This window comes from Perca fluviatilis, chromosome 7 (assembly GCF_010015445.1).
Source record: "Perca fluviatilis chromosome 7, GENO_Pfluv_1.0, whole genome shotgun sequence".
In the NCBI taxonomy this organism is placed as follows: domain Eukaryota; kingdom Metazoa; phylum Chordata; class Actinopteri; order Perciformes; family Percidae; genus Perca; species Perca fluviatilis.
This window is the reverse complement of record NC_053118.1, coordinates 18,451,654-18,595,832: the sequence shown is the minus strand read 5'-3', so window position 1 is coordinate 18,595,832 and position 144,179 is coordinate 18,451,654. Positions and strand designations below refer to the sequence as shown.

Sequence of the window (144,179 nt, the reverse complement as noted above, 5' to 3'; positions counted from 1 at the left end):
TTGACACACTGAGCTGCTCTCTCCTCTCCCTTTCTATTACTGTTACTATTACTATTACTATTTGTGTGCAGCCCGTCCCAGAAAAGCTTGTTACTAATCCTAGCTTCTGGGGAGTTTACTCCCCGGAGTCCTTATGCTTTTTTCCCCCAGCGTATTTCCTTGGAGAACGTTGGCACCAAGATCCTGGTTGCAGCTGTCGCCGTGGTCCTGCTGCACTCCCTGCTGAACTCAGCGATGCCCTGCAATGTCGCGTCCCTGCGTGAACCCTGCAGCTTCCCGCTACATCCATTCACTGTTCAATTATTAATGTGACTACTATCGCCACTGTTCATCACACCCCAACCCGGCTCGTCAGACACCGCCTACCAAGAGCCTGGGTCTGTCCGAGGTTTCTTCCCAAGAGGGAGTTTTTCCTCGCCACTGTCGCACTGCTTGCTCTTGAGGGAATTACTGGAATTGTTGGAATTGTTGGGGCTTTGTAAATTATAGAGTGTGGTCTAGACCTACTCTATCTGTAAAGTGTCTCGAGATAACTTATGTTATGATTTGATACTATAAATAAAATTGAATTGAATTGAATTTGGTGATTGTTTTGTTCTGTATCTCCCCAATGCTAGGTAAATCTAATGAATAGAGGAAATTCCTTATGTACCACTTGTTCACGGTCTCATCTTGTGAATAAAGTTTTTGATAGTATTCTCTAAAAATCTTTTCAATCTCCTCTGGTTTAGTTTCAATTTTCTGTGATATTGGGTTTTTAATTTTTTTTTTAAGTATCCGTATGTTGTTTCCGTAATCTACGAGCAAGTAACTTTGCTGACTTGGGACTTATCTGTTTTTGTGTATTTAATTCTCTTTTACGCTTAAATTTATTTTCGAACTCTTTCAAAGTATTTTTCATATTTCTCTTGAGTTGTGCAGTTATAGCTATTATATATATATATATATATATATATATATATATATATATATATATGTAGCTTTCCCCGCAGCACGACCTTCAACGCATCCCAGAGAATTAAAGGGTCAACTTCCCCATTATGATTTTCTCTAAGAAATGTATCAATTTCTTGCTTAATATCATTCACAATTTTCTCATTGTTGAGAATACCTACATTGAGCCGCCACACAGAGTTTTTGGGTGTGAAGTCTATTTGGATAGTTAAGAAAATTGCATTATGATCAGAGATATCCGCGACTCCAATTTTACAGTCCAACACTCTGTAACATGCTTCCTTTTGCATTAGAAAATAATCAATTTGCGTATGTACAGTGTGCGGGACCGAGTAATGGGTATAGTCTCTTTGTGTGGGGTGTAATAGCCTCCATACATCTACAAGTCCAGTTTCTTTAAGGGTAGTGTTTAAAATATTTCCAATTACTTTTTTATTTCTGATTTGACTAGTTGTGTCCAGATTATAATTCAGTATTACATTGAGATCTCCACCACAAATACAAATTCCCTCAAATTATAGAGATATCACATCAAATAAGTCTTTAAAAAGGGATCAATCACTATTTGGAGGCACGTATATACAAACTAAAGTCAATTTGCTGTTTTCAGCTTTACCCTTCACTATAACATAGCGCCCCTCTTTGTCTTTTATTTCTTTATATATGTCAAATTTCAAAGACTTCAAGATGAGGAGGGCTACCCCTCTTTTGTGACTGTGAACATAAGAGCTGTGGCAGATTTTCTCGTATCCACATTTTTTTAGTTTCTCGTGCTCTTCTGGTGTGAGGTATATGGCCATCTTATTGTATCTGCATATTCTATATGATTTGTATGTAAGCTTTGGGTAACAAAGAAACCCAGATGAACTTTAGCCTACTTTCAGAAGACACATCTGGAAAAAGCATTATCAATGGACTCTTGGACAGAGACAGTTGGCATGAAGCCAGTGGTTAGTTATCGATCCTAGCCCAAGTCATGGAATATACACATGTGGCACACACACAAAGAACTTTAGAGTGACTTTTGAGAATCTGGGTAGCTGTCGCTCTCCGAGCTCTTCAGGGCTTGTAAATTGATGCTGATTTCTTTGATGTAAATAAACCTTTATAATCAAGAAACAGTGTCGACGGATTCCTTTCCACACAGCAATGCAGCATCGCTACAAAATATACCACATATTTGGCGTCACGAACTTCGGGCGAGTTGGGACCGCGGCCGCATCACTGGGAGGCTTCGACGGACTGACTTCCGCTTCCAAAGGCTAGCGAAAAGGGTGAGCATTTCTCACAAGTTTGGGGCGTCAGTTAGTTCATTGAGGCTGTGTGTGTGCTGTCTGGTCGCACCGTTTCGGATCTGTGCGTGGACCATGTTGTGATTGCTGTGTGGTTGGGACTCGGTTTTGAATTTGGTTTGTGTTGTGAGCCAACGCAAAAAGGGGGAAATAGAGGAAAAGTGAAGTAAAGTGGAGAACAGAGGATAATGTGTACTATAGCCTAATTAGTAACGGGTGAGCTAAAATAACCATGCGAGAGCGCAAAAATAAGCAAAAATAACCATGCAAGAGTGCAAAAATAAGCAAAAATAAGCTAAAATAACCATGCGAGAGCGCAAAAATAGGCTTTAAGGAATCACATTGGATAAAAAAAAAAAAAGAGTTGATAACCCTGGCTAGGGAAATTTGTCTTGGAGAAGATAAAGGGAAATAAGAGAAAATAAAGGAAATAAGGGGAATAAGGAAATAAGGGTGATAACGCCGTTAATTTGGTTGAAGACCTTGGTTAAGGCGAGACTAGCTCAGGCCACAAAACCTGGAAATGACTAGGTGAAGTTTCAGGTCAGTTCTAGGAACTGGGGGTGTAGAATAAACTGCAATGGAAATGACGGATTTCATGGGTTGACGAATTTATGTCTGAAGTAATCTCGCATTGTAGTCTATACCTCAAAAGGTAACAGAAATTCAAGAAAAAGGAAACGGCGGAATCATGCTTTAGGAATTGTAGGCCTATAATGAATGCATTCTTGTTGCTGAATAACTAGTTTTCATGTGTGTATGAGAGACAGAGTGTGTGTGTGTGTGTGTGTGTGAACAGCGGTGCCTCTGCGGTGTGTGATAGACTGTGTGTGCGTGGCATATGTCATGGTGATGTTCTGTTTATTAGATATATAGATATATATATCTGTTTCGGTTGGGAACAGGAGTTTTAGTTAAAATATTCTGGTTATTACGGTTAAAACTATGAGTCTCTTTTGAGAATGTTTCCAAAGTTTGTTAAAGAGTTATGAGTCTTTCTTTTGAGAGAATGTTTTTGAAAATCTGTTAAAACTAAAACGTTTTTGAATGTGTTAAAATATATGAGCCTTCTGGAAGGACGTTTTGATATATATGAGAGGATTTGTCTTAGATAAGAAAATAAGTAGGCATATAGGTTGGCAGATTAGGGTAAAATAAGTGAAGAAGAAAAAGAGAGAAAATAGACTATAGTCAAATTAAAAAGTTTCAAAGTAGGATTTGTGTTGTATGTTTTGTGTTGTTTGTGTTGGTTTGTGCGTTTTGTTTTGTGTTGCAGAGTTGGGAGTGTGGTTTTGGAGAACTTGTCACTCTGAAGTTGCACTGGCAACTGAAACTGCGCATGTCTAGAATTTAAGGAATGTTAGGGTTCACAGACGTGTAAGCCACTCCCTGCCTGCACTGGGGTGCTGCAGCCTGTGCTGCAAAGATGAGAAAGGGGGAGACTTTTAGACTTGAGGTGCAGTATTCTGTTTGTTAAAGTAGCGTTTGTTTGACTATGAAACTATTTGATTGAGATCCATTGAATTTATAAATGAAAGTTATGTTGACAGATAATAATAAAGAGAGAAAAAGGTCATAAAACACTTAGAGAATTTTAAAATGTCCTTCTAATTGAGGAAGCCTTAACTATGCTTGCTTCTGAAGTATGAAAAAAATAATAATTGGGTGAAAGATTTGAGGATAAAAGTAGGCATGAACAAGGCTCAGGCCTGAAGAGAAAAAAGGGGGAAGGAAAGAAAAAGATTATCAGCTGGCATAGGTGATTTGTGTCTGGAACCCAACACCAGTGATTGATCACCCTGTAATAAGAAAATTCCAGCCTCTATTCCTCTATTGGAAGTAAGAGATGAGAGGACTGATTGCTGGGCTCCAGGATTGTCACCTCTGCCATTCCAAAATGTTGGATGACTTGTTTTGAGTGGCGAGACATCTAAAATGATTTGACTTTGAATAAAATAATTCAAAATTCAATTTTAACAATTTTATAAGGTTTTTGATTTTGCTTAAAGTTCTCCACTGTCACATATGGTCATGTCATTGTGCCAAGGAAATGAGTGACATTTGTGAAGGTGGGAAACAGAACAAATGAATCCGATTCCTGTGAAGAAACAGCGAGTTAATTCAATCCTAATGAAACATTAGACTGAGCTGGTTCATATACTTTGTATATTAAAGGGGTAACAATTGTTACAAAAGATAATTAGGAAAGTTGAGAGAAAATAAGCATATGTTGCAGAAAGGGAAAACAAAGGGAAAAGAAAGTTTTATGAGACAATGGAAAGAAAATAAGGCATAACTTTAAGGGAAAGTTAAGGGTACAAAAATGTACCTATGTTGGTTAAAGACAGAAAGAGTGTTGTGAAAAGTGACAGAAAGACAAAGAAAGAGATTAATGTATTTTTGAATTAGGATAATGGGGTTCATATTAATATTGTTGGTACAGAGATAACTGCAGTATTTGGGCTACAATCTACAGGAGGGTAAATGTTTAGATGAGAATGGTAAAAAATTGTTATATCACAAGCACCAAAACCTAGGAAAAAGAGACAAATTAGGTGATTTTCAGGAATGACTAATGGTAATTTCCAAAACGAATTGCTTTTAGAAATTATTGTGATCCGACATATCACAAATTAAAAAAAAGATTTAGGATTTGTGTAGATAAAACATATGTTTATGAAATATGATGTTTTATTATTGTTGGACTGCCCAACAAATACGCCTACAAGTTTGGTTGAAATGATTAGCTGCTTGAATACTTAGTTGATTGATAGAACTACTGTGATCATTTCCAGTTTAAAATGTGGGGACTTTTCTGTGTTGTTACTTTTAGTACTTGAAGTACATATTTTATGATACTTCTCTTACTTAGGTAATATTTTTATAGCAAAATTTTGAATCAATGGTGTCATAGGTTAGAATGTAGAAAGAGAATCAAGAAAACTAAAATACACGTATGATTAAAGTAGAAGTAATGCCTCTTGGAGGAGTTGTGTTTTGTGTTTATTCAGTGTGCCTCGATGGATGTCAGAGCGGACCTGTCTCACTCCCCCAACGAGCTACAGAACCGGTGACGGACAATACAAGACCCTGAACTACAGGACCTCAATCCAACAGACACAGTATTCAGTGTTCAACTTTGGCCCCATCCCCCACACACTTGCACCAGAAACACATCTGGAGTTGGAGCAGCAGAAAAGGAGGGGTGACAGATTTGCAACTGCCCATGATTGAGTGGTTGAAGCGGACACCCAGATGGTTTTCAGGGCATGATCAGAGACTGACATTAAAGAAGCAATGTCATACATGCCCACAAAGTACTTTGTTGAACATTCATAGATGAACTGAAGTTTGAGGAGTTCAGCCCAACTTCGCCTAGGCTCAGAAGATGTATGATGCTGAAAGTGGTAAAGACCTTTACAGATCAGTGCTGACAATAGAACAAAGCGAGGCAGAGATCACTCAGGAGGGTGATTATTGCATCAGAGATGAAGATGAACGAATAATAGAGAGAAGACAAGCAGAAACGACCATAAAGATGAATCCAAACTCCAAAAGTAAGAAGAAAACGACACGTCTGGAAACTAAGGGACAAGTGAGGTTCAGAAAGATGGAGTTTGAAGATGATGATGATGATCAGAGTGATTCAGAAGAGATCATGGGTGAATATGATCCTGTGATTAGAAGGAGGCTGGCCAGAGCGGAGAAAAGAGGTGATGAAGAATGGAGGAAACGAAGAGATACAAGAGATCACACCTCTGATGAAAGTAAAGATGAAGACAGTGATGAAGATTTGGAGAGGAGAGGAGCTACGGGATTTCATCCTGCAGCGTCTAGCATAGAAGAGATTGAAAGAGACATGGAGCGATTGGAAGAGCAATACGAGAAGCTGAAGATACAGAGAGACAAATTGCTGAAAAAAGCATCCCAAAAAGTGGAGAGAAAGTCAAGAAAAGGGAAGACAAGTAAGAAGATGCTTCCAGTGCTAATTTGAGGACAGAATATGTCAGATATTCTTGATAAGTTACCTGTTCTTCAAGATGGAGCACATCCTTGGATCCTAAAGTTGGAAGAAATTATGGTGGGAAAACAGTATGCCATAGGAGACATTAAGAGACTTTTGGCTAATCTCATTGGGATTCCAGCTATGGAAGAAATTCTACAGAAAGCTAGACTTAATCGATATGTGGGAACTGCTGTACATGATCCTGAGTTGTTGGCCGCAAGTAGAGGTCGACTGTGGAGAGCATTGAAAGATATGTTTCCAACAAATGTGCATCCGGACAATATTCTAATTGAGCCACTGAAACAAGAAGAAAAACCAAGAGCTTATGTGCCGAGAGCTTATCAGGTGTGGAGAAATATTACCGGAAAAGATCCAGATATGAGTCAAGTGGAGCAGTCAATTTTGCGAGCCAACATACAGAAGGGGCTGCCCCCACCAGTGAGGAGCAAACTGGAAGAGGTGGTTGTACTTGGAAGCATGGCAAAAAATGTCTATGCAGATCATGAAGCTCACCAAGTAGAGCTATATAGGAAAAAGGAACATGAGCAGAAAGAACAAGACCGAGAAACTCCCTGAAAACCCAATCGAATGCAGCTGGTTGCTCCAGTTGTTTTATACCCACAGCCAGTTTCTGGAGAGATGCAGAACTGGAGAGGAAGAGGAAGAGGACGAGCTGGAAGATTTAATCCATATTTTATGCAATCTCCACAAGCGTGTTTCAATTGTGGACAGGATGGACACTTTTCCCGTGATTACAATATACCAGGATGGAATCCTAGAGGAAATTACAGAAGAGGATACTGGGGCCAGTTAACGTCAACTGGAGGACTGGTGAACCCTCATAGGAGTCTGGAGCCAGGATTCTAGAGGTGCCCAGAAGATCTGAAAGTAGGTGTCATCAGGCCCGGAAAGAGATCCAACAATTGAGGACAAGGACAGTCACAAGTTGGTACAGATCCCCACAGATGAGCGTGGACATCTGCAGATTGACCAGAGAAGGAGGGGAGAGAGACCGGATTTGCTCTGGCGCATCGACGCATCAACGCATAACGACGCATAGAAAGGAGGAAATGCACCGACAAGCACACATTTTGAAAATACATATACTCAAAAGAAGTGATTATTTCTACTTTTAAAATAGAGTTACTCTTATGTGAACACATCTATATGAAGGGTTAAGATATGCCTCTAAATTAAGCAACTTGGTATGAAAATTTTACATTTTGTCAGTACCTGGAGATATACATTCTATTAAATTTGAAACGACCTGTGACAGCTTCTAACAAGACTAGTGACAAACATGTTATTTCAGTTGGTGAGTCAGGAAATGTTAAAAGAACATTTCATCATTTTATTTTATGCACCAACAACATAGGCAACTTTTGAATATGCTTTTATTATTTGAGTGCTGCTCAGATAATTTTTGGGAAGTTGATCATGTGATCATGATCAAGTGTACAAATTTGAATTGGATTCATGTAAAGTTGATACAAACAGCAGATTGAGAGTGCTGTTCTCAGAATTTCATTAAAAATAAGCTTAGAACAATTGTGTGACTATTAGTAAAAATAGCCTGACATTAACATCAGTAAACTATTCTTGGATGTAGTTTGTAAATGTACCTTTTATCTTTAACACAAAAAGAAGGGTAACACTGTAGTGTCATTAGGACCATATGGAATTAATGGAAATAGTAACAGTAATAATGTGAGAAAAGATAAGACAACTTCCACTCACAGATATATCTTAGTCAAATGAAAAGTTTTTGCATTGGTTAATTGGTTGTTTAAAGTGTACCAGTAATCTGTTCATATTATTCTTTCTAAGTACAGATTCACGAATGGAAATTAGTTATTACAGTCCAAAGATGGATCAGCATGTATATAGAGGTTTAGAAATCTGATTTGAATTTCATTATTCTGCATAAGTTGCAGTGGTGTTACTGAAGCCTGTAGGATTCTAACCTGTAGGGTTAGAAGGTAAAATAACTTACAAAGACTCCAGAGTGAAGCTCTGCAATTCATTGAATTTTGATTAGAGATTAAAATGTTGGCTTATTAATTACAGAAACAATGTAAGGGAGAGGAACGATTGTTCTGCACATTACATTTGCGAGTAGACTTGGTATGAAGAGTTTAGGATAAGTTTCACAGTTCAACATGTTACACTGATGTGTTGAGATGTTAGTTTAAGTATCAGTCTAAATTTCAATGATGGCTTGCATTGAGCAATGAGAATTCAGTATTGACTAATATATGCATGGTTATAATTTTATGATGTGGCAAGGTGGCTATGTTACTTTTCGGCCTCAGTCCAGTTTATACAGGAATGTCAAGTAGATGAGGTTGAAAGAAGGGGTGTTTAACATAAGGAGATCTATTACACCCACTATCTGTTAAATAAACAGTGAAGAGAGAGTTGTGTGTGGTACATTGTAGAAAGTGCGTAATTACATACTACAAAATGATTGGCTCTTAAAATAAATTTGGTCTTCTCTATCTAATTGGCTACATCCATACGTGTTAATAAAAATCTGTTTTTGTTTTTGTCAATTTGTTTGATTTAATTTTTTGACGGTGTGATTGATACATTAGGATAAGAGTTATCTTTAAAATGACATAACGTTTGTTGCTGACTATCAATGGTCAGCAAAGAGGGAATTGGACATTTCATTTAAAATAAGGGTTTGGTTTAATTTTTAGTCTATGGTTTATGTTTTTACTTATTTAGGGATTTAGGAAGCATATGGGTTAGCTTGTGTTGCAAAAAGAGGGACGCACTTGCTACAGTTCAATCTGATTCTAGTTCTTATTATTTACTTGTTATTTTTGATTCATTCATAGTCATTTTGATATTTTATTTGATGTTTTCTTTTATCTGTTGTTTTGCAAAGATACTGGTTGGTGTTTTCTTTTCTTCCAGAGCATATGGGGTAATGTGCAGAGAGGATTCAAATACTTGAATATGGACAATAAAATGGACTGGAGAACTCTGAACAAGGATACAGTGATGAAAGTTCAGATTCCATCGACACTACACTGAAAGTTCGACACTGCAAAGGAGCTGCAGTGGATACATTCTTGGTGTTATATTTGTTTTGTATTAAAATTGTTTGAAGAATGTTTTGTTGTGGGATACACATGGAGACCTCAGATGTTTTTTTTATGTTTTTTTGACGTGCAGGGACAGCGGGGTCTAGGTAAGGCGAGGTCCTTTTACAGATCCGATGATTTGATCAGTCTGAATTTGGACATTGTTTTGATTTTATTTTGATTTCTGAGGCTGCCATATGTATTTGAGTACACCAAGACATTACATGAATTGATAAAAAGATTTCTAATTGATCTGGAGTACTGAAGGTGGTCGCCTGGGGCAGAGGGGCCGTGAGAGAATTTTCCTGTCTAGATTGATTGATGGATATTCGGAAAGAAGCTGCCAGACAGGTTTTTCGCTCTTACACTCCATAAAATGTTTGTTTACACTCCCTAGAAATTGTTCACACTCTATGAAAACTTGTGTTATTGCTAAGGTTATACTACAAGAAACCTGATGTAATGGAAAGTGTTATTTTGTAATAATCTTACCCTTTTTGTTTCGAGACTTAATTAGTCTCGAAGGAGGGAAATATGAGGTATATGGCCATCTTATTGTATCTGCATATTCTATATGATTTGTATGTAAGCTTTGGGTAACAAAGAAACCCAGATGAACTTTAGCCTACTTTCAGAAGACACATCTGGAAAAAGCATTATCAATGGACTCTTGGACAGAGACAGTTGGCATGAAGCCATTGGTTAGTTATCGATCCCACCCCAAGTCATGGAATATACACATGTGGCACACACACAAAGAACTTTAGAGTGACTTTTAGAGAATTCGGTAGTGTGTCGCTTCCTCCGAGCTCTTCAGGGCTTGTAAATTGATGCTGATTTCTTTAATGTAAATAAACCTTTATAATCAAGAAACAGTGTCGACGGATTCCTTTCCACACAGCAATGCAGCATCGCTACAAAATATACCACAGGTGACAAATGGGTCTCCTGCAGAAAGATAACGTGTTTATTTTCTTTCTTTATTTTTGTCATTACCCTTGCTCTTTTAATTGCATTCCCAAGACCGTTTACATTCAGTGACATTATTTCAAGTTTTTGTATCATCAGGTAACAATAAAATAAAATATAGCTCTTCCTCCTCCCAAACCCTCCAAAACAGAAAGCAAGAAAAATGAACTAATGAACACACAAAAGTATTTAACATGAACACATTGACTTCCAAAATGAGGTACTAAAAGTACACTCTGGGTTATAATCCCAACATTAAGTTAGGGGAAAAGCCTCCGGAAGCCGAAGCCCCCTCCCAGAACTAGTGATAACGCAACATGAGTTTCACTCATTCCAGCTCAAACTTGTCATCCTCGGCGAGGGTAAATATATTCCTAAAGCCTATAATAGAATCAACTTTGTCAAATTACAACCGTAGATCTAATCAGCACATGTTTTATGTGTGGGTTATTAGACCCAAAATAAACATGCGAAAAGTACCTGTATGACATGCTGATTTTTAGTTAGGACGGGTACGTTTGAAACTCCTGTAGCCGATCGCGACGCGTGGTTGATAGCTTCCTTTGTCTCTGTGGCGAGGGACGAAAGTTGCCATGGTGATAGGCTCTCCAGCTGATCCAGCAGGACAGCCGTGTCCAAGTTCTCCGTGGTCCTGGGGTTCTTCCACCTCGATTCCCTGATTTCTCATCTCCGCGTGCAGCCTCCGCCGGGGTGGTACAACCGTGGCCCGTGTCCCAATGGATTCGAAGGTTGGTGAAAGGTGATTGAAATCGGATGCCTTTGGCCTTTAGCGGCTCTTTATATGTTTATAAGCTCGGCGCTGTTGCACCACAGCCGTTGTGTAGTCATGGTCAAAAGCTACGGGCTTATCTCGTATGAGTATCTTCTTCTGCCACACGTTTTTCAGTACAGCCTCCTTGATCTTAAATTCAAGAAAGCTCACAATGATGGATCGTGGGGGGCATCCACGGTGGGTTTGGGGCCAAGGGAGCGGTGAGTTTGTTGTATTTGCCGGTCTGTACCCTTGCTGATCAACTTTTCACTTCGAGCGTAGGTTTTCAACGAAGGTTATTGTGGAGTTGCCCTCTTCTCCTCGCGGACCCCGTAAATTCTCAGATTATTTCTTTCGTTAATCTTGTCCATCATCTTCTTCTGCTCCTTTAGTGATTGTCGAGCGTCGATAGGCCGCCGTTGACCAAGTCTCAAGTCCTCCTATGCGACTCTGGGCTTCTTCGAAGTTTTTCACTCTGCTCCTGCACCGCTAGCTTTGTCACTGTTAGTTGTTGGTTGATGTCTTGTTTAAGAGCAATCATCTCTTGTTTCATGTCCGCTTTGAAAGCATCCAGATCCGATTTCAGCTCCGGCCCTCAGCAGACTTACTCTGCGTTGCTAATACTTAGCATAGTTTCATGTAGGGTCTGCGTTGTTGCCTCGCCGTCGGCGTTCACATGTGCTTCGTCTTGTTCGACATTTTTCTGTTCTTTATCTCCTTGCATTCTCCTAGGCCCTCTCTTGCCCCCCCTGGCATATTTTCAGACAAAATAGTCTATTCCAGAAGCAGTCAACTTGAATTTCAGGGGAAAGTACAACCCAACTTTGAGGAGCTCAAAGACTAATCCGCCATATTGGTCAGCCGTTCCGCGGAAGTCCAAGCCAGAGGATTTTTTACTCCTATCCCAGAATGTATGTGTGGTGTTGCCAGACCTTACGCCGCTGACACAGCGGTCTGGAGATAAGTCTGATAATGTGATACTTTTACGACTGACAAATACACAGTTAAAGATGGGGACAGGCTGAACAGTTGAGGGTCATCCAGAATAATGGGGACATACATTAACAGCTAATAACCATTATTGAAAGGCTGTTATATTTTAACAAAACTGTGTTACAGTTAATACTCACCTAAAGGCCAAATTCCTGTCGGTAATACATTTAAAATATTTTAAATAACATTTTTCAGAATCTTCTGGAATGATCAAATTAATTTGCATAAGTCATCAGTGGGTCAGTCCATCCACAATTATGCACATGTATATACTCCGACCTGGCTTGTAAGTCCTGTATGTTAGCGCCCACCCATCCTCCCTGACCACCCTCCCCGCCCAGCCACGCGTTCTTATACAGCAGCAGTCAATGTGGTGCCCACAGCAGAAAAAAACTTATAAATCATACGGATTATAGTGCTTGACTTTTGGAGCTTTTCGAACATATGGTTCATGAGAACAGGCTGGTTATTTAATGTGTTAAACTTTCAGGATTCACTATGATGGCCCAGGACCATCTTATTCTGATCAAAGGTCTTTATCTTAAATCTTTTAATATCTTTATTTTAAATACTCTATGTCAGTTTAGTGACTAGTTCTGTAATCTCCCACATTTTAGTATAAACCGCTGAATGGTTGGGCTTACTGTAATGTGTTTGCAGACAAAGTGTGCTTTTTGGCATTCTTGATCAAATGTATGCTTTTATTTATATGCCTCACAAAATTTGTATAGTTTCTGTTCTTTTTTACACAGAAGGTCTATTTGGAGTAAGACATGAAAAACATTGACGTAGCATGCATGCCTCCACTGATAAGTTGTAATGTTAGTAATGAAACAAGTACTTGTTTCATTGCTAACATTACTTGTACATCTGTGTTTTGTTTTCCGCATTAAAATGTTTTATGTATATAACCTTATGTACTATTTCACTGTAACAGAAGGCCTAAAAGGGACAAGGTGGATTTGGGTCATATCATAAGTGTCTTAGAACGTAGCTAAAAGTAGCTACATTTTGGACCTCAATCTGTCACAGGACCTTGGTTATGGTGACGATTACATGAACACTGCAGACCTCAACATCTATGGAAACATCTCAAAAACACCACAAAACGAATCTAATCAGATTTATAATGATCTGATCTGTAATAAGAGCATCTGATGACTGCAGTTTTGTTGTATGGCTAATATATGATCACAATATAATCAATTTATCAACAAGACGGAATTGAATACACCATATTTTGCATGAGATTATCGTATCAGTAAGTATGGAACTTTGCTCAGCCAGTGTATTCATTTGTTTAGGCATGATGTCACCATTGTTGGGCCTGAAACATAATCCAAATGTCAACAACAAACGGAAAAAGTGTATTTCCCAAAATGTCAAACCATGTTTTCTTCTTTAAATCATTTAAATACACACACACATACATATATATATATATATATGTATGTATATGTATACGTATATATATATATATATATGTATATATATATATGTATGTATGTATATATATATATATATATATATACTCAAAAGAAGTGATTATTTCTACTTTTAAAATAGAGTTACTCTTATGTGAACACATCTATATGAAGGGTTAAGATATGCCTCTAAATTAAGCAACTTGGTTTGAAAATTTTACATTTTGTCAGTACCTGGAGATATACATTCTATTAAATTTGAAACGACCTGTGACAGCTTCTAACAAGACTAGTGACAAACATGTTATTTCAGTTGGTGAGTCAGGAAATGTTAAAAGAACATTTCATCATTTTATTTTATGCACCAACAACATAGGCAACTTTTGAATATGCTTTTATTATTTGAGTGCTGCTCAGATAATTTATTGGGAAGTGATCATGTGATCATGATCAAGTGTACAAATTTGAATTGGATTCATGTAAAGTTGATACGAACAGCAGATTGAGAGTGCTGTTCTCAGAATTTCATTAAAAATAAGCTTAGAACAATTGTGTGACTATTAGTAAAAATAGCCTGACATTAACATCAGTAAACTATTCTTGGATGTAGTTTGTAAATGTACCTTTTATCTTTAACACAAAAAGAAGGGCAAGGTGTATCACGAGTGTCATTAGGACCATATGGAATTAATGGAAATAGTAACAGTAATAATGTGAGAAAAGATAAGACAACTTCCACTCACAGATATATCTTAGTCAAATGAAAAGTTTTGCATTGGTTAATTGGTTGTTTAAAGTGTACCAGTAATCTGTTCATATTATTCTTTCTAAGTACAGATTCACGAATGGAAATTAGTTATTACAGTCCAAAGATGGATCAGCATGTATATAGAGGTTTAGAAATCTGATTTGAATTTCATTATTCTGCATAAGTTGCAGTGGTGTTACTGAAGCCTGTAGGATTCTAACCTGTAGGGTTAGAAGGTAAAATAACTTACAAAGACTCCAGAGTGAAGCTCTGCAATTCATTGAATTTTGATTAGAGATTAAAATGTTGGCTTATTAATTACAGAAACAATGTAAGGGAGAGGAACGATTGTTCTGCACATTACATTTGCGAGTAGACTTGGTATGAAGAGTTTAGGATAAGTTTCACAGTTCAACATGTTACACTGATGTGTTGAGATGTTAGTTTAAGTATCAGTCTAAATTTCAATGATGGCTTGCATTGAGCAATGAGAATTCAGTATTGACTAATATATGCATGGTTATAATTTTATGATGTGGCAAGGTGGCTATGTTACTTTTCGGCCTCAGTCCAGTTTATACAGGAATGTCAAGTAGATGAGGTTGAAAGAAGGGGTGTTTAACATAAGGAGATCTATTACACCCACTATCTGTTAAATAAACAGTGAAGAGAGAGTTGTGTGTGGTACATTGTAGAAAGTGCGTAATTACATTCTACAAAATGATTGGCTCTTAAAATAAATTTGGTCTTCTCTATCTAATTGGCTACATCCATACGTGTTAATAAAAATGGGGAGGTTTATGATTTGGTCAATTTGTTTGATTTAATTTTTTGACGGTGTGATTGATACATTAGGATAAGAGTTATCTTTAAAATGACATAACGTTTGTTGCTGACTATCAATGGTCAGCAAAGAGGGAATTGGACATTTCATTTAAAATAAGGGTTTGGTTTAATTTTTAGTCTATGGTTTATGTTTTTACTTATTTAGGGATTTAGGAAGCATATGGGTTAGCTTGTGTTGCAAAAAGAGGGACGCACTTGCTACAGTTCAATCTGATTCTAGTTCTTATTATTTACTTGTTATTTTTGATTCATTCATAGTCATTTTGATATTTTATTTGATGTTTTCTTTTATCTGTTGTTTTGCAAAGATACTGGTTGGTGTTTTCTTTTCTTCCAGAGCATATGGGGTAATGTGCAGAGAGGATTCAAATACTTGAATATGGACAATAAAATGGACTGGAGAACTCTGAACAAGGATACAGTGATGAAAGTTCAGATTCCATCGACACTACACTGAAAGTTCGACACTGCAAAGGAGCTGCAGTGGATACATTCTTGGTGTTATATTTGTTTTGTATTAAAATTGTTTGAAGAATGTTTTGTTGTGGGATTCACATGGAGACCTCAGATGTTTTTTTTATGTTTTTTTGACGTGCAGGGACAGCGGGGTCTAGGTAAGGCGAGGTCCTTTTACAGATCCGATGATTTGATCAGTCTGAATTTGGACATTGTTTTGATTTTATTTTGATTTCTGAGGCTGCCATATGTATTTGAGTACACCAAGACATTACATGAATTGATAAAAAGATTTCTAATTGATCTGGAGTACTGAAGGTGGTCGCCTGGGGCAGAGGGGCCGGAGAGAATTTTCCTGTCTAGATTGATTGATGGATATTCGGAAAGAAGCTGCCAGACAGGTTTTCGCTCTTACACTCCATAAAATGTTTGTTTACACTCCCTAGAAATTGTTCACACTCTATGAAAACTTGTGTTATTGCTAAGGTTATACTACAAGAAACCTGATGTAATGGAAAGTGTTATTTTGTAATAATCTTACCCTTTTTGTTTCGAGACTTAATTAGTCTCGAAGGAGGGAAATATGAGGTATATGGCCATCTTATTGTATCTGCATATTCTATATGATTTGTATGTAAGCTTTGGGTAACAAAGAAACCCAGATGAACTTTAGCCTACTTTCAGAAGACACATCTGGAAAAAGCATTATCAATGGACTCTTGGACAGAGACAGTTGGCATGAAGCCATTGGTTAGTTATCGATCCCACCCCAAGTCATGGAATATACACATGTGGCACACACACAAAGAACTTTAGAGTGACTTTTGAGAATCTGGGTAGCTGTCGCTCTCCGAGCTCTTCAGGGCTTGTAAATTGATGCTGATTTCTTTGATGTAAATAAACCTTTATAATCAAGAAACAGTGTCGACGGATTCCTTTCCACACAGCAATGCAGCATCGCTACAACATATACCACAGGTGACAAATGGGTCTCCTGCAGAAAGATAACGTGTTTATTTTCTTTCTTTATTTTTGTCATTACCCTTGCTCTTTTAATTGCATTCCCAAGACCGTTTACATTCAGTGACATTATTTCAAGTTTTTGTATCATCAGGTAACAATAAAATAAAATATAGCTCTTCCTCCTCCCAAACCCTCCAAAACAGAAAGCAAGAAAAATGAACTAATGAACACACAAAAGTATTTAACATGAACACATTGACTTCCAAAATGAGGTACTAAAAGTACACTCTGGGTTATAATCCCAACATTAAGTTAGGGGGAAAAGCCTCGCACGAAGCGAGGGCCCCCTCCCAGAACTAGTGATAACGCAACATGAGTTTCACTCATTCCAGCTCAAACTTGTCATCCTCGAAGTAGGGTAAATATATTCCTAAAGCCTATAATAGAATCAACTTTGTCAAATTACAACCGTAGATCTAATCAGCACATGTTTTATGTGTGGGTTATTAGACCCAAAATAAACATGCGAAAAGTACCTGTATGACATGCTGATTTTTAGTTAGGACGGGGTACGTTGAAACTCCTGTAGCCGGATCGTCGGCGGTTGATAGCTTCCTTGTCTCTGTGGCGAGGGAACGAAGTTGCCATGGTGATAGGCTCTCCAGCTGATCCAGCAGGACAGCCGGTGCGAAGTTCTCCGTGGTCCTGGGGTTCTTCCACCTGGATTCCCTGATTTCTCATCTCCCGGGCCCGCCGCCCGGGGTGGTACAATCGCTGGGGCCCGTGTCCCAATGGATTCGACGGTTGGTGAAAGGTGATTGAAATCGGATGCCTTTGGCCTTTAAGCGCGTCTTTATATGTTTATAAGCTCGGCTGCTGCACCACAGCCGTTGTGTAGTCATGGTCAAAAGCTACGGGCTTATCTCGTATGAGTATCTTCTTCTGCCACACGTTTTTCAGTACAGCCTCCTTGATCTTAAATTCAAGAAAGCTCACAATGATGGATCGTGGGGGGGCATCCACGGTGGGTTTGGGGCCAAGGGAGCGGTGAGTTTGTTGTATTTGCCGGTCTGTACCCTTGCTGATCAACTTTTCACTTCGAAGTAGGTTTTCAACGAAGGTTATTGTGGAGTTGCCCTCTTCTCCTTCGCGGACCCCGTAAATTCTCAGATTATTTCTTTCGTTAATCTTGTCCATCATCTTCTTCTGCTCCTTTAGTGATTGTCTGAGCGCGTCGATAGCCGCCGTTGACCAAGTCTCAAGTCCTCCTATGCGACTCTGGGCTTCTTCGAGTTTTTCACTCTGCTCCTGCACCGCTAGCTTTGTCACTGTTAGTTGTTGGTTGATGTCTTGTTTAAGAGCAATCATCTCTTGTTTCATGTCCGCTTTGAAAGCATCCAGATCCGATTTCAGCTCCGTCCGTAGGCCACTTATCTGCTTGCTAATACTTAGCATAGTTTCATGTAAGGCCTGCGTTGTTTGCCCGCCGTCGGCGTTCACATGTGCTTCGTCTTGTTCGACATTTTTCTGTTCTTTATCTCCTTGCATTCTCCTAGGCCCTCTCTTGCCCCCCCTGGCATATTTTCAGACAAAATAGTCTATTCCAGAAGCAGTCAACTTGAATTTCAGGGGAAAGTACAACCCAACTTTGAGGAGCTCAAAGACTAATCCGCCATATTGGTCAGCCGTTCGCCGGAAGTCCAAGCCAGAGGATTTTTTTACTCCTATCCCAGAATGTATGTGTGGTGTTGCCAGACCTTACTCCAGCGCTGACACAGCGGTCTGGAGATAAGTCTGATAATGTGATACTTTACACGACTGACAAATACACAGTTAAAGATGGGGACAGGCTGAACAGTTGAGGGTCATCCAGAATAATGGGGACATACATTAACAGCTAATAACCATTATTGAAAGGCTGTTATATTTTAACAAAACTGTGTTACAGTTAATACTCACCTAAAGGCCAAATTCCTGTCGGTAATACATTTAAAATATTTTAAATAACATTTTTCAGAATCTTCTGGAATGATCAAATTAATTTGCATAAGTCATCAGTGGGTCAGTCCATCCACAATTATGCACATGTATATACTCCGACCTGGCTTGTAAGTCCTGTATGTTAGCGCCCACCCATCCTCCCTGACCACCTCCCTACGCGGCCAGCCACGTTCTTATACAGCAGCAGTCAATGTGGTGCCCACAGCAGAAAAAACTTATAAATCATACGGATTATAGTGCTTGACTTTTCGTAGCTTTTCGAACATATGGTTCATGAGAACAGGCTGGTTATTTAATGTGTTAAACTTTCAGGATTCACTATGATGGCCCAGGACCATCTTATTCTGATCAAAGGTCTTTATCTTAAATCTTTTAATATCTTTATTTTAAATACTCTATGTCAGTTTAGTGACTAGTTCTGTAATCTCCCCACATTTTAGTATAAACCGCTGAATGGTTGGGCTTACTGTAATGTGTTTGCAGACAAAGTGTGCTTTTTTGGCATTCTTGATCAAATGTATGCTTTTATTTATATGCCTCACAAAATTTGTATAGTTTCTGTTCTTTTTTACACAGAAGGTCTATTTGGAGTAAGACATGAAAAACATTGACGTAGCATGCATGCCTCCACTGATAAGTTGTAATGTTAGTAATGAAACAAGTACTTGTTTCATTGCTAACATGTACTTGTACATCTGTGTTTTGTTTTCCGCATTAAAATGTTTTATGTATATAACCTTATGTACTATTTCACTGTAACAGAAGGCCTAAAAGGGACAAGGTGGATTTGGGTCATATCATAAGTGTCTTAGACGTAGCTAAAAGTAGCTACATTTTGGACCTCAATCTGTCACAGGACCTTGGTTATGGTGACGATTACATGAACACTGCAGACCTCAACATCTATGGAAACATCTCAAAAACACCACAAAACGAATCTAATCAGATTTATAATGATCTGATCTGTAATAAGAGCATCTGATGACTGCAGTTTTGTTGTATGGCTAATATATGATCACAATATAATCAATTTATCAACAAGACGGAATTGAATACACCATATTTTGCATGAGATTATCGTATCAGTAAGTATGGAACTTTGCTCAGCCAGTGTATTCATTTGTTTAGGCATGATGTCACCATTGTTGGGCCTGAAACATAATCCAAATGTCAACAACAAACGGAAAAAGTGTATTTCCCAAAATGTCAAACCATGTTTTCTTCTTTAAATCATTTAAATACACACACATACATATATATATATATATATGTATGTATATGTATACATATATATATATATATATATGTATATATATATATATGTATGTATATATATATATATATATATATACTCAAAAAGAAGTGATTATTTCTACTTTTAAAATAGAGTTACTCTTATGTGAACACATCTATATGAAGGGTTAAGATATGCCTCTAAATTAAGCAACTTGGTTTGAAAATTTTACATTTTGTCAGTACCTGGAGATATACATTCTATTAAATTTGAAACGACCTGTGACAGCTTCTAACAAGACTAGTGACAAACATGTTATTTCAGTTGGTGAGTCAGGAAATGTTAAAAGAACATTTCATCATTTTATTTTATGCACCAACAACATAGGCAACTTTTGAATATGCTTTTATTATTTGAGTGCTGCTCAGATAATTTATTGGGAAGTGATCATGTGATCATGATCAAGTGTACAAATTTGAATTGGATTCATGTAAAGTTGATACGAACAGCAGATTGAGAGTGCTGTTCTCAGAATTTCATTAAAAATAAGCTTAGAACAATTGTGTGACTATTAGTAAAAATAGCCTGACATTAACATCAGTAAACTATTCTTGGATGTAGTTTGTAAATGTACCTTTTATCTTTAACACAAAAAGAAGGGCAAGGTGTATCACGAGTGTCATTAGGACCATATGGAATTAATGGAAATAGTAACAGTAATAATGTGAGAAAAGATAAGACAACTTCCACTCACAGATATATCTTAGTCAAATGAAAAGTTTTTGCATTGGTTAATTGGTTGTTTAAAGTGTACCAGTAATCTGTTCATATTATTCTTTCTAAGTACAGATTCACGAATGGAAATTAGTTATTACAGTCCAAAGATGGATCAGCATGTATATAGAGGTTTAGAAATCTGATTTGAATTTCATTATTCTGCATAAGTTGCAGTGGTGTTACTGAAGCCTGTAGGATTCTAACCTGTAGGGTTAGAAGGTAAAATAACTTACAAAGACTCCAGAGTGAAGCTCTGCAATTCATTGAATTTTGATTAGAGATTAAAATGTTGGCTTATTAATTACAGAAACAATGTAAGGGAGAGGAACGATTGTTCTGCACATTACATTTGCGAGTAGACTTGGTATGAAGAGTTTAGGATAAGTTTCACAGTTCAACATGTTACACTGATGTGTTGAGATGTTAGTTTAAGTATCAGTCTAAATTTCAATGATGGCTTGCATTGAGCAATGAGAATTCAGTATTGACTAATATATGCATGGTTATAATTTTATGATGTGGCAAGGTGGCTATGTTACTTTTCGGCCTCAGTCCAGTTTATACAGGAATGTCAAGTAGATGAGGTTGAAAGAAGGGGTGTTTAACATAAGGAGATCTATTACACCCACTATCTGTTAAATAAACAGTGAAGAGAGAGTTGTGTGTGGTACATTGTAGAAAGTGCGTAATTACATTCTACAAAATGATTGGCTCTTAAAATAAATTTGGTCTTCTCTATCTAATTGGCTACATCCATACGTGTTAATAAAAATGGGGAGGTTTATGATTTGGTCAATTTGTTTGATTTAATTTTTTGACGGTGTGATTGATACATTAGGATAAGAGTTATCTTTAAAATGACATAACGTTTGTTGCTGACTATCAATGGTCAGCAAAGAGGGAATTGGACATTTCATTTAAAATAAGGGTTTGGTTTAATTTTTAGTCTATGGTTTATGTTTTTACTTATTTAGGGATTTAGGAAGCATATGGGTTAGCTTGTGTTGCAAAAGAGGGAACCACTTGCTACAGTTCAATCTGATTCTAGTTCTTATTATTTACTTGTTATTTTTGATTCATTCATAGTCATTTTGATATTTTATTTGATGTTTTCTTTTATCTGTTGTTTTGCAAAGATACTGGTTGGTGTTTTCTTTTCTTCCAGAGCATATGGGGTAATGTGCAGAGGGGATTCAAATACTTGAATATGGACAATAAAATGGACTGGAGAACTCTGAACAAGGATACAGTGATGAAAGTTCAGATTCCATCGACACTACACTGAAAGTTCGACACTGCAAAGGAGCTGCAGTGGATACATTCTTGGTGTTATATTTGTTTTGTATTAAAATTGTTTGAAGAATGTTTTGTTGTGGGATACACATGGAGACCTCAGATGTTTTTTTATGTTTTTGCGCGTGCAGGGACAGCGGGGTCTAGGTAAGGCGAGGTCCTTTTACAGATCCGATGATTTGATCAGTCTGAATTTGGACATTGTTTTGATTTTATTTTGATTTCTGAGGCTGCCATATGTATTTGAGTACACCAAGACATTACATGAATTGATAAAAAGATTTCTAATTGATCTGGATTACTGAAGGTGGTCGCCTGGGGCAGAGGGGCCGTGAGAGAATTTTCCTGTCTAGATTGATTGATGGATGTACGGAAAGAAGCTGCCAGACAGGTTTTTCGCTCTTACACTCCATAAAATGTTTGTTTACACTCCCTAGAAATTGTTCACACTCTATGAAAACTTGTGTTATTGCTAAGGTTATACTACAAGAAACCTGATGTAATGGAAAGTGTTATTTTGTAATAATCTTACCCTTTTTGTTTCGAGACTTAATTAGTCTCGAAGGAGGGAAAATATGAGGTATATGGCCATCTTATTGTATCTGCATATTCTATATGATTTGTATGTAAGCTTTGGGTAACAAAGAAACCCAGATGAACTTTAGCCTACTTTCAGAAGACACATCTGGAAAAAGCATTATCAATGGACTCTTGGACAGAGACAGTTGGCATGAAGCCATTGGTTAGTTATCGATCCCACCCCAAGTCATGGAATATACACATGTGGCACACACACAAAGAACTTTAGAGTGACTTTTGAGAATCTGGGTAGCTGTCGCTCTCCGAGCTCTTCAGGGCTTGTAAATTGATGCTGATTTCTTTGATGTAAATAAACCTTTATAATCAAGAAACAGTGTCGACGGATTCCTTTCCACACAGCAATGCAGCATCGCTACAACATATACCACAGGTGACAAATGGGTCTCCTGCAGAAAGATAACGTGTTTATTTTCTTTCTTTATTTTTGTCATTACCCTTGCTCTTTTAATTGCATTCCCAAGACCGTTTACATTCAGTGACATTATTTCAAGTTTTTGTATCATCAGGTAACAATAAAATAAAATATAGCTCTTCCTCCTCCCAAACCCTCCAAAACAGAAAGCAAGAAAAATGAACTAATGAACACACAAAAGTATTTAACATGAACACATTGACTTCCAAAATGAGGTACTAAAAGTACACTCTGGGTTATAATCCCAACATTAAGTTAGGGGGAAAAGCCTCGCACGAAGCGAGGGCCCCCTCCCAGAACTAGTGATAACGCAACATGAGTTTCACTCATTCCAGCTCAAACTTGTCATCCTCGAAGTAGGGTAAATATATTCCTAAAGCCTATAATAGAATCAACTTTGTCAAATTACAACCGTAGATCTAATCAGCACATGTTTTATGTGTGGGTTATTAGACCCAAAATAAACATGCGAAAAGTACCTGTATGACATGCTGATTTTTAGTTAGGACGGGGTACGTTGAAACTCCTGTAGCCGATCGCGTACGCGTTTGATAGCTTCCTTGTCTCTGTGGCGAGGGACGAGTTGCCATGGTGATAGGCTCTCCAGCTGATCCAGCAGGACAGCCGTGTCGAGTTCTCCGTGGTCCTGGGGTTCTTCCACCTCGATTCCCTGATTTCTCATCTCCCGTGCAGCCTCCGCCGGGGGGTGGTACAACCGTGGGCCCGTGTCCCAATGGATTCGACGGTTGGTGAAAGGTGATTGAAATCGGATGCCTTTGGCCTTTAGCGCGCTCTTTATATGTTTATAAGCTCGGCGCTGTTGCACCACAGCCGTGGTGTAGTCATGGTCAAAAGCTACGGGCTTATCTCGTATGAGTATCTTCTTCTGCCACACGTTTTTCAGTACAGCCTCCTTGATCTTAAATTCAAGAAAGCTCACAATGATGGATCGTGGGGGGGCATCCACGGTGGGTTTGGGGCCAAGGGAGCGGTGAGTTTGTTGTATTTGCCGGTCTGTACCCTTGCTGATCAACTTTTCACTTCGAAGTAGGTTTTCAACGAAGGTTATTGTGGAGTTGCCCTCTTCTCCTTCGCGGACCCCGTAAATTCTCAGATTATTTCTTTCGTTAATCTTGTCCATCATCTTCTTCTGCTCCTTTAGTGATTGTCTGAGCGCGTCGATAGCCGCCGTTGACCAAGTCTCAAGTCCTCCTATGCGACTCTGGGCTTCTTCGAGTTTTTCACTCTGCTCCTGCACCGCTAGCTTTGTCACTGTTAGTTGTTGGTTGATGTCTTGTTTAAGAGCAATCATCTCTTGTTTCATGTCCGCTTTGAAAGCATCCAGATCCGATTTCAGCTCCGTCCGTAGGCCACTTATCTGCTTGCTAATACTTAGCATAGTTTCATGTAGGGTCTGCGTTGTTGCCTCGCCGTCGGCGTTCACATGTGCTTCGTCTTGTTCGACATTTTTCTGTTCTTTATCTCCTTGCATTCTCCTAGGCCCTCTCTTGCCCCCCCTGGCATATTTTCAGACAAAATAGTCTATTCCAGAAGCAGTCAACTTGAATTTCAGGGGAAAGTACAACCCAACTTTGAGGAGCTCAAAGACTAATCCGCCATATTGGTCAGCCGTTCGCCGGAAGTCCAAGCCAGAGGATTTTTTTACTCCTATCCCAGAATGTATGTGTGGTGTTGCCAGACCTTACTCCAGCGCTGACACAGCGGTCTGGAGATAAGTCTGATAATGTGATACTTTACACGACTGACAAATACACAGTTAAAGATGGGGACAGGCTGAACAGTTGAGGGTCATCCAGAATAATGGGGACATACATTAACAGCTAATAACCATTATTGAAAGGCTGTTATATTTTAACAAAACTGTGTTACAGTTAATACTCACCTAAAGGCCAAATTCCTGTCGGTAATACATTTAAAATATTTTAAATAACATTTTTCAGAATCTTCTGGAATGATCAAATTAATTTGCATAAGTCATCAGTGGGTCAGTCCATCCACAATTATGCACATGTATATACTCCGACCTGGCTTGTAAGTCCTGTATGTTAGGCCCACCCATCCTCCCTGACCACCTCCCTACGCGGCCCGCGCCGCGTCCTTATACAGCAGCAGTCAATGTGGTGCCCACAGCAGAAAAAACTTATAAATCATACGGATTATAGTGCTTGACTTTTCGTAGCTTTTCGAACATATGGTTCATGAGAACAGGCTGGTTATTTAATGTGTTAAACTTTCAGGATTCACTATGATGGCCCAGGACCATCTTATTCTGATCAAAGGTCTTTATCTTAAATCTTTTAATATCTATATTTTAAATACTCTATGTCAGTTTAGTGACTAGTTCTGTAATCTCCCCACATTTTAGTATAAACCGCTGAATGGTTGGGCTTACTGTAATGTGTTTGCAGACAAAGTGTGCTTTTTTGGCATTCTTGATCAAATGTATGCTTTTATTTATATGCCTCACAAAATTTGTATAGTTTCTGTTCTTCTTTTTTTACACAGAAGGTCTATTTGGAGTAAGACATGAAAAACATTGACGTGAGCATGCGCCTCCCACTGATAAGTTGTAATGTTAGTAATGAAACAAGTACTTGTTTCATTGCTAACATGTACTTGTACATCTGTGTTTTGTTTTCCGCATTAAAATGTTTTATGTATATAACCTTATGTACTATTTCACTGTAACAGAAGGCCTAAAAGGGACAAGGTGGATTTGGGTCATATCATAAGTGTCTTAGACGTAGCTAAAAGTAGCTACATTTTGGACCTCAATCTGTCACAGGACCTTGGTTATGGTGACGATTACATGAACACTGCAGACCTCAACATCTATGGAAACATCTCAAAAACACCACAAAACGAATCTAATCAGATTTATAATGATCTGATCTGTAATAAGAGCATCTGATGACTGCAGTTTTGTTGTATGGCTAATATATGATCACAATATAATCAATTTATCAACAAGACGGAATTGAATACACCATATTTTGCATGAGATTATCGTATCAGTAAGTATGGAACTTTGCTCAGCCAGTGTATTCATTTGTTTAGGCATGATGTCACCATTGTTGGGCCTGAAACATAATCCAAATGTCAACAACAAACGGAAAAAGTGTATTTCCCAAAATGTCAAACCATGTTTTCTTCTTTAAATCATTTAAATACACACACACATACATATATATATATATACACACATACATATATATATATATATATATATATATATATATATATATATATATATATGTATGTATATGTATACGTATATATATATATATGTATATATATATATATATATATGTATGTATGTATATATATATATATATATACATATATATATATATATATGTATGTATGTATATGTATGTATGTGTGTGTGGGTTTTTATAATCAGTTTTTGTTTTACAGGAACCAGTATATTCCTTTTGGTAGGCAAATTGTACCCTCCCCGGTTTCTTAAAATGATGGGTGGTTAGAGACTTTAAAAGGTGGAAACTCTTCATAAACATTCCACTCTGAAGGTAAGTCATTCTGATTTTTAAGAAATAGCATATAAAAAGCTAAAGAAGCTTTCCTTTTTTCTGCATCTTACAACTTTATATTAGTTTACATGCTGAAAAGCTGAGTTTTAAATTGATTCATGAAAACATATAAATGTATCGTTCTCTTGTGATATCGTGGCTTCCTTAAAATGTAGTTGCTGACAGAAAGTAGCACAGACTTTGTTTTTTATTAGAAATCTAAGACAGGAAACCACTCTTGTATGTTGTATCATATCCAAACTATATCAACACAAAATAATATTTCTTTAGGCTGAAATGATTTAGCTTGTTACCATGTCTGGAAAACTTTCTGAAATCAAGAATGTTTTTTTGTCTGCAAAGTCTACCTTGTTCTGCTTTGTTATGCCATTTTATGTCATAGTAAAAATGACTGGCCTAAATGTAGACCTTTAAAAACTTTAACTGCTTCAGAAATTAGGAATTATCTCAGTTCTTCTCTATTGAGAAAATTGCTTTTTTTGTTTTTTTTAGAAACAACATAATGTGGTTTTGTTTTGAACAGCTTTTAGATATTTATTTGTATTCATGACATTTCTGTGATTTAGATTTTGTGGGGTTATTTTTAAACATGTATTAATCTGTTTGTATTTTATGTATGCTTTGTCTTTAACTCCTTTGCCATTGTGGCCTTTTGCCAGTAGGCTATTCGCTGTTTAACATGGGTGAAACTTTTAAACTGATACTCCACCCAATAGAATCTGCAAATATTTGCCCTGTAGAATTGAAAGTGGCTTTCTGTCCTATGTGAATCCCCAAACTTTGGAAATTCAACACTAAATTTCTTGAGTACCCCTTGAACATTGGATCTGTAGGATGAATGAGATTTTCTGGAGCTGGGTACTTTTTACGAATATGGAAAAAGAATCACATATATATATTGTATTTTATGTACTTTTCTAATTTTGAAAGCATAATACTACTGTTCATTGTGCATACTTTAGATGTGTGATATCATTCACAAGATGTCTGGATTCAGCCATTTTCTTCTTAGCTTCTGTATTCTAGGTAAGGTAATTTTTACTACTCAATTTTTTTAAACATGTAAAAACTGATCAAATCTTTACAATGTTTGTAATGTGTCTTATGAATATTGGTGCTCGTGCAGGACACATTTTCTGCAGTTCCACGGCTTGGAATGTATATATGCCAAGCAATATCAGAGGATTGGTGGGTTCCTGCCTTTTAATCCCTTGCACCTTCGACTACTATTACAATCCACCTCGCAGACCAGATCGTGTGGCTTGGTACCAGTATGCAAGCTACTCCTATCCTTTAGTTTGTAAAGATTGGGACATGAGGGATGAAATTGATCAATTTAAAGGTAAAACATGGACACCTAATTCTGGATCTGGGAGAAAGTGTGACCTTTTAATCAAGCCAGTGACATGGGCTCACCACAGACAGAAAATTTACCCCTGGGTAGATCCAGACTATATTGGGAAATACACCCATGCATTTTCGGATAAAACTGTTACAATTGAAGTAGTTGGTAAGTAATCAAGGTGAGCTTAGAAAAAGATAAATTTTTAGATGGATGTATATACAGTTTCCTCAATAATTCTTCATATTTCCTTTGTTAAGGCACGGCAGAGGCACCTCTTATTAGGATCTATGGAGACAGGAAGGTTGGACAGTCTGTAACAGTGCAATGCACCGCTTCCCACACCTGTTCCATGTATCCACCGGATCTGAGTCTCAACATCCCACTGCGAAGCCACAGTCTAACTCATAGCTCAGGGTCTGATGACACAACCAAAACCACCTTGACGACCACATTAAACATAGAGAGAGACCACCAAACTGTGCAGTGCTCCGTCCGACACATGGGCGGTCACACTGTATCAGCCACTCGAACCTTAAATGCAGAATGTATGTGATGCATATACAAGAATAAAACCAATTTCTTCTTTGCTGACTGATAATGTTAACATTTACCATTTGTATCTTAGGCTCCTTTTCAGCGTTGACTATCAGCCATACATCAAATGAATTCCTTGAGGGACAGGCAAGCAAAGTAACCTGCACTGCCTCATACACATGCCCGAAACATATACCAACCCTGACATGGAACTATGGTAGCATGCCAGCCTCCACTGATACCACCAACAGTGGAAGCACTAGTTGGAGGACTGTCTCCACACTGACATTCACAGCATCAGCTAACGACCATGGACGATCTCTGACATGCTATGCACGATTCACTGGAGGAGGGACGCAGGATAAGAGCATCACCCTCCAAGTAAAGAGTGAGTAGAAATAATAATCATCTTCCTATATACCAGTATATGTTGCCTTTGTAGCAGTCATATGCCAGAGCTGCTCTGCATTTTAACTGAATCACCAACAAAGTTTGAAATAGAACTGAAATGTATTTTTGATCAAATGTAATTCATTCTTCACATTTTGCCATTTTACCATAAAATCATTTCACAGTGCTGGTTTGTTTAAAACAATAACTCCCAGCATGGGGTGTCAAACAAGGATTAAAGGGAAGGTAGAACATAAATTATAATTCTGTTACACTTATTTATGACTTTTATCGATTATTATCTTGTGAAATACTGGATTGTTTAACTTCTTACTGCCTCTAAAAATCATTCAAATGAAGCAATTTGAGTGGAAACACAACTCTTTAACTGCTTTTAAAAAGCAACTTTGCTTCAAATGTGTCCTCTTTTTACAGGAAACATGCTGTCTCGCGGCTGGTCCTTCACCACCCCCCGCAGCATCACAGGCATGAGAGGCTCATGTATCATCATTCCTTGCACATTCACCTACAGTATTTCCCAGCCTGCTGACCTCCGAGTGATATGGTACTTGTTCCAGAGCAATGGGTACTCACCTGTATTTGACGAAAGACAGAATATTATGAGTAAGTTTAACGGGATAACCAGCTTGATTGGATCTGTGGGGGAGAGGAATTGTAGTCTTAAGATCGAGAGGCTGGAGATGTCACATAACCAGGACAGACTTTACCCATGGGTGGACAAGCACCCTATCACCTCCTACCAAAGCCTGGGCCCCACATTTTATGAAAAAACTTCTCAACTTATTGTTACAGGTAAGTATCTGGATGTCAATTCAGTTCAAATTCTGAGAAAAATTGTTCTCCAAATGACCATTCTTGCTTTGATTTCATAGACCAAGCACAGGAACCACAGGTGAGCATCATAGGTATCCCCAGGGTGGGAGAGGAGAGCACAGTGTCCTGCAATGTGCGCCATACATGTATCTCTGCTCCCCCCACCCTGACCATAAGTGGTATACCTGGAGAAGATCTCATTACGGACACTTTGGTATCTGATGGGATTTGGGAAAGGACAGTAGAGAGAACCTGGGCTGTAAAAGAAGAGGACCAGAGTGTGAAGTGTACTGTTAGCTACAGTGGGGGTCAAAGAGAAACAAGTGAGATCAAGCTGAATGTTGAATGTAAGTACAATATGAGACCATGTTTTAACTGAAGTCAAATGAAAATAATCCTGTTTAAATTTAAGTCACACTATCAAATTCCTCTTCAGGTCCATATGACGACATCACAATGACTGAGCGGCCTGGCGACGCAACAGAGGGTGTGGCAAAGAGTGTCATTTGTTCTGTTTCCTACAAATGTAAGAAAAACAAACCAACCATTGTGTGGAACTACGAAGACATGCAGAGTTCGTTAAAAACCAAAGAGAACTCCAGCAATACCTTTATCACAGTGTCAAATCTAACCTTTATTGGCTCTCTTGAGGATGACGGTAAATCTTTGACCTGCACTGCTCAGTTTGTTACTGGCGAGACCTCAGACTCTGAAACCCTTCAAATAAAAAGTGAGTTCCTACATGTCATACACAGTGGTCAAGACATTGGGAGCTATTCTTATTATATATCACTCTCATATGGGAGTGGTATCAATATTCTCTTATATCTTTCTAGAGAAAGCTTGAAAGAAGAATTTTCCCCAAAATGTCAAACTTTTGGTCTAATGATGAGCTAACATTTGTAGAAGATTTATTTAATAATTGCTTGCTATCATTTTTTTTCCTCCAGAATATGTGAGAGATCCATATGAAAATGACAGTGGGTGTACTTCTCCATTTTCTCAAAACTTATTTTGCTGCCATGTTATTTCACAAGTGAAGTGATTTCTTCAGTCATCCCATCATGACTTGTTTCTCTCTTTACAGCGTTCCATGATCAGGCTGCTGACGTCCCTTTCAGATTCAGCGCCCTGACCGGCTCCTGTGTGGTGATTCCCTGCAGCATCCCATACAAGGAAGAGGAGCCTTTCACGCGTGGCATCTGGTCCAAAAGAAATAATGATATCATCTACCATAATGGCCCGACCTTTGTGGTTGACCATTTCAAGGGCCGCACCAGAATGTTAGGAGAGCTGAATGAGGGAAACTGCTCATTAGAGATTGATGACATCAAACCCTTTGACAATGGGCCCTTCTGTTTCCATGCAGAGAGAGCTAACATGGAAAGATACAGATTCAACAATAGCTGCGTATTTATTGTTATGAAAGGTCTGGAATTTATTCTTCATTTTATTTAAATGTACCAAGCTATTGATCTGCTTGCTTTCTAATCAACAAAAGCACTCTGCTTTGTGTTTCACATGCTCAGCGTCCCCAGAAAAACCAGTTATGACCTCAGTTCCAGCAGAAGTCGATGCTGGCTCAACGATTACTGTCTCGTGTTCTGTGACGCACACATGTCCGTCACATCCTCCAGTGTTCTCATGGAGTGTCCCTCACCTCACCAGTGAGGTCATGCACACCTGGACGCCGCAGGGCATCTGGGAGACGACCTACACCATCACGTTCATGGCTGCTGGAGGAGACAGGGTCAAAAACCTAACCTGTACTGCCATCTCCTGGCTCGGCAAACAACGAACCAGCACAGTCCAGATGACTGTGAAGGGTTAGAGCCACACAATTCATCTGTTGTGTTCATGTCTGGTTATACAGTTTTATCATTCATTGAGTTGTGTATATTACATTTACTAATACATGTAATTGAGCCTTACGTTTTCCTACTTTGCCAGGATCAAGCTCTCGGTCAGTAGCCATTGCAGTGTCAACTCTAGTCCTGGTTGTAATCATCCTAGCTGCAGTGTTAGGAGTGGTCTTCTATAGGAGGAGGTAAATACATAATACAATAATGGAGATGGGTAATACCAGTGCTATTGGTGCTATTAGTTGTTTATTGTAGAATGTAAAAGTCAACGTGTATTTGTAAAAAAATATATTTGACCAACAGGAAGCGCTCTGACGACCAGCTTAGACAACCACCTCGTCCAGAGAAGAGGTACGTAGGTAAACCTAAATGTGTAATGATGATATCATTGATGACAAGTTTTCAGTCAGACAAGGAAATTACCATTATAAGAAATGGTTACTGTATTCAGTAATAGTAAGAAAAGTAAGATTATAATGTTTGCTTCGTGCACTTGTATGATTGGACGTTACTAATCAGTTGATAGCACCACAGTGCTGCTGTATGAACCAATGATTTAAGCGTGGATAAATAAGCTGATGCCTATCAGCTAACGAAATCATGTATTTGCCTGAACTATCTTATCTGTCATTATAAACATAAATCCTGTATTTCCAACAAATCTCTGTCTCTGCAATTCAAACTTTCACAGGAGATCACTGTGGGATAGATTATCCAGGTAAGGACCAATCTCTTTTGTTGGTCTCATATCATGAAGATAAAATCACTGATGAGTTGTAATCTGTTTTACTTGAAATCATTTCTATTCATTGAAATGTCCAGGAGAAACCCTGAAGACAGGGAGAGACCTCCAAGACCAGAAAAACGGTATGTCAGCACACTACTAGTTTTAAAAACTGGACAAATACAGGAGACCAATACATAAGTAAGTAAATAAAGGTATAACACTTTGCTTTTCATACAGGGGCTCCATTTGGAATCGATTCTCCCGGTAAGAACACCCAAAAATAGCCATTCACTTTCAATCCCCAGATGAAGTGCCCTATGTTTACATTTCTACCCTTTTCAGTAGGGCAAACCTCTTATATTGATCACTTGTAAGAAATACAAAAAAAAAATATTGATTAATATAAATAAAATGTATCACCCTTGCAGAAACCAAGGCAATACTGCAAACATCAGTGTTGGCTATTTGTAAGTGTCTAACAATGTTTTTTCTACTACGTACATCAGAAGCTAATAGCAAGCACAGACAAAAACTGATAGTGTGATTCCCTCCTCCTCCAATAGACGCAACACCACCACTGTAAACTGTGACACTCAAATCTCCAAACAACGCTTTCCATCCCCAAAGGAGTGAGTTTTACTAACACAGCTGTTCCTAACTCTTTTAAATGATATCTGATTGTGTCTCATTTAGTTGTACATTAATTATCCGCTTCCTTTTATATTTCTGTTTGATCCAGTCACCGGAGAGCTCCTCGCTCCGTCAGGCCTGAGGTGAGTAGTGCTGTGGTGATGCGGTAATGTAATGCCCAAATCAAAGACTTTTGCCTCTGCTTATCTCCTGTTTCCAAGCTAACCATTCAACCACCCCCCCAATCATCCCATCACATATTTTTGAACAATCTTCACCTTTCTACAAAACAATTTTTAAATTATAAAAAAGGGAAATGAGGTCACAGCCTCCTGTCCCGGTGGCTATCTACCGGTGGCTATCTACCGGTGGCTATTTCCATAGCCACCGGTAGATTCTCCTTCACTCGAGTCATGGTATATCTGGAACTACTTAGCCGAAACAACTATAGCTTTAGATTCTTGAAGACATTTTACCTCTTAACCAAAAAGCGTCTGAAACCCCCTCCCCCCACACCTTTATGATGTGCCACAATATGGGAGGCAGCATCTTAAAGTTTTTTTTTCTTTCCTAAACCAACAATCTGACAAGCCTATTCGCCCTTTGGATAAGAGACAAGAATCTAAAGCAAGTCATTTAAACTTAGCGCTTTTAGTTCCTAAGTGTAGTTTGTGTCACGGCCTGTCCCTCCTCTTCAGCCACATTCCCTACTCCCCAGGCCCCTTCAATGCCATTTTCCAACTATCCACCAGATGTCCTCGGACATTCTTTCCTTTCCCCAACACCTAACTGTCCCAGCCATCTCCACACCTGTTCCCACCCACTCTGCTGCTCTGCCTGGCTTTCCACGCCCACCTCCTCACCTGCACCTCATTCCCTCATCAGTCACTCTCTCCTTTGTTCCTCGGTCAGTTCATCAATGTTGCAATGTGGTTTTCGGTCATTGCTTTCCAGCCTCTGTTGCCTGCCAGCCTGATCAGCTGCCTAATTTGGACTCCTGTCTATCTTTACCCTCCTTACAACAATAAATCAGTGAAATCATCCTGCTGCCTCGACTGTCTACATTTGGGTCCATTCTTTGTTGCCATTCTCCCTCACTCTTGTGACAGCTTGTCCAATCCACAGTATAGTTTAAAAAATTGCAGCAATGTACAATGATCGGTGATCAATAAAACAGGTTTTAACTGAAGGAATGTTACCCTCTGCATATGATACAACCAAGGTTCCTTGTTCTTCTTCTCCAATGCATTTGAATGACAACCCTCCAACCAGTTTTTAGGTCATGGGCCAGAGGGTGGAGGATATTGCCTCACCAGAAACAAAACTATACAACAGTGTAATTAATTCCAATTTCCTTGTGTATTTATTTCAGGATTACAATGTGTATGGCAACTGTTGAGTTCTTCAAGGCACTTCTCGGAAACATCACATTCTTAGGGACAACATTGCTGTTATTTTTTTACATTCATACTGCGCAGTACATGTTTGCATGTGAAGGGAAGTGATGTTGATCTTGCATTTAACCTTGCTTCATTTAAAGAATGTATTATCAGCTGTCAATGAACTTATAAACACAATAAATAAATATGCTTATCTCTCATTTTGTCTCAGTTGTTATGTTTTGCATACAAACTCTCTAAAGACTAGACGAGTCTGCAAATATTGTGGTACAGTCGATGTTAAATAAACGGGAACATCTCAGGCTTCATGTCTTCAGGAAATACATTTTTACACACTTTCACATTATGAGGGGTGACTCAGGTCTTATAGGGCATCTTTTTAAACACCATCCTTATTGTGGGTAGAGAGTGTATCATGAGGGCACATGGGTCCACCACTGAAAACACATTACATACTGTACATCCAAATAAAACATGAAATAATCATGTTAACAAAGTGATCTGGTGATGGAGAATATCTCTTTAACATTTGAAGACTTTAAACTAACAAAAATGTGTATCGATATAATATTCAGCTTTTCAATTGTCTTTACATTGAATCTCTCTTGTATTCAGCTGCATTTAAAGAATCCCCAGACACAATTCACAATTGTATACATTTTTGTTATGCTGCTTAATTCTCTAAAAAGCTCTTGAAGTGTAAAAAAAGCCTGTTGTATAAACTTTGCCCACCAGACGGGACACAAAAGTTCCCTCTACTCTCCTCACATTTCCTGCAGGTTATGTATAGTCTGTATGTAACAATGTCTGGCTTTGGACCGTTCTCACAATGCCTTGGCTACGGGAAACAACAACAACAACAACAACCTCTGAGCTACCAAGCTACATGCTAAAAATGGCAAGTGTTGACGAAAATGTGGATCATCTAATGCAGGCCTGCTTGGTTCTTTCAGTGATTGTAAAGATTTACGAAGAATATGTTTATGGCATTTACAATCCAACAGAGACATGCTGGCATGTTTGACAATTGGTTATGGAAAATGTTTGATTTTCAAAGCATTTTCTATCGTCTGCCACCTAGAGACATGCTGTGAAAATGCCATGGTGTTGGTTGTGTTCTCCTTGGTCACGAATGGAGGACCAGGTGAAAACACTGAAGTCAAGGGGGTAGCTGCAGCTTATTACACCAGGCAAGATAAAGACACGGACGATAAAATAACTGCTGGACAGTTCTCCATCGTATACAGTACGGATCAACAGAATTACTCGTTGATAATAATAGATGGAGAGCCATCCTGCAAATGCCACAGGTTACCTCCCTACGTGTAAATGTTCCACCAAAACAATGTTCTTTCTATTTAGCTATTTTGTGATTGGTTTAAAGACATGCAAACAAGCCAGAGCATTGTTTTACTCCTATCCCAGAATGTATGTGTGGTGTTGCCAGACCTTACTCCATTGCTGACACAGCGGTGTGGAGATAAGTCTGACAATGAGATACTTTACATGACTGACAAATACACAGTTAGAGATGGGGACAGGCTGAACAGTTGAGGGTCATCTAGAATAATGGGAGCATACATTAACAGCTTAACCATTATTGAAAGGCTGTAATATTTTACGAAAACTGTGTTAACACTAAACCAAATGCATATTTCAACACTGGCTATTGGCTCTGCAACAATCACCTAGTCAATCAATTTCTGAAAAATGCATTTAGGTATATAGATATAGTATTCCAAACATACCTAAAAAAGAGTTTGTGCCTTTGAATCCAAGCATCTTTGCAGAACAAAAATCCAAGCATGCTCACATTTTTTTCATTAAATAATAAAATGTTCACATTCTTTGTGGCTCGACATATTGTGTCTTTCACAAACGGCCATTTGTTGCTAATAGGTTTATGACTGAATCACAGTGAGGACCCTTTCTGTATTTATTATGTATTAATGTGTACAAGGAAACAGGTCTGAAATGCTCAGGCTTTGACATGTAAAAAACTTCAAAGCATCAGAGATGCCTTCAATCAGAGTCTGGCCTGACTCAGACCTTGACCTCAGACCTGTACACTGTAGTGACAGCAAACTATACCATGCATCAACTTCACACATGACCAGGAGGTAGAATATTACAGGCATAGAGGCAAAGCGCAGGGCAGGTATACGTCATCATTGCTTCTGGCTTTAATTACGCCTTGAAAGGTCAGCAGCATTGAGGTCATAGTTGAAATCATTTTAACTTTGAGCACAGCGCTCAGCTTCAATTTCGAGTGTGCCACGCAAAAAACAAAGAGAACTTCAGCAATACCTTTAACACAATTACAAGTTATCTCTTACTTTCTCTCTGACTTCTTTTCATTTAAACCTAATTCTCCAAAAATAAGTGAGATCTTTTAACTCTGCTGTTGAATTTTATTTGAAGTTCATATTGCAGATGTTGACCTCTTTCCATTTGTGCAATATAAGTGAAGAACGGCCCTTGTATATGGCTCTGTCTATTTGCAGGTACAGAAAATTATAACCACATCTTCATTCCTGGTGGCGGTAATTTGTACAGCCGTGATCTTTAACATTAACTGATCAACAGATCACATCAGATAAGTAATAGCTTTTTGAGCAAAAAATGACTTTCTTGCACGTTTCTATGCTTAACACATTTGTGCACAGTATGTGCTGTTCAATACAATGACTTTGTTTTCTGTCTGCTCAAGGAGACGCATTACAGAGCTCCAAAGTGGGGTTGGCAGGTAAAAATGTTGTAAAGCAGATTACTTCATAGAGCTATACTAATGATCACATGATTCAATTATTTTCCTTCATTATCATAACATAAGTTTCTGTATTATGTGTCATAATCAGCATGTGGACCCAGCTGTCCAAGCTCTCTTGCAGGTGAGAAAAAAAATATTTTTTCTGTCTCATCTAACATTGTTGTAGGAACTTTTTCATTCTCATGAATGATATTGTACGAAAAGTTATGCACACTAAAACATACATTATACGAAAACTAGGAGACCTCCGACTGGTCACGTGACATCGGCTACAAAGCCCTGTGCTACAGAGCGGCAGTTGCTAGCTGTTTAAGCCGCTACAGAGCTTGGTACCGCCGACTACGGTGCTCCGCATTGTGCTCCATCAGGTCAGCGGTAGTTGGTGGTGTAGTTACCCCAAAATAGGTGACTGTGTGCTGGACACAGAGCACCTTGAGCTGCCGGTCATTTTGGCGGGGATTACGGTTAAGTTTAGGCAAGAAAAAGTAAGCGTTATGCGGCAACGAAAGTTAAGTTTAGGAAAATATCCTGGTTTGTATTACATTATACATTTGGATTACATTATTATTTGTATAACACTCCCAAGGAACACGCATTTCCCGGGTGTAAGTCTTTTGCTTTCCCCAGGCAGCGAACTCCGACCTGGCTTGTAAGTCCTGTATGTTAGCACCCACCCATCCTCCCTGACCACCTCCCTACACGGCTAGCCGCGTTCTTATACAGCAGCAGTCAATGTGGTGCCCACAGCAGAAAAAACATGTAAATCATACGCATTACAGTGCTTGACTTTTCGTAGCTTTTCGAACGAATGGTTCATGAGAACAGACTGGTTATTTAATGTGTTAAACTTTCAGGATTCGCTCTGATGGCCCAGGACCATCTCATTCTGATCAAAGGTCTTTATCTTAAATCTTTTAATATCTTTATTTTAAATACGCTATGTCAGTTCAGTGACTAGTTCTGTAATCTCCCCACAGTTTACAGCAGTATACACCATTAAATGGTCAGGCTTACTGTAATTTCCATATGTGTGAGTGTTTTTTTGGCATTCTTGATAAAATCTATGCTTTTATTTCTATGCCTCACAAAATTTGCAAGTTTCTGTTCTTTTTTTACATAGAAGGTCTATTTGGAGCAGATTTTCAATGTAAGACATGAAAAACATTGACGTAGCATGCCTGCCTCCACTGATAAGTTTCATACGTTTTTTCATCACATGGTTGTTTTCACAGTTAAATCAAACTTAACTTTTGGTAAAGCATTTTTGTCATAATGAAACAAGTACAGTACAGGCTAAAAGTTTGGACACACCTCATTCAATGTGTTTTTTATTTACATTATAGATTCTCACTGAAGGCATCAAAACTATGAATGAACACATATGGAATTATGTACTTAACATAAAAGTGTGAAATAACTGAAAACGTCTTATATTTTAGATTCCTCAAAGTAGCCATCCTTTCATTAATTTTCTCCAACTTAATGAAGATAAAGCTGAAATTATTGTCTTTGGCCCACCAAAACCGAGAAATAATCTTATCATTGAGCTGATTAACCATTTCCCCTCAGTTTCTTCTCAGGTCAGGAATCTTGGTGTCATACTTGACTCTGAGTTATGTCTAACTAAACAAATTAATTCGGTTGTAAAGAATAGTTTTTATCAGTTGCGGTCAATTTCCAAACTAAAATCATTTCTGTCATTCCATGATTTGGAGAAAGTAATTCATGCTTTTATTACATCACGCTTAGACTACTGCAATTCCTTGTATTTTGGTCTTCCTCAATCATCGCTTGCTCGTCTTCAAATGGTGCAAAATGCAGCTGCAAGACTGCTGACTGGGACTAAGAAATATGATCATGTAACCCCAATTTTAGCTTCGCTTCATTGGCTCCCGATCCATTTTAGAATTCAGTTTAAAATTCTGCTGTTTGTTTTTAAAGCTCTTAATGATCAAGCTCCCTCATATATTTCTGATCTTCTTACACCCTTGGCATACACTAGATCTTTAAGATCTTCTGATCAGGCTCTTTTATCGATCCCTCGCTCCCGTCTTAAATCTAAGGGAGATAGAGCCTTTGCTGTTGCCGCCCCACGCCTATGGAACAAATTGCCCCTCGACATCCGTCTTGCACCTACAATTTCAATTTTTAAATCTAAATTGAAAACATATCTGTATTCCCTGGCATTTTAAATTGTTTTCTGATGCTGTCTTTTGTCTTGTTGGCTGTTTTACTGTTTATTTGTTTTTGCTTTTATCCTGTTCAGCACTTTGGATAGCCTCGCTATGTTTAAATGTGCTATATAAATAAAATTTACTTACTTACTTACTTTGCTTTTTCATAGCGCTGCAAACCCTTGGTGTTCTCTCAATGAGCGTCATGAGGTAGTCACCTGAAATGGTTTTCACTTCACAGGTGTGCCTTGTCAGGGTTAATTAGTGGAATTCTTTCCCTTATTAATGGGGTTGGGACCATCAGTTGTGTTGTGCAGAACTCAGGTTGATACACAGCCGGCAGCCCTATTGGACAACTGTTAGAATTCATATTATGGCAAGAACCAATCAGCTAAGTAAAGAGAAACAAGTGTTATCATTACTTTAACAAATGAAGGTCAGTCAGTCTGGAAAATTGCGAAAACTTTGAATGTGTCCCCAAGTGCAGTCGCAAAAATCATCAAGCACTACAACGAAACTGGCTCACATGAGGACCGCCCCAGGAAAGGAAGACCAAGAGTCACCTCTGCTGCTGAGGATAAATTCATCCGAGTCACCAGCCTCAGAAATCGCAAGTTAATAGCAGCTCAGATTAGAGACCAGATGAATGCCACACAGAGGTCTAGCAACAGAAACATCTCTAGAACAACTGTTAAGAGGAGACTGCGCAAATCAGGCCTTCATGGTCAAATAGCTGCTAGGAAACCACTGCTAAGGAGAGGCAACAAGCAGAAGAGATTTGTTTGGGCCATGAAACACAAGGAATGGACTTTAGACCAGTGAAAATCTGTGCTTTGGTCTGATGAATCCAAATTTAAGATCTTTGGTTCCAACTGCCGTGTCTTTGTGCGACGCAGAAAAGGTGAACGGATGGATTCTACATGCCTGGTTCCCACCATGAAGCATGGAGGAGGAGGTGTGATGGTGTGGCGGTGCTTTGCTGCTGACACTGTTGGGGATTTATTCAAAATTGAAGGCATACTGAACCAGCATGGCTAGCACAGCATCCTGCAACGACATGCCATCCAATCCGGTTTGCGTTTAGTTGGACCATCATTTATTTTTCAACAGGACAATGACCCCAAACACACCTCCAGGCTGTGTAAGGGCTATTTGACCAAGAAGGAGAGTGATGGAGTGCTGCGTCAGATGACCAGGCCTCCACAGTCACCGGACCTGAACCCAATCGAGATGGTTTGGGGTGAGCTGGACTGCAGAGTGAAGGCAAAAGGGCCAACAAGTGCTAAGCATCTCTGGGAACTCCTTCAAGACTGTTGGAAAACCATTTCAGGTGACTACCTCTTGAAGCTCATCAAGAGAATGCCAAGAGTGTGCAAAGCAGTAATCAGAACAAAGGGTGGCTACTTTGAAGAAACTTGAATATAAGACATGTTATTTCACACTTTTTTGTTAAGTACATAATTCCACGTGTTCATTCATAGATTTGATGCCTTCAGTGAGAATCTACAATGTAAATAGTCATGAAAATAAAGGAAACGCATTGAATGAGAAGGTGTGTCCAAACTTTTGGCCTGTACTGTACATCTGTGTTTTGTTTTCTGCATTAATGTTTTCATTTATATTACCTTATGTACTTTTTCACTGTAACAGAAGGCCTAAAGGGGACAAGTTGGATTTGGGTCATATGTAAGTGTCTTAGACGTAGCTAAAAGTAGCTACATTTTGGACCCCAATCTTTTACAGGACCTTGATGATGGTGACGATTACATGAACACTGCAGACCTCAACATCTATGGAAACATCTCAAAAACACCAGAATACTAATCTAATCAGATTCATAATTATCTGATCTGTAATAAGAGCATCTGATGACTACAGTTTTGTTGTATGACTAATATGATCACAATATTATCAATTTATCAACAAGACGGAATTGAATACACCATATTTTGCTTAAGATTATCCTATCAGTAAGTATGGAACTTTGCTCAGCCAGTTTATTCATTTGTCTAGGCATGATGTCACAATTATTGGGCCTGAAACATAATCCAAATGTCAACAACAAAGGGAAAAAGTGTATTTCCCAAAAATAAATCATTTAAATTTATCAACAGCTATATAGACTGCAAACACAATTATCAGGCAAGTGAGTATCCTGATCTTATCATTATATCTATGCACATTTTCCAGCTCCAAACACTTATTAGATTTAATCATTCTCGGGTGATATTTATTGGTGTAATGAGGGAGGGTGTGGCGAATGTGAAAGATCTTTTATCAAGGCCTGCATAATTACCAGTGTGTGTGTGTGTGTTTTTTTAGAATCATTTGTTTTTTTACAGGAACCAGTATATTCCTTTTGGTAGGCAAATTGTACCCTCCCCGGTTTCTTAAAATGATGGGTGGTTAGAGACTTTAAAAGGTGGAAAACTCCTCATAAACATTCCACTCTGAAGGTAAGTCATTCTGATTTTTAAGAAATACCATATTAAATGTTAAAGAAGCTTTCCTTTTTTCTGCATCTTACAACTTTATATTAGTTTCCATGCTGAAAAATAAAAATAATATTTCTTTAGGCTGAAATGATTTAACTTGTTACCATGTCTGGAGAGCTTTCTGAAATCGAGAATGTTTTTTTGTCGGCAAAGTCTACCTTGTTCTGCTTTGTTATGCCATGTTATGTCATATTAACAATGACTGGCCTAAATGTAGACCTTTCAAAACTTTAACTGCTTCAGAAATGAGGAATTATCTCAGTCTATTGAGAAAACAGCTTTTTTTTCTAGAAACAACATAATGTGGTTTGTTTTGAACAGCTTTTAGATTTTTATTTGTATTCATGACATTTCTGTGATTTAGATTTTGTGGGGTTATTTTTAATCATGTATTAATCTGTTTGTATTATTATGTGTGCTTTGTCTTTAACTCTTATGCCATTGCGGCCTTTTGCCAGGATTCGCTGTTTAACATGGGCGAAACTTTTAAACTGATACTCCACCCAATAACATCTGCTAATATTTACTCTGTAGAATTTAAAGTGGCTTTCTGTCCTATGTGAGTCCCCAAACTTTGGAAATTCAACACAAAACGTCTTGAGTACCCCTTGAAGATTGGATCCATAGGATAAAAGAGATTTGTTTTATTGGAACATTTGAATGTTCTGGAGCTGGGTACTTTGAAGAATTTGAAAAAAAGAATCACAGATATATATTCTATTTTATGTTCTTTTCTAATTTTGAAAGCATAATACTAAGGTGTTCACTGTACATATTTTAGGTGCGTGGTACCATTTACAAGATGTTTGGATTTAGCCATTTTCTTCTGAGCTTCTGTATCCTAGGTAATGCAATTTTTACTACTTAATTTTTGTTAAACATATAACAACTGGCCACATTTTTTGTAATGTGCCTTATGCATATTGGTGCTCTTGCAGGATACATTTTCTGCAGTTCCACGGCTTGGCATGTATATATGCCAAGCAATATCAGAGGATTGAAGGGTTCCTGCCTTTTAATCCCTTGCACCTTCGACTACTATTACAATCCACCTCGCAGACCAGATCGTGTGGCTTGGTACCAGTATGCAAGCTACTCCTATCCTTTAGTTTGTAAAGATTGGGACATGAGGGATGAAATTGATGAATTTAAAGGTAAAACATGGACACCTAATTCTGGATCTGGGAGAAATTGCGACCTTTTAATCAAGCCAGTGACGCAGCATCACCACAGACAGAAGATTTACCCCTGGGTAGATCCAGACTATACTGGGAAATACACCCATGCATTCTGGGATAAAACTGTAACAATTGAAGTAGTTGGTAAGTTATCAAGGTGAGCTTAGAAAAATATTTTTAGATGGATGTATATACAGTTTCCTCAATAATTCTAAACATTTCCTTTGTTAAGACAGGGCAGAGGCACCTCGTATTACGATCTATGGAGACAGGAAGGTTGGACAGTCTGTGACAGTGCAATGCACCGCTTCCCACACCTGTTCGATATATCCACCGGATCTGAGTCTCAACATCCCACTGCGAAGCCACAGTCTAACTCATAGCTCGGGGTCTGGTGGCACAACTGAAACCACCTTGACGACCACATTAAACATAGAGAGAGACCACCAAACTGTGCAGTGCTCCGTCCGACACATGGGCGGTCACACTGTAACAGCCACTCAAACCTTAAATGCAGAATGTACGTGATGCATATACAAAAATAAAACCAATTCCTTCTTTGCTGACCGATAATGTTAACATTTACCATTCGTATCTCAGGCTCCTTTTCAGCGTTGACTATCAGCCGTACATCAAATGAATTCCTTGAGGGACAGGCAAGCAAAGTAACCAGCACTGCCTCATACACATGCTCCAAACATATACCAACCCTGACATGGAACTATGGTAGCATGCCAGCTTCCACTGATACCAGCAACAGTGGAAGCACTAGTTGGAGGACTGTCTCCACACTGACATTCACAGCATCAGCTAACGACCATGGGGCGATCTCTGACATGCTATGCACGATTCCCTGGAGGAGGGACGCAGGATAAGAGCATCACCCTCCAAGTAAAGAGTGAGTAGAAATAATAATCATCTTCCTATATATCAGTATATGTTGCCTTTGTAGCAGTCATATGCCAGAGCTGCTCTGCATTTTAGCTGAATCACCAACAAAGTCTGCAATAGAACTGAAATGTATTTTGATAAAATGTAATTTATTCTTTACATTTTGCCATTTATCATAAAATCATTTCACAGTGCTGGTTTGTTTAAAACAATAACTCTCAGCATGGGGTGTCAAACGAGGAATTAAAGGGATGGTAGAACATAAATTATAATTCTGTTACACTTATTTATGACTTTTATCAATTATTATCTTGTGAAATACTGGATTATTTAACTTCTTACTGCTTCTAAAAATCATTCAAATTAAGCAATTTGAGTGGAAACACGACTCTTTTCTTGAACTGCTCCTGAAAAGCTCTCCGACTTTGCTTCAAATGTTTCCTCTTTTTACAGGAAACATGCTGTCTCGCGGCTGGTCCTTCACCACCCCCCGCAGCATCACAGGCATGAGAGGCTCATGTATCATCATTCCTTGCACATTCACCTACAGTATTTCCCAGCCTGCTGACCTCCGAGTTATATGGTACTTGTTCCAGAGCAATGGGTACTCCCCTGTATTTGACGAACGACAGAATATTATGAGTAAGTTTAACGGGATAACCAGCTTGATTGGATCTGTGGGGGAGAGGAATTGTAGTCTTAAGATCGAGAGACTGTAGATGTCACATAACCAGGACAGACTTTACCCATGGATGGACAAGCACCCTATCACCTCCTACCAAAGCCTGGGTCCCACATTTTATGAAAAAACTTCTCAACTTATTGTTTCAGGTAAGTATCTGGATGTCAATTCAATTCAAATTCCAAGAAAGATTGTTCTCCAAATGACTATTCTTACTTTGATTTCATAGACCAAGCACAGGAACCACAGGTGAGCATCATAGGTATCCCCAGGGTGGGAGAGGAGAGCACAGTGTCCTGCAATGTGCGCCATACATGTATCTCTGCTCCCCCCACCCTGACCATAAGTGGTATACCTGGAGAAGATCTCATTACGGACACTTTGGTAACTGATGGGATTTGGGAAAGGACAGTAGAGAGAACCTGGGCTGTAAAAGAAGAGGACCAGAGTGTGAAGTGTACTGTTAGCTACAGTGGGGGTCAGAGAGAAACAAGTGAGATTAAGCTGAATGTTGAATGTAAGTACAATATGAGACCATGTTTTAACTGAAGTCAAATTAAAATGATCCTGTTTAGCAAATAAGCCTCACTATCACATTTTTGCTCAGGTCCATATAACAGCATCACAATGACTGAGCGGCCTGGCAACGCAACAGAGGGTGTGGCAAAGAGTGTCATTTGTTCTGTTTCCTACAAATGTAAGAAAAATAAACCAACCATTGTGTGGAACTACGAAGACATCCAGAGTTCGTTAAAAACCAAAGAGAACTCCAGCAATACCTTTATCACAGTGTCAAATCTAACCTTTATTGGCTCTCTTGAGGATGACGGTAAATCTTTGACCTGCACTGCTCAGTTTGTTACTGGCGAGACCTCTGACTCTGAAACCCTTCATATAAAAAGTGAGTTCCTACATGTCATACACAGTGGTCAAGACATTGGGAGCTATTCTTATTATACATCACTCTCATATGGGAGTTGTATCAATATTCTCTTATATCTTTCTAGAGAAAGCTTGAAAGCAAAGAATATTTCCCAAAATGTCAAACTTTTGGTCTAATGATGAGATAACATTTGAAGCAGATTTAATTAATAATTGCTTGCTATAATTTTTTTCCCTCCAGAATATGTGAGAGATCCATATGAAAATGACAGTGGGTGTACTTCTCCATTTTCTCAAACTTATTTTGCTGCCATGTTATTTCACAAGTGAAGTGATTTCTTCAGTCATCATTTCTTCCCATCATGACTTGTTTCTCTCTTTACAGCGTTCAATGATCAGGCTGCTGACGTCCCTTTCAGATTCAGCGCCCTGACCGGTTCCTGTGTGGTGATTCCCTGCAGCATTCCGTACAAGGAAGATGAGCCTTTCACACGTGGCGTCTGGTCCAAAAGAAATAATGATATCATCTACCATAATGGCCCAACCTTTGTGGTTGACCATTTCAAGGGCCGCACCAGAATGTTAGGAGAGCTGAATGAGGGAAACTGCTCATTAGAGATTGATGACATCAAACCTTTTGACAATGGGCCCTTCTGTTTCCATGCAGAGAGAGATAACAAGGACAGATACAGATTCAACAATAGCTGCGTATTTATTGTTATGAAAGGTCTGGAATTTATTCTTCATTATATTCAAATGTGCCAAGCTATTGATCTGTTGGCTATCTAATTGACAAAAGCACTCTGCTTTGTGTTTCACATGCTCAGCGTCCCCAGAAAAACCAGTGATGACCTCAGTTCCAGCAGAAGTCGATGCTGGCTCAATGATTACTGTCTCGTGTTCTGTGACGCACACATGTCCGTCACATCCTCCAGTGTTCTCATGGAGTGTCTCTCCCCTCACCAGTGAGGTCACGCACACCTGGACGCCCCAGGGCATCTGGGAGACGACATCCAACATCACGTTCACGGCTGCTGGAGGAGACGGGGTCAAAAACCTAACCTGTACTGCCATCTCCTGGCTCGGCAAGCAACGAGCCAGCACAGTCCAGATGACTGTGAAGGGTTAGAGCCACACAATTCAACTGTTCTGTTCATGTCTGGTTATGCAGTTATATCATACATTGAATAAATGAGCTTCAAATGTTCCAACATCGCCAGGATGAAGTTCTTCTAGTCCTGTTTGTAATCACAATTGCAGTGTTTAGAGTAGTTGCATTCAAATTTGCTTCATTTAAAGAAGAATAAGACATACTTTCTTAATCCCTGATGAAAAATGATATTCTTTTACTTTGTTATTATACACATTACACACAGGCCCCGAAATGCACACACATGCAAACACAGCCTATACACATGCATAAAGCATTAAATGGAAAGTTGCCCAGTTGGGGGTGTGGTGCCTTGCTCGAGGGCACCTCTGCAGTGCCCAGTAGGTGAACTGGCACCTATCCAACTACCAGTCCACACTCCATACTTGGTGTACAGGGATTAAAATCAACAACCCTCCAGTTCCCAAGCCATGTTCCCACAGCCACTGCTGCCCCTAAAGAATGTATCTCAGCTGTCGATTATCTGAATGAACCTGTTAAATAAACACAATAAATATGCTTTTCTCTCATTGTGTCTCAGATGTTTGGGTTGTGCATTTAAACTCCAAAGTGATTTGATTATTTCTCACATGATGTCCTCCCTCTCTGTTTTATTTAATTTAGGCCACAAGGACACACTTGCTAACAGGCCAAATTCCTGGCTGCACTAAACTAAAAAATATTTTAAATCCATTTTTTTCATACATACTGTATATATCCATACATCCAATAAACATGGACACTTGCATTCCCTTATACATTCCCACAAGTCTCAGCACCCCAAGACAGGGCAACATTTCCCAAATATCATTGACATCACTGTCTCACATTGAATGACATTTCTTAAACATAACCCCCTAACAGCACCTCCTAGAACAACCTGAGCTTAATTTAAAATTAAAATTAAATTTTAATTAGAAAATTGGCAATTAGTTTATGCAGTTTAAAACTAAATCACATTGAGGGCCCTTTTAGTATGTACTATATTTGACTGTATGTTAGGAAACTGCAGGTCTGAAATGCTTAATATTTGGCATTTTAAACACTGTAAAGCATCAGGGATACAATCAGAGTGTGGAATCAGTAAATACAGACTGTGTGTCTGACTCAGATCTGTAAACACTTGTCCATGCTTCGTTTGTAAAGTGAATATCCTTAATGGTTTTATGCCAAATGTCTTTGAAATGAGACAAAGGATTTAGAGCACTCAAAGAAAATAGAATCTCAACAGCATAAGGATATTTATTTATTCAGCTTTATATTAGTAAACAGCAAAATATTCTTTATCGTCAGGATAACACCCAGAAGAAAAACTGTGCATCAACATAAGCATTTATTTTTGTACTTGTTCTAAGAATAAAATAACAGGATAAGCTGTAACTCACTCTATGCAAAACACTTATCATAGAAAACATGCAAAAAATAAAAAATAAAATAAAACAAATGCTGGCTAGAAATTGTATGAGGCTAGAGACAAGTTGAAACCTCTATTAAATTGTATTTTTACACTTAAACTTGAAAGGATTGGGACCGGGGTGTGAGCAGCAGTATGAGGCCATGCAAAGATGAGAGAAAAGCTGAGTGGTGATGCTGCCGTCTCCACCAGTTAGGAGAGCATGACCAAAGAGACCAGCGGTGCCACCAGGAGCAGAAGGCCAGCACTTGTGCTGCTGGCGCTGTTGCAGAAGTTCCCCCGACAGCAGCTAATTTCTGTTCCAAGGGCTCCTGCAGTCTGTGTGGTTTGCTTTGAGCAAATCGTCTTGGAGGCACAGCCCTTCATGGTCACTGTTTGACCTCCTGCATTCACTGGGAGAATGAAAATAATGTTAGGGTGGGAACTTAATGTTTTAGTGCATCCATTCAAACAGAGTTAGATATTTAATTATGTAGGCCTGTTACCCTTTGATGAGATGCAGTAGTCCTCATTCCTCTCACAGTTTAGAGTGTTGGTGCACTGTTGTCCATCGCAGGAGAAGCACATTTTACCATTTGGATTGGATTTGCTGGGTTCTGTAGCACAAAACATCCATTGTTCATATTGTTTGGGAATGTAGAGGGGGGGTTGAGGGGTGACTTCAATTCCCTTTTCTTCTTCAGTGCCTTTTTTGAAAGCTTTCTATGTTCAGCAGTCTAATGGTAACTCCCTACTGATTTACACAATGTAAAAAAGATTAACATTCATTGATCATATTGTTTGTGGATGCAGTTATTCAGATATACAAAATGCAAAGATTTATGCCATTTGTTTGCTTAATATCTAATTATAATATACAGGAAAATTAGATTGTTTTTATATTAAGCTATGATTAGCCTATAGGTAATAAATTAAGATTGACTTTAACCTGGAAATTCAGTGGGTCTCTTTTTTTTTTTTTTTCTTGTTCTCCCTCTCTCTCTCAAATTCAAATTCATTGAATGTTTTACATTGTTGATAAAGGGCATCTCTGTCTTGGTCTGCTTTATATTGCTGAGATAAAGTCTGACATCCTGCACATGAATCTTCCCCTCTCTCTATCTCTCACACACACACGCACACACACACACACACACACACACACACACACACACACACACACACACACACACACACACACACACACACACACACACACACACACACACACACACACAGCTGCACTGTAGCAGTTTGGGGTATCATGCCCTTGAGCTCCTCTATAAGAGATGGTGATGGAAAGTCATATTCCCCTCTACTGGCTTGTCTTGGAACTTAAGTCTTGTCTCAACAATATCAACTCCAAACATATTGTCTCAGGTTCTGATACATGGACTGGCATCATCAATTCACAAAACCTACATTCACAATGTCCATATGGCACTATGATGAATATACATCTTATATATACTGTATGTTTAAAACAAATGTATTGTTTTAATGAGAAAATAATCAGAGTTTTTTAAATAATAAATAAGTGCAATCAATACTAACTTTTAAGGAGAGTAGTTTTTGCATTTTTAACAGCTATTGCTTATGCAACTAAAACAGCTCTCATTTAAAAGAAGCAGCTAAATACCAAGAGACAATATACAGTCAGTAAGTTACCAGGGGCAGGTTGGTTGTTGCAGAGATCGGAGGTGCAACACTTGCTAGTTATTACGGTGTTGGCGATTCCAAAGTTGATTGAGGCCTCAACACACTCTTCAGCCAAAGCACAGCTTTTTGAGTTGACATCAAGAATTTTTGAACCAACTGCAACAAAAGAGGAACCTTTGTAAACTGCACAAAGCAATTTAACAATAAAAATTATGCAACACAAATTACTATACCTGCATATGAAGTGACTTTAATCACCCCACACTGTTGACCCCGCAAAGGGCATTCTTTTGATGTATCTGTGCAGGTTCCTGAGATTCCCGGTACACACTCATAACATTTCAAGGTGTAGGCTGAGAAAACACAAAACTATCAAACTTTAAACTTTAAAAATAATTATTATTTTGACACCTTAGCTCTGAGGTAAAATAACAGTGCAGATACAAAAAGAAATGTGGTATACAGTATGAAGGTGGATGCAAAGTGCAGTTCTGAAATGTTTTTGCTTGTTTTTTAACAGAATAGAAAAGAGGTCAAATCATCCGTGGTGAGGAACAAAAAGGAATAGCAGTGACAAGTAAAATTAACCAGTAACATGTATATGTTGGGCATATAGTTGCCTACTGGTATTTGGCATACGACAATCATGTACAATCTTTTTTTAGAGATTAAACTGTTTTTAAAAAACAGATAAAACAAAAACTTGCCTTTAGGGAGAAGCACAACCCCAAAGAACAGCGTCAGGAGATGCATTCTGTGATGGCAGGATACTACTGAGTTTCAGTTTGATCTGTTAAGGGCATAAGTAGTTCTCCTGAGAAGGGGTGGTGTTCATCCTCAGACCCCTCCTTCATACCTCTCTGAATAGTGACTAAATGTGAATCTTAAAAATGCAACAAAAGATTGGGTCAGTGTTTAGTTTGTTATTAGACAACTTCTATCTGTTCTAAACAGTAGTGTCTTAAAGCTATGATAGTTACAACACAGATTAAAACAAACATACATAAAAACATACATACATACACTACCGGTCAAAAGTTTTAGAACACCCCAATTTTTTTAGTTTGTTATTGAAATTTTAGCAGTTCAAGTCCAATGAATAGCTTGAAATGGTACAAAGGTAAGTGGTGAACTGCCTGAGGTTGAAAAGAAAAGTAAGGTTACCCAAAACTGAAAAAAATAATGTACATTTCAGTATTTTACAAAAAGGCCTTTTTCAGGGAACAAGAAATGGGTTAACAACATAAAGCTGTTCTGCAGCAATGGAGGTTGATCAAGCTTTGAATGTTGGTGCTACCAATTCCCACAGGTTCCAACTTTTCTGGATTACTTACAACCCCCTCTGTTTGTATAAAAGTATTGTAGCGAGCTACGTGGAAGAAGTCGAAGAGCCAGAGATATAGAACTCTGTGGTTTTATTCAACCGCTACACACACGCGATATACAGAGGTCATCGACCTACCCCAGTGTTTCAGTCATGGTAACAAATGTAACAAAGGTAAAGTAAATAAACATGAGCACATTATCAAGACTAAAACCTAGGTAACGTAAATGTATAACAAAAATACTAACAGAACATCATTTATCCACTTAAACTAAACACTTAAACAACACTAATAACCTAGTCCCATGATGCTTTGCACTGCCGTGCAGAAAAGTCAACACAATGGAATCCTGCCGGCCGTTACATAGCCCCCATCTGAGGGGTCAGTCGTCCTCGGCGACCCCATCACCCAAAACATAGTCCCTCAAATGTCCAGGACGCCCGCGGCACCAGTGGCAGGTCTCCCAGGACTCACAGGGGACGCAACGGGGGACACACAACTGGGGGGTCCCACCCAGGTTGAGGTGTAGTATGCTGCCATCCTCAACCCCACTGTCCACAGGTGGAGCAAGAGGACGGTATGGTGCGATTCTGTCTTGGTGTAGCACCACCATTTGTCCCCGGCAAGGCATGCACAACCAGTACACCACCTCTGACAGTCAACTCACAATCTCGCCGGGCCCCTGCAAGTGACTGCAAAGCTAAGGAGAAACCCCCTTCTTACGGACAGGGCAATACACCCGTACCTTGTCCCCCGGCTTGAAGACTTTACCCCGACAATGTGTGTCATAGGCCCTTTTCTGCCGCAGACCTGAATTGGCTTGGGCCTGGCAGGTGTAGCCGTGTACTAACTTTAGGCATTCTCTCAGCCTATGGTTGTAGTCCATTTCTTTTCCTCCAGCAATCTCAGGCTCAGGAGGGGCCCCGAACACCAAGTCCACTGGTGTACGCAGTTCACGTCCAAACATGAGGGCAGCAGGTGTGCACTGACTGGACTCCTGGTTAAACCGTTCCACCAGCCCATCACTTTGATGGTGGAGAGGTGTAGTCCTCGTCTTGCTCACCCCTTACCTCTGGCAGACCTCACGGAAAACATGGGACTCAAAGTTCCTCCCTTGATCACTGTGGAGCTCAGCGGGGACCCCGAAGCGGGTGAACATCTCCTCAACCAGCTTCTCCGCTGTTGGGTGGTACTCTGATCTGCCACTGCATATGCCTCAGGCCACTTTGTGAAGTAGTCCATGGCTACGATGACCTAACGGTTCCCAGAGTCCCGCGGTGGAGCGCGTCCTCAGGTAAGAGAAGCATGATCAGTGCGAATGATGAAGTGGCTGCCATGCAATTACGGCCGAAAGTGCCATACTGCCTGGACCACGGCCAGCAGCTCACGTCGTGTGACACAACAGTTCTTCTCTGCCCTACTCAGGGCGCGGCTGTAGTAGGCCACAACCCGCTCCCCATCTCCTGGTTGTTGGGAGAAAACAGCACCAATCCCCACATTGCTGGCATCGGTGTCCATGATGAAGGGTTGCTGGACATTGGGGTAGGCCAGGATGGGGGCTTCAGTGATGGACGCCCTGAGTTGAGTGAAGGCTGCAGCACATGCGTCATCCCAGATGAACGGGCAGCCCAGGTCAGTCAGGCGAAGTTTGTCGAAGTTGTTGGCGTGCACCAGCAGATCATTGAAGTACACGACACAACGACTCTGGAGCACATCTGCCAGCACCCTCTCCATCAGTCGTTCAATGGCATGATGTGGAACTGCCACAGTCCCTGCCCAATGGTGAAGGCAGTCTTTGGTCTTGCTTCTGGGGCCAGTTCTACCTGCCAGTAGCCACTGCACAGGTCGAGGGAGCTGAACCAGCTGGACCCTGTGATGTAGTCCAGAGCATCATCAATGCGAGGAAGTGGGTTTAGACATCGGTAGTCCACACAGAACTGCCAACTTCCGTTCTTCTTCCTCACCAGGACAATTGGCGCAGCCCACGGACTGTTGGAGGGCTCAATTATCCCAGCGGCAGCCATTTCCCAGATCTTATCCTCTGCCACCTGACGCTTAGTGAGGGCCAGCCGGTGGGGATGCAGTCAGATGGGCTGGGCATAACTGGTCTCAATAGCATGCTGGACCAGCCCTGTCTGCCTGCAGTCTTCATCCCTGGCAGCAAAGAAATCCATATAATCATCAAGGAGGCGTTTCAACTGGGTCGAGACCGTCGCTGCTGCATTGCCACAGGTCGTGCATGTCCTCCGCCAACTCAGTCAGGGATGGGACGGACGGCTCTTTGGTTGGGACAGGAGCAAGCTGTAGCTGGGCAGTCCGCTGATGATAGGCATGCTGGTAGTGGTCGTGCTGGTAGTTGGCGTGCTGGTGGTGGCCGTGTTGATGGTGGGCGTGCTGGTGGGAGGTGACAGCGGCGGCCGGATCATCAGCCTGTTGGGCTCTGGGCCTCTTCTTCCCCCGACGGCACTGAAGTGCAATGGTCTCTGTGCCAAGAGTGATGACAGCCCTTGACACAGGCACCCCAGCTGGTCAACAAGTCCAGCCCAATAATGCATAGGCCTGGATGTAGGCTAGCCAGAACTTGTGTGACAGCTTCTGGTTCCCAGCTCGGACTTGCAGTAGATTTGTTCCACTCATGCCAGCAGTTTCCCCTGTCACCGTCATCAGCTTGATATCCATTGGCGACCATGCCACAGGAAGTGTGCCGGTAGTACCATGGAAATGGTGGACCCCGTGTCAACTAGGGCCCAGCAGGGTTGGTTGTCCAGATGGCAGTGCAGGTATAGCCCTTTGGCGTGGCCTAAACGGCCAACCAGCGTGCATCGGCCTTGGAGGGGGGGTAGAAGCTGGAGCAGTGGTCCCCTCATTAGACACACTCCGCTGTAGTTTTCCGCTGGCTGGATGGCAGTGGATTTTGGAGTTGGTGCTGGGCAGTTGCGAGCTCTGTGGCCAGGCTCACCAAACCGGTAACAACAGTCGGTCTTTCGGGATGGGCGATGTCTTGGTGGTGGTGGGCGAGCAAGGCAGACTTCTTCAGCCTCCTCCTCACAGTCAGCCATCCTTATGTGTGGTTGGAAGGTGGAGGTTTTCTGCTGGTCAGGCTGTGCAGAGAGTATCACCTCAGCTTGTTCAGCTTCGCAGATGGCTTCGTTGAGGGTCATGGGCCGGGCGAGGCAAACATGCAGGCACAGCCGCTCCGGCATGAGACCTTGCAGGAAGGCATGAAGAGCCAGTTCCTCTTGAGCTGCTGCTCTTGAACTGTGGGTATCCTTGTTGAGTGTGTAGCCGGACATCTCTAGCAAAGGTGCCCAGGCTCTCCCCCTCTTGGCGGCGGCGATTATCTAGTTGCTCTCTGCTCTGCTCAGTGAAAAGTCTCTGCCCAAATCGCCTCTCCAGTGCTGTCGTCAGGGCTTGAAGGTCCCGTTGCTCTGCTGGAGCTAGGTCAAGGAGCACTTGCAGCGCCTTTCCTTCCAATGCAAGCGCCAGATGTACAGCAGCTTCTTCATCACCCCAACCGCTGTGCCATATTACTAGTCTGACTTGGGAGAGGAATGGCTTTAAGGTTGTCATCCCGTTGTACTTGGGCAGCTTGTCTGGGGTCCTGGGTACAGCTGAGGGGTAATGTACTCTTTGTAAGGGGGCAGGTGCTGATGGCTCATAGACAGCAGTGGTGGTGATGGGGTAGATGGGCATCTGTCATCTGCAACAGAGTATCACTGACAGGGGCACTCCCAACCTCTAGGGGGCGATGGCGTGGCTGAAACCGTCCGAGCGTGTAGCGGCAGTCCCGGCCTCTAGGGGGCGTTGACGCGCCGCGCTGGAACCGTCTGGGCATGCGATGATACTCCCGACCTCTAGGGGGCATTGCCGCTGGAACCGCATGGGCATGCAATGATACTCCCAGCCTCTAGGTGGTGTTGGCGCGCAGCGCTGGAACCGTCTGGGCGTGCGATGATACTCCCGGCCTCCAGGGTGCGATGTTGCGGCACGCTGGAGCCGTCAGGGAGGGTCGGGAGGAGTCTTTCCTGGTCAGCGTTGAGGCGATCCAGGCTGCGACGGGTCAGGTTGATTGCTCTCTCCATCGACTGGATTTCAGCTTTCATTTGTTGTACCATTTCTTCAACTGTTTCTTCCATTTTCACAACGTGCTCAATCCCACTTCTGACACCAATGTAGCAAGCTACGTGGAAGAAAAATTAGTTTAACAGAAGTAAAAAAAATGCATTGACTGTCTCAAAGAAAATAAATCTCCTTGGAATGATGGGTTGATAAGTGAATTCTTTTTCTTTTTAAAGTATTTAATCAGTCATTAGCACCTTTTTTAGCGGCTGTTTGTAGAAGCCATAGGAAAAGGAGAATTACCTCCAACTCTTCGACAAGGTCTTATTAAAGGTATAGTGGAGGATTATCCAGAATTTAGAAAAGAACCGCCCTCTCCACTTTTTGAAAAAATGCACATGCGCAACACTCTACCTGCTCCCGAGAGGGAACGCCTATTAAACGTGTGCACGAGAGTGCACTGTTTACAAGTTGCTGTCGGCATGGCTCATACAAGCCTACTTTCAGAAAGAAGATTTGCACTTTTTCACAAATTGAGATGTTTACCGTGTGTGCGCGGTGCGTGACTTGTGCCAGGGCTAGCATCGCTAATCATAGCTTACATCAACTTTTACTAGCAGTGATATAGAATGGATAGCATGCCAAACTTTACCTGTTGAGTAGAAACTTTGCGACTGAGCTATCAAGTGGGAAGCCCAAACTGTGCTTTTAGCGCATGCCAGCGTGTGAAATAATCTCCCAAAAACACTCTGGTCTTGTTTCTTTTTTCAGAGGCCTTTCTCTTCTTGTCATACAATTCGTACACACTTTTTCTCTTGCGACCCTCAGACATTTTGAAAAAACACGGTGAGAACGGCGAGCTTCAATGAATGGTTGAAACCGTAGCTCACTACCTATGCTCATCACACATATACACCTGAAAGTGCGCATGCGCAGAAAGCGAAAACTACCTAGGGACGAGCACGTACGACGGCCTTACGTAAACATATCACCAGAATGATTGACAACTAGGAGGACCAATAGTCTTGATGATCCACCCGGAAAAAGAAAATCCTCCATAATACCTTTAAATTGATTCCTAAACCAAAAAAAGATAAACTGAGTATGGAAAATTGGAGACCAATTAGTCTGTTAAATAATGATGCTAATGTAACGCTAGTTCTTGTTAGCGTTAACTATTAACTCGTCGTTATTAAATATATATATACTTTCGGGCCGTGGGTAGAGAAAGAGCACGGAGACAGCTTCGACTGTAAAACTTGGTTCACTTTAATGACACCACTCAAGTGTGGGACAACTCAAGACTAAGCACAAAACATGCTTCATCATCTCAACATCATATCCCTCCGCCAACATAACTATTACTGAATTACAGGCAGGGCATAACAGGTTAGATAGTTCCCTTGTTAACTCAAGGAACAGAATACATTATGAAGCTACAATTAATGAAAATATGTGACTTATTTCAGTAAGCCTAAAAAGGTTATCTGTTAACTAAATCGTCACAAAACAAATCTCATCTTACACTAAGATATTCACCTTGGTCTTTGCTAAAAGGTTGAAATCAGGATTGTATGGCGTGCTGGTGCTGGTGCTGGTGCTGGCATCTCAAAACCTGTACCTTTGTTACGCCCATGGGTGTATTAAGAGAACGGTCACGCCCCAACATTTACATAGGCTACACAACTGACCTGAGATCAGGTAGTCTTCTGAATCTAGGTCGCGCAGATCTCTGCTATTCCATTACAAATGTAAAGCTCAAATATGGGCCGTTTTATGAAAATGGATGGCTAATTGCAAATTTTGTCCGACTGTGTGTCGGAGTTCAGCGGCCGGTGCTGCCTGGGTTGCTACATTGCCGCCCTGCCTGTCGTCTGTAACAGACCCTGGCCTGCTGTGAGCTCGATTGAGCTCGGCCGGCGGCCTGGTGCTCAATACCCGCGCAAACTTACCCTTTTCTGGGTGACTGGACTACCATACGCTGCTGCCCTGACAGAGCTCCAGGGCCTGCAGCTCGCTGTTCTCCCTCCCCTCTTCCTGCTACCGGCCGTCCGGTGAGTGACTAACAGCGCGGGCAGCGAGCTTGTTATGCCCGCAATCTCTTACCGCAGTTAATCTTATAATGGATATGTGTGTTGAGTTATTTAAACAAACAATCGGGGAAATAAACGCCTCTTGTCCGTGAGTCTCATTGATAGAGCCGCGGTGAGCTGGAGTCCATCAATGAGAGCTAGCTAGCCTCCTCCTAACTCCGACATTCACAAAAATGCATTCAATCGAAATCGGACAAGTGTTAGCTAAGCTTTGTAAGACCTTGGGGAACCTGTAATATACATGCTGTGATGAAATTCAAACTGTAATTAAAGCTGCGAGCAGCGATGAACGGGCCCTCGCGCCTCTGCGCGCGTCGGGGTTAGCGGCGGACGCCGCTCCTTGCGACCGTGCATTCGCGCGACACTCAGATGCCGCAAATCGTCAACAATGAAAAGGGAACTCCCTGCTGAGTTCAACGATAGCTCACACAAGACTCTACTTCATACGTTTCATTAGCTGTAAAAAGGGGCGTGGCTAAAGCATAGGGGGCAGGTCAAACCATGACCAATGAAGAAGGAAGTCTCTGCTGAGTTCAATGATACCTCACACAAGACTCTACCTTAAATGGGTCAGCATGTATGAAAGGGGGCGTGGCTTAAACATAGGGGGTGGGTCAAACCATCACCAATGAAGAATGAAGTCTCTGCTGAGTTCAATGATACCTCACACAAGGGTATATCTTAAACGGTTGAAATGTTATGAAAGGGTGCGTGGCTTAAGCATAGGGGGCGGGCCAAACATCACCAATGAAGAAGGAACTCTCTGCTGAGTTCAATGACACCTCACACAAGACTCTACCTTAAACGGTTCAAATGATAGGAAAGGGGGCGTGGCCTGAATAAGTGGGCGTGGTTAAAGTATAGGGGGTGGCTCAGTATAACATGTAGACCACAGATTATAAGTTTCATGTAAATCGGATGATGTTTGTCATATAAAGCAGATTTCCTGGTGCCAGCGGGGGGCGCTATGACCACAAGTCAATTTTGGCCTGTAGGTGTCCTCAGGCCTGGACCCTTGTCAATCGTGAGAAATTTCGGGCAGATACGGATAACGCATACACTCAAGTTGCAACAACCTTTTCTTTGTTCATCGCTAAATACTCAAAATGGCCGCCACGCCACGCCCACACTCTCCCAAAATTTTTTAAAAGTTTTTTTTAATAATTTTTCATCGTAAAGGTGTTGGGATGGTACAGACCAAGTTTGAAGTCCATCGGATGAAATCTCTAGGAGGAGTTCGTTAAAGTATAGCACCTTGACTTTTAGGCCTACTTCCTGTTGCCACTAGGGGGCGCTATGACTTTAAGTAAATATCGGCCTTTAATTGTCCTCAGGGTTGGACTCTTATGAATCCTGAAAAGTTTTGAGGTAATCGGACAATGTACACTCGAGTTACACCCACTTCCTGTTTCGGCGGCGAAACGCACAAAATGGCCGCCCCACCACGGCCACGGCCACGCCCTATGACGAAAAGTTTTTCTTTTAACAACTTTTCATCTTTAACATCTTAAGATGGCACAGACCGAGTTTGAAGTTGATCGGATGAAATCTCTAGGAGGAGTTTGTTAAAGTACGACATATGGAAATGGCCAAAATCGCACTAATTTCAAACAATTCAAAATGGTGGACTTCCTGTTTGGTTTAGGGTAAGGCTCAAATGAAGTTTTTGGTACATCTTGACATGTTACATATGTGTACCAAGTTTCGTGAGTCTACGTTAAACGCACTGCAGGGGCTCAATTTATTTTACTTTCTAGGGGGCGCTAGAGAGCCATTTTTGTGCGGCTATTCACGAAACCCTTAAAATACGTAAATTTTCACCAGACTTGATGCGACTGCCAAATTTGGTGAGTTTTTGAATATGTTAAGCCCATACCTGTCAAGTATCCCATTTTGGCCGGGAAAGTCCCGTATTTTACTCTTCTTTCCCGCCGTCCTCCCGTATTAGTATTTTCCCATAAATCTCCCGTATTTTAACCTGCGTTATTAAAAAATAATAATACCCCGGGCCCAAGCGGAGTAAAAAAAACCACAAAAAAAACCATTCCCAATCTGAGCTCTGTCACTAGCCTCGCGATAATTGCAACCTGCAGTAGCCTACTACAGGTACTGTAGGTGGCAGTTGTCGCGAGGTTAGTGTGTGAGGTTAGATGATGATGGATGCTACGACAGAGACGGTGCGCTGCCAAAACTTATGAAGGCTTTACTATGCATTCCCCATAGCAATGCAAGTTCAGAAAGGGTGTTTAGCATGGTACGAAAGATTGTTACAGAGAATAGGATGACGTTAGACAACAGAACTATTTGCGCTCTACTCTCATGTAAAATTAACCACTCTGGCCCAGCCCACAAATACACTCCTTCCAAAACAATCTTAAAGAATGCAAAGTCTGCAACAAATTTGTACAATAACTCACTAAAAGAGTAAAGAAAGTTATGTGAAATGAAAACAAAAACTGTAAAAGAAAAGCAATATGAAATGAAAAGAATGTGTGGAATGAAAATAAAATGTAAAGACAAGCAATGTTATAAATTGTAAATGTTTCCAGCATTCTGCATCAAGTAGTGATTTTAGCTTTCTTGTACACCTGTCTTAAAATGTAAGGGATACTGGAGCTTGGTTGGGTTGGTGGGACTGCTCGCGGTGGGCGCTGGAAAATTTCCCTTATTTTCAAATCCAAAACTTGACAGGTATGGTTAAGCCCCTCAAAAAGCCAATTCATTTGACGGGAAAAAGAAAGAAAGAAACAATAATTCCTTCAGTTTCAATAGGGCCTTCGCCGCTGTCGAAAGTGTAGCTAGCTAGCTGCGATATTTCCTCATTGTATTGAATGGGACATATAGCTAGCTAGCTAGCTAGCTGCTCCTCCTAGCAAGACCCTGAGTTCATAAAAATACCTTAAATTCAAATTGGACACAACGGTTAGCTTTGTAAGACCTTGGGCTAGATGTTACATAAGTGGCGTGACGAAATTCAAACTGTAAATATATTATAGTTATGCCGGCAGCCGGCTGTGGAGCCCCGTATAGTGCAATAATGCCCAGCAGGCTGCCGCTTTCTCGTCAGACTGTGTGGAGCTCCTAAAGTCCGACACGTCTTACCAAATTTGCAATTAGCCATACATTTTTCGTAAAACAGCCCATATTTGAGCTTTATATAGTTGATTTCTCGCATAAAAAAAGTCTCAGAAGTGAATTTGGTAACAAAACATTGCAGTGTCTGGAATATGAGATTCTGTCGAGTCTCTAATGTGTGTGTATTGGGGATTCGCTCAACCAATCAGCGCGCGTCTCTAATGTGTGTATGGCGATTCGCTCAACCAATCAGCGCGCATCTCTAATGTGTGTGTATGGCAATTCGCTCAACCAATCACCGCGCCGCTCATCTAAATATTCATGAACATACCATATTTGGAAGAAAAGCTCTTGTTACAAATAGGGCCAAAACACAGGGATGCATAAGGGCCAATAAAATATCAACCAGACCATTTTCAGCCCAACCAATGTTACATACCCCATTAGGAGACCATAAGGAACAGTGTTAAATACCCTATATAATCATTCTCTCACCCCTTTAAGTTTTGAAACACTAAATAATAATTTCAAAGTAAAATGGTTAACTAATTTGATTGAAGAAAAGGACTGTATTTGGAATACTTTCCCTTAATATGTATTTGGATTAGTTGGTGGAGTAAAATTTCTGTTGTGATTACAAAATTGATAGATTACCTGTAAAGTTATCAAATTTTCATAAACAAGCTCTGCTGGCCTGGAAGTTAATTTACAAGCATAATTTTACGCCAACCAATTACCACATTTGGAATAACAAAGATATTCAATATAAAAATAAATCTCTGTATTATGGAAATTGGGTTGCTAATGGTATTGTATTGGTAAAACAACTCCTTAATGCTGACGGGCAGTTACTAAAGTATAATTAATATATAATTCTAATAATAATAATTATAATTGAATTAGTTAAAAAGTTATCTCGTGGCCACAAGATAGTATCTTGAGGCCTCAAGATAGTTATCTTGAGGCCTCAAGATACTATCTCGTGGCCACAAGATAGTTATAATTAATTTTTTTGACAAAGTGGGACCTCAAGATACTATCTCGTGGCCACAAGATAGTTATAATTAATTTTTTTGACAAATTGGGACCAGGGGTGCTCCGTATATATCAGCAATTAGCCAAAGCGAGTTGGAAAACATGGGCATATCAGCCAAAATCCAATGTCATGCATTAGATACAATTGTACTGGTGCCCAGCAGCGACATTTTGTTGTTGCAAAATTTTAGTTTATCATGGAAACCCAATGCAACCGCTGCATGTCTGTTCATCTGGCTGTGGGGAGCAGGTGTGATTCAACAGTTTTTTTTATACCAGCACCAACCCTTCAGTTTCATTTCTTTTTGAGCACCAATTTAAGGTTTGGTGTTTCCCACAAACGAACGCTACATAGCATGTCAATGTGGTTATTTCACATTTCCTGTTATTGCCTTGCTGATGTAGGTTTTATAGTCTCTGTCTTAAAGAAGGTTTTAAAGAAGTATGCCAGTGGAGATATCATCCTGATGCTGTAATAGAAGAGTGCAATAAAAAAAAAGAAATTAAAAATATAAAGAATTATATATTTTAATCTGAGAAAACTTGTACACCAAAACTGCAATTACAATAATGGCTTGCAAATTAAAAAAATTCACATTTTGCTTACACGTGTGCACACACAACTGGTTTCATCTCTCTTTCTCACCACTGCTGTACAGGCTTCAGCTGTGTCTGTTCAACAGGGCAGGGATACACCACTTTCTGACACGGAGTGCCAAGAGTCCACAGGTTTTCATTCCCACCAAAGTCTGCACTTGTCCCTCATGTAGGGTGCAAACGACCATCTCCACTTTCAGAGCCACAATTATTCTTTATGTGACATGATTATTGGACATAACAGCTTCAACTGCTATTGGATATGACAGCAGTTCCTCCAAGGTGTTAGCAGAGCAGGCGGCTGTACTCAGAGAGGGCCGAGGACTTTTTCACCCCATCCCAGATACGTGCTGCGTAGTGAAACCTGTAAAATCACAACACTTACTGTATACAGACCAGAAATTGTATTAACTTTGATGAAACCAATGTGTTTTAATGTTTTTTGTGAGATTAAATGTTTAGATTTAGATTTTGCTTTCAACTGATGTGCATAGTAGAGAGGTATACAGGAAATGGTGGTGGGGACATGCAACAAAGAAGCGGGGATGTGGCAATTCATGTGGTATGCGTTTTAGTCACAACCGACAAGCATGTACAAGAATTTTTTTATATTTCAGTTCTTATATTTTGATGGGGGGGATGCACAATAAAGGCTATAAGGCAATAAAACAAATATATAAAAACAGAAACTAAATGCTATTCTCTTCCATTTAAATACATTTATATTAAACTAGCAAAATTAATAATGAATAAGTCTTGCTTTACAAATACTAGTAGTATTAGTAGTATTAATAGTAGTATGACACAAAAAAGAAATGCTATGTAAATCTCTGTATTGTTGCTACACAAACCTATTCATTGGCAGAAACCTCCTTTATAATAAATAATGTTATATTTGCAACTAAAAACAGCATCAGCAAACTTTCAGAAAAAATATACGTTGTTAGACTGCACACAGCACAAACAACCACCACTTGATAATCAGGCACCATGTTGTACATGTATCCTGAGAGGCAAAACCCAGAGCAAAAAAAGTTCACAACAATGTTCCTGAATCTCATCTTTATAAACTCAGATCTTCTCTCATCTGGACTATTCTGGCTGAACAGTAAATGACCAATGTTCAGAGAGACTTAGGTGAGAAACTCAACTTGAAACAATAAAGTGAGGGGGAAGGAAATGAAGCACTAAGATTAGCAGTTTGGTCATTTGTGTTATCTTAATGTTTGCCTAATCTGAATTATAGTGGCTTTAGTAACCAAACCAAGCTGAAATTGTAAAAGTTAGATGCATTTTGAGGGGTGCGGTGAAAGCCAAATTATTAGGCCAAATCATTCACTTTATTGTATGTTACGCCCCTCTAGTTTCCTGTCTCTCTCTATGCTGTCAACTGTAAAAGAAAGGTGTTAATGCTAAAAAGAAATGAACCTTAAATGTCCCCACATCCCCAGTAGAAATGACACCCTTACTGTAATAACATTTCTAGTGTTGTGTTTGGTTGCTTTACTTTGTTTTTGTCCTGTAACAGACTGTTCTTTAATGATTAGTTTACGATTGATATTAGAAATTAAAAGTCAGCAAAGAAGAATGTGATGCGTTTACCAGTTCTTCTCAGTGAGGATGGTGTGTGACAGCTGACAGCGGGGCATGGCCAGTATTTGGCTGCAGAGTTTTGAAACCATGGTGGAGAAGGCAGGATGTCCTCTGTACCCCGGGAGCAGAGAGAAGAGTTGAGGAAACGGGTCAAAAGCCTAACCTGTACTGCTATCTCCTGGCTCAGTAAGCAACAAGCCAGCACAGTCCAGATGACTGTGAGAGGTTAGAGCCACCCAATTCATCTGTTCTGCTCATGTTCATTCTATCATACATTAAGTTGTGTATATTACATTTATTAATACATTTAATTGAGCCTAAAATGTTTCTACATCGCCAGGATCAAGCTCTCGGTCAGTATCCATTGCAGTGTCAACTCCTGTTTGTAATCATCCTAGCTGCAGTGTTTGGAACGGTCTTGTATAGGAGGAGGTAAACATGATCCAGGATCCATAATCCATGCAGTGTAATTACACACAGTCAAAAGGTGTAGGTTTAACCAGGTGAACAAGCCCAGTTGAGTAAAATAAATGAACTGCTATGGTTTTGGTAATTTGTTCTGTGTTTTGTCTTATTGTGGTGGTCTGTTTTTCTGTTTTGTATTTTGCTGTGTTTCCTGTTTTATTTTGACAGTCTGGTTTTCTTATGTTTTTCTCCTGTTTCCCAGCCCTTGTGTCACCTGCCTCTTGTTACCTCGTTACCCTCTGTATTTAGTCTTTTTGTTTCCCCTTGTCCTGTGTCAGATTATTCGTTTGGCTATGTCAGTGGATTGCTTACTGCTGTTCTGTGTTTGCCTGTTCCTGTTTTTGGGTTCCTACCTGCTCCGGGTTTTTGTATTTTGCCTGTTCCAGTTTTTGGATTTTGCCATTAAACCTTTGAACGCTATGGAGGAAATATTTATTCATAATTCAAATTGAAAGTCCAAAGAGAAATTAAAAGTCCAAAGAGAAAACAAAGCGAGATCAAATTAAAAATATTTTTTTTTTTTTTCCATTTGGCTTTGGCTTTTGAATTTAATATTTGGCTTTTGAATTTCAATTTAACATTGGCTTTTAATTTTCATTTAATATTTGGCTTTTGAATTTCAATTTAACATTGGCTTTTAATTTTCATTTAATATTTGGCTTTTGAATTTCAATTTAACATTGCCTTTTCATTTGGACTTGACACATGTCAATGTAAATGAGGAGGCGTGGCCGAAAGGCTGGTGGGAGGGTCTGAAACGAAAGGGGTGCAGAGGCACCTTATGAACAGCAGGGGAGAGCCATCCTGCAAATGCCACAGGTTACCTCCCTACGTGTAAACATTCCACCAAAACTTCTTCCTATTTAGCTATTTTGTGATTGGTTTAAAGACATGCAAACAAGCCAGAGCATTGTTTTACTCCTATCCCAGAATGTATGTGTGGTGTTGCCAGACCTTACTCCAGCACAGACACAGCAGTGTGGAGATAAGTCTGACAATGTGATACTTTACATGACTGACAAATACACAGTTAGAGATGGGGACAGGCTGAACAGTTGAGGGTCATCTAGAATAATGGGACTTCAAAGCATCAGAGATGCCTTCAATCAGAGTCTGGCCTGACTCAGACCTTGACCTCAGACCTGTACACACCTATAGTGACTGCAAACTATACCATGCATCAACTTCACACATGACCAGGAGGTAGCATATTACAGGCATAGAGGCAAAGCGCAGAGCAGTTATACATCATCATTGCTTCTGGCTTTAATTACGCCTTGAAAGGTCAGCAGCATTGAGGTCATAGTTGAAATCATTTTAACAGCTTCAATTTCGAGTGTGCCACGCAAAAAACAAAGAGAACTTCAGCAATACCTTTAACACAATTACAAGTTATCTCTTACTTTCTCTCTGACTTTTCTTCATTTAAACCTAATTCTCCAAAAAAAACGTGAGATCTTTTAACTCTGCTGTTGAATTTTATTTGAAGTTCATATTGCAGATGTTGACCTCTTTCCATTTGTGCAATATAAGTGAAGAACGGCCCTTGTATATGGCTCTGTCTATTTGCAGGTACAGAAAATTTTAACCACATCTTCATTCCTATGGTGGCGGTGATTGGTACAGCCGTGATCTTTAACATTAACATTAACATTAACTGATCAACAGATCACATCAGATAAGTAATAGCTTTTTTGAGCAAAAAATGACTTGCTTGCACGTTTCCATGCTTAACACATTTGTGCACAGTATGTGCTGTTCAATACAATGACTTTGTTTTCTGTCTGCTCAAGGAGACGCATTACAGAGCTCCAAAGTGGGGTTGGCAGGTAAAAATGTTGTAAAGCAGATTACTTCATAGAGCTGTACTAATGATCACATGATTCAATTATTTTCCTTCATTATCATAACATAAGTTTCTGTATTATGTGTCATAATCAGCATGTGGACCCAGCTGTCCAAGCTCTCTCGCAGGTGAGAATTTTTTTTTTTTCTGTCTCATCTAACATTGTTGTAGGAACTTTTTCATTCTCATGAATGATATCATACGAAAAGTTATGCACACTAAAACATACATTATACGAAAACTAGGAGACCTCCGACTGGTCACGTGATATCGGCTACAAAGCCCTGTGCTACAGAGCGGCAGTTGCTAGCTGTTTAAGCCGCTACAGAGCTTGGTGCCGCCGACTACGGTGCTCCGCATTGTGCTCCATCAGGTCAGCGGTAGTTGGTGGTGTAGTTACCCCAAAATAGGTGACTGTGCACTGGGCACAGAGCACCTTGAGCTGCCGGTCATTTTGGCAGGGATTACGGTTAAGTTTAGGCAAGAAAAAGTAAGCGTTATGCGGCAACGAAAGTTAAGTTTAGGCACCAAAACAACTAGTTAAGTTTAGGAAAATATCGTGGTTTGTATTACATTATACATTTGTATTACATTATTATTTGTATAACACTCCCAAGGAACACACATTTCCCGGGTGTAAGTCTTTTGCTTTCCCCGGGCAGCGAACTCCGACCTGGCTTGTAAGTTCTGTATGTTAGCGCCCATCCATCCTCCCCGACCACCTCCCTACATGGCTAGCCGCGTTCTTATACAGCAGCAGTCAATGTGGTGCCCACAGCAGAAAAAACGTAAATCATACGCATTACAGTGCTTGACTTTTCGTAGCTTTTCAAACGAATGGTTCATGAGAAAAGGCTGGTATTTAATGTGTTAAACTTTAAGGATTCGCTCTAATGGCCCAGGACCATCTCATTCTGATCAAAGGTCTTTATCTTAAATCTTTTAATATCTTTATTTTAAATACTCTATGTCAGTTCAGTGACTAGTTCTGTAATCTCCCCACAGTTTACAGTAGTATAGACCATTAAATGGTCAGGCTTACTGTAATTTCCATATGTGTGCAGACGAAGAGTGTTTTTTTGGCATTCTCGATAAAATCTATGCTTTTATTTCTAACCGGCAATTTCCACTGGATGCGGAACGTCTGCGGAACGTCTCCGGAACGTCGATGGAGTCATTAGGTTTCCATTTAAGTCAATCTGTGTATTTCCACAGACTGCAGAACGTCTGCGTCCCGACTCCGTCCCAGTTCCGTCAGTCTCCGCAGCAGATACGCAGAGCTTCTATTTTTGACGGACGACGGAGAGTTCCGCAGCAAATCAGCACACGGCAGATAGTGCGGGACAGGAAGTCGAGCACAGAAACAAAATAAATATCCGGTTAATTTTTAAAATAAAATACACCGTGCTCACGGCGGATCATATTTCCCTGAACTACACCTTGAATACACAGCTCAGAGTCGTTTCCCCTCTACTCCTCTGGATGGAAACTAACTGTTGTTGGTTTTGTGGTTCTATTCTACCTGAATTCGCGAGAACTTGTGGGTCCTCGTGACTACAGCTGTCAGTTACGGCCGCAGCCGTTCCGCAACAAATCCGGACCCAGTGGGTATTGACGGACGGCGTAGCACGCAGCAGACACGCAGCGGAGCCGGTCCGCATCTGTTACGCATCCAGTGGAAATCCCCGGTAAGCCTCACAAAATTTGCAAGTTTCTGTTCTTTTTTTACATAGGTCTATTTGGAGCAGATTTTCAATGTAAGACATGAAAAACATTGACGTAGCATGCCTGCCTCCACTGATAAGTTTTCACATGGTTGTTTTCACAGTTAAATCAAACTTAACTTTTGGTAAAGCATTTTTGTCATAATGAAACAAGTACAGTACAGGCCAAAAGTTTGGACACACCTCATTCAATGTGTTTTCTTTATTTTCATGACTACTTACATTGTAGATTCTCACTGAAGGCATCAAAACTATGAATGAACACATATGGAATTATGTACTTAACATAAAAGTGTGAAATAACTGAAAACATGTCTTATATTTTAGATTCCTCAAAGTGGCCACCCTTTGCTTTTTTGATAGCGCTGCAAACCCTTGGTGTTCTCTCAATGAGCATCATGAGGTAGTCACCTGAAATGGTTTTCACTTCACAGGTGTGCCTTGTCAGGGTTAATTAGTGGAGTTTTTGCCCTTATTAATGGGGTTGGGACCATCAGTTGTGTTGTGCAGAAGTCAGGTTGATAAACAGCCGACAGCCCTATTGGACAACTGTTAGAATTCATATTATGGCAAGAACCAATCAGCTAAGTAAAGAGAAACGAGTGGCCATCATTACTTTAACAAATGAAGGTCAGTCAGTCCGGAAAATTGTGAAAACTTTGAATGTGTCCTCAAGTGCAGTCGCAAAAATCATCAAGCGCTACAACGAAACTGGCTCACATGAGGACCGCCCCAGGAAAGGAAGACCAAGAGTCACCTCTGCTGCTGAGGATAAGTTCATCCGAGTCACCAGCCTCAGAAATCGCAAGTTAACAGCACCTCAGATTAGAGACCAGATGAATGCCACACAGAGTTCTAGCAGCAGACACATCTAGCTGCTAGGAAACCACTGCTAAGGAGAGGCAACAAGCAGAAGAGATTTGTTTGGGCCATAAAACACAAGGAATGGACATTAGACCAGTGGAAATCTGTGCTTTGGTCCGATGAGTCCAAATTTGAGATCTTTGGTTCCAACCGCCGTGTCTTTGTGCGACGCAGAAAAGGTGAACGGATGGATTCTACATGCCTGGTTCCCACCATGAAGCATGGAGGAGGAGGTGTGATGGTGTGGGGGTGCTTTGCTGGTGACACTGTTGGGGATTTATTCAAAATTGAAGGCATACTGCAACCAGCATGGCTACCACAGCATCCTGCAGCGACATGCCATCCCATCCGGTTTGCGTTTAGTTGGACCATCATTTGTTTTTCAACAGGACAATGACCCCAAACACACCTCCAGCCTGTGTAACGGCTAGTTGACCAAGAAGGAGAGTGATGGAGTGCTGCGCCAGATGACCTGGCCTCCACAGTCACCGGACCTGAACCCAATCGTGATGGTTTGGGGTGAGCTGGACTGCAGAGTGAAGGCAAAAGGGCCAAAAAGTGCTAAGCATCTCTGGGACCTCCTTCAAGACTGTTGGAAAACCATTTCAGGTGACTACCTCTTGAAGCTCATCGAGAGAATGTTAAGAGTGTGCAAAGCAGTAATCAGAGCAAAGGGTGGCTACTTTGAAGAAACTAGAATATAAGACATGTTTTCAGTTATTTCACAGTTTTTTGTTAAGTACATAATTCCACATGTGTTCATTCATAGTTTTGATGCCTTCAGTGAGAATCTACAATGTAAATAGTCATGAAAATAAAGGAAAAGCATTGAATGAGAAGGTGTGTCCAAACTTTTGGCCTGTACTGTACATCTGTGTTTTGTTTTCTGCATTAATGTTTTCATTTATATTACCTTATGTACTTTTTCACTGTAACAGAAGGCCTAGGGGACAAGGTGGATTTGGGTCATATGTAAGTGTCTTAGATGTAGCTAAAAGTAGCTACATTTTGGACCTCAATCTTTTACAGGACCTTGATGATGGTGACGATTACATGAACACTGCAGACCTCAACATCTATGGAAGCATCTCAAAAACACCAGAATACTAATCTAATCAGATTCATAATGATCTGATCTGTAATAAGAGCATCTGATGACTGCAGTTTTGTTGTATGACTAATATGATCACAATATTGAATACACCATATTTTGCTTGAGATTATCGTATCAGTAAGTACGCAACTTTGCTCAGCCAGTGTATTCATTTGTTTAGGCATGATGTCACAATTATTGGGCCTGAAACATAATCCAAATGTCAACAACAAAGGGAAAAAGTGTATTTCCCAAAATATCAAACAATGTTTTCTTCTTTAAATCATTTAAATACATCAACATATATATATATACACTGCAAACACAATTATCAGGCAAGTGACTATTCTGATCTTATCATTATATCTATGCACATTTTCCAGCTCCAAATCATATAAACGCTTATTAGATTTAATCATTCTCGGGTGATATTTATTGGTGTAATGAGGGAGGGTGTGGCGAATGTGAAAGATCTTTTATCAAGGCCTGCATAATTATCAGGCAGCATATATATATATATATATATATATATATATATATATACTGTATATATATATGTATATGTATATATATATATATATATATGTATATGTATATATATATATATATATATATGTGTGTGTGTGTATATGTATGTATATATATATATATATATATATATATATATATATATATATATATGTGTGTATGTATGTATGTATGTATGTGTATATATATATATATATATATATATATGTATATATATATATATATACATATATGTATATATATGTATAAATATGTATATATATATATATATACATATATATATATATGTATATATGTATATATGTATATGTGTGTGTGTGTGTGTGTTTTTAGAATCTTTTTTTTTTTTTTTTTACAGGAACCAGTATATTCCTTTTGGTAGGCAAATTGTACCCTCCCCGGTTTCTTAAAATGATGGGTGGTTGGAGACTTTAAAAGGTGGAAAACTCCTCATAAACTTTCCACTCTGAAGGTAAGTCATTCTGATTTTTAAGAAATACCATATAAAATGCTAAAGAAGCTTTCCTTTTTTCTGCATCTTACAACTTTATATTAGTTTCCATGCTGAAAAAGGCTGAGTTTTAATTTGATTCATAAAACAATATAAATATATCTTTCTCTTGTGATATCATGGCTTCCTTAAATGTAGTTGCTGACAGAAAGTAGCACAGACTTTGGTTTTTATTAGAAATCTGAGACATTTTTTAAATTACAGGAAACCACTCTTGCATGTTGTGTCATATCCGAAATATATCAACACAAAATAATATTTCTTTAGGCTGAAATGATTTAGCTTGTTACCATGTCTGGAGAGCTTTCTGAAATCGAGAATGTTTTTTTTGTCAGCAAAGTCTACCTTGTTCTGCTTTGTTATGCCATGTTATGTCATATTACAATGACTGGCCTAAATGTAGACCTTTCAAAACTTTAACTGCTTCAGAAATGAGGAATTATCTCAGACTAATGAGAAAACAGCTTTTTTTTCTAGAAACAACATAATGTGGTTTGTTTTGAACAGCTTTTAGATTTGTATTTGTATTCATGACATTTCTGTGATTTAGATTTTGTGGGGTTATTTTTAATCATGTATTAATCTGTTTGTATTATTATGTGTGCTTTGTCTTTAACTCTTACGCCATTGCGGCCTTTTGCCAGGATTCGCTGTTTAACATGGGTGAAACTTTTAAACTGATACTCCACCCAATAACATCTGCAAATATTTACCCTGTAGAATTGAAAGTGGCTTTCTGTCCTATGTGAGTCCCCAAACTTTGGAAATTCAACACAAAATTTCTTGAGTACCCCTTGAAGATTGGATCCATAAGATAAATGAGATTTGTTTTATTGGAACATTTGAATGTTCTGGAGCCGGGTACTTTTGAAGAATTTGAAAAAAAGAATCACAGATATATATTCTATTTTATTTTCTAATTTTGAAAGCACAATATTAAGGTGTTCACTGTACATATTTTAGGTGTGTGGTACCATTTACAAGATGTCTGGATTTAGCCATTTGCTTCTGTATCCTAGGTAATGCAATATTTACTACTCAATTTTTGTTAAACATATAACTGGCCACATTTTTTGTAATGTGCCTTATGCATATTGGTGCTCTTGCAGGATACATTTTCTGCAGTTCCACGGCTTGGCATGTATATATGCCAAGCAATATCAGAGGATTGGAGGGTTCCTGCCTTTTAATACCTTGCACCTTCAACTACTATTACAATCCACCTCGCAGACCAGAGCGTGTGGCTTGGTACCAGTATGCAAGCTACTCCTATCCTTTAGTTTGTAAAGATTGGGACATGAGGGATGAAATTGATGAATTTAAAGGTAAAACATGGACACCTAATTCTGGATCTGGGAGAAATTGCGACCTTTTAATCAAGCCAGTGACGTGGGCTCACCACAGACAGAAGATTTACCCCTGGGTAGATCCAGACTATACTGGGAAATACACCCATGCATTCTGGGATAAAACTGTAACAATTGAAGTAGTTGGTAAGTTATCAAGGTGAGCTTAGAAAAATATTTTTAGATGGATGTATATACAGTTTCCTCAAGAATTCTAAACATTTCCTTTGTTAAGACAGGGCAGAGGCACCTCGTATTACGATCTATGGAGACAGGAAGGTTGGACAGTCTGTGACAGTGAAATGCACCGCTTCCCACACCTGTTCGATATATATCCACCGGATCTGAGTCTCAACATCCCACTGCAAAGCCACAGTCTAACTCATAGCTTGGGGTCTGGTGGCACAACCGAAACCACCTTGACGACCACATTAAACATAGAGAGAGACCACCAAACTGTGCAGTGCTCCGTCCGACACATGGGCGGTCACAGTGTAACAGCCACTCAAACCTTAATTGCAGAATGTATGTGATGCATATACAAAAATAAAACCAATTCCTTCTTTGCTGACTGATAATGTTAACATTTACCATTCGTATCTCAGGCTCCTTTTCAGCGTTGACTATCAGCCGTACATCAAATGAATTCCTTGAGGGACATGCAAGCAAAGTAACCAGCACTGCCTCATACACATGCTCCAAACATATACCAACCCTGACATGGAACTATGGTAGCATGCCAACCTCCACTGATACCACCAACAGTGGAAGCACTAGTTGGAGGACTGTCTCCACACTGACATTCACAGCATCAGCTAACGACCATGGACGATCTCTGACATGCTATGCACGATTCCCTGGAGCAGGGACGCAGGATAAGAGCATCACCCTCCAAGTAAAGAGTGAGTAGAAATAATAATCATCTTCCTATATATCAGTATATGTTGCCTTTGTAGCAGTCATATGCCAGAGCTGCTCTGCATTTTAGCTGAATCACCAACAAAGTCTGCAATAGAACTGAAATGTATTTTGATAAAATGTAATTTATTCTTTACATTTTGCCATTTATCATAAAATCATTTCACAGTGCTGGTTTGTTTAAAACAATAACTCTCAGCATGGGGTGTCAAACGAGGAATTAAAGGGATGGTAGAACATAAATTATAATTCTGTTACACTTATTTATGACTTTTATCAATTATTATCTTGTGAAATACTGGATCGTTTAACTTCTTACTGCCTCTAAAAATCATTCAAATGAAGCAATTTGAGTGGAAACACGACTCTTTTCTTGAACTGCTTCTGAAAAGCTCTGCGACTTTGCTTCAAATGTGTCCTCTTTTTACAGGAAACATGCTGTCTCGCGGCTGGTCCTTCACCACCCCCCGCAGCATCACAGGCATGAGAGGCTCATGTATCATCATTCCTTGCACATTCACCTACAGTAATTCCCAGCCTGCTGACCTCCGAGTTATATGGTACTTGTTCCATAGCAATGGGTACTCCCCTGTATTTGATGAGCGACAGAATATTATGAGTAAGTTTAACGGGATAACCAGCTTGATTGGATCTGTGGGGGAGAGGAATTGTAGTCTTAAGATCGAGAGGCTGGAGATGTCACATAACCAGGACAGACTTTACCCATGGGTGGACAAGCACCCTATCACCTCCTACCAAAGCCTGGGTCCCATATTTTATGAAAAAACCTCTCAACTTATTGTTTCAGGTAAGTACCTGGATGTCAATTCAATTCAAATTCCAAGAAAGATTGTTCTCCAAATGACCATTCTTACTTTGATTTCATAGACCAAGCACAGGAAACACAGGTGAGCATCATAGGTATCCCCAGGGTGGGAGAGGAGAGCACAGTGTCCTGCTATGTGCGCCATACATGTATCTCTGCTCCCCCCACCCTGACCATAAGTGGTATACCTGGAGAAGATCTCATTAAGGACACTTTGGTAACTGATGGGATTTGGGAAAGGACAGTAGAGAGAACCTGGGCTGTAAAAGAAGAGGACCAGAGTGTGAAGTGTACTGTTAGCTACAGTGGGGGTCAGAGAGAAACAAGTGAGATTAAGCTGAATGTTGAATGTAAGTACAATATGAGACCATGTTTTAACTGAAGTCAAATGAAAATGATCCTGTTTAGCAAATAAGCCTCACTACCAAATTACTACTCAGGTCCATATGATGACATCACAATGACGGAGCGGCCTGGCAACGCAACGGAGGGTGTGGCAAAGAGTGTCATTTGTTCTGTTTCCTACAAATGTAAGAAAAATAAACCAACCATTGTGTGGAACTACGAAGACATGCAGAGTTCGTTAAAAACCAAAGAGAACTCCAGCAATACCTTTATCACAGTGTCAAATCTAACCTTTATTGGCTCTCTTGAGGATGACGGTAAATCTTTGACCTGCACTGCTTTGTTACTGGCGAGACCTCAGACTCTGAAACCCTTCATATAAAAAGTGAGTTCCTACATGTCATACACAGTGGTCAAGACATTGGGAGCTATTCTTATTATACATCACTCTCATATGGGAGTTGTATCAATATTCTCTTATATCTTTCTAGAGAAAGCTTGAAAGCAAAGAATATTTCCCAAAATGTCAAACTTTTGGTCTGATGAGCTAACATTTGAAGAAGATTTAATTAATAATTGCTTGCTATCATTTTTTTCCCTCCAGAATATGTGAGAGATCCATATGAAAATGACAGTGGGTGTACTTCTCCATTTTCTCAAAACTTATTTTGCTGCCATGTTATTTCACAAGTGAAGTGATTTCTTCAGTCATCCCATCATGACTTGTTTCTCTCTTTACAGCGTTCCATGATCAGGCTGCTGACGTCCCTTTCAGATTCAGCGCCCTGACCGGATTCAAAAAATTGTAATTCGTAAAATAGCCCACAAAGAAGAAGAAGGTTTTTTTCCGCGGCATCTGGTCCAAAAGAAATAATGATATCATCTCACATAATGGCCAGAGCTTTGTGATTGACCATTTCAAGGGCCGCACCAGAATATTAGGAGATCTGAATGAGGGAAACTGCTCATTAGAGATTGATGACATCAAACCCTTTGACAATGGGCCCTTCTGTTTCCATGCAGAGAGAGCTAACATGGAAAGATACAGATTCAACAATAGCTGCGTATTTATTGTTATGAAAGGTCTAGAATTTATTCTTCATTTTATTTAAATGTACCAAGCTATTGATCTGCTTGCTTTCTAATCAACAAAAGCACTCTGCTTTGTGTTTCACATGCTCAGCGTCCCCAGAAAAACCAGTGATGACCTCAGTTCCAGCAGAAGTCGATGCTGGCTCAACGATTACTGTCTCGTGTTCTGTGACGCACACATGTCCGTCACATCCTCCAGTGTTCTCATGGAGTGTCTCTCCCCTCACCAGTGAGGTCACGCACACCTGGACGCCGCAGGGCATCTGGGAGACGACCTCCAACATCACGTTCACGGCAGCTGGAGGAGACAGGGTCAAAAACCTAACCTGTACTGCCATCTCCTGGCTCGGCAAGCAACGAGCCAGCACAGTCCAGATGACTGTGAAGGGTTAGAGCCACACAATTCATCTGTTCTGTTCATGTCTGGTTATGCAGTTATATCATACATTGAATAAATGAGCCTCAAATGTTCCAACATCGCCAGGATGAAGTTCTCTCCTAGCAGCCAGGCAGTGTTACGTCTAGTCCTGTTTGTAATCACAATTGCAGTGTTTAGAGTAGTTGCATTTAAATTTGCTTCATTTAAAGAAGAATAAGACGTACTTTATTAATCCCTGATGAAAAATGATATTCTTTTACTTTGTTATTATACACCTTACAAACAGGCCCCGAAATGCACACACGTGCAAACACAGCCTATACACATGCATTAAGCATTAAATGGAAAGTTGCCCAGGGGGTTCGGTGCCTTGCTCGAAGGCACCTCTGCAGTGCCCAGTAGGTGAACTGGCACCTATCCAGTTACCAGTCCACACTCCATAATTGGTCTGTATGGGGTAAAACCAACAACCCTCCAGTTCCCAAGCCATGTTCCCACAGACTGAGCCAGTGCTGCCCTTAAAGAATGTATCTCAGCTGTTGATTATCTGAATTAACTTAAAATAAAATAAATATGCTTTTCTGTCATTGTGTCTCAGGTGTTTGGGTTGTGCATTTAAACTCCAAAGTGATTTGATTATTTCTCATATGATTTCCTCCCTCTCTGCCATCTTTCCTCAGTGGAACACACTAGAGCTGCATCCTATAGCCCTTATTTGACAGCTCCGCAACTACACGGTCCTCCGCTGAACCGGAAGTTGTTCTGTCCCTCCTAATAATGGAAAAAGCTTCCATGCCATGTTCCAGGCCTAAAAAAGTGAAGCCAATGTGGAAGTGCCTTGAACCTGCATTTTATCTAATTTACAGCAGGGGCGACTCAAGTCCTGTTTCTAAATCTATGGGAAAATGACCCTACGTCTCACTTGATGTATTACCTTAATACAACTTTTTATAATGACTTTATGCACTCAATCACTATTTTCAAGTCTTAATAATGAAAGCATGACGTTTATTTTGTTAATTATGATCCCATTTATTGTAAAAGGGGCATTGGCTACAAACCGACCTGTCCGTCACCGGCATAGGCAGAGCCTTAGCAATGCATATCCATGGCTCTGTGTACAACAGACTTAATCTTGTTTTTGGGTGTGGTCCGTGTTTTAATCTTGAACTCTGACCCTCTCACTATGTGTGTTTTTACTTAATCAAAGTTAATTGGGCGACGCCCGTATTGCCAAATTCAAGGCTTCAAAGCGGCAGTCCACAAACCAATGGGTGATGTCATGGATGCTACGGCCACTGATTTTATGTCTGTGGTTATACAAGACTAAAAAATGCACAGTTAGAGATGGGGACAGGCTGAACAGTTGAGGGTTATTAAGACTCATGGGAATATACATCAACAGCTAATGACTATTAATGAGGGACTGTAATATTTGACCTAAACAGTAGCCTAAACTTTAGGCCTGTTGGCGAGTGTGTAATTTAGGCCCTAAGAACACACTTGCTAACAGGCCAAATTCCTGCCTGCACTAAACTAAAAAAATATTTTTGACGTTATATATATATACATAAATTCCATACACATGGACACTTGCATTCCCTTATACATTCACACAAGTCTCAGCACCCCAGACAGGGCAACATTTCCCAAATATCATTGACATCACTGCCTCAAATTGAACAACATTTTCTAGACATAACCTCCTAAACAGCACTTCCTGGAACAACCTGAGCTTATTTAAAATAAAACAATATTGTGTCTTACACAAACAGGCATTTGTGGCCAATTAGTTTATGTAGTTTAAAACTATCACACTGAAGGCCATTTTAGTATGTATTATATTTGAATGTGTGTTAGGAAACTGCAGGTCTGAAATGCTTAATCTTTGGCATGTTAAACATTGTAAAGCATCAGGGATACAATCAGTCTGGAATCAGTAAATACAGACTGTGTATCTGACTCAGACCTGTAAACACTATTCCATGCTTCAACTTGTAAAGTGAATATCCTTAAGGGTTATTTGCCAAATGTCTTTTAAATGAGAAAGGATGTAGAGCACTCAAAGAAAACAGAATCTCAACAGCATTACGATATTTATTTATTTAGCTTTATATTAGTGACAGCAAGCAAAAAAAGTAAAGCAAAATATTCTTTATCGTCAGGATAATAACACCCAGAACAAAAACTGTGCATTATTAGCATTTATTTTTTTTACTTGTTCTAATTAAGAATAAAATAATAGGATACGCTGAAAATCACTATGCAAAACACTTCACAGAAAACATGCAAAAAAAAAGCTGGCTAGAAACCATATGAGGCTAGAGAAAAGTTGAAATCTCTACTAAATTGTATTTTTACACTTTACTAAACTCTCATTCATTGGTTGAAAGGACAGGGACCGGGGTGTGAGCAGCAGTATGAGGCCATGCAAAGATGAGAGAAAAGCTGAGTGGCCATACCTGCCAACATTTTCAAAATCCGGGAGATTTGTGCGGGGGAATGGCGGTGCGATGGGGGTGATTACTGTTAAGTGTACTGTAAGTCTGTGCTACCAACAGTGTTGGGGAGTAACGGAATACATGTAACGGCGTTACGTATTCAGAATACAAATTATGAGTAACTGTATTCCGTTACAGTTACAATTTAAATCGTTGGTATTTAGAATACAGTTACATTGTTGAAATCAATGGATTACATGACGATACTTCTCTGTTTCACGAGTTTATTCACTCTGACTAAATTAAGGCAACTCTATGCATTTTCCAGAAGCCCCGATATGAAATCGAAAAAAATAGCTATTTGCGTGATCAGTCACAATGGAGTTGGAACCGGCACGACAGAGCCAGGGCAGGAATAAGTTTCAATCTTGGAAATTCAAACAGCATTTCACATTAATGAACGAACAGGGAGAATTAAATATAACTGTGCAACCTGTGCTTGCCAGCAACCAACCTCCTTTCAGCGTCCAAATTACTCCACCTCCAACCTGAAGAAGCATCTTAAAGTAAGCTATTTTTTTTAATTAGCCAAGGGTAGTCGTCTGCTGTAGTTTTACTGGTCACCTTGCTATTTTAACATTGACGTGCGACTTTACATTCTCCTACGTGCTGATTTACTAGCTCCAGAGCCGTTTAAAGACTGACTAGCCCAGTTTGACATGCTAGCTAACGTTAGCTAAAATTAGCTCGTGGTAGCAAGACTGCGGTTAGATTTTTGTAGTATGCAGTTAGGGACTACCAATACAATAATCTATCTGCTTGTTCAGGTACACATTCAGCTAGTTGGAATAAAAAGAACACACCAGTATAGGCCTGTTTAGTAAGATGGATGTGATATAGCCGCATTCCTACACTTATAAAACGCAATTCAATGTGGAAGTAATCCTGAAGTAATCCAAGTATTCAGAATACGTTACTCAGATTGAGTAACGTAACGGAATACGTTACAAATTACATTTGTGGGCATGTATTCTGTATTCTGTAACGAAATACGTTTTGAAAGTATCCTTCCCAACACTGGCTACCAACATTGCTATCTTGAGTTCAGCTTGCTTCACGTTTTCTGCCTCAGTCTGTTCTTTCATGATGAAGGATGAAATCGCCCGTGTGCCCATGCCTCTTCTGCGCGATGGTGCCGCTGTGTTTTAATGTGCTGGGTAATGTCCTTTTGACGCCGTGCGCTACATTAAAATCAATGTGACACACCTTACAAAAAGCGTGGAGGTTGTCGATATGATTAGGTACGATGCATGTAAATTGTTGCGCGCAACATGTTGACATTTACAGCTATATTTCGATTTCTTTGCGGGAACACCGCCTTCACCTGCCTTTTTCTCTGCTCCCTTTCGTGTCTGAACTTTCCGCGAAGCTTGCAGATCAACTGCGCATCAGGTTGCCAGGTTGAGGTGACAAAGGGGTTGAAAATTGTATGGTGTTTGGATTGTGTGACTAGGATGCGTTTCATACAAGATCTGGCAACTGGTCAACATTAAACAAACATATTGCTCTGATTATTTATAAAGGAGTTTGGGCCAGGCAAATTACGGGAGTTTCCCGGGAGAAATAAGAACCCGGGAGATATGACTAAAAAAAACGGGAGAAACCCGCGAAAAACGGGAGTGTTGGCAGCTATGTGAGTGGTGATGCTGCCGTCTCCACCAGTTAAGAGAGCATGACCAAAGAGACCAGCGGTGCCACCAGGAGCAGAAGGCCAGCACTTGTGCTGCTGGCGCTGTTGCAGAAGTTCCCCTGACAGCAGCTAATTTCTGTTCCAAGGGCTCCTGCAGTCTGTGTGGTTTGCTTTGTGCACATGATCTTGGAGGCACAGCCCTTCAGGGTTACCTTTTGTTCTTTTGCATTCACTGAGAGAATGAAAACAGTGTTAGTTTGAGAGCTTAAAGTTTTAATACACCTATTGGAATGACTAAACATCCAACTGAGCAGAGGAAATATGTGGAACAGAGTTAGATGTTTAATGCTGTAGGCTGGTACCTGTTGTTGAGATGCAGTAGTCCTCATTCCCCTCACAGTTTAGAGTGTTGTTGCACTGTTGTCCATCGCAGGAGAAGCACTTTTTACCATTTGGATTGGATTTGCTGGGTTCTGTAACACAACATTCGTTTCTGCGTTTGGGGATGTAGAGGGGGGTTGAGGGGGTGACTTTGCTTCTTCTGTGCCTTTTTTACAGCTTTTCATGTCCAGCACGCTAATGGACACTCACTGATGCTAAACCGCTTTCAAAAATGAACATTTTAAGATTAAAGAAGATTTAAACTATGAATTTAAAGATTAAATTAAACCTGTAAAACACACACACACACACACAAAGTCAGTTAAATCAGAATTTTTAAATAATAAAACAAATCATTATGACATCTGAAACATGATAAATGCAACTAACACTTAACTTTTAAGGAAAGTAGTTTCCACATTTTTACAGAAATTAGTTATGCAACTAAAACAGCTCTTAGCGCAAAGCAGCATCTAAATACCAACGGACAATTTAAGTAAGTTACCTGGGGCAGGTTGGTTGTTGCAGAGATTGGAGGTGCAACATTTGGTATTAACTATGGTTTGGGAGATTCCAAAGTTGACTGAAGCCTCAACACACTCTTCAGCCAAAGCACAGCTTTTTGAAGTGACATCAACAACTTTGGAACCACCTGCAACAAAAGCGGAACCTTTGTAAACTGGAACAGCACAAAGCAGCTTAACAATAAAAACAATGCAACACAAATACCTGCATATGAAGTGATTCTTGTTGCAGCACACTGTTGACCCTGCAAAGGGCATTCTTTTGTTGTTTCTATGCAGTTTCCTGATGCTGTTACCGGTACACACTGGTAGCATTTCAGGGTGTGGGCTGAGAAAACAAAAAAATACATATATTTTTTAAGAAAAACACAAAACTAAATTTTCTTCTTCTTCTTTTTTAGTTTATTGGCTAATTATTTATAAGTTTCTGAGACCTTAACTCTGAAGTAAATTATTTAAAATTATGAGAAAAGCTACAAAAATGGGTTATACTGCTTTTCCAAGTGTGTGGCTGGGACTGATTACTCAAACAGAGTCAGGTGTGCCAGACCTGAGTGGAGCTTCACCAGCTGTCTCCTATTCTGCAATCCTACAAGACCTCTGCACTTCCACACTCCCTCTGCCTGAAGGTTGCTCACATTGTGTCAGTTCACAGTTCCCACCTCAGCGTATATTTTGTGATTGTATATTTTGGGACTCTTTCCTGACCGTGTCTTTGCTCTCCTTGCAGTTACGTCTGCTTCGTGTTAGATTCCTTGAGACCGTGGTTTCCTATCTCTGCCGTAACATACAGTACTCTTCTGATTTGTTTGTCTTTCAACTACAACATACTAGAAACTATAATAGGAAAAAAGGCCAAAATCAAGTGAGGAACAAAGAGCAATGGCAGCAACATGTTTTTTTTTTTTTTTTGGCATGTGACCTTTCATGTCTCTAGCATAAAAAAGAAAATTAAACTGTAAAAAGATAATGGAACAAAAACTTGCCCTTGGAGAGAAGCACAATCCCAAACATCAGCGTCAGGAGATGCATTTTGTGATTGCGGGATCCAAGTGAGTATCAGTTTGATCTGTTGCAGCTATTCTCCTGAGAAGGAGTTGTCTTCATCCTCAGACCACTCCTTCATACCTCCTTGATGTGTGTGTGAAGGGGAGTGAAGGTGTGGGGGAAGATGCATGTAAAACTGAGGCCTTTTGTTACCAGCAACAAAAGATTATGTGTGTGTGTGTGTGTGTGTGTGTGTGTGTGTGTGTGTGTGTGTGTGCAGATGTGTCCGATACCCGCGCGCGCGCATTAGTACAAGGAAAAAAACCGCCATAGACTAAATTACTTTCAGTTATCACTAGGGTTGGGTACCGAAACTCGGTGCCAATAGGGAACCGGTGCCGACGTAAACGGTAGTAACGAGACCGAATAAGAACGAAAATTTCGGTGCCTCATTTCGGTGCTTGACTTTACACTACACCTGACAGCATGTAACGTTAGCCTACCTTTAGCTAGCAGCTGGATTAAACACCGGTAAAATGTTGACAGCTAACGTTAAACAGTGTAAAGTGTGACTGTATTTCACTGTGGAGGACTTCAACAGCGGGATGTAACAGTCTGCTCTGCAGCGCAGCAGCTGCCGTTGTCGCAATTCATAGATATACAGTATGTTTATATGGTCGGTATGAAACAACACAGACAGTGCGTTCACTTGCAGCTGCAGTTGTCGGAATTAAACAACACAGACGGTGCGTTCACTTGCTGCTGCCGTTGTCGGAATTAAACAACACAGACGGTGCATTCACTTAAAACAGGTAGCCTCGTGGTGCATTCACAGTAATTGTAAAATACCCTTTTCCCATCTGGGGTTCAACAGCAATTTACTGGTGAAATAACTTATTGTTATAGTTATTACATTATTATTAAATCTTTAATTTTGACCATGTCCTTAGCAATAAACAAGTCACTGACTGTTGTTTACTACCCTTATTTTTTTTTTTTTACTTTATTGAAAAGTACCGATTCAGGCACCGTTTAGGCACCGGAACCGTTTTAAAAGTATCGATTTAGCACCGGAACCGAAAAAAAACCAAACGATACCCAACCCTAGTTATCACCATCCTGTTCAATTTCTCTGTGGCCTGTTTTTCAGAAAGATTTATTTATTTTGCATTTCGAGAATAGACCCAACATGACGAAAATAAAGTTGAAATACAATTTTGAGAATAAAGTCAACATGTCGAGAAAAAACTTGATATTTCAAGAATCAAGTCGGACTTTTGAGAATAAACCAAACTACTAGTCTTCTATAAAATACCTTGTAAAGGCTTATATGAACTCGTGAAATTATACTTCATAAGATAAGTATTAGGACTTTGAAGAGATTGTGCTGAAAATTGTGTCTGTTCATATGGAGAAACCACACAAACTTGTAGGAAGAGGTGGCCTTATTCCTGCAAACTGAAATGGCTTGTAATGGACAGATACAAGGGTATCGATGGTTACACCTACATACAAAGATGATATGTTGTATCACAAGACACAAAAAGAGCGGCACTCCAAGGATGTAACACATATCCATGATGTTGCCTACATGCCAGCTGGCATGGCGGACAGTCACTCTAATGTGATTAAGTGATAAAGGAGTTGAATTTATTCTCGTCATTTCAACTTTAATCTCGACATTTCGACATTATTCTTGACATTTCGACATTATTCTCGAAATGGTAGTTCAACTTTATTCTCGTCGTGTTGACTTTATTCTCGACATTTTGACTTAATTCTCAAAAATAAATAAATCTTCCTCCTTAATTTATTTTCCCTTGATGTGAAGCTAATGCTCCGTAAGAAGCAGTATTAGCCTACTTCACGGAGTTAAAGATATGTCGGGAGATGATATTGAGGCCAGAGTATACTTTAATTTCCAAATAACTAACTATTTCAGCCGTATCGTTTATCTTCACAGTCCATCACAGATGTACATAACCTTATCTGTCCTCATATCACTAACGTCACCTATCAAGGACATGCTTTTACATCCCAGCAGATTCTTTGTGTCGCATATGTTTTTTGCAAATGCAGTTTTCTTTAAAACATTGGTGATGCTGAGCATATTAGTAAAGCCACTGTATGCAGAGCCATCAGAAAAGTGTGCTTCGCTCTCATTTTTAAAATGTTATGGTAGTGTTCCCTGGACACAAACCTGTGAGAGCCATTTAAAAAGAAATAAATGATTATAAATTATAATTCTGTTAATGACATGGTGCTGCAGCCTCAGAATGGGATTAGTAGTAGTTTACTTTTCAGACCGCAGGATTACACCTAAATGAAATTTATAGGTGTAATACCATTCCAGTTTTCCCCAGTAATATTCTAGGCTACCTGTGATTAAATATGAAATGAATACACTACTACTGCTTTTTTAACTAAATGTATGTACAAACTCGCTGTTTGTGCGCATGAGTAGTTCCAGTTCGAGAGGGGTAAAGTATGCCGACCAGTTTGTTTGTGGTTGTTACCATGGTGAATCTTAGTATCATGGCTCCATTCATGCTGCCTTTTTTATAGTGGTGGTGCATGCACTTAACTCTGAGTGAACCTACTCTGAGTTGATTGAACTAACTCAAATCAGCTGTTCTGGAACCAAAAACTCCCCATCTCAGGGTAAATCAACTCAGAGTTCAGGGTTAGACTTAGAGTTTGTTAAACCTCCTTCCTGAAACTGGTCCCTGACCTTTAGATGTTCCTGAATGATGAAAACAAACATTATGAGGCGAGGCAGCTAATCAGTTTGTTTCCTATTCAAACAGCCACTCCTTGCGCGGTTACTTATTGTTGATCTTTACTTAACTCTTTGTTTCATATCAAGTGTAATCCCATTAACCCTCCATTTATCTCTGACTCTCCCTTCTGACTTTTTTCAGTCCTCATCTTATCACTTCTTTTACTACTTTTCTGCTGCATAATCACATTCGAGGGACTTGGGATGCTCAAACTCTGAAAATATGCACACATGTCAAGCATGGCAAAAATTGCAAATTTATGCAGTGAACGGGCTCAGGCATGGACAGTGGGCTTTATAGTACCCCAACACAACATATTTTGGATAAAGTTCCTTTGATGGTCACGGAATTTGGTAGGAACATTGTTCATGTTGAGGAACATGTCGTTTTTTTTGTTTGTTTTTTTCTTTCTTACCTGACAAGAAGTCAGCCCCCTTGGATTTTGTGGGGATTTATATTTTTGGGGGCATTTCGGCATTTAATCGATAGGACCGCTGTAGACAGGAAAGGGGGATAGAGAGGGGTAAGACATGCAACAAAGGGCCGCTGCGGTAAGGAGTGAGCTTTGGTACATGGGGCTGCGCATACCACGGCTCCCCAACTAGTAATTATTTCAATCGGATATAGCGCATGAGAGTGCAAGGTCGCTCTACAGTATTGTGCTCCTGTAAGTTTGAGCCTTTGACTTCATTTTTGAAACTCACAAAAGTTGGCGCATACATCAAAATGTGAGCATTGCCACACTATGTAGCAATTTGGTTCATGCATGTTTAGCAGGCCCCATAGCACCCCCTAATGGCCTTAATTTGGACATAGTTGCACAGATATTCACAAATTCTGGTACACACATCGCTCTCATCATCACAAACATATTTCCAATTTACCTCTATTAACTCTGCCCAACCAGATATGAGCGAGGATACAAGAGAGCAGCCTTCCCAGAAGCCGTGAGCTGAAAGGGTTGCAAACTCTGCCCATACAGCTGATGAATACACATGATGCTTCAGAGGAAAGGACGTCTCATCCCTCTGAAACACATTTCCTCGATTCCCTCTCCTAACATGATTTCCTCCCTCTCTGGCTGATGGTAGATTTATTTTTTTTTGTCCCTCCTCGGTGAAGGCCGTCTCAAAGCTCTTATTTCTGCCCGGAGGAGCAAGCATCGAGGAGGGATCGTCGAGGAGCTACAAGAGCAGCTTTCCCGGAAGCCGTGCAGTTGAAGGAGTTGCTAACTTCGCCCATGCAGCTGACAAATTAATATTACGCTTGAGAGGAAAGGACGTCTCATCCCTCTAAAACACATTTACTCGTTGCCGCTCTCCTCCGATGATTTCCTTGCGTCTCTCCCGTGCCTCCTCGGTGGGAGGGATTAAAGCCCGGGACACACCAGGGTGAAAATCGGCCATGGGACAGTCTGGCGAGGTCAGTGACTCAAATCTGTTCGGTGTGTCCCATGCCGTCGTCAGTCTGGGGGGTTGTCGGCGTTCATTTTGGCTGACCTGACATGTTCAGTCGGCGGTAGGGCAGTCAGGACTCACCCGGAAATGACGAGCAGGATGATCGTGACTAGAGTGTCTCAAAATCTGACAAATCTTTTAAACTAACCTTTGTCGATCTGAAATGAAGATGGATTCAGGAACTGCATGGCCTATTTCTCGCTTAAAATGTTTTCACTAGTACAATATGAGATTGTATTCTTAACAAGCCGCCATGACAGTCTGGCTTTGAATTTCCGGAGACAACAAATCCATGTGACTCGTTTGTCCTATCAGCTGCTGGTTTTCATTTCTTGGGGCAACAATACAGAGTAGCGCCCACTGGTTGCGCCGCGTACTTCACTAGCGAACCAGTGCACGAGAAAAACGGAAGTGACGATGGTAAACAGTGGTGGCGCGGACGATAGCACTACACTCGCTTACTATCATCGCATCTTTTTGGATTATTATTATTATTATTATTATTATTATTATTATTATTATTATTATTATTATTATTATAATTATTATTATTGTCGTATTGGATTTTGAATCATGACTTGGACCGAAGCACTCGAGGAGGAGCTGATCAGCATGGTCGAGGAGAGGCCGCCGCTGTACAACGTATCTGAAAAGCGCTATTCGAATCAAATAGTGAAGACAGACTGCTGGCGTCAAATCACGGAAAAATTTTATTTATCCGGTAAGATTTTCTCTTCTATCTTATTGTGCGTACATCCCACCTTCGTACAATGTATAGGACAAAGAAGAATGCATGAAAGACAGGAAAGAGACGGCAGCGTCGAAACGCAGCCTTTCGACGCGAGGAAGGGAGGCAAGAGGAGGAGTCGAGGAGGCAATTTAAGCGACCTGAGAAGCACCTTAAGAAACAAGGAAGGGAAGCAAGTGAAGGAACTTGGGATGCAGCCCCACATCTAACAATGTTCTTTATGGCACCGTCTGAGTGGTTTAAAAAAACAGTTAAAGTGATGGTTCGGAGTAATTTCACCCTAGGGTCCTTTGCACCATGACCTCGAGCCAAACAACCTCCCAGAAGCCTTTTTCAGCTAGGTCTAACATTGGACGAGTTAGCGTGATCAGTTGAATAGCTTAGCACAGGCGCTAATGGATCCACAATTGTATCTCGTAAATTACCCCACTAATAATGCCCGAAATGATACCAAACTTCTACACTAGTACAAATAGGTTATGCACTCATAAAACGATGGATTGGAAAGTTTGTAAGTACACCAGAAGTTTATGCAAATAACACTTGCCTGCTGGCTTCTCCTCTGAGATACAAACGTGGATCCATTAGCCCCTGCACTAAGCTATTCAGGTTAACTCTCCCAATGTTCGACCCAGGTGAAAAAAGCTTCTGGGGGGTTGTTTTGCTCGAGGTCATGGTGCAAAGGACCCTAGGGTGAAATTACTCCGAACCATCACTTTAATGGGAGAACTTTACTCTTGTCTCCAAGGTGTAAAATTACAGCGAGCATGAGTTTACAAAACTGAATGAATGGCTCGCTGAATCCAAAGTTACACAGCGCACCAGACGATGGTTTTATTTTTAACCCAGAGCAGCGTCTGAAACAAGGTCACCTGTTTGCTTGTCATGGCTTATTTCAATATATGTTTTTTTTGAAAGTCACAACAGATATGAATACATTATTTTGACCATATGTGAAAGTAGGAATATTATGTGAGAATGTGCAGATCAGCTCTGTCGGCATTCAAATCAATTACCTGAAATCACCAACCCAAATAATTTATTTTCACCATCTCTACGGCCTCTGTAGGCTATTGCTTTTTAAATGATGTATTGCAGTGATGTATGATTGTTTTTCTTAAGATTTACTGTAGTAATGAGGAGATTTTTTTTTTTTGGGGTGACACGGGGGGACCAATACTTGGTCAAGGGGGCCACTGGGGGAGGGGGGGTTGACCTTTTATCAGAATACAGCATAGAAAATCTGCTTACAAATATAGGAAATAATGGATAGGATAGAACGACCCAATGTAATTACTAAAACATCACATTCATTATAATTTCACTTGTTTTTATTTTAAACACATTGTATATCCGAATACAATACACCCTTTCTATACTATAGGCTCAGTCGGGGGGGGGCAATCATTTTTCAGGAGAGGCCAGTGCTCGTGCCCCCATTCTAGCCTCCGCCCCTGGAAATGAGAGAGGCTGTTTGTGCGCAGTAATGCCACCATAGCTGATATCGTGGGACATTCAAACAGCATAACCAAATGGTTTAGTTATGAACTTGACAGAGAAAACGGTCCGTGTACTTGGCGGCCAACGGATTTTCGTTTTTGAAAGGGGGAAAAAAACAAGAACAAAAAACAGCCAGTTTCCCAATTACCATTAGTAAATAGGAAAACAAATAACGGAAAACAACCCATTATTCGTTTTTTGTTTTGATATTAAACGGAAAACTATCTCGTTATCCGATTTGTCTTTGATGTGTTTGTAGATGGAACTCGGAAATTAAAATGTGTGTGTATAAATCAAGGGGGTAAGCTTCGCTTCAGAACTCGAACCTCCTATGGCGCCATTTTGTTGCTACCTGGCCATCACCTCCCGTTAGCATTCCATTGACTAGCATTCATTTTGGCGCCACTTGACAGCGATTAACTTTACATCTGAAGCGTTTAAAGACTCTTTTTGTCCATTACCTTGTACCTCACGTTATGGCTCCATAGCGAACGTTTTTGTAAAAATAGGCTAACGGTTGTATCACATAGTAGAGGAATTACCGTATAGTACAGGAGAAGCTTGCAGGCAGTTTCGACTTACATGAGCTGTTTAGGATTAATTACTAATGTTAACTAGCATTTTAGTTAGCAATAATTAGCCTGTGCCCATGTTATCTCCTTACATATACCTACACTCTCCTTCTCTGTAAGATTGGGAATGATTGAGATTTCTCTTGGCACAGCTACCAGAAGACTTACAACTTTCAGACACGTTAACGTCACATTTACGTGGTCTCTCTCAGTTGGAGGCTGCGCAGTAAAGCTGGCCATCACCGGAAAAGTGCTTCTAAAAGCCTTCACTGGTCTCCGTCCAGAGCAATGGGGTCTGTTGGTCCATTATATACTGTTTATGGTATAAATCTTATTCCTCATTCATTTTTTTTTTCGTGACCCGGAAGCGATCGTAAGTAGTAAGCGGCGGCATACCCGGATATCATTTGGACATCAATGAGACCCATAGATGAGACCATAGACAGAATGATATGGACGTAAAAATGTTTTTAGACGAATATGCTAGTTTTATATTAGAAAACCGAAAGAATGGGATGTCTTGTGGGGATATAGCAGCTGCGTTGGGTTCACAGTTTGGAACGATACAGGGTTTTTCTGAGAGGAGTGTGCGGAGGTGGTGTTCTCAGCAGGGACTTGTGGCGAAACACAAGTTGACTTTTATTACGAAGTGGTCACAGGAGATTAGCGCTGACCGCTCTCATTCATCAAAAATGAGTCTACACAACAAGACAACCATCATAGTCTAATAATAATAATAATAATAATAATAATAATAATAATAATAATAATAATAATGAAGCAAAAACATTTTCAAAACTTCTCATTTTCACATAAAAGGTCTAACGTTTTGCGCCATTGCTTTGGCAAAGTATCTGTCAAACTAAAATCGAAACCATGATATGGCTTTCCCTTATCAAATCGCAAAAGACTCCGATTTAATACAACAATATCTGTCAAACAAACAGGGCTATAATAAGTATAAATAAGATATAAAATCAATATAAATGTGATTTTGAGGTTAAAAAAGTAACTTACTCAGTACATTTTAAATTTGCTACTTTTACTAGTAATTTTACTTGTACTTGAGTAAACAACAACGTAACAGTACTTAAGTAAAACATTTTTTTACTCTTTTCACTTCTGATTTATTTAAATCAAAAAATTGAATAGACCTAGCCCTAGTCTGCATATCGCTTTTAATATGCAAATATTAAAAGCATTTCACTGGCGAAACACAAGTTGACTTTTATTATGAAGTGGTCACAGGAGATTAGCACTGACCGCTCTCATTCATCAAAAATGAGTCTACACAACAACAAAAATGAATGAGGAATAAGATTTATACACATTTTAATTTCCGAGTTCCATCTACAAACACATCAACAATACATATACAATACAATAATCCTAATCGGGATTCATGTGGATAAATATGAGTGGGCAGGAGAGTGACCGTGGATTTCCACTGGCTGCATAACGACTGCGTTCCGACTGCATCCCAGCTCCGGTGGTCCGCAACCCTCCGCAGCAGATACGCAGAGCTTCTATTTTTGCCGGACAGCAGAGAGCTCCGCAGCAATTGAGCACACGGCAGATAGTGCGGGTCAGGAAGTCGAGCACAGAAGCAAAATAAAACATCCAGTTAATTTTCAAAATAAAATACACCATGCTCACGGCGGATCATATTTCCCTGCACTACCTTGAAAACACAGCACAGAGCTGTTTCCCCTCTACTCCTCTGAATGGAAACTAATGGCGCTTTTCCATTACATGGTACCTACTTGACTCGACTCTACTCGCCTTTTTTGTTTTTCCATTACGAAAGAAAGTACCTGGTACCTGCTAACGGGTACTTTTTTTAGTACCTCCTCAGTCAGGGTTCCAAGCGAGCTGAGGCGAGCCGAGAAGGTGACGTGAAACCCTGCAGGCTACAGATTGGTCGGAAAGAATCGTCACTGATCGCTGCATTGCTAGCGACAGACAGTGGGAAATCTGGAGCAGGAAAAGTTAACTATTGTTGTTTTCATGTTGTTTACGGAGAAGGAGAACCAGGAAATGAGTCGGGGGGGGGGGAAATGCAACACTACCAAGCCACGCCCACGGCAGTCGCTATAACGACCAGCCAATCTGAGGCGGTACTAAAATCTGCAATGGAAAAGGGACGCACAGTGCGCCGAGGCGAGTCGAGCAGGTACCATGTAATGGAAAAACGCCATAACTGTTGTTGGTTTTGTGGTTGTAGGTCCTCGTGACTACAGCTGTCAGTCATGGCCGCAGCCACGCCGCAACAAATCCGGACCTGGTGGGTATTGACGGAAGGCGGAGCACGCAGCAGACACGCAGCAGAGCCGGTCCGCAGCCGTTACTTATCTGGTGGAAATGAGGAGTAAGCGTGCGCAACCAATAATGATAATACACTTTATTGTTTAACACCTTTCATACAAGAAACAGCCTTCAGCTCAGTGTTTTTATAATAACAAATTTACATGCAGTGAGTGCCTCACATGAAACGACATAATTAATATAAATAAGAAAATTAAATGGTGATGAAGTAATATTTTCCACTCGGTTGTCCAGGTTTATTGAGCCAGGATGAAACCTTATGGAGAAAACACACGGGGCAAAGTATCCAGATGCCTTTCTGTAGTCCACCTTCAGAACAGTGTAGTTTCACCAGCTAACCCACCCACGTCAGTAACATCCGCTGTCACATGATCACGCAGCAGAGTGTTAAGGCCAGTCGGATTCTCCTTGCACCGCTGTTGTATTTTCCTAATTCCTTTCAAATTCTCCTTCATGCCTTTCCTTGACCTCATGACTTTTACAATCAGGGTTATGGAAAAGTGGTTAGGAAAGGACTTAGGAGGTTATTTTTGGATTTTTCAACCGCAGCCTAAGTCTTTCTACCTGCATGCTGGTTGCTGCTGTTCCAGCTCTGGGTTTGGTTATGTTGTTTTAGTTTATCTTCATGCTTTTTTTGTTCGCACTTTAGACTCACACACGCACTTCCATCACTCATGCATACTAACACTGACTATACTGACAACCACACCCCACACACCTTAAGTCTATATTCCATAGTTTATTTTGGTTAGATTGGATCATAATTATCAGGGTGTGTCCTATTTGTTGTGGCCTAAGAGCCAGGTCATAACAGCAGTAAAGCCATCTAGTTCTAGCCATCTAGCGATACAATGTAACAGTCACGGTACAGTTAATGCTGTTCCGCAAAAACAAACAAAATCCTTTCCTTTCTGCCAGTCCGATTTGGTTTGTTTTCAGTCAGCATTATGTAGCAAGAATGACTCAAACACATAACACAAAGTGCAGACTGTATGATGGAGCAAACTAAAGTTTTAAGATAAGTTATGTCCTGCTCAATGAAACTGGTAAATATTTTAGATAAAAACAAGATAAGAAATAAGAACTAAGGCCAGCATTAAACTGCCTACGCGGAGGTAAAACCATTTTAAGCACCAGTTTGTGATTTGCTGATTCTAATGCCTCGTTCGGATTGTGTACTGTAGGGGAATGTGTGGCTTACACTTGTCCATTGGACTTGACAGAAGCTACATCCTGTCCGTGTCATACTTTCTTTTTTTTTTCCTCTACAGGGGCATAACACAGGCACCGAGGCAACGCGCAGGGCAGATATACTGAACATCTTCATTGCTTCTGGCTTTGGTTGCGCCTTGAAAGATCAGCAGCAACGAGGTCAAAGTTTAAATAATTTTAACTATGAGCGCAATACTAACAGTGTCAAATCTAACCTTTTATTGACTCTCTGGAGGATGACAGTAAATCTTTGAGCTGCCATGCTCAATTGGCGATAATGCTATTCTTGATGAGCTATTCATATTAGGCTATAGGCTATCAAATAAAAAAAGCAGGAAAGCAAATAAGAATATATGCCAAAATGTCAAACATTTGGTCTAATGAGATGAATAAGAAATTAATAATTACTTGCAATATGTTTTTCCCCTCCAGAATATATGAGAGAGCCATATGGAAATGACAGTGAGTGTACTTCTCCATTCTCTAAAAAATAATCTTGCTGCCATGTTATTTCACAAGTGGAGTGACTTCTTCAGGCATCCCATCATGACTTTACAGCGTTCCATGATCAGGCTGCTGACATCCCTTTCATATTCAGCGCCCTGACCGGCTCGTGTGTGGTGATTCCTTGCAGCGTCCCGTAGCAGGAAGATGAGCTTTTCACGCATGGCATCTGGTAAAAAAAAAAAATAAAATCATCTACCATAATGGCCAGAACTTTGTGGTTGACCATTTCAAGGGCCGCACCAAAATGTTAGGAGAGCTGAATGAGGGAAACTGCTCATTAGAGATTGATGACATCAAACCCTTTGACAATGGGCCCTTCTGTTTCCATGCAGAGATACATGACATGGACAGATACGGATACAACAATAGCTGCATATTTATTGTTATGAAAGGTCTGGAATTAAGTCTTTATTTTTTTTAAAGGTTCAATATGTAATATATTTACTGTAATCAATCCAAAGATGATCTCAATGCGTCATCAGATATTAAGGAAACATGCTAAGTTGAAATACTGTCTTTTCTGACAACAATGCTAATGCCATTTTTTTCGTGTGACGGAATTTCTGTGTTTTGGCCTGTGTGTTATCAAATGCCTGGTTTGACAGCCAGGCTGGGTTGCCAGATATTCCTGTAAAACCGTAAACCCAGTGCGCAACAGCTGTAACGTTATTGCAGCCATGAAAGCAGCTAACAAACTAACGGGATCAACGGAGATAGAGTCTACCCATCCTAAAAAATGGCATGTTTCTAACAATTGCGTGACCAGAGACGTAACAAACCCTGGGTAAATATTGCCGATGTATTTGAAAGATGAAGTCAGCTTAGAGCCCAAAAGGACGCAGTTGGCTAATTTCCTCCTGAACAGGTAAGAATTGGCTTCAGGATAATTTATCACGGCTACTAGGGACGGGCATTTTATGTCAACATTTGTGTATTCACATTGAATTATACAGCTAGAGTACCCGAGTTGGTTACTCGCAAAAACAATTGAGACAGAGCCAGTAAAGTGATCCCAGCTGCTCCTGGCTTATGCCGCCATGCTAACCCTGCTAAATTCTAACGTTACCGGAAGACCAGGTAAGCGGGCCACGACTGTTTACAACATGTAGCCTGTTTAGCGGCCGTATAGCCGACAACGGTGAGTTATTTAAAGCCAAGAGAGGGGGGCTGTAAATTGGGAAGAGAGGACCATGAGTTTGCAGTGTGCTTAGCGATTGTTTCTGTAATTCTAAGCCAATAAAGTGTGTATTTCAGTCGGGCAAGATAGTGGTATTTTTAGCGGTTCCTATCATAATTCTAAGTCGTGGAAGTATGTCTGTCTGGCGGGTGGAGAGGACGACGAGGTTGTGGGTTTTTTTTAGCGGTTCCTACTGTAATTCTAAGAGCGAGACAAGAGCACGGGCTTCTAGGACTGTCAATATAGCCAGCATCTAACGTTAGCTACTCCGCTGTGTTGTGAAGTTATGTCTGGTTATGTTGCTAGACAAGTGCCGTCTAGCAACATTGTTGGATGCTGCGGTCTCAGCCTGGCAACCAACGTGAACTTAGAGTCTGGGGAGGAGGGGGCGGGGGAGACGACTTTCTCCAGTATTTTGAAGTTGTACTGCAGTAACTATTTTAAACCCTAGCTGTCAGTATTACATATTGCACCTTTAAATGTGCCAAGCTATTTATCTGCTTGCTTCTTTTTTTTTTTCAACTTTTTTTTATTTATTTCCTTTCATCTTTCCTTTGGTTTTCCCCCCCATACATTCCATTTCCAGTGATTTATTTTCTCATTTCGTGTCCATTCATCACATATCGTCCATCCTCCAGTCGGTTCTCATTCCCTCACACCGAAGTACGCACACCGGAGGCATCTGGGAGACGACCTCCACCATCACGTTCATGGCTGCTGGAGGAGACGGGGTCAAAAACCTAACCTGTACTGCCATCTCCTGCCGTGGCAAGCAACAAGCCAGCATAGTCCAGATGACTGTGAAGGGTTAGAGCCACACCATTCATCTGTTCTATTCATGTCTGGGTAAGCAGTTTTATCATACATTAAGTTGTGTATATTCCATTTAATTGAGCCTAAAATGTTTCTATATCGCCAGGATCAAGCTCTCGTCTCGGCCATGGCCGTGTCAACACCTGGTTGTAATCATCCTAGCTGCAGTGTTTGGAGTGGTCACACATGGCAATGAGTCAAAAGGTGTAGATTTAACCAAGTGAACAAGCCCAGTTGAGTAAAATAAATGAACTTACCCTCTTCAAACATTTTCAGCTGAATAAACTGGCTTTGTCAGTTGTTATCCCTTCCTTATTTGTGATACAATTATTGAAAAGTTATTTAAAAGTTTTGATTTACAGAATATGATTTTACAGAGCAAACATTGCCAAAAGAATTAAATGTTCAGACAAAGCCTGTGATATGTCTTCAAAATAAAATTATTTGTTTTGTCTATAAGCTTTTTTGGTGTTATCTACAGTAATAATAATGACCCAAAGTGATGTGAAATTGCATAGTTTTACCAACTGAGCTTCCAATTTACTTTTGTGCATCGATGAAGCAATACTAATAATAGTTTGTGTACTGTGGCATGCATTCAAAACACTTCAGGGTGTAGACCGATACAGGTGAACAAGTCATGTAGACTTTTAAATAAACTTAGTTGGCAGAATAAATGCAACGCACAGCAAATCCAACTCCAGACACTTTAATAGTTTAATTAATGTGAAGTTCTTTGTATTTGGCATTCTCTAATATTGTTGGAGTCATGCTGGTGTTTATGCAGAGGTGTAAACAAAAAGAATAGTGTAAAAACAGCCTGTTGGATAAACGTTGTCCACTAGATGGGGTTATACTGTTCATAGTTGAGTCCCACAAAAGTTACCTCTGCTCTCTGCACATTTCCAACAGGTTATACACAAATATCAAATAAATAGTTAGAGATGGGGACAGGCTGAACAGTTAAACGTGTACACGCTGTGATCTAGACTCAACAGCTAATAACCAAGAATGAGGGGCCGTAATAGTTTACCAAAATTATGTTACAGTAAACGCTCGCCAACAGGCCAAATTCCTACCTGCACTAAATCTACATATATTTAAAATAAATACAAATATACCATAAGAGCCTTTTATATATTCACACAAGTCTCAGCACACCCAGATAGGACAGCATTCACACTTCCCTTATAGAACACCCTGAGCTTAATTAAAATAAAGAAGTGATACTGTACACAAATGGGCATTTGTTGCAAATTAGTTTAACATTGAGGGCCCTTTTTGTATTTATTATATAGTAATGTTATTAATGCTCAATCTTTGACACGTTAAAGACCTGCACACTGTGACAGCAAATTATGACATGCTTCAACTTTGAAACGGAGTATCCTTAATGATTATATGAGACAAATGTATTTTAAACGAGACTCAGAAATAATATAGGCCTAGAGCACTTAAGAAAACGCAGAAATACAATCTGAATAAACAGCAGAATCTTAAGATTTTTATTTATTCAGCTTTTATCAGTAACTTCAAAATATTCTTGATAATTAACATTAAAAGTAAGTTTCAGAATAATAATAGCACTCAGAACAAAAACTGTGCATCAGGATGAGCTGTAAAGCTGTGAAATGGTCTATAGGCAACATTCCAAAAAAAAGAAAATGATCCTGGCAAGAGACAAGAGAAAAGACTATTTTACTGAATTATATTTTTATACTTTGCTTGCTAAACTTTCTCAGTCATTGGTTGAAAGGATTGGGACTGGGGTGTGAGCAGCAGTATGAGGCCATGCAAAGATGAGAGAAAAGCTGAGTGGTGATGCTGCCGTCTCCACCAGTTAGGAGAGCATGACCAAAGAGACCAGCGGTGCCACCAGGAGCAGAAGGCCAGCACTTGTGCTGCTGGCGCTGTTGCAGAAGTTCCCCTGACAGCAGCTAATTTCTGTTCCAAGGGCTCCTGTAGTCTGTGTAGTTTGATTTGGGCAAATCGTCTTGGAGGCACAGCCCTTCAGGGTCACTGTTTGACCTCCTGCATTCACTGGGAGAATTAAAATAATGTTAGGGTGAGAACTTAATGTTTTAGTACATCCATTGAAACAGAGTTAGATGTTTAATGCTGTAGGCCTGTTACCCTTTGATGAGATGCAGTAGTCCTCATTCCTCTCACAGTTTAGAGTGTTGGTGCACTTGTTACCATCGCAGTAGAAGCACTTTTTACCATTTGGATTGTATTTGCTGGGATCTGTAGTACAAAACATCCATTGTTCATATTGTTTAGGGCTTCACTTCCCTATTCTTATTCAGTTCCTTTTTCAAAGGTTTCTATCATTGTTCATATTGTTTGTGGATGTAGTTATTCAGATATACAAAATGCAAAGATGTATTCCATTTTTTGTTATCTAATTATCTATTTTATTTTTAGATTATTTATCTAAAAATAATATACAGGAATATTAGATTTCTTTTTTTACATTAAGCTATGATTGGCCTGTAGCTAATAAATCCAGATTGACTTTAACCTGAAAATGTGGTGTTCTCTCTCTCTCTGTCTCTCTCTCAAACCCACACACACACAGCTGCACTGTGGCAGTTTGGGGGTATCGTACCCTTGAGCTCCTCTATAAGAGATGTCTCAGGTTCTGATACATGGACTGGCCTCATCAATTCACAAAACCTACATTCACAATGTCCATATAGCACTATGATGAATATACTGTACATCTTATATATACTGTATGTTTAAAACAAATGTATTGTTTTAATCAGTAAAATCAGTTTTTTTAAATAAATAAGTGCAACCAATACTAACTTTTAAGGAGAGTAGTTTTTGCATTTTAAACAGCTATTGCTTATGCAACTAAAGCATGACCAAAGAGACCAGCGGTTCCCCACCAGGAGCAGAAGGCCAGCACTTGTGCTGCTGGCTGTTGCAGAAGTTCCCCTGACAGCAGCTAATTTCTGTTCCAAGGGCTCCTGTAGTCTGTGTAGTTTGATTTGGGCAAATCGTCTTGGAGGCACAGCCCTTCAGGGTCACTGTTTGACCTCCTGCATTCACTGGGAGAATTAAAATAATGTTAGGGTGAGAACTTAATGTTTTAGTACATCCATTGAAACAGAGTTAGATGTTTAATGCTGTAGGCCTGTTACCCTTTGATGAGATGCAGTAGTCCTCATTCCTCTCACAGTTTAGAGTGTTGGTGCACTTGTTACCATCGCAGTAGAAGCACTTTTTACCATTTGGATTGTATTTGCTGGGATCTGTAGTACAAAACATCCATTGTTCATATTGTTTAGGGCTTCACTTCCCTATTCTTATTCAGTTCCTTTTTCAAAGGTTTCTATCATTGTTCATATTGTTTGTGGATGTAGTTATTCAGATATACAAAATGCAAAGATGTATTCCATTTTTTTGTTATCTAATTATCTATTTTATTTTTAGATTATTTATCTAAAAATAATATACAGGAATATTAGATTTCTTTTTTTTACATTAAGCTATGATTGGCCTGTAGCTAATAAATCCAGATTGACTTTAACCTGAAAATGTGGTGTTCTCTCTCTCTGTCTCTCTCTCTCAAACCCACACACACACAGCTGCACTGTGGCAGTTTGGGGTATCATGCCCTTGAGCTCCTCTATAAGAGATGTCTCAGGTTCTGATACATGGACTGGCCTCATCAATTCACAAAACCTACATTCACAATGTCCATATAGCACTATGATGAATATACTGTACATCTTATATATACTGTATGTTTAAAACAAATGTATTGTTTTAATCAGTAAAATCAGTTTTTTTTTAAATAAATAAGTGCAACCAATACTAACTTTTAAGGAGAGTAGTTTTTGCATTTTAAACAGCTATTGCTTATGCAACTAAAACAGCTTTCATTTAAAAGAAGCGGCTAAATACCAAGAGACAATATACAGTCAGTAAGTTACCAGGGGCAGGTTGGTTGTTGCAGAGATCGGAGGTGCAACACTTGATGGTAGCTATGGTTTGGGAGATTCCGAAGTTGACTGAGTCCTCAAAACACTCTTCCGGCCAAAAAGACAGCTTTTGAGTTGACATTAACAACTTTTGAACCACCTGCAATAAAAGAGGAACCTTTGTAAACTGGGGCGCCCAAAGCAGTTTAACAATAAAAACAATGCAACACAAATTACTATACCTGTATAGGTTTTACTTTGCCCCACACTTTTGACCTGGCAAAGGGCATTCTTTTGATGTATCTGTGCAGGTTCCTGAGATTCCCGGTGCACACTCATAACATTTCAAGGTGTAGGCTGAGAAAACACAAAACTTTCAAAGTTTAAACTTAAAAAAATAATAATTTTGACACCTTAACTCTGAGGTAAAATAACAACAATTATGAGTACAGATACAAAAAACATTTGTTGTACAGTATGAAGGTGGTTGGAAAGTGCAGTTCTGACATTTTTTTGCTTGTTTTTCAACGGAATAGAAAAGAGGTCAAATCCTCCGTGGACGAACAGGTGAAGAACAAAAAGCAATAGCAGTGACAAGTAGAAGTAACCAATAACATGTATCGTTTGGGCATACAGTTGCCTATTGGTATTTGACATGTGACAATCATGTACAATCCTTCTTTTTAGAGATTAAACAGTTTTAAAAAAAAAACAGACAACAAAACAAAAACTTGCCTTTAGGGAGAAGCACAATCCCAAAGATCAGCATCAGGAGATGCATTCTGTGATGGCAGGATACTACTGAGTTTCAGTTTGATCTGTTAAGGGCAAAAGTAGTTCTCCTGAGAAGGGGTTGTCTTCATCCTCAGACCACTCCTTCATACCTCTCTGAGTAGTGACTAAATGTGAATCTTAAAAAGTAAAAACAATAAAAAAAACACCCCTTAAATTAATCTGAAACAAAACTGATGTTTTGTTACCTGCAACAAAAGATTGGGTCAGTGTTTAGTTTTTTACACTTCTATCGGTTCTAAACAGTAGTGTCTTAAAGCTATATAATCGTCACAACACAAACATACATACATACACCGTGTAATTTATTTTTATTTTAAAAATTAAAATGCCACTTCAATGTAGCAGCTTGATGTAATTGCTTTGTATGTATCTAGTATCTTTTTGAGTAATGCTGAGGTTCTTGCAGAGGTTGTGCGACTCTCTTAACCATTGTGTAATCACTCCAGTTAACCTAACAATAAAAATAAATGAAAAGATTTACAGAATCCTTAAAATGAATTACTAAAGGAAGGTAACTGCTGTCTCACAAACAAAAATGCTACAGAAATTAGGAAAGAAAAGAAGAAAAATTAAAAAAATGCAAAGACAAAGACAAAACACAAAATGGCGAGACCATGGGATTTCACATACCTGCCAGAAAAACTGTTTTCCTTCTTAACCTTGTCATGTCACCCATGCATTACGTTCTGTTTGATCTAGTGTCACTTGTCATGGCATATAAATAATAAAAATAACACAAAAATAAGTTTAAAAACAAAGATTTTATTTTGATGTTTGAGTGTCCTCATTTAGGATCTTAGTGGCCTGAAGGTAGAAGCTCCTTCTGATCCTCTCAGTGCTGGCCTCGTGTATCTGGTACTTTTTTCCCTGACCAATTTAGCTTTATGAATATGAAATTTCCCTTATAAAATAAGTTATTGGTATGAGTTTTAGTTTGAGATGTCTCAGGATTACCTCAGCTCCCTGATAAAGGCAGTCAAAATATGAAATTTCATATATCTCCAGCTTAAATTGCAATATCTGCATCGGCCCCAAATGAAAATTTCTGCCGATATGAGGCTTGATGTTCTCTGCAATTAGGTGGAAAAAATATGAGCATATATCAACAATTAGCCAAAGTGAGTTGGAAAACATGGGCATATCAGCCAAAATCCAATGTCATGCATTAGATACAATTTTACCGGTGCCCAGCAGGGACATTTTGTTGGTGCAGAATTTTAATTTATTATGGAAACCCAATGCAACCGCTGCATGTCTTTTCATCTGGCAGTGGGGATCAGGTGTGATTCAACAGTTTTTTTTTATACCAGCACCAACCCTTCAGTTTAATTTCTTTTTGAGCACCAATTTAAGGTTTGTGTTTCCCACAAACAAAAGCTACATAGCATGTCAATGTGGTTATTTCACATTTCCTGTTCCTGCCTTGCTGATGTAGGTTTTATAGCCTCTGTCTTGCAAAAGGTTTTAAAGCAGTATGCCAGTGGAGATATCGTCTTGGTGCTATAATAGAAGAGTGCAATGAAAAAAAAGGAAATTAAAAAGAAAGAATTATATATTTTAATCTGAGAAAACTTGTACACCAAAACTGCAATTACAATAATGGTTTGAAAATTAAAAAAATGTCACATTTTGCTTACACGTGTGCAGACAACTGGTTTCATCTCTCTTTCTCACCACTGCTGTACAGGCTTCAGCTGTGTCTGTTCAACATGGCAGGGATACACCACTTTCTGACACGGAGTGCCAAGAGTCCACAGGTTTTCATTCCCACCAAAGTCTGCAGAAAGGTGTCCTGCTTTATATCAGACTCTTCACCATTGAACGGGCTTCCAGTTTCACTTGTCCCTCATGTAGGGTGCAGACGACCATCTCCACTTTCAGAGCCACAATTATTCTTCATGTGACCTGATTATTGGACATAACAGCTTCAACTGCTATTGGATATGACAGCAGTTCCTCCAAGGTGTTAGCAGAGCAGGCGGCTGTACTCGGAGAGCGCCGAGGACTTTTTCACCCCATCCCAGATACGTAGTGAAACCTGTAAAAACACAACACTTATGCAGACCAGAAATTGTATTCACTTTAATGAAACCAATGTGTTTTAATGGTTTTTGTAAAATTATATGTTTTAGCATTTTGCTTTCAACTGATGTACAGTGTTGCTTTACAAATACTAGTAGTATTACAAGTATTAATAGTAGTATGACACACAAAAGAAATGCTATGTAAATCTCTGTGTTGTTACTACACAAACCTATTCAAATTTAGTGTGTTTCATTGGCAGAAACATACTTTATAATAAATAATATATTTGCAACTACAAACAGCATCAGCAAACCTTTAGAAAAAAATACGTTGTTAGGCTGCACACAGCACAAACAACCACCACTTGATAATCAGGCACCATGTAGCCTACATACATGTATCTTACATACATACAAACCCAGAACAAAAAAAGTTCACAAAGCTGCTCCTGAATCTCATCACATCTTTATAAACTCAGATCTTCTCTCATCTGGACTATTCTGGCTGAACAGTAAATGACCAATGTTCAGAGAGACGTAGGTGAGAAAATCAACTTGAAACTTTTAAAAGTGAGGGGGAAGGAAATGAAGCACTAACTATTAGCAGTTTGGTCATTTGTGTTATCTTAATGTTTGCCTAATCTGAATTATAGTGGCTTTAGTAACCAAACCAAGCTGAAATTGTAAAAGTTATATGAATTTTGAGGGGTGCGGTGAAAGCCAAATTATTAGGCCAAATCATTTACTTTATTGTATGTTACGCCCCTCTAGTTTCCTGTCTCTCTCTATGTTGTCAACTGTAAAAGAAAGGTGTTAAAGGGGTGATAGAATGATTATATAGGGTATTTCACACTGTTCCTTATGGTCTCCTAATGGGGTATGTAACATTAGTTGGGCTGAAAATGGCCTGGTTGATATTTTATTGGCCCCTTATGCATCCCTGTGTTTTGTCCCTATTTGTAACAAGAGCTTTTCTTCCAAATATGGTATGGTCATGAATATTTAGATGAGCTGCGGCGCTGCTTGGTTGAGCCTTAGCCCCGTACACAAAACGTAAGGATGCGCTTGTGATTGGTTGAGCCGAATCACCATACACACACATTAGAGGTCGTGCTGATTGGTTGAGCGATTACCCAATACACACACACATTAGAAACGCAGACAAATCTCATATTCCAGACACTGCAAGGTTTCCTTACCAAATTCACTTCTGAGACTTTTTTATGCGAGAAATCAACTATATAAAGCTCAAATATGGCGAATTGCAAATTTGGTAAAACTGTGTGTCGGAGTTCAGCCGTGGCTGCCTGTGCGCCCGCCCGGCCTGCCTTCCTCCACAGACCCCGGCCTGCTGTGAGCTCGATTGAGCTCCGGCAGCCCACAGCACCTCATACCCGCGCAAAGTCACCGTTTGGCAAATGGACTACTACCAAAACGCGCGCCGCCTGACAGAGCTCCGGGGCCTGCATCTCCTCTCTTCCTGCTAGCTAAATGGCCCGTGTGTGAGTGAGGCGCAGCGGTCAGCAAGCATTTACACCAGCAATCTCTTACCACATGTCACACACATATCACGCCACTTAGCTATACAACATATACCTAAATGTCTTCTAAAACTACCAACGGTGTCCGATTTCAAGTTAATGAATATTTGTGAACTGTAAGGGTTTCGTTAGCTGCGACTGTCCCTTCAATCCTATGTGTACAGATTGCGGCTAGTTAGCTTCATTTTTGGTCGTAATTCGAGTATATTTATAGTTTGAATTTCGTCACGCCACTTATACAACATCTAACAAAATGTTTTATTAAGCTAACAACAGTGTCTGATTTCAAGTTAATGAATATTTGTGAGCTGTAAGGGTTTCGTTAGCTGCGACTGTCCCTTCAATCCTATGTGTACAGACTGCGGCTAGTTTCCGATTTCAAGTTAATGAATTTTTGTGAATTCCAGAGGAATTCTAAGAGGAGGCTAGCTAGCTCTCATTGATAGAGCTCTATCCAACCACAGGCTCTATCAATGAGACTCACGGACAAGCTGCGTTTATTTCCCCAATCGTTTGTTTAAATAACTCAACACATTATAATTACACACATTAAAAGAGTAACTGGAACCTGTGGTAAGAGAATGCTGGCATAACAAGCTCGCTGACCGTGCTTTCACTCACATACACCGGGCATTTAGCTAGCAGGAAGAGGGGAGTTGCAGGCCCTGGAGCTCTGTCAGAGCAGCGGCGTTTCGTAGTTCATTAGCCCAAAACGGTGACTTTCCGGGGTATGGGGTGCCGTGGGCTGCCAGTCGTGACGAGAGCTCAATCGTAGCGCACATCAGGCCGGGGTCTGTGAAGGAAGGCAGGCCGGGCGGTTAGGCAGCAACACAGGCAGCACCAGCCTCTGAAGTCCAAAAGACAAAATTTGCAATTAGACATCAATTTTCGTAAAACGGCCCATATTTGACCTCTACATAGTTGATTTCTCGCATAAAAAAGTCTCAGAAGTGAATTTAATGGTAAAATAGCATATGAACAATGTATAAATTTTCTGAGATCTGCACGACCTAGATTCAAAAGACTAACTGATCTCAGGTCAGTTGTGTAGCCTATGTAAATGTTGGGGCGTGACCGTTCTCAATACACCCACGGCTGTGACAAAGGTTCCGGATTTTGAGATGATTACGCAAGCAACTAGCTTTGTTGAGATTTGCCCGTTTTCCCGCGGCAGTTTCAAAATATGAGATTTTCATAGTAAAGGGGTGTCAATGGGATTTTGAGCTTATATGTATGTCCTATTTACCCACCCGAACTGTCGTTATTCAACTATGACAGGGTAAAATCAGTTTTGCATTCTATCACCCATTTAATGCTAAAAAGAAATACACCTTAAATGTCCCCACATCCCCAGAAGAAATGACACCCTTACTGTAATAACATTTCTAGTGTCGTGTATGGTTGCTTTATTTTGTTTTTGTCCTGTAAAAGACTTCTTTAATGATTAGTTTACGATTGATATTAAAAATTAAAAGTGAGCAAAGAAGAATGTGAATGTGATGCCAGTTCTTCTCAGTGAGGATGGTGTGTGACAGCTGGACGGGGCATGGCCAGTATTTGGCTGCAGAGTTTTGAAACCATGGTGGAGAAGGCAGGATGTCCTCTGTACCCCGGGAGCAGAGAGAAGAGTGGAGGAGACGGGGTCAAAAGCCTAACCTGTACTGCCATCTCCTGGCTCAGCAAGCAACGAGCCAGCACAGTCCAGATGACTGTGAAGGGTTAGAGCCACACAGTTCATCTGTTCTGTTCATGTCTGGATATGCAGTTCTATCATACATTGAGTTATGTATATTACATTTATGAATACATTTAATTGAGCCTAAAATGTTTCTACATCGCCAGGATCAAGCTCTCGGTCATTGCATTTGCAGTGTCAACTCCTGTTTGTAATCATCCTAGCTGCAGTGTTTGGAACAGTCTTCTATAGGAGGAGGTAAACAGGATCCAGGATCCATAATCCATGCAGTGTAATTACACACATGGCAATAAGTCAAAAGGTGTAGGTTTAACCAGGTGAACAAGCCCAGTTGAGTAAAATAAATGAACTGTTATGGTTTTGGTAATTTGTTCTGTGTTTTGTCTTATTGTGCTGGTCTTTTTTTCGGTTTTGTATTTTGCTCTGTTTCCTGTTTTATTTTGACAGTCTGGTTTTCTTATGTTTTTCTCCTGTTTCCCAGCCCTTGTGTCACCTGCCTCTTGTTACCTCGTTAAAGCCATTGACATATATAAAATGGACCAATAGATCCCGTTGCTCTGGACGGAGACCAGTGAAGGCTATTAGAAGCACTTTTGCGGTGATACCTTGCTTTACTGCGCAGCCTCCAACTGACGGAAACAACGTAAATGTGACGTGAGCAACGTGTCTGAAAGTTGTAAGTCTTCTGGTTGCTGTGCCAAGAGAAATCTCAATCATTCCCAATCTTACAGAGACGGAGAGCGGTATATGTTAGGAGATAACATGGGCACAGGCTAATTATTGCTAACTAACATGCTAGTTAACATTAGCAATTAAACCTAAACAGCTAATGTAAGTCGAAACTGCCTGCAAGCTTCTCCTGTACTATACGGTAATTCCTCTACTGTGCGACAGTAAGTCACTTGGTTATGACACAATCATTAGCCTATTTTTACAAAAACGTCTGCTACGGAGCCATAACGTGAGGTACAAGGTAATGGAGCCTTTTATACATTGTCGTGTTTCTTTAGAACTAAACAATGGACAAATAGAGTCTTTAAACGCTTCAGATGTAAAGTTATTCGCAGTCAAGTGACGTAAAAAAAAAATGGTGGTCAGTGGAAGGCTTACAGGAGGTGATACCTTTGTAGCAACAAAATGGGGCCATCGGAGGTTCAAGTTCTGAAGCGAAGCTTACCCCCTTGGTTAAAGCCGTTACATACTAGACACATCCAAGGTGGCGCGCGACATCGTGACGTCAAAATGATGTAATATCCAGCCGCCGCGTCCGATTTATGGCGTGCGAGCCGAGGTCGCGCCATAGACAGTATATAACACAGCTATATAGCACAGCTCTTTTTTTTTCAGCGGCGCGCGACAAAGTGGAAACAGGAGGCCTGAATGAGTTCGCTGACAACCGGATGCGACTCTCAGAGTGACTGCAGGTCTCTCTGGTAAACTTACTGGGTTAAGATGAGTTCTTTTATGGTGAATGAAAGGCTTGATCCGATGAAGTAGATCATTGAATCAAATCGAAGCATTGACGGCAATGCTGCTGCCAGTTGTGCCGTTGTTTACCTTTTTCTTCTTCTTCTAGCCAGTAGAAAGAGCAACATCAGTAGCCTTTGCTCATTAGCGCCACCGGTGTTCAGGAGAAGACTGCAACTAGTGTTGCGACCACCAGCGCAGGTATAAATAGTCACGGCGATTTCATGACGTCATATATGCACGCGCCAGCTCGATTGCGTTTACTGTAAAACACGCTTTACCTCTGTATTTAGTCTTTTTGTTTCCCCTTGTCCTGTGTCAGATTATTCGTTTGGCTATGTCAGTGGATTGCTTACTGCTGTTCTGTGTTTGCCTGTTCCTGTTTTTGGGTTCCTACCTGCTCCGGGTTTTTGTATTTTGCCTGTTCCAGTTTTTGGATTTTGCCATTAAACCTTTGAACGCGCTATGGGAAATATTTATTCATAATTCAAATTGAAAGTCCAAATAGAAAACAAAGCGAAATCAAATTAAAAATATTATTATTTTTTTTATTTTCCATTTGGCTTTGGCTTTGAATTTAATATTTGGCTTTTGAATTTCAAGTTAACATTGGCTTTTAATTTTCATTTAATATTTGGCTTTTGAATTTCAATTTAACATTGGCTTTTCATTTTCATTTAATATTTGGCTTTTGAATTTCAATTTAACATTGGCTTTTCATTTGGATTTAATATTTGGCTTTTGAATTTTTTTTAAATTTTTTTTTATTTTGACTTGACACATGTCAATGTAAATGAGGAGGCGTGCCAAAGGCTGGTGGGAGGGTCTGAAACAAAAAGGGGTGCAGAGGCACCTTATGAACAGCAGGGGGAGCTGACTGCTGAGGAGCACACTGTTAAGCATCTGTCTGCAGCTTCACCACCGCGTTGGCGGGGGGGGGGCCTCTTATTTCACATGATAGAAAATGATGATGTAGGCTAAACACAAATGACATTCCATGCAACAACAGTGAAGTTTTCATGTAGTTACTATATTTGGGCAAGACACACATTTGGTGTCTGAGCCCACCCCTGCCCACTGCCGCGCCTGCCCTGGTGTGGTGGTATTTTGTGTGTGGCGTGGGTGAATGCAGAAATGAGATATCTTTTGAATGAGCCAATACATAGATTTTTAGGAAAATCCTGCATAGTATGCCTTTATCAGTTACATTTTGTCTGTCCTTGTCAGGGAGATTTAGTGTGCTGGCTTCTCCTCATAACCAAGTTGGCATTGTTCATTGATCTCAACTCAAAGTAGTTTATTTTAAGGGATCTGTACAGCTTTTTAGGAGCTTAGGTTAACTGGAATGATTACATTTCTAACAGTTTGGAGTGTCACACAAACCCTGCAAGAACTTCAGCATGACTCAAAATTATATTCGAGAATGCTAAATACAAAGAACTTCACATACGGCTTAAAGTGGTTTGAATTTAATTTGATACATGTTACATGTATTCTATTCTGTTCATAGATTGTAAACATAATGGATGCAGCATCAGTGACGTCACCCATTGGTTTGTTGACTGCCATTTTGAACCAGGGAGTTTGCATCTTGTATAGAGACCATAGACTGTATTATATTAATGGACAGAGCATGGTAGGCGTCACCCATTGGTTTGTGGAGATCTGCTATGAGTCGTCTAGTTTGCCGTTACGGGGGCAGACATCCTGGTTGCGGATGCCCTTACACTCTACGTTACGTTACACACTTTCACTGGCAATCACATCATAGCCACGCCCTAAAACACCCCCTGCTTTATCGTCGATTTTAAAATCGGCGATAAACCATAATTCAAAAAATAAAACATCATTCTGTATTGCAGAAGACTTAACTAGCGATTGAGACCATAAACTAATTATGAAAATGTTTACTGATGTAATAAATCAAGTGAGAAGTGGATCACTTTCTCATAGACTTCTACAGAAACCAACCTCCTTTTGCAACCCGCGATGTACGCCCCTGCTAGAATTCAGATAGAATGCAGGTTTAAGGCACTTTGCTGCACATTGGCCGAACCGGATGCTTTGTCCATTAATATTATACAGTCTACAATAGAGACAGAGCGCATTTAAGTCCCGCCCCACTGGAGGGGAAACAACTCACGCTCTCCAATGACTTGTATAACGAAAAGGTTCCTCTTAGTCAATTTTGTCTGCTAGCAAACAGAAAACAATTGCCTAAAGGCTGTTGTGTGGTTATGTGAACTACCAAGAATGTAAAGAACCCATAACTTAAGTTTTTATAAGCTGCCGACCCGAAAAACTGAGCTTCCAATATTTATATGTACTTTTGTGCATCGATGAAACAATACTACTAATAATAGTTGTGTACTGTGATATGCATTCAAAACACTTCAGGGTGTAGACTGATACAGGTGAACAAGTCATGTAAACTTTTAAATTAACTTTGTTGGCAGAATATATGCAACACCCAGCAAATTAAATTCCAGACATTTTAATAGCTAATTAATGTGAAGTTCTTTGTATTTGGCATTCTCTAATATCTTTCGAGTCGTGCGTTGTTTGTGCAGAGGTGTAAACAAACAGAAAGTTAAAAAATTTATCTGAAAAGCTCTTGAATGGTCTAAAACAGCTTGTTAGATAAAGGTTGTCCACTAGATGGGGCTATACTGTTCATAGTTCATTCCCACAAAAGTTACCTCTACTCTCCACAAATTTCCAGCAGGTTATACACAAATATCAAATAAATACACGGGCTGAACAGTTGAATGTGTACACACTGTGATCTAGACTCAACAGCTAATAACCAGGAATGAGGGGCTGTAATAGTTTACCAAAACTGTGTTACAGTAAACACTCACCAACAGGTCAAATTCCTACCTGCACTAAATTTATGAATATTTTATATATACTGTATATAAATATACCATAAAAAAGGACCCTTTATACATTCACACAAGTCTCAGCACACCCAGATAGGGCAGCATTCACACTTTCCTTCTAGAACAACCTGAGCTTAAAAAAGAAATGATACTGTACACAAATGGGCATTTGTTGCCAATTAGTTTATGATTGAGTAACATTGAGAGCCCTTTCTGTATTTATTATATATTAATGTGTGTTAGGAAACAGGTCTCAAATGCTCAATCTTTGACACGTTAAAGACCTGCATACACTGACAGCAAATTATGACATGCTTCAACTTTGAAACTGAGTATCCTTATTGATTATATGAGACAAATTTATATTAAACGAGACAAGGGGTGCAACTACCCAGTGTCAGAGGGGTATGCAGCAACAATTTTGGCGCTTATGTTTTCAAAATTCCACTCCTGCTGCAAAGAAAATTCCATCACACAACAAATAAATAAATAAGTGTACCATCATCATGTATGGGGTTTAAATAATAAAGGTTTATTTTAAAGTATTTTTCAGTATTTTGTTTCCTGTGTCTTGCTTCAGGGCTGCATCAGGTCGCACTGCATAGACGTGTGTGTGTGTATATTTGTGTGTGTGTGTGTTCGTGTGTGTGTTTGTTTGCGTGAGAGAGTGTAAAGTGGGTTCTTAGTTCCTACCTGACTGACTGACTCCATATGTACTAAGCAGCCCTTGTTGGCCAAATACTGTAGCTAGTTTTGTCATTCACATAGCAATCAGACTGAACTGAATTTGGCATCAACAACATGACTTTGAATACTTTATTCTAGACCAATACATACATTTAAACAAATGGTATTGGCATTAACATGCCTCCAGAGACTACTGCTTAGACTACTTCTGTTTTGATTATGTAGATTTTTTCAGTCAAGTCACTCACTCAGAGGTTGATTTTACCCTGGTAAAAATCATAGCAAGGATTTATGCTACTTACTATTTACAACAGTTAGACTTTCCAGAGGCTGCAACTGTCCTGTCATTGTATCTATTCCTGTGCTAGATTCCAGAAATGGTACCAGTGAAGCAAGTCCCACCCAAGAAGATGGACAAGCCAACTAGTGCTCAGGATTTCTTTGCCACAAGGAGGTACAACTTGAATGTATTAATTTTGTTCTGGCATTGTCATGTGATGCTATTTTATTTTATTTAAATGTATGTGTGTGTACTTCTAACATGTTTGGTTGGTAAAATAAATGTTGTAAATTCAAATCGGACCTATTAAAAGGTAACCTCCATGAAAACCGACGAATGTCAAACATTAAACTAACTTCACTCCGGTTCTGGACCGGATGTATTCTTGAGTCTATAAGATAAAAATAATATAATAAGATAACCTTGTTTGAAATGGGTTTTGCTAAAAGAATTTTTTTTGTGTTGTCTATACTACTACGTATACTATGTTGACTGTGTTAAATAGAATTGCATTACTAAAAACAGAATAAAATACAATATTCATTTACTAAAACTAGACTAAATGTCAGTTTTCGTCGACTAAAACCAGACGAAAATAGTCATGGATAATTCTGACAAAATTAAGACTAAAATGTTCAGACTTTTAGTCAACTGAAACTTGACTAGACTAAAAAGAGTATGAACATGACTAAAACTAATAAAAACTAAAATGACAGCTTAACACAATGACTAGACTAAAATTAATTAAAACGGACGCCAAAAAAACAACTGCTAAGTAAGCACACTAACATTAAAGTGCAAAATGAAACAAAAGTGAGGAGGACTCAGAGCGCTTGAACTGGACATTTTGTTTTGTGTGGTCTAATAGAACTCCTACCTGATGTCTCATCTCTACTTGATGCCATTGCCGACCTACGTCTATCTCTATCTACTCCTTGCCTGTGTACTTCTCCATTAAGACATATTGTCAAACAAACATTAATAGATTTTCCATATTAGTTTTTCCATATTAATAATATTTCAATCAGGAGAGACTTCGTTGCAGATATGCAAATATGTATTGTACATATGCATAATATGAAATGTACAAAGTCTTTGGGGATTAGATTCCATTGTTAAAAGTATTTTAAAGGGGTAGAGAAGCCAGACATATTCCCCCCGATGGAGACTAGACACTGGTGATGGTGGAGAAGGAACCCGGAGACCGAACGAAGGAGCCGTCTTGCTGGAAAGAGACTCAGGTTGCCGTGGTTGACGATAACCAGAGGTGGAAGGGGAGGAGGATGGTTGCACGCCTCTTTATAAAATACGATGAATATTGCGCTACCCGCTAATGAAGTGAGCAGAAGGCACGGACAATAGAATGAGGGCCACAGACGACGATGAATAGTAGTATAAATGCCTCATACACGCTCCTTGACGTCAGTAATGAACTACTGATTATTATTGTGAAAGCTCTGAAGACTTTTAACATGCGTGTCGGTTCCCTAACAAGAAAAGAATCTTACACCTGCCCAAGAATTAGAACATTGATTAAACCCCAGAACATGTCACGAGTAGGCCTACGTGACAAAATGCATGGAAGCCACTCTATCGCCTATCAACATATAACATAAATGTATAAAACTTCCGTATTACCGGTGGGTGGCCACATAACAATTTTTGGTTCTCTAAAGATTCTGGGAAGGTTCGCTGAAGGTTCCAGTTACTACTAACTATTATTAATAATCATAATAATTAATAATAGTGATGATAAAAATAATAATAATAATAATACTTGATCATCCAGATGTAATATTACGAACCGATTATAGCCAATTTATAAGCCACCTTGTAAGATATATGTGTGATATTGAAATTCAAGTTGGTAATTGTCAAGTACTCCTAAATAAGAATTCACCAGCAATGAGTTATTTATTTAGAGTAGGAAATAAAAGAGAAAAGATAAAGTGGCAAGGGGTGTTTGGCCCATATCTGTGAAACAAATTGAGTGGAAATGAGTGTGTGTGGGGTGTGGTAACCAGTTCATGAGATGGAAATCTTTGGTCAATAACGGTAAATGGAAAAAGGACATTGGTGAAATGTTAAATGTGTGTATGATCTGTTTTCTTCACAGGTCTTTATGAGGAGGAAGATCCTGTAGGGTAAGTTCTGTCAAGGACTCCTGGAAGATGCTGGATCTGGTGTGAATGTGGTATATGTTACCATATTAATGTAATTATATATATTGCATGGTTGTAAAATGCATTGAATGTCTTGTATAGTTTAATTGTTTATTTATATACGTGTGTGTCAAGGTCAAGTTTATTTATAGAGCACATTTACAAGCAGTCACTACTGCCCCAAAGTGCTGTACAGATACTAATACCGGTAACAGCATAAAAAGGCTAATTAACCAAGAAGAAAAAGTAAAAAACCCACTAAAAAATAATATCCCAAAAACAATAATAATTAAAACATATGTAAACATGATTACAAACAATCTTGACAATGTCACAGCTCAGCTTGTGTTAAAAGCCATTTCAAAAAGATGAGTTTTTAAAAGTGATTTAAATGACTCAATAGAGCTAGCCGCTTTAATATTGAGGGGAAGAGCATTCCAGAGCTTAGGACCTGCAACTGAAAAAGCTCTGTCCCCTCTGGTTTTCAGTCTGGATCTAGGACAGTCCAAAAGAGGCTGGTCATTTGACCTAAGTGCTCTGACTGGGGTAGTAAAATCAACATATCAGCTAAATAAGAAGGTGCCAATCTATTTAAAGATTTAAAAACGAATAATAAAATCTTAAAATGGATTCTGAGAGCGACAGGCAACCAGTGGAGAGACGATAGTACTGGGGTAATGTGGTCATAGCGCTTTTTCCCTGTCAGCAGGCGTGCAGCTGCATTTTTAACTAATTGCAATCGGCAAACAGAAGACTGGTCGAGGCCATAGTATAAAGAGTTGCAGTAGTCCAGGCGATTTGTAATCAGGGCATGTACAACTTTTTCCAGTTGACTTTGGGGTAGGTACAACTTCACCTTCCCAAGAAGTTGAAGCTGAAAGAAGCTTGTTTTTACTACTGAGCTAAATTTGTTTATCCAGTTCAAACGAACTATCAATAATAACTCCAAGACTTTTTACACACGGGCTGTAGTTATTGAGTAATGGGCCAAGAGCACTATTTAAATCTGAGATATCGGGTTCCCCAAAAGTTATAATTTCAGTTTTTCTGTCATTTAAGTCTAATTTAGTGACATCCAATCTTTTATTTCACGTAGACAATTACTCAGTGCTTCAATAGAATTTGTTTTGGTATTTAAAAAGGTAAATAGATCTGGACGTCATCTGCAAAGCAGTGAAACAAAATATTATATTTTTGGAAAATTGATCCCATGGGCAGCATATACAGTGAAAACAAGACTGTGTGTGTGTGTGTGTGTGTGTGTGTGTGTGTGTGTGTGTGTGTGTGTGTGTGTGTGTGTGTGTGTGTGTGTGTGTGTGTGTGTGTGTGTGTGTGTGTGGAATGTTACTAAGAATTTAAGTTTTGTTAACCATGTTAAGAATTTGTTGTAGGCCTACTTTGTTGTACTGTTGTCTTGTCATTCTTGTAGATCTAATTGTTACTGCTTGTTTGTTCCTGGTTATCTAATGAAATTGTTTCAGATATTTATAAATGTATATATGTATACATGTGTATGTATATATTTGTATTCATGCATTTCTCCAAATGATTTGTATATGCGACCAGAAGATGTTTGCTAAATAAGTTTGTGGTGTATTGTAATCCCATGTGGGATGGGCCAAATGTTTGGCATGACACAGAAATAAAATTTAACTAACTATAAATAAAAAATAAATTTAAAAAGTCCTTTTGTAAAGTCATGTGTCAGTATCTCTTTATTCTTGTTTACATAGTAGAATGAAGCACACAGAGAAGCAGTCACCATCAGCTAGTCTGTATTACAGCTTTTTTCTTTCCTCCCCACAATTGATTGCTTCAGAGTATAAATTCATCCCATGAAGCTATGCATCATGCTTAGTTATTTTTGTTACATGACCATTTACATCTGTGTACTTTTGGGTTCGAATATTGAATCAAGAAGTGAAAACATCATACTCTTTAAAGATTATACTTGTTACGCTGCAAAACGCAGTAACAAGTATAATTGCAGTCAGAAACGTGTTAAGGGACCCTTAAGGTTAAAGTTAGTTTTGTAGAACCTTGAAATAACCTCCAGGGAATGTTCCCTAAACCTGTTCCCTTAACACGTTTCTGACTTCAATTATACTTGTTACAGCGAACCTTCCCGGAACCTTTAGAGAACCAAAAATGTTTATGTGGGATGCTAAAGGTTAGTTGAATGTGAAACATTAACCTTAAGAGAACCTTTAGGGAACGTTCTCTGGAGGTTATTTCAAGGTTCTACAAAACTAACCTTTACAGAACCTTTAGGGAACATTCAGAGAAGGTTAGCTGAAGGTAAAACAATTTAACCTTAAGAGAACCTTTAGGAAAATCCCCTGGAGGTTATTTCAAGGTTCTACAAAACTAACCTTTACAGAACCTTTAGGGAACATTAATGGAAGGTTAGCTGAAGGTAAAAAAAATTAACCTTAAGAGAACCTTTAGGGAACGCTCCCTAGAGGTTATTTCAAGGTTCTACAAAACTAACCTTTACAGAACTTCTAGGGAATGTTCAGAGAAGGTAAAAAAAAATAACCTTAAGAAAACTTTTAGGGAACGTTCCCTAAAAGGTTCTTTAAAAGTTCAACAAAAACAACTTTAAGAGAATGTTCCAGGAAGGTTAGCTGAAGGTTCCAAAATATTTTACCTTTAGGGAACGTTCTGGGAAGGTTCCCTAAAGGCATTACCTTCAGAGAACCTTTAGGGAACATTCCCTAAAGGGTATGTGTTTGCTGGGCGGCAACATGAATGAACAAAAACGCAACCCGATGAGACAACTTAACTTCGAAGGTTTGGATGTTCCAGCTGATTTGAACACACCAGTTCCTCTGCCATGATGGAACCGACTGAAGTCGCGTTCAGTGCTGACGGAATGAGAGTCTGGCAGCCGGAGGCTAGCTGTGCAGGTCAGAGCAGGGCGAGTCAGGTGCTGTCAATCGAGGCAAACATTCCCAGGACTTCAGTCTTGTGTGAATAACTCGCTGGAATAAAATAGCGCTGCCAGGTTGCTGCCATTTGTTCCCGCGTGTATCCACCGGAGCAGCAAAAAAGCTGCTTGACAGAAACAAGTGCGAGTGAGAGATTTCCTCTAAGGATAGGATAAGAATAGACATCAGCTGCTACCACCACGAGACGCAGGCCCTGAAAAGGTGACGTGAACGTGTACTAATTGCACGTTTGCCTGAAAAGACAGCTGATAGCAAGGAGAGAAGAATTTAAAGCAGGATGTCATGCTGTGATTGGATCATGAATTCCGTGGCCAATTCTGGTTGGTTTACGGAAAAGTGAACGCCTCTTAACAGCTGATTAGTTTTAGGAAGAGATAGTGATGATTGAAGCTATTTAGAAGTTGGAATCAAGTGGCTCCCCCTACACTTTCACCTAATGTTAGACCCTCCTGTTACCCTCCGCTGTCTTTCCTGGTCTGCCATCCTCACGCCTGAATGAAATGAACTCACTGTTAAATATAGCAGCATAAATTCAATTCTTATCAGTGTAGTGATGGCATCAGATAAGACAACTATTATGCAGTAAGGTTGTGCTGCTGTTGAAATAACATTCACATTTTGGATTTTAAAATATAGAGAGCCACTTAGCATAGACCTTTAAAGAGAGAGAGAGATGTGACCCTGTAATTACAGCTTCCATGTCACTCAACAGATGTAACTATAGCCTGTATGTCTGACAGCACAGCTAACATGAACAGCTAATGGTAAAACTAAATCTATTAATGATTCCATGGTAAACCAGAGTTATTGCATAAGTTATATTTTCCAGCTTCTTGTCATTTATTGTGCATGCTACCTTATATTTTATTTACCAGTTGTTATTTTACCTTAATAAAATTGAGATATGTCAAGCCTGGGATTGGTACCATAGGGTTTAACTAAATGTAGCTATCAGCAACATTGGTTTGCATTAAGCTAGCCGTAAACCCCACTTTAGCTGCTAGTGTTAGCAAACACTAGCTAGTCTGAGAACAGTCTGTTAACATGAATATTTGCAAGCCTCCAAGTTTGGTAGCAAATATATGCATGATAGCGATGTTACCCGTGAACCCCCTGCTTCGAGGCATGTATCGGAGACATGAACCAATTTGGAATGAAGCGTTGTATCGGAGCTTGGTTTTGGGATAATCACGTGACCAGTGACGTCCGAAGCTTCGTTTCACACACACTCACGTGACTGTTTCGAAGTTGAATTCAAAAGCTGTGCGAGCAGCGCGACACGGGGCACGCCTTTGTGGGTTGTTGCAGTAGGAGAGTCAACAGTCAGGAAAGTTAGTGAATAGAGAGATTATTATAGTGAATATTATACAGCGAGTAGAAAGTGTATAGCCAGTAGAAAGTTCAGAGCGAGTAGCCTAGTTAATAGCGAGTTTATTGCAAGTAGCCTAAATTTATAGCAAACAGAGAGTTTATAAAAGAGAGTTTATAGCGCCTTCTGCACTGCGTATCTCACCTATTTGGCTGAGGAGACAATGTTGCTCTAGGCTACGTACCCAATATAATCACAGAAATGTGTGTGCAATTTGTTCTTTATTCATTTACCTCCCAAATTTATGTATTTGTTTACAAACACAAGACAGTTCACAACCAAAATCCTAACTTTATTGTTCTTTTTTTGTGGCGAAGGCAATTACATTGTTATTTATGCAAGGTCCCACATAGGCTTAGATATTTGTCATTATTTATCCATGAATTCATACTCAAAACGTATTCATCTTCAACTCAAAGACATTCATGGCTAATAACTGTGAGTTTGTGACACAATGCTATCCTTAACTTTCACCACCAGATGTCCTCATAGAGTTCTGAAGCTTCAAGTACAGAACCTTTTTTCGATACAAGTGGATTGAAAGCTTCACTGGTTCAGAAAGTTTCAGTTCGCCATCACTAATGCATGATTCCATGGTAAACCCCCATGTGGCTGCTACATTCCCAGTGTTAGCAAACTCTAACTAGTCTGTCAAGGGACTGTTCGCTTTGGTGCTGTGCCCCGATGCGTCGCGTATAGTGCATACCCAGTTTTTGCGCCACTGAACGAGACTCAGAAATAATATAGGCCTAGAGCACTTAAGAAAACACAGAAATACAAAACTGAATAAACAGCAGAATTTTAAGATTTTTATTTATTCAGCTTTTATCAGTAACATCAAAATATTCTTGATAATTAACATTAAAAGTATGTTTAAGGATAATAATAGCAGTCAGAACAAAAACTGTGCATCAGGATGATTTTTACATTCTCCTTGTTCTACAACAGGATGAGCTGCAAAGCTGTGAAATGGTCTATAGGCAACACTAAAAAAAAAGAAAATGATCCTGGAAGAAACTGTATGAGGCAAGAGACAAGTAAAAAGAAAACTATTTTACTGAATTATATTTTTATACTTTGCTTGCTAAACTTTCTCAGTCATTCAAAAGTCATTTTCTCAGTCATTGAAAGGATTGGGACCAGGGTGTGAGCAGCAGTATGAGGCCATGCAAAGATGAGAGAAAAGCTGAGTGGTGATGCTGCCGTTTCCACCAGTTAAGAGAGCATGACCAAAGAGACCAGCGGTGCGAATAGGAGCAGAAGGCCAGCACTTGTGCTGCTGGCGCTGTTGCAGAAGTTCCCCTGACAGCAGCTAATTTCTGTTCCAAAGGCTCCTGCCACCTGCGTAGTTTGATTTGAGCAAATCGTCCTGGAGGAACAGCCCTTCAGAGTCATCGTTTGACCTCTTAGATTCACTGGGAGTATAATAATGTTAGGGTGAGAGCTTAATGTTTTAATGCATCTATTCAAACAGAGTTAGATGTTTAATGCTGTAGGTCGTTACCTGTTGTTGAGATGCAGTAGTCCTCATTCCCCTCACAGTTTAGAGTGTTGGTGCACTTTTGTCCGTCACAGGAGAAGCACTTTTTACCATTTGGATTGGATTTGCTGGGTTCTGTAACAAAAAACATCCATTGTTCATATTGTTTGGGGATGTAGAGGGGGGTTGAGGGGTGACTTAAATTCCCTTTTCTTCTTCAGTGCCTTTTTCAAAGCTTTCTATGTCCAGCAGACTAATTTACACAATGTAAAAAAGATTAACATTCATTGATCATATTGTTTGTGGATGCAGTTATTCAGATATACAAAATGCAAAGATTTATGCCATTTGTTTGCTTAATATCTAATTATAATATACAGGAAAATTAGATTGTTTTTATATTAAGCTATGATTAGCCTATAGGTAATACATTAAGATTGACTTTAACCTGGAAATTCAGTGGGTCTCTCCTTTCTCTCTCTCTTTCTCTTTTTTTTTCTCTCTCTCAAATTCAAATTCATTGAATGTTTTACATTGTAGAAAAAGGGCATCTCTGTCTTGGTCTGCTTTATATTGCTGAGATAAAGTCTGACATCCTGCACATGAATCTTCCCCCCTCTCTATCTCTCTCACACACACACAAAGCACACACACACACACACACACACACACACACACACACACACACACACACACACACACAACACACACACACACACACACACACACACACACACACACACACACACACATCTGCACTGTGGCAGTTTGGGGTATCATGTCCTTGAGCTCCTCTATAAGAGATGGTGATGGAAAGTCATATTCCCCTCTACTGGCTTGTCTTGGAACTTAAGTCTTGTCTCAACAATATCAACTCCAAGCATATTGTCTCAGGTTCTGATACATGGACTGGCATCACCAATTCACAAAACCTACATTCACAATGTCCATATGGCACTATGATGAATATACTGTACATCTTACTGTATGTTTAAAACAAATGTATTTTTTAAATGTAGAGTTTTATTATTTATTTTATAATAAATAAGTGAAACCAATACTAACTTTTAAGGAGAGTAGTTTTCACATTTTAACAGCTATTGCTTATGCAAGTGAAACAGCTTTTATTTAAAAGAAGCAGCTAAATACCAAGAGACAATATACAGTCAGTAAGTTACCAGGGGCAGGTTGGGTGTTGCAGAGATCGGAGGTGCAACAGTTGCTGGTTATTACGGTGTTGCCGATTCCAAGGTTGAATGAGGCCTCAATACACTCTTCAGCCAAAGCACAGCTTATTGAATTGACATCAAGAATTTTTGAACCACCTGCAACAAAAGCGGAACCTTTGTAAACTGGGACCGCACAAAGCATTTTAACAATAAAAACAATGCAACACAAATGACTATACCTGCATATGAAGTGACTTTAATTGCCCCACACTGTTGACCCTGCAAAGGGCATTCTTTTGATGTATCTGTGCAGGTTCCTGAGATTCCCGGTGCACACTCATAACATTTCAAGGTGTGGGCTGAGAAAACACAAAACTTTCAAAGTTTAAACTTAAAAAAAAAAAATAATTTTGACACCTTAACTCTGAGGTAAAATAACAAAAATAATGAGTGCAGATACAAAAAACAAAGGTGTTGTACAGTATGAAGGTGGTTGCAAAGTGCAGTTCTGACATTTTTTTGCTTGTTTTTCAACGGAATAGAAAAGAGGTCAAATCATCCGTGGACGAACAGGTGAGGAACAAAAAGCAATAGCAGTGACAAGTAAAAGTAACCAATAACATTGGCATATGACAATCATGTACAATCCTTTTTTTAGAGATTAAATAAAAATTAAAAAAAAACTAAACAAAAACTTGCCTTTAGGGAGAAGCACAATCCCAAAGATCAGCATCAGGAGATGCATTCTTTGATGGCAGGATTCTACTGAGTTTCAGTTTGATCTGTTAAGGGCAAAAGTAGTTCTCCTGAGAAGGGGTTGTCTTCATCCTCAGACCACTCCTTCATACCTCTCTGAATAGTGACTAAATGTGAATCTTAAAAATAAACTAAAAACGCCCTTTAAATTAAGCTGAAACGAAACTGATGTGTTTTGTTACCTGCAACAAAAGATTGGGTCAGTGTTTAGTTTTTTTATTAGACAACTTCTATTAATTCTAAACAGTGGTGTCTTAAAGTGCCCATATTATGAAAAAAACACTTTTTCTGGGATTTGGGGTGTTCTTTTGTGTCTCTGGTGCTTCCACACACATACAAACTTTGAAAAAAATCCATCCATGCTGTTTTGAGTGAGATACGGTTTCTGAATGTGTCCTGCCTTCAGTCTCCTAGTGAGCTGTTCAAAATCGGCCTGGCTAACCACAACAGTTAGCTCGTAGCGTTAGCGTTAACCTGCTAATGCTAGCGTTAGCCGGCTAATGCTAACGCTAGCATGCTACATCGTTCTCAATAGCAAAGCACTGCTACAACACACACAAGTTCACCATAATCTACAAAAGAACTACTTACATGCGCCCTCATTTAGAAGTCTCCCAGCTAATCCTGCCTTGTAACTGACCGAAGTTGGAGAAACAGGCTTTCTTTTACTGTCTCTAGAGTTAGCTAGCTGACATGATCTACATCTGAGCTACTGAGCATGTGCGAGTGCAATCAAAGATAGTACAGAAGAAGAAGATGAAAAGAGGTCTCACTCTGTAGCTAAAACAGAAACCAGGTGAAAAGAGGAGCTGGAGCAGTGAGAGAGAGCTGTGCAGTACAACAAAAATATGGTGTTTTTTGAAAATTAAACCATGTAAACCTATTCTGGTACAACCTTAAAATACAGTTATGAACCTGAAAATGAGCATAATATGGGCGCTTTAAAGCTATAATGGCAGTGGGGATCAGGTGTGACTCAACAGGTTTTTTTCTGGTAGCACCAACCCTTCAGTTTCATTTCTTCTTTTTATTGAAGGCCGTTACAATAACACACAAGATCTAACAGGCTTGAGTTATTTTAGGGGAAACGAACGCTACATAGCATGTGAATATGGCAATTAAAAATTCCCTTTATTGTCCTGCTGATGTAGGTTTTATAGTCTCTATTTTGAAAAAGGTTTTAAAGCAGTATGCCAGTGGATACAGTATCCTGGTGCTGTAATAGAAGAGTGCAATGAAAAAAAATAAAAAAAAATAAAGAATTATATATTTTAATCTGACAGGGCAGGGATACACCACTTTCTGACACGGAGTGCCAAGAGTCCACAGGTTTTCATTCCCACCAAAGTCTGCAGAAAGGTGTCCTGCTTTATATCCGACTCTTCACCACTGAACGGGCTTCCAGTTTCACTTGTCCCTCATGTAGGGTGCAAACGACGATCTCCACTTTCAGACCCACAATTATTCTTTATGTGACCTGATTATTGGACATAACAGCTAAGTGAGCAAAGAAGAATGTGATGCGTTTACCAGTTCTTCTCAGTGAGGATGGTGTGTGACAGCTGACAGCGGGGCATGGCCAGTATTTGGCTGCAGAGTTTTGAAACCATGGTGGAGAAGGCAGGATGTCCTCTGTACCCCGGGAGCAGAGAGAAGAGTGGAGGAGACGGGGTCAAAAGCCTAACCTGTACTGCCATCTCCTGGCTCAGCAAGCAACGAGCCAGCACAGTCCAGATGACTGTGAAAGGTTAGAGCTACACAATTCATCTGTTCTGTTCATGTCTGGGTATGCAGTTCGATCATACATTAAGTTGTGTATATTACATTTATTAATACTTTTAATTGAGCCTAAAATGTTTCTACATCGCCAGGATCAAGCTCTCGGTCAGCATCCATTGCAGTGTCAACTCCTGTTTGTAATCATCCTAGCTGAAGTGTTTGGAATGGTCTTCTATAGGAGGAGGTTAACAGGATCCAGGATCCATAATCCATGCAGTGTAATTACAAGTCAAAAGGTGTAGGTTTAACCAGGTGAACAAGCCCAGTTGAGTAAAATAAATGAACTGTTATGGTTTTGGTATTTTGTTCTGTGTTTTGTCTTATTGTGGTGGTCTTTTTCTGTTTTGTATTTTGCTCTGTTTCCTGTTTTATTTTGATAGTCTGGTTTTCTGTCTTGTCGTGTCTTGTTTTACTTCCTGTCTTTTGGTTTTCCCGCTCTTGTGATTGCCTGATGTTTTTCACCTGTTTCCCAGCCCTTGTCTCACCTGCCTCTTGTTACCTCGTTACCCTCTGTATTTAGTATTTGTGTTTTCCCTTGTCCTGTGTCAGATCGTTGTGTTTTGTCTCCAGTTTGTACTTGCTGTTCAGTTTATTTTCATTTGGTTATGTCAGTGGATTGCTTAGTGCTGTTCTGTGTTTGCCTGTTCCTGTTCCTGTTTTGGGGTTCCTACCTGCTCCTGGTTTTTGTATTTTGCCTGTTCCAGTCTTTGGATTTTGCCAATAGACCTTTTTCCCGGCAGACATGTTGACATATAGTAGGAAAAGCACAGGTTTATTCAAAACCATTAATGATGGCTGCATTCCACTTAGGAGAGGTCCTGGTATTGTGCATGCTGACTCACTGAAATAGCTTACTGGGACACTTGATGGAATTGAGCATTGTTAAGGTGATCAATTCCAGCTGTGCTTTTCCTACTATGACAAGTCAAAATGTCTGCTGTGAAAAAGGTCCATAAACCTTTCAACGCTACACTGCCTGCTGTCTCTGCAATTGGGTCAACCACATTCTCTGGAAGACTGTAACATGAACTTACCCTCTTCAAACATTTTCAGCTGAATAAATGGGCTTTGTCAGTTGTTATCACTTCCTTATTTGTGATATAATTATTGAAATGTTATTTAAAAATTTTGATTTACAGAATGATTATATAAAACAAGCATTGCCAGAAGAATAAAATGTTCAGACAAAGCCTGTGATATGTCTTCATAATAAAATAATGATTTGTTTTGTCTATAAGCTTTTGGGGTGTTATCTACAGTAATAATAATGACCCAAAGTGATGTGAAATTGCATAGTTTTTACTCAAAAACTTTGAGAGAGGACCCACAGGTTACCCTCCATAAACATGCAAAAGCTTAACCCTGGAAAGCCTGAATTTTGTTTATTAAACCTTTTTACAAAATCCCCCCCCAAAAAAGATTTTGCCATATGATTTTGTTTATGATAGTAGTTTTTGTATCATGTTTGATACATTGGGCGTTTTGGGCAACGTTTTGCTCACAACAATGTTCATTTTAGGTACAAAGATGTGTTGTTTTTGGGACCTCAACTTCCATGATTGTATGGGCTACACTTTCATTGATAGTCTTCCTCATCATGGCTATCTGAACTTCCATTATCATGCATAGACTTAGGAGTCCATTCCTCCTCCTCCTCATCATCTTCCTCTAACTGCTCCATGTCACTTGAATTGCCATCTGCTATCATGCTGATGACATTTTCAATATACTTCTTCTTCCTTGGTCGATATAGCATAGCGATTATGTTATTGTTATTTTGAAAATACCCAAAATGTATTTTAAGATGGCATTTTAGTCATTAATTACATTAATTAGATCATCAAAATAGTGTGTGTTTGTATAATGGAGGTCAAATCATCAGTGGACGAACAGGTGAGGAACAAAAAGCAATAGCAGTGACAAGTAAAACTAACCAATAACATGTATATGTTGGGCATACAGTTGCCTACTGGTATGTGGCATATGACAATCATGTACAATCCTTCTCTATTTTTAAGATTAAACATTTTAAAGAAACAGATAAAACAAAAACGTGCCTTTAGGGAGAAGCACAATCCCAAAGATCAGCATCAGGAGATGCATTCTGTGATGGCAGGATTCTACTGAGTTTCAGTTTGATCTGTTAAGGGCAAAAGTAGTTCTTCTGAGAAGGGGTTGTCTTCATCCTCAGACCACTCCTTCATACATCCCTGAATAGTGACTAAATGTGAATCTTAAAAATAAAATAAAAACGCCCTTTAAATTAACGTGAAATGAAACTGATGTTTTGTTACCTGCAACAAATGATTGGGTCAGTGTTTAGTTTTTTTATTAGACAACTTCTATTAATTCTAAACAGTGGTGTCTTAAAGCTATAATGGCTTGGGGGGATAAGGTGTGACTCAACAGGTTTTTTTCTGCCCAGCACCAACCCTTCAGTTTAATTTCTTCTTTTTATTGAAGGCCGTTACAATAACACACAAGATCTAACAGGCTTGAGTTATTTTAGGGCAAACGAAAGCTACATAGCATGTGAATATGGCAATTAAAAATTCCCTTTATTGTCCTGCTGATGTAGGTTTTATAGTCTCTATTTTGAAAAAGGTTTTAAAGCAGTATGCCAGTGGATACAGTATCCTGGTGCTGTAATAGAAGAGTGCAATGAAAAAAAATAAAAAAAAATAAAGAATTATATATTTTAATCTGACAGGGCAGGGATACACCACTTTCTAACACGGAGTGCCAAGAGTCCACAGGTTTTCATTCCCACCAAAGTCTGCAGAAAGGTGTCCTGCTTTATATCCGACTCTTCACCACTGAACGGGCTTCCAGTTTCACTTGTCCCTCATGTAGGGTGCAAACGACGATCTCCACTTTCAGACCCACAATTATTCTTTATGTGACCTGATTATTGGACATAACAGCTAAGTGAGCAAAGAAGAATGTGATGCGTTTACCAGTTCTTCTCAGTGAGGATGGTGTGTGACAGCTGACAGCGGGCATGGCCAGTATTTGGCTGCAGAGTTTTGAAACCATGGTGGAGAAGGCAGGATGTCCTCTGTACCCCGGGAGCAGAGAGAAGAGTGGAGGAGACGGGGTCAAAAGCCTAACCTGTACTGCCATCTCCTGGCTCAGCAAGCAGCAACCAGCACAGTCCAGATGACTGTGAAAGGTTAGAGCTACACAATTCATCTGTTCTGTTCATGTCTGGGTCTGAGACATCTCACAGAACTAAAGCTTATGGAAATATTTTGTGTGCCAGCTTCTCCTCAAAACCAAGTTGGCATTGTTCACTGATCTCATCTTAAGTAGTTTATTTTAAGGGTTCTGTACAGCTTTTTAGGAGCTTAGGTTAACTGGAATGATTACATTTCTAACAGTTTGGAGTGTCACACAACCCCTGCAAGAACTTCAGCATGACTCCAAATTATATTCGAGAATGCTAAATACAAAGAACATCACAGGCTTAAAGTGGCTCAAATTTAATTTGCTATGTGTTAAATGTATGCTATTCTGTTCATAGACTGTAAACATAATGGATGTAGCATCAGTGACGTCACCCATTGGTTTGTTGACTGCCATTTTGAACCATCTTGTAGAGACCATACTGTATTATATTAATGGACAGAGCATGTGTGACGTCACCCATTGGTTTGTGGAGATCTGCTATGAGTTGTCTAGTTTGCCGTTACAGGCGCAGCCATCCTTGTTGCGGATGTGACGATTTTAAACGAGAGGAAGGAGTGAGGGAGGAGCCCTTACACTCTACGTTACGTTACACACTTTCAATCGGCAATAAACCATAATTAAAAAAAATTATGTATTACAGAAATACTTAAACCTAGCGATTGAGACCATAAACTCAGTATGAAAATGATTACTGAGGTAATAAATCAAGTGAGAAGTGGGTCACTTTCTCATAGACTTCTACAGAAACTTAACTTTGTTGGCAGAATACATGCAACACCCAGCAAATTAAACTCCAGACACTTTAATAGCTAATTAATGTGAAGTTCTTTGTATATGGCATTCTGTAATATCTTTGGAGTCATGCTGGTGTTCTTGCAGAGGTGTAAACAAACAGAAAGTTACAAAATTTTCTAAAAAGCTCTTGAATAGTGTAAAAAAGCCTGTTGGATAACATTGTCCACTAGATGGGGTTATACTTTTCATAGTTGAGTCCCACAAAAGTTATCCCTGCTCTCCACACATTTCCAGTCACTGCCAACAGGTTATACACAAATATCAAATAAATAGTTAGAGATGGGGACAGGCGCTGAACAGTTGAAGGTGTATACACTGTGATCTTAACACCCAACAAGCAAGCAATGGCGTATTAGTTTACATGTTACAGCATTACAGTAAACACTTGCCAACAGGCCAAATTCCTACCTGCATAAAATCTACAAATATTTAAAATAAATATATACCATAAACAAGGACGCTTTATACATTCCGCACAAGTCTCAGCACACCCAGATAGGACAGCATTCACACTTACCTTTTAGAACACCCTGAGCTTAATTAAAATAAAGAAATGATACGGTACATAAATGGGCATTTGTTGAAAATTAGTTTATGATTGAGTAACATTGAGAGCCCTTTCTGTATTTATTATATATTAATGTTATTAATGCTCAATCTTTGACATGTTAAAGACCTGCACACACTGTGACAGCAAAGTATGACATGCTTCAACTTTGAAACTGAGTATCCTTAATGATTATGTGAGACAAATGTATTTTAAACGAGACTCAGAAATAAAAAGGCCTAGATTACTCAAGAAAACAGAAATACAATCGGAATAAACAGCAGAATTTTAAGATTTTTATTTATTCTGCTTTTATCAGTAACTTCAAAATATTCTTGATAATTAACATTAAAAGTAGGTTTCAGAATAATAATAGCACTCAGAACAAAAACAGTGAAATGGTCTATAGGCAACCATAAAAAGAAAGAATGATCCTGCAAGAAACTGTATGAGGCAAGAGACAAGTGAAAAGACTATTTTACTCAATTATATTATTATACTTTGCTTGCTAAACTTTCTCACTCATTGGCGGAAAGGATTGGGACCGGGGTGTTGAGCAGCAGTATGAGGCCATGCAAAGATGAGAGAAAAGCTGAGTGGTGATGCTGCCGTCTCCACCAGTTAGGAGAGCATGACCAAAGAGACCAGCGGTGCCACCAGGAGCAGAAGGCCAGCACTTGCGTGCTGCGGGCTGTTGCAGAAGTTCCCCTGACAGCAGCTAATTTCTGTTCCAAGGGCTCCTGCAGTCTGTGTGGTTTGCGTTGAGCAAATCGTCTTGGAGGCACAGCCCTTCATGGTCACTGTTTGACCTCCTGCATTCACTGGGAGAGTTAAAGTAATTTTTAGGGTGAGAACTTAATGTTTTGGACATCCATTCAAACAGAGTTAGATGTTTAATGCTGTAGGTTGTTACCTGTTGTTGAGATGCAGTAGTCCTCATTCCCCTCACAGTTTAGAGTGTTGGTGCACTTTTGTCCGTCACAGGAGAAGCACTTTTTACCATTTGGATTGGATTTGCTGGGTTCTGTAACAAAAAACATCCATTGTTCATATTGTTTGGGGATGTAGAGGGGGGTTGAGTGGTGGCTTGAATGCACTTTTCTTATTCAGTTCCTTTTTCAAAGCTTTCTATGTCCAGCAGTCTAATGGACACTCCCTACTGATTTACACAATGTAAAAAATATTAACATTCATTGTTCATATTGTTTGTGGATGTAGTAATTCAGATATACAAAATGCAAAGATGTATGCTATTTGTTTGCTTAATATCTAATTATAATAAGTAGATTGTTTTTACATTAAGCTATGATTGGCCTATAGATAATAAATTAAGATTGACTTTAACCTGGAAATTCAGTGGGTCTCTCTCCTCTCTCTCTCTCTCTCTCTCTCTCTCTCTCTCTCTCTCTCTCTCTCTCAAATTCATTGAATTTTTTACATTGTTGATAAAGGGCATGCTTTATATTGCTGAGATAAAGTCTGACATCCTACACATGAGTCTTCCCCTCTCTCCATCTCTCTCTCACACACACACACACACACACACACACACACGCACGCACGCACGCACGCACGGACGCACGCACACACAGCTGCACTGTGGCAGTTGGGGGTATCATGCCCTTGAGCTCCTCTATAAGAGATGGTGATGGAAAGTCATATTCCCCTCTACTGGCTTGTCTTGGAACTTAAGTCTTGTCTCAACAATATCAACTCCAAACATATTGTCTCAGGTTCTGATACATGGACTGGCATCACCAATTCACAAAACCTACATTCACAATGTCCATATGGCACTATACAGTATATATACATCTTATATATACTGTATTTTTAAAAAAAATGCATTTTTTTAGTCAGTAAAATCTGAGTTTTTTTTTAAAATAATAAATAAGTGCAACCAACACTAACTTTTAAGGAGAGTAGTTTTCACATTTTTAACAGCTATTGCTTATGCAACTAAAACAGCTCTCATTTAAAAGAAGCGGCTAAATATCAAGAGACAATATACAGTCAGTAAGTTACCAGGGGCAGGTTGGGTGTTGCAGAGATCGGAAGTGCAACAGTTGCTGGTTATTACGGTGTTGGCTATTCCAAAGTTGACAGAGGCCTCAACACACTCTTCAGCCAAAGCACAGCTTTTTGAGTTGACATCAAGAATTTTTGAACCACCTGCAACAAAAGAGGAACCTTTGTAAACTGGGACTGCACAAAGCATTTTAACAATAAAAACAATGCAACACAAATTATTATACCTGCATATGAAGTGACTTTAATTGCTCCACACTGTTGACCCTGCAAAGGGCATTCTTTTGATGTATCTGTGCAGGTTCCTGAGATTCCCGGTGTACACTCATAACATTTCAAGGTGTAGGCTGAGAAAACACAAAACTTTCAAACTTTAAACTTAAAAAAAAATAATAATTTTGACACCTTAACTCTGAGGTAAAATAAAAATTATGAGTGCAGATACAAAAAAAAAATGTGTGTTGTACAGCATGAAGGTGGTTGCAAAGTGAAGTTTTGACATTTTTTTGCTTGTTTTTCAACGGAATAGAAAAGAGGTCAAATCATCCGTGGACGAACAGGTGAGGTACAAAAAGCAATAGCAGTGACAAGTAAAACTAACCAATAACATGTATATGTTGGGCATACAGTTGCCTACTGGTATGTGGCATATGACAATCATGTACAATCCTTCTCTATTTTTAAGATTAAACAGTTTAAAGAAACAGATAAAACAAAAACTTGCCTTTAGGGAGAAGCACAATCCCAAAGATCAGCATCAGGAGATGCATTCTGTGATGGCAGGATTCTACTGAGTTTCAGTTTGATCTGTTAAGGGCAAAAGTAGTTCTCCTGAGAAGGGGTTGTCTTCATCCTCAGACCACTCCTTCATACTTCCCTGAATAGTGACTAAATGTGAATCTTAAAAATAAAATAAAAACGCCCTTTAAATTAACGTGAAATGAAACTGAGGTTTTGTTACCTGCAACAAATGATTGGGTCAGTGTTTAGTTTTTTATTAGACAACTTCTATTAATTCTAAACAGTGGTGTCTTAAAGCTATAATGGCCTTGGGGGATAAGGTGTGACTCAACAGGTTTTTTTCTGCCAGCACCAACCCTTCAGTTTAATTTCTTCTTTTTATTGAAGGCCGTTACAATAACACACAAGATCTAACAGGCTTGAGTTATTTTAGGGGAAACGAAAGCTACATAGCATGTGAATATGGCAATTAAAAATTCCCTTTATTGTCCTGCTGATGTAGGTTTTATAGTCTCTATTTTGCAAAAGGTTTTAAAGCAGTATGCCAGTGGATACAGTATCCTGGTGCTATAATAGAAGAGTGCAATGAAAAAAATAAATAAATAAATAAAGAATTATATATTTTAATCTGACAGGGCAGGGATACACCACTTTCTGACACGGAGTGCCAAGAGTCCACAGGTTTTCATTCCCACCAAAGTCTGCAGAAAGGTGTCCTGCTTTATATCCGACTCTTCACCACTGAACGGGCTTCGAGTTTCACTTGTCCCTCATGTAGGGTGCAAACGACCATCTCCACTTTCAGACCCACAATTATTCTTTATGTGACCTGATTATTGGACATAACAGCTAAGTGAGCAAAGAAGAATGTGATGCGTTTACCAGTTCTTCTCAGTGAGGATGGTGTGTGACAGCTGACAGCGGGCATGGCCAGTATTTGGCTGCAGAGTTTTGAAACCATGGTGGAGAAGGCAGGATGTCCTCTGTACCCGGGAGCAGAGAGAAGAGTGGAGGAGACGGGGTCAAAAGCCTAACCTGTACTGCCATCTCCTGGCTCAGCAAGCAACGAGCCAGCACAGTCCAGATGACTGTGAAAGGTTAGAGCTACACAATTCATCTGTTCTGTTCATGTCTGGGTATGCAGTTCGATCATACATTAAGTTGTGTATATTACATTTATTAATACTTTTAATTGAGCCTAAAATGTTACTACATCGCCAGGATCAAGCTCTCGGTCAGCATCCATTGCAGTGTCAACTCCTGTTTGTAATCATCCTAGCTGAAGTGTTTGGAATGGTCTTCTATAGGAGGAGGTTAACAGGATCCAGGATCCATAATCCATGCAGTGTAATTACAAGTCAAAAGGTGTAGGTTTAACCAGGTGAACAAGCCCAGTTGAGTAAAATAAATGAACTGTTATGGTTTTGGTATTTTGTTCTGTGTTTTGTCTTATTGTGGTGGTCTGTTTTTCTGTTTTGTATTTTGCTCTGTTTCCTGTTTTATTTTGATAGTCTGGTTTTCTGTCTTGTCGTGTGTTGTTTTACTTCCTGTCTTTTGGTTTTCCCGCTCTTGTGATTGCCTTATGTTTTTCACCTGTTTCCCAGCCCTTGTCTCACCTGCCTCTTGTTACCTCGTTACCCTCTGTATTTAGTATTTGTGTTTTCCCTTGTCCTGTGTCAGATCGTTGTGTTTTGTCTCCAGTTTGTACTTGCTGTTCAGTTTATTTTCATTTGGTTATGTCAGTGGATTGCTTAGTGCTGTTCTGTGTTTGCCTGTTCCTGTTTTGGGGTTCCTACCTGCTCCTGGTTTTTGTATTTTGCCTGTTCCAGTCTTTGGATTTTGCCAATAGACCTTTTTCCCGGCAGACATGTTGACATATAGTAGGAAAAGCACAGGTTTATTCAAAACCATTAATGATGGCTGCGTTCCACTTAGGAGAGGTCCTGGTATTGTGCATGCTGACTCACTGAAATAGCTTACTGGGACACTTGATGGAATTGAGCATTGTTAAGGTGATCAATTCCAGCTGTGCTTTTCCTACTATGACAAGATTTTGCCATATGATTTTGTTTATGATAGTAGTTTTTGTATCATGTTTGATACATTGGGCGTTTTGGGCAACGTTTTGCTCACAACAATGTTCATTTTAGGTACAAAGATGTGTTGTTTTTGGGACCTCAACTTCCATGATTGTATGGGCTACACTTTCATTGATAGTCTTCCTCATCATGGCTATCTGAACTTCCATTATCATGCATAGACTTAGGAGTCCATTCCTCCTCCTCCTCATCATCTTCCTCTAACTGCTCCATATCACTTGAATTGCCATCTGCTATCATGCTGATGACATTTTCAATATACTTCTTCTTCCTTGGTCGATATAGCATAGCGATTATGTTATTGTTATTTTGAAAATACCCAAAATGTATTTTAAGATGGCATTTTAGTCATTAATTACATTAATTAGATCATCAAAATAGTGTGTGTTTGTTTAGTGGTAGGCATGATGTAGATTACATTACAAAAATGTGACTTGAAAGTTCAGGGATAAAGAACCTTAAATACCTGCAGTATCAAATTTGATACACACATTTTTAACATGTTTTAACTGTAATATAAATAATGATTTTTTAAGTAACTATGCATTGTTTCAATAAAGAAGATATTTATTTAAAAAAATGAGTAATAATATAAATGTTATTCTTACGGTAACTCTATGAAAATTAGCAACTTGTTCCCTGCCAAAAGTGTGTGGAGGATTTAATGACAGCAGCCATTTTGAAAAGGTAAAAAAAAAGCCCTTCCACTGCTTGTAGTGGAATGATAATCCTTTAGAGGGCAGAATACATGTATCAGATTATGTACAACAGGTGTTTAAGGAAATTATTCATCAACTTGATGAGATAGAGGTTTCACAAACTTGCATAGCAAATATGATACAAATGGTTCTACTATTGAGCCCTATGTGTGAAGCTAGAGAAGGAATGCTTCTGGCAAAATCCATTAGTTAAACAAACAAAAACCAATATAAGAGGGCGTGGGGCAGGGCCAGTTCTAGCCTGCTATATTATGGTCGGCTGGTAGAAAAAATAGGTGGGCAACTTGGACGGTTGGTATAGCAGTAGCACAGAGGTTAGAGAAGCCAGCCTCCAGACCCTAGTGACATGGCACTAACATTTAATCATCTAATGCCAGCTGGCCTGCAACCCAAAGGCATAGGATTTAGTTCAAGATATGTGGGGAGGCATATAATGTGTTGGCACATGTGTTGGGTTCTCCCCCAGAAAAATGTAAGCTGTTAATTTCCTGCATTCAGTATTTCTAACTTTTTCTGCATCAATTCATGCTGGAAATATCTTTATTTATGTAAAGGAAAATGCAGGGGACAATTGAAAATATAAAAACATATTGGAATATAATGAAGTAAGGCTCTAAGGGATTCTGTATTTTTCAAATATTTATTCACTGTATATAAAAACATTTTTTTTTTTCACATTTAATGTTATCTCTGCTGAGTCAACACACATGTAGGCCTGGGCATGATTTACTCCTCCCTCCTCTTTTGCTCTTTTGTTGATGAACCTCTTTAAACGTGCATGTCAGTGGCACTTATTCATGTGAATGATACATTAATTAATTTTAATTAATAGCCCCTGGGCTGTAATTGCTCAGATGTGTTTCAGCAAGATTTCTGCTCATGTTCAAAACGTTGTGCACATTCAAAATGTAACTCATCCCATCTTATTTTGAGAAAAAAGTCATATTACGAGAATAAAGTCATAATATCTTAAGAAATAATCCATCTGCCCTATAGTCTGCTGTGCATTACGTTGTTGCTCTGCTCATATGGCAGTATCTTATCCACACCGTCTAACAGACACAGAGATCCCCGCCAGGGTCTCTGGATGAGACAAAGTTTAGGGAAGCGGCTGAATGCTGCTCTTCATCAGAGGTGGAAAACCGATACTACGGCAGAAGCACAGACGCAGCGCGATATGTCTGCAGCAGACACACACACACACACACACACAGAAGCGCGTCCATTATAATCAACTGGAGCTGCAACATTGACTGTGGAAGCCGCGCTGCTCATCTCTATTTTTACAGAGAGTGGACACAAAGCGACGGACATGGCTAAACACATTTTCTTAACTTTTGATTGGGTGGGCAAGACGCACATTTGGGTGGGCTGAGCCCACCCCTGCCCATTGCTGCCGCCAGCCCTGGCGTGGTAATATTTTGTGTGTGGCGTGGGTGGATGCAGAAATGTCCCAAGCACAGCAACATAAGAAATATACAGGCAGAGGGAGACATATATTTTGAATGAGTCAATACATTGATTTTTAGGTAAATCCTGCATAGTATGGCTTCATCAGTTAAATTTTGGCTGTCCTTGTCGGGGAGCAGAGGTCAGCCTGAGACATCTCACAGAACTAAAGCTTATGGAAATATTTTGTGTGCCAGCTTCTCCTCAAAACCAAGTTGGCATTGTTCACTGATCTCATCTTAAGTAGTTTATTTTAAGGGTTCTGTACAGCTTTTTAGGAGCTTAGGTTAACTGGAATGATTACATTTCTAACAGTTTGGAGTGTCACACAACCCCTGCAAGAACTTCAGCATGACTCCAAATTATATTCGAGAATGCTAAATACAAAGAACATCACAGGCTTAAAGTGGCTCAAATTTAATTTGCTATGTGTTAAATGTATGCTATTCTGTTCATAGACTGTACACATAATGGATGTAGCATCAGTGACGTCACCCATTGGTTTGTTGACTGCCATTTTGAACCATCTTGTAGAGACCATACTGTATTATATTAATGGACAGAGCATGTGTGACGTCACCCATTGGTTTATGGAGATCTGCTATGAGTTGTCTAGTTTGCTGTTACAGGCGCAGCCATCCTTGTTGCGGATGTGACGATTTTAAACGAGAGGAAGGAGTGAGGGAGGAGCCCTTACACTCTACGTTACGTTACACACTTTCAATCGGCAATAAACCATAATTAAAAAAAATTATGTATTACAGAAATACTTAAACCTAGCGATTGAGACCATAAACTCATTATGAAAATGATTACTGAGGTAATAAATCAAGTGAGAAGTGGGTCACTTTCTCATAGACTTCTACAGAAACTTAACTTTGTTGGCAGAATACATGCAACACCCAGCAAATTAAACTCCAGACACTTTAATAGCTAATTAATGTGAAGTTCTTTGTATATGGCATTCTGTAATATCTTTGGAGTCATGCTGGTGTTCTTGCAGAGGTGTAAACAAACAGAAAGTTACAAAATTCTCTAAAAAGCTCTTGAATAGTGTAAAAAAAAGCCTGTTGGATAACATTGTCCACTAGATGGGGTTATACTGTTCATAGTTGAGTCCCACAAAAAGTTATCTCTGCTCTCCACACATTTCCAGCAGGTTATACACAAATATCAAATAAATAGTTAGAGATGGGGACAGGCTGAACAGTTGAAGGTGTACACACTGTGATCTTGACTCAACAGCCAAGAATGAGGGGCCGTATTAGTTTACCAAAACTATGTTACAGTAAACACTCGCCAACAGGCCAAATTCCTACCTGCACAAAATCTACAAATATTTAAAATAAATATATACCATAAACAAGGACGCTTTATACATTCGCACAAGTCTCAGCACACCCAGATAGGGCAGCATTCACACTTACCTTTTAGAACACCCTGAGCTTAATTAAAATAAAGAAATGATACGGTACATAAATGGGCATTTGTTGAAAATTAGTTTATGATTGAGTAACATTGAGAGCCCTTTCTGTATTTATTATATATTAATGTTATTAATGCTCAATCTTTGACATGTTAAAGACCTGCACACACTGTGACAGCAAAGTATGACATGCTTCAACTTTGAAACTGAGTATCCTTAATGATTATGTGAGACAAATGTATTTTAAACGAGACTCAGAAATAATAAAGGCCTAGATTACTCAAGAAAACAGAAATACAATCGGAATAAACAGCAGAATTTTAAGATTTTTATTTATTCTGCATTTATCAGTAACTTCAAAATATTCTTGATAATTAACATTAAAAGTAGGTTTCAGAATAATAATAGCACTCAGAACAAAAACAGTGAAATGGTCTATAGGCAACATAAAAAAAAAAGAAAATGATCCTGCAAGAAACTGTATGAGGCAAGAGACAAGTGAAAAGACTATTTTACTCAATTATATTATCATACTTTGCTTGCTAAACTTTCTCACTCATTGGTTGAAAGGATTGGGACCGGGGTGTGAGCAGCAGTATGAGGCCATGCAAAGATGAGAGAAAAGCTGAGTGGTGATGCTGCCGTCTCCACCAGTTAGGAGAGCATGACCAAAGAGACCAGCGGTGCCACCAGGAGCAGAAGGCCAGCACTTGTGCTGCTGGCGCTGTTGCAGAAGTTCCCCTGACAGCAGCTAATTTCTGTTCCAAGGGCTCCTGTAGTCTGTGTGGTTTGCGTTGAGCAAATCGTCTTGGAGGCACAGCCCTTCATGGTCACTGTTTGACCTCCTGCATTCACTGGGAGAATTAAAATAATTTTTAAGGTGAGAACTTAATGTTTTGGACATCCATTCAAACAGAGTTAGATGTTTAATGCTGTAGGTTGTTACCTGTTGTTGAGATGCAGTAGTCCTCATTCCCCTCACAGTTTAGAGTGTTGGTGCACTTTTGTCCGTCACAGGAGAAGCACTTTTTACCATTTGGATTGTATTTGCTGGGTTCTGTAACAAAAAACATCCATTGTTCATATTGTTTGGGGATGTAGAGGGGGGTTGAGTGGTGGCTTGAATGCACTTTTCTTATTCAGTTCCTTTTTCAAAGCTTTCTATGTCCAGCAGTCTAATGGACACTCCCTACTGATTTACACAATGTAAAAAATATTAACATTCATTGTTCATATTGTTTGTGGATGTAGTAATTCAGATATACAAAATGCAAAGATGTATGCTATTTGTTTGCTTAATATCTAATTATAATAAGTAGATTGTTTTTACATTAAGCTATGATTGGCCTATAGATAATAAATTAAGATTGACTTTAACCTGGAAATTCAGTGGGTTTTTTTTTTTTTTTTTTTTTTTTTTTTTTTTTTTTTTTTTTTTCTCTCTCTCTCTCTCTCTCAAATTCATTGAATTTTTTACATTGTTGATAAAGGGCATGCTTTATATTGCTGAGATAAAGTCTGACATCCTGCACATGAGTCTTCCCCTCTCTCCATCTCTCTCTCACACACACACACACACACACACACACACGCACGCACGCACGCACGCACGGACGCACGCACACACACACACACACACACACAGCTGCACTGTGGCAGTTGGGGGTATCATGCCCTTGAGCTCCTCTATAAGAGATGGTGATGGAAAGTCATATTCCCCTCTACTGGCTTGTCTTGGAACTTAAGTCTTGTCTCAACAATATCAACTCCAAACATATTGTCTCAGGTTCTGATACATGGACTGGCATCACCAATTCACTAAACCTACATTCACAATGTCCATATGGCACTATACAGTATATACATCTTATATATACTGTATTTTTAAAACAAATGCATTTTTTTAGTCAGTAAAATCTGAGTTTTTTTTTTTAAATAATAAATAAGTGAAACCAACACTAACTTTTAAGGAGAGTAGTTTTCACATTTTTAACAGCTATTCCTTATGCAACTAAAACAGCTCTCATTTAAAAGAAGCGGCTAAATACCAAGAGACAATATACAGTCAGTAAGTTACCAGGGGCAGGTTGGGTGTTGCAGAGATCGGAGGTGCAACAGTTGCTGGTTATTACGGTGTTGGCTATTCCAAAGTTGACAGAGGCCTCAACACACTCTTCAGCCAAAGCACAGCTTTTTGAGTTGACATCAAGAATTTTTGAACCACCTGCAACAAAAGAGGAACCTTTGTAAACTGGGACTGCACAAAGCATTTTAACAATAAAAACAATGCAACACAAATTATTATACCTGCATATGAAGTGACTTTAATTGCCCCACACTGTTGACCCTGCAAAGGGCATTCTTTTGATGTATCTGTGCAGGTTCCTGAGATTCCCGGTGTACACTCATAACATTTCAAGGTGTAGGCTGAGAAATCACAAAACTTTCAAACTTTAAACTTAAAAAAATAATAATAATTTTGACACCTTAACTCTGAGGTAAAATAAAAATTATGAGTGCAGATACAAAAAAAAATGTGTTGTACAGCATGAAGGTGGTTGCAAAGTGAAGTTTTGACATTTTTTTGCTTGTTTTTCAACGGAATAGAAAAGAGGTCAAATCATCCGTGGACGAACAGGTGAAGAACAAAAAGCAATAGCAGTGACAAGTAAAACTAACCAATAACATGTATATGTTGGGCATACAGTTGCCTACTGGTATGTGGCATATGACAATCATGTACAATCCTTCTCTATTTTTAAGATTAAACAGTTTAAAGAAACAGATAAAACAAAAACTTGCCTTTAGGGAGAAGCACAATCCCAAAGATCAGCATCAGGAGATGCATTCTGTGATGGCAGGATTCTACTGAGTTTCAGTTTGATCTGTTAAGGGCAAAAGTAGTTCTCCTGAGAAGGGGTTGTCTTCATCCTCAGACCACTCCTTCATACATCCCTGAATAGTGACTAAATGTGAATCTTAAAAATAAAATAAAAACGCCCTTTAAATTAACGTGAAATGAAACTGAGGTTTTGTTACCTGCAACAAATGATTGGGTCAGTGTTTAGTTTTTTTATTAGACAACTTCTATTAATTCTAAACAGTGGTGTCTTAAAGCTATAATGGCTTGGGGGGATAAGGTGTGACTCAATAGGTTTTTTTCTGCCAGCACCAACCCTTCAGTTTAATTTCTTCTTTTTATTGAAGGCCGTTACAATAACACACAAGATCTAACAGGCTTGAGTTATTTTAGGGGAAACGAAAGCTACATAGCATGTGAATATGGCAATTAAAAATTCCCTTTATTGTCCTGCTGATGTAGGTTTTATAGTCTCTATTTTGAAAAAGGTTTTAAAGCAGTATGCCAGTGGATACAGTATCCTGGTGCTGTAATAGAAGAGTGCAATGAAAAAAAAAATAAAAAAAATGAAAAAATTAAGAATTATATATTTTAATCTGACAGGGCAGGGATACACCACTTTCTGACACGGAGTGCCAAGAGTCCACAGGTTTTCATTCCCACCAAAGTCTGCAGAAAGGTGTCCTGCTTTATATCCGACTCTTCACCACTGAACGGGCTTCCAGTTTCACTTGTCCCTCATGTAGGGTGCAAACGACGATCTCCACTTTCAGACCCACAATTATTCTTTATGTGACCTGATTATTGGACATAACAGCTAAGTGAGCAAAGAAGAATGTGATGCGTTTACCAGTTCTTCTCAGTGAGGATGGTGTGTGACAGCTGACAGCGGGGCATGGCCAGTATTTGGCTGCAGAGTTTTGAAACCATGGTGGAGAAGGCAGGATGTCCTTTGTACCCCGGAGACAGAGAGAAGAGTGGAGGAGACGGGGTCAAAAGCCTAACCTGTACTGCCATCTCCTGGCTCAGCAAGCAACGAGCCAGCACAGTCCAGATGACTGTGAAAGGTTAGAGCTACACAATTCATCTGTTCTGTTCATGTCTGGGTATGCAGTTCGATCATACATTAAGTTGTGTATATTACATTTATTAATACTTTTAATTGAGCCTAAAATGTTTCTACATCGCCAGGATCAAGCTCTCGGTCAGCATCCATTGCAGTGTCAACTCCTGTTTGTAATCATCTTAGCTGAAGTGTTTGGAATGGTCTTCTATAGGAGGAGGTTAACAGGATCCAGGATCCATAATCCATGCAGTGTAATTACAAGTCAAAAGGTGTAGGTTTAACCAGGTGAACAAGCCCAGTTGAGTAAAATAAATGAACTGTTATGGTTTTGGTATTTTGTTCTGTGTTTTGTCTTATTGTGGTGGTCTGTTTTTCTGTTTTGTATTTTGCTCTGTTTCCTGTTTTATTTTGATAGTCTGGTTTTCTGTCTTGTCGTGTCTTATTTTACTTCCTGTCTTTTGGTTTTCCCGCTCTTGTGATTGCCTGATGTTTTTCACCTGTTTCCCAGCCCTTGTCTCACCTGCCTCTTGTTACCTCGTTACCCTCTGTATTTAGTATTTGTGTTTTCCCTTGTCCTGTGTCAGATCGTTGTGTTTTGTCTCCAGTTTGTACTTGCTGTTCAGTTTATTTTCACTGGTTATGTCAGTGGATTGCTTAGTGCTGTTCTGTGTTTGCCTGTTCCTGTTCCTGTTTTGGGGTTCCTACCTGCTCCTGGTTTTTGTATTTTGCCTGTTCCAGTCTTTGGATTTTGCCAATAGACCTTTTTCCCGGCAGACATGTTGACATATAGTAGGAAAAGCACAGGTTTATTCAAAACCATTAATGATGGCTGCATTCCACTTAGGAGAGGTCCTGGTATTGTGCATGCTGACTCACTGAAATAGCTTACTGGGACACTTGATGGAATTGAGCATTGTTAAGGTGATCAATTCCAGCTGTGCTTTCCTACTATGACAAGTCAAAATGTCTGCTGTGAAAAGGTCCATAAACCTTTCAACGCTACACTGCCTGCTGTCTCTGCAATTGGGTCAACCACATTCTCTGGAAGACTGTAACATGAACTTACCCTCTTCAAACATTTTCAGCTGAATAAATGGGCTTTGTCAGTTGTTATCACTTCCTTATTTGTGATATAATTATTGAAATGTTATTTAAAAAATTTTGATTTACAGAATGATTATATAAAACAAGCATTGCCAGAAGAATAAAATGTTCAGACAAAGCGCCTGTGATATGTGTTCTTAATAAAATAATTGATTTGTTTTGTCTATAAGCTTTTGGGGTGTTATCTACAGTAATAATAATGACCCAAAGTGATGTGAAATTGCATAGTTTTTACTCAAAAACCTTGAGAGAGGACCCACAGGTTACCCTCCATAAACATGCAAAAGCTTAACCCTGTAAAGCCTGAATTTTGTTTATTAAACCTTTTTACAAAATCCCCCAAAAAGATTTTGCCATATGATTTTGTTTATGATAGTAGTTTTTGTATCATGTTTGATACATTGGGGGTTTGGTAGACGCGTTTTGCCCATAACAATGTTCATTTTAGATACAAAGATGTGTTGTTTATGGGACCTCAACTTCCATGATTGTATGGGCTACACTTTCATTGATAGTCTTCCTCATCATGGCTATCTGAACTTCCATTATCATGCATAGACTTAGGAGTCCATTCCTCCTCCTCCTCATCATCTTCCTCTAACTGCTCCATGTCACTTGAATTGCCATCTGCTATCATGCTGATGACATTTTAAATATACTTCTTCTTCCTTGGTCGATATAGCATAGCGATTATGTTATTGTTATTTTGAAAATACCAAAAATGTATTTTGAGATGGCATTTTAGTCATTAATTACATTAATTAGATCATCAAAATAGTGTGTGTTTGTATAATGGAGGTCAAATCATCCGTGGACGAACAGGTGAGGTACAAAAAGCAATAGCAGTGACAAGTAAAACTAACCAATAACATGTATATGTTGGGCATACAGTTGCCTACTGGTATGTGGCATATGACAATCATGTACAATCCTTCTCTATTTTTAAGATTAAACAGTTTAAAGAAACAGATAAAACAAAAACTTGCCTTTAGGGAGAAGCACAATCCCAAAGATCAGCATCAGGAGATGCATTCTGTGTGGCAGATTCTACTGAGTTTCAGTTTGATCTGTTAAGGGCAAAAGTAGTTCTGCCTGAGGACGGTTGTCTTCATCCTCAGACCACTCCTTCATACATCCCTGAATAGTGACTAAATGTGAATCTTAAAAATAAAATAAAAACGCCCTTTAAATTAACGTGAAATGAAACTGATGTTTTGTTACCTGCAACAAATGATTGGGTCAGTGTTTAGTTTTTTTATTAGACAACTTCTATTAATTCTAAACAGTGGTGTCTTAAAGCTATAATGGCTTGGGGGGATAAGGTGTGACTCAACAGGTTTTTTTCTGCCAGCACCAACCCTTCAGTTTCATTTCTTCTTTTTATTGAAGGCCGTTACAATAACACACAAGATCTAACAGGCTTGAGTTATTTTAGGGGAAACGAAAGCTACATAGCATGTGAATATGGCAATTAAAAATTCCCTTTATTGTCCTGCTGATGTAGGTTTTATAGTCTCTATTTTGTAAATGGTTTTAAAGCAGTATGCCAGTGGATACAGTATCCTGGTGCTGTAATAGAAGAGTGCAATGAAAAAAAAAAATAAAAAAATAAAGAATTATATATTTTAATCTGACAGGGCAGGGATACACCACTTTCTGACACGGAGTGCCAAGAGTCCACAGGTTTTCATTCCCACCAAAGTCTGCAGAAAGGTGTCCTGCTTTATATCCGACTCTTCACCACTGAACGGGCTTCCAGTTTCACTTGTCCCTCATGTAGGGTGCAAACGACGATCTCCACTTTCAGACCCACAATTATTCTTTATGTGACCTGATTATTGGACATAACAGCTAAGTGAGCAAAGAAGAATGTGATGCGTTTACCAGTTCTTCTCAGTGAGGATGGTGTGTGACAGCTGACAGCGGGGCATGGCCAGTATTTGGCTGCAGAGTTTTGAAACCATGGTGGAGAAGGCAGGATGTCCTCTGTACCCCGGGAGCAGAGAGAAGAGTGGAGGAGACGGGGTCAAAAGCCTAACCTGTACTGCCATCTCCTGGCTCAGCAAGCAACGAGCCAGCACAGTCCAGATGACTGTGAAAGGTTAGAGCTACACAATTCATCTGTTCTGTTCATGTCTGGGTATGCAGTTCGATCATACATTAAGTTGTGTATATTACATTTATTAATACTTTTAATTGAGCCTAAAATGTTTCTACATCGCCAGGATCAAGCTCTCGGTCAGCATCCATTGCAGTGTCAACTCCTGTTTGTAATCATCCTAGCTGAAGTGTTTGGAATGGTCTTCTATAGGAGGAGGTTAACAGGATCCAGGATCCATAATCCATGCAGTGTAATTACAAATCAAAAGGTGTAGGTTTAACCAGGTGAACAAGCCCAGTTGAGTAAAATAAATGAACTGTTATGGTTTTGGTATTTTGTTCTGTGTTTTGTCTTATTGTGGTGGTCTGTTTTTCTGTTTTGTATTTTGCTCTGTTTCCTGTTTTATTTTGATAGTCTGGTTTTCTGTCTTGTCGTGTCTTGTTTTACTTCCTGTCTTTTGGTTTTCCCGCTCTTGTGATTGCCTGATGTTATTCACCTGTTTCCCAGCCCTTGTCTCACCTGCCTCTTGTTACCTCGTTACCCTCTGTATTTAGTATTTGTGTTTTCCCTTGTCCTGTGTCAGATCGTTGTGTTTTGTCTCCAGTTTGTACTTGCTGTTCAGTTTATTTTCATTTGGTTATGTCAGTGGATTGCTTAGTGCTGTTCTGTGTTTGCCTGTTCCTGTTCCTGTTTTGGGGTTCCTACCTGCTCCTGGTTTTTGTATTTTGCCTGTTCCAGTCTTTGGATTTTGCCAATAGACCTTTTTCCCGGCAGACATGTTGACATATAGTAGGAAAAGCACAGGTTTATTCAAAACCATTAATGATGGCTGCATTCCACTTAGGAGAGGTCCTGGTATTGTGCATGCTGACTCACTGAAATAGCTTACTGGGACACTTGATGGAATTGAGCATTGTTAAGGTGATCAATTCCAGCTGTGCTTTTCCTACTATGACAAGTCAAAATGTCTGCTGTAAAAAGGTCCATAAACCTTTCAACGCTACACTGCCTGCTGTCTCTGCAATTGGGTCAACCACATTCTCTGGAAGACTGTAACATGAACTTACCCTCTTCAAACATTTTCAGCTGAATAAATGGGCTTTGTCAGTTGTTATCACTTCCTTATTTGTGATATAATTATTGAAATGTTATTTAAAAATTTTTGATTTACAGAATGATTATATAAAACAAGCATTGCCAGAAGAATAAAATGTTCAGACAAAGCCTGTGATATGTCTTCATAATAAAATAATGATTTGTTTTGTCTATAAGCTTTTGGGGTGTTATCTACAGTAATAATAATGACCCAAAGTGATGTGAAATTGCATAGTTTTTACTCAAAAACTTTGAGAGAGGACCCACAGGTTACCCTCCATAAACATGCAAAAGCTTAACCCTGTAAAGCCTGAATTTTGTTTATTAAACCTTTTTACAAAATCCCCCCAAAAAAAAGATTTTGCCATATGATTTTGTTTATGATAGTAGTTTTTGTATCATGTTTGATACATTGGGCGTTTAGCACGCGTTTTGCTCACAACAATGTTCATTTTAGGTACAAAGATGTGTTGTTTTTGGGACCTCAACTTCCATGATTGTATGGGCTACACTTTCATTGATAGTCCTCCTCATCATGGCTATCTGAACTTCCATTATCATGCATAGACTTAGGAGTCCATTCCTCCTCCTCCTCATCATCTTCCTCTAACTGCTCCATGTCACTTGAATTGCCATCTGCTATCATGCTGATGACATTTTCAATATACTTCTTCTTCCTTGGTCGATATAGCATAGCGATTATGTTATTGTTATTTTGAAAATACCCAAAATGTATTTTAAGATGGCATTTTAGTCATTAATTACATTAATTAGATCATCAAAATAGTGTGTGTTTGTATAATGGAGGTCAAATCATCCGTGGACGAACAGGTGAGGTACAAAATAGTGTGTGTTTGTATAGTGGTAGGCATGATGTAGATTACATTACAAAAATGTGACTTGAAAGTTCAGGGATAAAGAACCTTAAATACCTGCAGTATCAAATTTGATACACACATTTTTAACATGTTTTAACTGTAATATAAATAATGATTTTTTAAGTAACTATGCATTGTTTCAATAAAGAAGATATTTATTTAAAAAAATGAGTAATAATATAAATGTTATTCTTACGGTAACTCTATGAAAATTAGCAACTTGTTCCCTGCCAAAAGTGTGTGGAGGATTTAATGACAGCAGCCATTTTGAAAAGGTAAAAAAAAGCCCTTCCACTGCTTGTAGTGGAATGATAATCCTTTAGAGGGCAGAATACATGTATCAGATTATATACAACAGGTGTTTAAGGAAATTATTCATCAACTTGATGAGATAGAGGTTTCACAAACTTGCATAGCAAATATGATACAAATGGTTCTACTATTGAGCCCTATGTGTGAAGCTAGAGAAGGAATGCTTCTGGCAAAATCCATTAGTTAAACAAACAAAAACCAATATAAGAAGGCGTGGGGCAGGGCCAGTTCTAGCCTGCTATATTATGGTCGGCTGGTAGAAAAAATAGGTGGGCAACTTGGGCGGTTGGTATAGCATAGTAGCACAGAGGTTAGAGAAGCCAGCCTCCGAGACCCTAGTGACATGGCACTAACATTTAATCATCTAATCCCAGCTGGCCTGCAACCCAAAGGCATAGGATTTAGTTCAAGATATGTGGGGAGGCATATAATGTGTTGGCACATGTGTTGGGTTCTCCGCCAGAAAAAATGTAAGCTCTTTACTTCCTGCATTCAGTATTTCTAACTTTTTCTGCATCAATTCATGCTGGAAATATCTTTATTTATGTAAAGGAAAATGCAGGGGACAATTG

At 39.5% G+C, this 144,179-nt stretch overlaps 6 protein-coding genes, 2 long non-coding RNA genes and 1 pseudogene across 11 annotated transcripts; 4 read left to right on the top strand and 5 right to left on the bottom strand.

Annotated features, from left to right (window-relative positions):
* The first annotated feature begins 26,367 nt into the window (after positions 1 to 26,367).
* Positions 26,368 to 34,326, top strand: LOC120562018. Its single transcript, XM_039805427.1, has 20 exons — positions 26,368 to 26,383; positions 27,367 to 27,430; positions 27,531 to 27,914; positions 28,007 to 28,294; positions 28,375 to 28,671; positions 29,109 to 29,486; positions 29,567 to 29,854; positions 29,944 to 30,237; positions 30,458 to 30,487; positions 30,595 to 30,936; positions 31,037 to 31,333; positions 31,458 to 31,554; positions 31,673 to 31,720; positions 32,061 to 32,087; positions 32,192 to 32,236; positions 32,334 to 32,360; positions 32,525 to 32,563; positions 32,660 to 32,725; positions 32,836 to 32,869; positions 34,099 to 34,326. The coding sequence occupies exons 2-20, from the start codon at positions 27,367 to 27,369 to the stop codon at positions 34,123 to 34,125; spliced, it is 3,072 nt and encodes a 1,023-aa protein (XP_039661361.1). The 5' UTR covers positions 26,368 to 26,383; the 3' UTR covers positions 34,126 to 34,326.
* Positions 34,327 to 42,531: 8,205 nt separating this feature from the next.
* On the top strand, positions 42,532 to 46,878 carry LOC120561937. The gene is made up of 9 exons (XM_039805281.1): positions 42,532 to 42,887; positions 42,976 to 43,263; positions 43,344 to 43,567; positions 44,354 to 44,465; positions 44,546 to 44,833; positions 44,924 to 45,217; positions 45,440 to 45,469; positions 45,584 to 45,925; positions 46,026 to 46,878. The coding sequence occupies exons 1-9, from the start codon at positions 42,542 to 42,544 to the stop codon at positions 46,325 to 46,327; spliced, it is 2,226 nt and encodes a 741-aa protein (XP_039661215.1). The 5' UTR covers positions 42,532 to 42,541; the 3' UTR covers positions 46,328 to 46,878.
* Positions 46,879 to 47,635: 757 nt separating this feature from the next.
* LOC120562811 (urokinase plasminogen activator surface receptor-like) lies at positions 47,636 to 50,160 on the bottom strand. Its single transcript, XM_039806713.1, has 5 exons — positions 50,108 to 50,160; positions 49,634 to 49,753; positions 49,410 to 49,556; positions 48,248 to 48,358; positions 47,636 to 48,154 (listed from the first exon to the last, which is right to left on the bottom strand). Exons 1-5 carry the CDS (start codon positions 50,151 to 50,153, stop codon positions 47,955 to 47,957), a joined length of 624 nt encoding a protein of 207 aa, XP_039662647.1. The 5' UTR covers positions 50,154 to 50,160; the 3' UTR covers positions 47,636 to 47,954.
* A 21,808-nt stretch (positions 50,161 to 71,968) lies between these two features.
* On the top strand, positions 71,969 to 76,602 carry LOC120561936 (annotated as a pseudogene).
* A 4,173-nt stretch (positions 76,603 to 80,775) lies between these two features.
* On the top strand, positions 80,776 to 92,415 carry LOC120562822. Of its 2 annotated transcripts, none has more exons than XR_005639850.1 (4): positions 80,776 to 81,202; positions 91,791 to 91,890; positions 92,164 to 92,193; positions 92,330 to 92,415. It is a non-coding gene; the product is annotated as an uncharacterized LOC120562822 (long non-coding RNA). The 2 variants fall into 2 exon arrangements; XR_005639849.1 differs by having other exon boundaries at positions 92,290 to 92,407.
* Positions 92,416 to 100,488: 8,073 nt separating this feature from the next.
* On the bottom strand, positions 100,489 to 105,709 carry LOC120562823. Its single transcript, XR_005639851.1, has 2 exons — positions 105,660 to 105,709; positions 100,489 to 100,993 (listed from the first exon to the last, which is right to left on the bottom strand). It is a non-coding gene; the product is annotated as an uncharacterized LOC120562823 (long non-coding RNA).
* Positions 105,710 to 116,810: 11,101 nt separating this feature from the next.
* On the bottom strand, positions 116,811 to 121,331 carry LOC120562809 (urokinase plasminogen activator surface receptor-like). Its single transcript, XM_039806712.1, has 6 exons — positions 120,950 to 121,331; positions 119,363 to 119,445; positions 118,903 to 119,022; positions 118,673 to 118,819; positions 117,519 to 117,629; positions 116,811 to 117,429 (listed from the first exon to the last, which is right to left on the bottom strand). Exons 2-6 carry the CDS (start codon positions 119,406 to 119,408, stop codon positions 117,230 to 117,232), a joined length of 624 nt encoding a protein of 207 aa, XP_039662646.1. The 5' UTR covers positions 119,409 to 119,445; positions 120,950 to 121,331; the 3' UTR covers positions 116,811 to 117,229.
* A 4,957-nt stretch (positions 121,332 to 126,288) lies between these two features.
* LOC120562806 (urokinase plasminogen activator surface receptor-like) lies at positions 126,289 to 129,405 on the bottom strand. Its single transcript, XM_039806707.1, has 6 exons — positions 129,381 to 129,405; positions 128,482 to 128,564; positions 127,985 to 128,104; positions 127,755 to 127,901; positions 126,643 to 126,753; positions 126,289 to 126,550 (listed from the first exon to the last, which is right to left on the bottom strand). Exons 2-6 carry the CDS (start codon positions 128,525 to 128,527, stop codon positions 126,351 to 126,353), a joined length of 624 nt encoding a protein of 207 aa, XP_039662641.1. The 5' UTR covers positions 128,528 to 128,564; positions 129,381 to 129,405; the 3' UTR covers positions 126,289 to 126,350.
* Positions 129,406 to 134,506: 5,101 nt separating this feature from the next.
* LOC120562807 (urokinase plasminogen activator surface receptor-like) lies at positions 134,507 to 138,003 on the bottom strand. 3 transcript variants are annotated; one of them, XM_039806708.1, is made up of 6 exons: positions 137,902 to 138,003; positions 136,994 to 137,076; positions 136,499 to 136,618; positions 136,269 to 136,415; positions 135,138 to 135,248; positions 134,507 to 135,045 (listed from the first exon to the last, which is right to left on the bottom strand). In XM_039806708.1, the coding sequence occupies exons 2-6, from the start codon at positions 137,037 to 137,039 to the stop codon at positions 134,846 to 134,848; spliced, it is 624 nt and encodes a 207-aa protein (XP_039662642.1). In that variant the 5' UTR covers positions 137,040 to 137,076; positions 137,902 to 138,003; the 3' UTR covers positions 134,507 to 134,845. The 3 variants fall into 3 exon arrangements, with proteins under 3 accessions (XP_039662642.1, XP_039662643.1, XP_039662644.1); XM_039806709.1 differs by lacking the exon at positions 136,499 to 136,618; XM_039806710.1 differs by lacking the exons at positions 136,499 to 136,618; positions 137,902 to 138,003 and having other exon boundaries at positions 136,994 to 137,139.
* Between the last annotated feature and the right edge of the window lie 6,176 nt (positions 138,004 to 144,179).

What these genes read in the sequence shown, in the direction of transcription:
- LOC120562018 (XM_039805427.1), top strand. Translation starts at nt 27,367, where the DNA reads ATGTGTGATATCATTCACAAGATGTCTGGATTCAGCCATTTTCTTCTT. An exon ending in TTCTCAACTTATTGTTACAG is followed by an intron (nt 29,487 to 29,566) that starts GTAAGTATCTGG and finishes TTGATTTCATAG; the next exon opens with ACCAAGCACAGGAACCACAG. An exon ending in CTCGCTCCGTCAGGCCTGAG is followed by an intron (nt 32,870 to 34,098) that starts GTGAGTAGTGCT and finishes TATTTATTTCAG; the next exon opens with GATTACAATGTGTATGGCAA.
- LOC120561937 (XM_039805281.1), top strand. Translation starts at nt 42,542, where the DNA reads ATGCCAAGCAATATCAGAGGATTGAAGGGTTCCTGCCTTTTAATCCCT. An exon ending in GATTAAGCTGAATGTTGAAT is followed by an intron (nt 44,834 to 44,923) that starts GTAAGTACAATA and finishes ATTTTTGCTCAG; the next exon opens with GTCCATATAACAGCATCACA. An exon ending in TGAAACCCTTCATATAAAAA is followed by an intron (nt 45,218 to 45,439) that starts GTGAGTTCCTAC and finishes TTTTCCCTCCAG; the next exon opens with AATATGTGAGAGATCCATAT.
- LOC120562811 (XM_039806713.1), bottom strand. Translation starts at nt 50,153, where the DNA reads ATGCATCTCCTGACGCTGTTCTTTGGGGTTGTGCTTCTCCCTAAAG. An exon ending in TAAAGTCACTTCATATGCAG is followed by an intron (nt 49,557 to 49,633) that starts GTATAGTAATTT and finishes CTTTTGTTGCAG; the next exon opens with TTGGTTCAAAAATTCTTGAT. An exon ending in CTACTGCATCTCATCAAAGG is followed by an intron (nt 48,155 to 48,247) that starts GTAACAGGCCTA and finishes TCATTCTCCCAG; the next exon opens with TGAATGCAGGAGGTCAAACA.
- LOC120562809 (XM_039806712.1), bottom strand. Translation starts at nt 119,408, where the DNA reads ATGCATCTCCTGATGCTGATCTTTGGGATTGTGCTTCTCCCTAAAG. An exon ending in GATTGTGCTTCTCCCTAAAG is followed by an intron (nt 119,023 to 119,362) that starts GCAAGTTTTTGT and finishes GTGTTTTCTCAG; the next exon opens with CCCACACCTTGAAATGTTAT. An exon ending in CAACACCCAACCTGCCCCTG is followed by an intron (nt 117,630 to 118,672) that starts GTAACTTACTGA and finishes TTTTTGTTACAG; the next exon opens with AACCCAGCAAATCCAATCCA.
- LOC120562806 (XM_039806707.1), bottom strand. Translation starts at nt 128,527, where the DNA reads ATGCATCTCCTGATGCTGATCTTTGGGATTGTGCTTCTCCCTAAAG. An exon ending in GATTGTGCTTCTCCCTAAAG is followed by an intron (nt 128,105 to 128,481) that starts GCAAGTTTTTGT and finishes GTGTTTTCTCAG; the next exon opens with CCTACACCTTGAAATGTTAT. An exon ending in TAAAGTCACTTCATATGCAG is followed by an intron (nt 127,902 to 127,984) that starts GTATAATAATTT and finishes CTTTTGTTGCAG; the next exon opens with GTGGTTCAAAAATTCTTGAT.
- LOC120562807 (XM_039806708.1), bottom strand. Translation starts at nt 137,039, where the DNA reads ATGCATCTCCTGATGCTGATCTTTGGGATTGTGCTTCTCCCTAAAG. An exon ending in CAACACCCAACCTGCCCCTG is followed by an intron (nt 135,249 to 136,268) that starts GTAACTTACTGA and finishes TTTTTGTTACAG; the next exon opens with AACCCAGCAAATACAATCCA. An exon ending in CTACTGCATCTCAACAACAG is followed by an intron (nt 135,046 to 135,137) that starts GTAACAACCTAC and finishes TAATTCTCCCAG; the next exon opens with TGAATGCAGGAGGTCAAACA.